The sequence below is a fragment of the Syzygium oleosum genome, unplaced genomic scaffold (genome assembly GCF_021117445.2).
Source record: "Syzygium oleosum isolate NSW1041296 unplaced genomic scaffold, Sole_v2.1 Sole_v2.09, whole genome shotgun sequence".
In the NCBI taxonomy this organism is placed as follows: domain Eukaryota; kingdom Viridiplantae; phylum Streptophyta; class Magnoliopsida; order Myrtales; family Myrtaceae; genus Syzygium; species Syzygium oleosum.
In genome coordinates, this window is record NW_026607493.1 from 8,371,888 (window position 1) to 8,516,066 (window position 144,179).

Consider the following 144,179-nt stretch of genomic DNA (forward strand, 5'->3'; position numbering starts at 1 on the left):
GAATGCAAAGGCCAGTGTATAGGAAACCACATCCCGATTGGGTTGACAATATACCATATCCGAGGGGTTTCAATATGCCAGATTTTGCTGTATTTACAGGAGAAGAAGATCAGTTAACTGTGGAACATGTGGGTTGGTTCTTAGCACAATGTGGAGAAGCTGGAACTAATGAGTATTTAAGGTTAATGTTGTTCCTACTGTCTTTGTCAAAAACAGCGTTTACTTGGAATACGAATTTGCATGCGAATTCTATTCAGACATAGACGGAGATGGAAAGGCAGTTCCATTCTCAATTTTACCGAACAGTACCAAAGATAACGGTAGCCGATTTGGCCAGGATGTATCAATATGGTACCGAAACGGTAGATCAGTTTATTGCACGTTTCAAGAAATCTAGAAACCGATGTTTAACGTCACTTACCGAAAAGGAGTTCACGGATTTGGCTTTTAATGGCTTGAGGTTCAACCTTAAAGAAAGATTTGAAGGACAAGCATTTGACGATCTCTTTCAGTTGCACGCACGGGTTTTCAAGTACGAACACTTGTTGAAGGAGAAAGATAAGAAGCCGAATAAGGACAATCGGCATACAGTGGCATTTGCTGAAAATACCGAACAAGGTGATATAGCCAAAGAGGAGAATGAAATAGCCGTAGCAACTATGGTGCTTGAAAAACCATATGTGTGCCCAGCACTAAAGCCAGCCAGGATGAGAGATGCATCCAAGTTCAAGGCTAAGGAGACAAATAACTACTCCTTCGACATCTACAAGTTGGATGAAATATTTGACCTGTTGTTGAAGGATGGAGTGATCAAGTTATCTGAAGGGCAAATAATTCCGCCAAAGGAGGAAATGATAGATAAGAGGTATTACAAGTGGCATCACTCTACAACTCATGATACGGTGAATTGCATTGTATTTAGGAAGACTATTCAAGAGGCAATTCGCCAAGGCAAAATTAAGTTTGCTGAAGACAAAGGCAAGGCCCTAATGGAAGTAGACACAGACCCTTTCCCAAACATGATTAGTATGGTTAACATACGAGATATGACAGGCGACGATAACAAGCAACTTTGCACTCGTTGTTACCAAGAGCTAATTCATCAGGATCGGGAAATACCCAAGTTCCAATACATGAGAGGAACAAGGGGGAGATATCGATCGGAATCGTTTGTCCGCAGAATAGGTAGACCACAGGTAAAATCTGAGATTGTTACTACCGAAAATTGTATGGTACAAGCTAGAGATTAGGAAGTTCAATCCAGACAAACAGCACATGTTCCCGAAAGAAAAGATGTTAGTCGTAGATATGAGAGGAAGGAATATCACCATGATTCGTCGCAACCAGCTTTCCCACTTCGGGAATCAACCACTCAGGTTCATGAAGAAAAAGAAACATTACCCAAGCCTGCAAAGAAAAAGAATTTATGGCAACGATATAAAGAAGGTGATCCTAAAGTCGGATTGCTTGGAGAACCTAGTGGGAAGTTTGACTATGTGGTCTATTACGGAGATACGGATGACTATACACCTCCGTCATTACCAATTGTGCCGACTAGCTGGGGAGATGAGTTTGATGATCCACCACCATCAAATTCCCAGGAAATCCACAAGCGAGAAACAGTTAAGGTGCCACACAATCCTCCCGAAGGAAAATGGTCAATAGTTAAATCGCCAGGACAAGCGTCTTATAGAACCATCAAGAGGCGATTTCAGCGGATGAAAAGCAGGCAAAGGAATTTCCAAAATAGCCGAGCTAAAAGTACAGCAAAGCAGGATTTACCTTTCACATCTGTCAGTAAGAAAGGTAATTGGGTCTGGAAGAGAAACCCTGATCAAAAAGATCAGATTAAATCAGAGCCAGGGGATTTGGGAAATAGCTCTCGAGTTGAAATGAGATAAGAAGAAGTTTGACAAGCTCCTCAGACAGTTAATTTTGGGCAGTTCACCGTAGCCCTCAATCCAAGACATCAAGGAAAGGTGGGGCAAAAGAACTTGGGTCCTAAATGATCACGAAGAAATGACAGGAGTTACCGAATTGGCTACCCCAAAATGTCAAAGAAATATGATCATACATTACGGATAAACATGATCCATGCTAAACTTCCAGCGGAGTATGGAACTAATTTGGTAGTGGAAGAAGATACCGAACACATTTCGGAAAAGGAGATAGCCATGGCAGAATTCCAGTTTCCCGACAAGGAAGCCATTAAGTTTGATAAGGTACCTTCTGAAAAAACAAAGCATCTAAGATCCTTGGTTATTTCAGGAAAGGTCAATGGTAGGTCTGTCGGTAAAATTTTCGTAGATGCCGGAGCCACTTTGAACCTCGTATCTTACAAGTACTTCAAGAAATTAGGGAAGGACGATGATGACATTATCCCTTCCAATGTTCAGTTGGCTGATTTTCTTGGGGAAGTTACCAAAGTCAAGGGGGCAATAGTGCTGGACTTGATTATAGGGTCCAAGTCGTCCAAAACGACTTTTTTTGTGATAGAGTCTGATGGTTCATATAATCTGCTACTCGAAAGAGATTGGATACACTCTAATCAGTGCGTACCTTCAACTTTGCATCAAGTCTTGGCATTCTGGAATGGCGAGAAAGTGGAATATGTTGAGGCAGATTCGGGATATGCTTCAATCGGGTGGACTGACATTTGCCGAAAGTATCGAGATTGTGCACATGAAGGTTATGCTGTTGAAACACCAGGGACAGATCCACAGTCCCTTGCTTATTGCCGCTTCGGGGATGTGAAAGCTGAATGGATCCCTAAGTCAAGCTTGGCATTGGAAGAATTACATACTCTATATGGAAAGCGAGTCAGTATTGCAAGAAGTTGTGAAAGGTATTTTACATATTTGGCGAAAATGGCGCATCATAAGGTTGAAGCCTCAAATTGTATAGATGAATGGGAAGATCCACTGGTCAAAGAAGACAGGACAATGGAGGCTCAAGATCCATTGTTAGAAGTTGATATAGGGGAGCCTGGTTGTTTCCGCCCGATATATGTGAGTGCTTTTTTACAAGGGGGCATGAGAGAAAAGTTGGTTAATCTAATCAAAGAATATAAGGATTGTTTTGCATGGGACTATAATGAAATGCCTGGTTTGTCAAGAGATATTGTAGAACATCGCCTTCCAATCAAGAAAGGATTTCGTTCGCATAAGCAGCTAGCAAGGAGGTTTGCTCCAGATGTGGTGGATAAAGTCAAGGAGGAAATAGAAAAGCTGCCGCAAGCAAGATTTATTGAAACAACCAGTTATGTAGAGTGGCTTTCAAATATTGTCCCTGTGAAAAAGAAGAATGAGAAGCTCAGAGTTTGTATTGATTTTCGGGATCTGAATAATGCCACTCCAAAGGATGAATACCAAATGCCTATGGCAGATATGTTAGTAGACTCAGCATCGGGAAATGAGATGTTATCCCTGATGGATGGTCATTCGGGTTATAACCAAATATTTATAGCTAAGGAAGATGTCCCGAAGACAGCATTTAGATGTCCTGGTGCAATCGGGACTTTTCAGTGGGTGGTTACGCCTTTTGGATTAAAGAATGCAGGAGCTACGTACCAGCGGGCAATGAATTTGATTTTTCATGATATGATTGGTAAATTCTTAGAAGTTTATATTGATGACGTGGTGGTTAAATCAGCCCAAGAAGATCATCTGGATTATCTCGAGCGAGCGTTTATTAGGACGAGGAAATACAAATTGAAGATGAATCCAGCCAAGTGTGCCTTCGGAATACAAACAGGAAATTTCTTGGGATTTTTGGTCAATTAGAGGGGAATCGAAGTTGACAAGAACAAAACAAAAGCTATCATGGAGCTTTCTCATCCTACGTCAAACAAACAATTGCAGATGGTGATCGGGAAAATAAACTTTCTAAGAAGATTCATTGCCAATTTGTCTGATAAAATGGAGCCGATGACACAGCTTCTGCGTCTTAAAAAGCAAGATGAATTTATATGGGAAGAAAAACAACAGAAGGCGTTTGATTCGATCAAAGCTTATCTAATGAATCCGCCTGTATTAATGCCGCCAAAAGCAGGCAAACCATTGAAATTGTACTTATCAGCTACCGATATAACTATCGGGAGTATGTTGGCTCAAGAAAATGATATTGGGAAAGAACAAGCGGTATATTATTTAAGCAGGGTGTTAACTGATGTTGAAAAAAGATAAACCGCAATTGAAAAATTATGTCTATCTTTATATTTTGCTTATATGAAGTTAAGGCATTATTTGCTGCCAACTACAGTACATGTGATCGGTAAAACTGATATAATAAAATATATGCTATCCCGACCTGTTATAAAAAGGCGTATAGCAAAGTGGGCTTTTATCTTGTCCGAGTTTGATTTGATATATGTGCCGATCAAAGTAGTAAAAGGCCAAGCCATTGTTGATTTTCTTACAGAATATCCATGTTTACAAAAGGAAGAAGGTGAGCAAAGTCTCAGTCAAGTACTACCATGGACTATGTATTTTGATGAATCGCGTGCTAAGAGCATGGCTGGAGCTGGATTGGTAATAATTTCTCCCGATGGGAAACTTACAAGGTGCGTCTATAAGTTAAATTTTGTATGTTCAAATAATCAAGCCGAATATGAAGCATTGATTATCGGACTGGGAATATTGATTGAGTTGAAAGCACAGTTTATCAAAGTATTCGGTGATTCACAATTAGTGGTGAAGCAATTAAGGGGAGAATAACAGTGTTTGAATGAGAATTTGATTGGTTATTACTATCTAGCTAAGAAGCAATTAGAGCAATTCAGGGAGTACGACATAGTCCATGTTAAAAGAGATACAAATTTTGAGGCTAACGAGTTGGCTCAAGTAGCTTCTGGATACCGAATATCAAAAGAGCTAGCTGACATCACAACCACCATAATACTGTCGGTACCTTCTATTGAACAAAGAAAGATACCGATAGCAATTAGCGAGGTAGTCCAAAAAGAGGATTGGAAGCAAAGTATCATCGAGTATTTGAAGAATCCAGATTCAAGAGATCGAAAGCTGAGAAGACAAGCCCAGAAATATGTCGTATTAGGAGAAGAATTATACCGAAAATCCTCAGATGGATTGCTCTTGCGTTGTCTTGATGAAGATAATGCAAAATTAGTTATGGCAGAAACACATGAAGGCGTATGTGGAGCTCATCAAACAGGAATCAAGATGAGATGGCTGTTAAAAAGGTATGGATATTTTTTACCAGCAATGATGCAGGATTGTATTAATTATGCCAAAGCATGTCTTTCATGTCAAAAACATGGACCGTTGCAACATGTACCTGCTATGGAGCTCCATTCTATTATAAAGCCGTGGCAATTTAAAGGATGGGCAATGGATATAATTGGTAAGATCTATCCACCCTCTTCTTATAAGCACAGTTATATTTTGTTAGCCACAGATTATTTTACGAAGTGGGTGGAGGCCATTCCATACAAGAGTATAACACAAAAGACCGTGATCAAATTTATGGAGGAAAATATAATTCATCGAATTGGCTTGCCTGAATCAATTACTGCCGATCAAGGTACAGTGTACACTGGAAGTGAGGTAAAGGAATTTGCACGATCAAGAGGAATCAAAATGATTTATTCCACACCGTACTATCCTTAGGCAAATGGACAAGCTGAGGCTACTAACAAGGTTGTTATTGGTCTTATCAAGAAACATCTAGAAGAAAATCTAAGGGAATGGGATACTTTATTGTCAACAGTATTGTGGGCATACCGAACGTCACGAAGATCAAGTACAGGTATCAGCCCTTATATGCTTACATATAGACAAGAGGCAGTTTTACCAATGAAAATAACAGTGCAATCTTTAAGAGTCCAATTACAGAGTGAAATGTTGCCTGAAGATTATAAAGATTGGATGCATATAAATCTGGATGAACTAGATGAGGTTCGTGCGGCTACTTTGGATCAATTGATTGCACAAAAGAGAAGAGTAGCTAGAGCTTTTAACAAAAGAGTTAAAGTTAAGCAGTTTGTGGTGGGGGATCTAGTATGGAAAGCGATACTGCCTTTTAATCTCCAAAATAGAGAATTCGGTAAATGGTCATCAAATTGGGAAGGACCCTATTTAGTTACCGAAGTGCTGAGTGGGAATGCATACAAGTTGATGGACGTCAATGGAAAAGAACTATCACGTTCTATAAATGGGAAATTCCTAAAGAAATATCATCCATCAATCTAGGAAACATAAGGAGATTTATTCATCCACTAGAAGTCAAAATACATTCTGATCTTGGTTACAAAGATTTGCAGATCCTTAACAAGTTTGAGATTTTGGGCTACAAGATTAGAATGTAAGGCAAGATTTGGGTGAAGTTCAGAAAGTTGTTCTTCAAGATACTTCATGTGACAAGAATGGAAGCGAACAACTTCAAACTTTTCCAAGCTTCTCGAAGCAACTACCTATACCTGTTTGAAGAAACTTCAACCATGGATCTAACTCGAGAGATTTCATCTCTGATCACTGTCTGTTCTACACAACGATGATTCAAAAAGAAAGTAAGGAGTCGACGTGCCATCTCAACGTCATCTTTAGCCTGAGTACAAGACTCCTAGGTTTGAGCATATTCAGCCTTAGAATCTTGCAATCGGGAAAACTCCTTTTCAATATGAAGTTGAAGAGCATCGGCTTCCACAACAACAGGTTCCAAATTTCAAATCTCCCTCACATTATGTTTGAATGCATCAAAGTTATCAGGGAATAAAGAACATAGTCCCAGACCAGATCCAGAAAGGTAGAATCTGCGGACAGAAATACTTTGGATCTAAAGAAGTCTGTCAGGTTAGTAACTTCTACCTTATGATTGTTGTTCAATAATAAAGCATGGTGTCCTTGGGACAGCAGTTCGTGTAGTCGCCTCCATAAGGATCGATCACCTATAGAGAATGAAGCAAGTTGTCATGTTAAAGGGAATGAAGAGTGGTCGTCAAAGGTCAGGTAGAAAGTTTACCTTCATAAGTATTACGACTATTCTATGATCGAGACCAAAGAAGCAGCCGAGATGAAGAACCATGTGAAGACATCATGAGCAGGATTGTGAGTTTGTAGGGAGTCTGTGGCAAGCTTAAACAGTTATAAAGGGAGCAGATCGTGGAGGATGATGTGTCAGAATTTTCTCGGAGAGATGGGATGGAGATGGAATTTGATTCATGCGTGTGGATAAGCAGTTATTAAGTTGGTAACCAATAAGTTCAGAGAGAATGAATGATAGGAAAGGTAAGCATTTGATCTTTCAGTTACGCAAGTTGCAGTGGAACAGTTATCTTTGAGTTGATTCAGATATCCAAAAGAACCAGACAGAGATAAAGAGTGACATTTGGGTAGAACGTTTGAGTTACAGATTGCTAAAATATACAGCGTCAGGAATTTGCTTTATCGAGATATCCTACATTTGAATATACAGCATCGGGAATTTGCTTTATCGGGATATCCTACATTTGAATATACAGCATCGGGAATTTGCTCTGTCGGGATATTTTACAATTAAGCAAATGCAAGGAAGACCAAGAATGGAATCCAACAAATGGTTTCGACATTTTATCTCCAATTAGCCAATAGGGTTTTGGCTTCAGTTACAAAGTCTCTTAATCTAATCTCTAGCCTGTAGTTTTCATCCATAATCTCTGCCCTTTTCTTCTCATGAACCCTAACTAACCCAATAGTATTATCAAACTCTCTCTCCAATTCCCTACATTTCTGCATCTTGCGTCTAAATGTGGGAGAAAAGTTTGAGACTGTGAATTTCTGATCTATAATTTGAGCATCCACCATCCTCAGCTCTGCTTCAAGTTCTGCTTTTCTGGCCTCCAAGCTTTGAAGTTTGCTTGCTTCAACTTTAAAATGATTATAGAAGAGACGAGCATCTTCACGCTTGTAGGCTAACTCATCCTGGATTGCCAGTCCTCGGCTTTCTCCAAAGAGAAGATGGGGGAGATGATCAAGATTGACTCTGATTGTAGTGACAGCATCTACAAAGTCAACAATGAAGAGATCAATCTTGTCTTGAAAAGAATCCGACAAGATAAATGATGGATGGCGAGAGCATATTTCCTGGAAAATATTCCTCGCTTGGCGTTCTTTGTTAGAGTCAATGATCAACTTCCCATAACCAGGCTCTAATAGGTTTAAGAGATGTTCCCATTTAGCTTTAGCCACTTCTCTAGGAACTTCGGCAAGCATTGACAAAGTTGAAGGCCCTGAGGAGTCATCAGTCATTGAAGAGCTGGGATGAGTACCTGCCAATATTCTTTCCAACTCCTCCCGTTCTGCTAAAGAGAAAATTTCTATCTAAGCAGATGGATTGGGCACAGCAGAGGATGTTGAGGGAGGTAAACTAGAGATAATCTGAGAAGTTGGTGGCACTTGCACACTCAAAGGTTCCTGAATCGTCGTTTCTTCAGGCGTTGGAATCTCTTGAGGTGCAGAAGTAGGTATGTCAAAAGCTGCAGCTGTAACATATGTATATCAGATAACTGAATAAAAATTTCGAGTCAAATACAGGGCAATGACATTTACCAGTAAAAGTTAGAGGAAGATTTTCTTCAGGTTCTATGACATTGGTAGAAGTATCCTGCATTGGTATACCTTCTTGGGAATCTAAAATAGGAGGTTGATCTTGAATCAACTCAGCAGTAACTTCTATCAAAGAAGCAGGAATTACTGGTGAAAGATTTGGGGCTGATATGATAAGAGCCTTGCTAGGAGAAGGAACAGGGGAAGCAACACTAGATGGATCAGTCTTGGGAGTATCTGGATTAATCAAAAGATATACAGGTTAGTGCTAATATGCACATTGCTAGTCTCCATAAATAGAGCAAGAGAAGTACCTTTTGGTGGGCGCGGTTTCATCATAGCTCGAAGCGTGAGCTCTGAAGATTGATCAGATGTTGGAGGATTCTCTGGAGATTCTGAGGAACGAATAGTTACTTTTCTAAAGCCGCGTTTTGCTGGTGCTTTCTTTGGGACAATAGAGTCTGAAGTCTTTCTTTTCTTGTTCACTGCGAGAGTATGATGTTAAATGGGAGGCTGAAAATCAAGCAAAACATATATTGAAAATCAGAATCAAATTACCTTCGGAAGGTTCTATTGACTTGGTTGGAGACATATTCACAGCCTCAATTGCTTTTGGTGCTATAGGAGGAACAACATCTCTTATTTTTGAAAGAATCAGGTCCAGAGGATCTGAAAACACAGTCTTTTGATAATCTTTCCACCAAAGGTCAAAATCGGCCGAAGAATAATCAGAGTAGCCAGTGAATTCGATGACACGGGACAATCGGTAGATACTCCGTATCAACGTGGTCAGCTCATTAAAAGGCTGATCATCCTTCAGCTTGCAAGTTAATTTATCAAAAGAAGCAACAGAGAAAGTGTAAAGAGCAGGAACAGGAACTCCTTGAATTAACCCAAGTTGCCTGGCACAGTATTGGGGAGAATAGATTTCAAAGCCAGCAGCAAACCTGCCTTTTGTCGAAAATCTCACAGGGAGATCAACAGAAGTCAAGACAGATTGCCAAAAGTCACTTTTGTTCTTCTGAAAGGCAGGAAGGTAAGATTTGAATTGAGGGGTAAAGAAAGGAGAGAAAGAATGTGGATTCTCCTTAATGGAATAAATTTGAGAAATAAAGTACCGAAAACAAGAGGATGGTGTTTTAGGAACAGAGACCAGTTTCCTGCTCAAAGTTTGGCAGACTAGTTGGTCAGGAATAGAAACCGAGAGAGGCTGGATAACTTGATCCTTGGAAAACCAAGCAGGGAAATAGAAGATTGCCCATGCTTGAAGAAGCCAAAGGGGACCACCAAAAACGCCACTAACTTCATCTGAAGCAGTGGAGGAAGAAGCATGGGCTAAACCCCGATAGAGTAAGGCCAACATTGTCTTGCCTAAAGAAAGCCGGGTCCCTGAAGCTAAAGCAGAAGCAACAGCAACAAAATCGTTCGAGACCCTAACTATAGGGTGGCAGAAAAGGAATTTAAAGAGCCAGTATAAAAGAAAAGCAGTGTGCTCTTCGTCGGTAATTGCATTTTCCTTTTTAAAGTAGTTTTTCATGAATGTCCCGTAGGCTATTTCAGAATCAGATAATTTGTCGAGCGGCGAATGAGAGTCTAGAGACAGGGTAGATGGGTCTGTACCCAAAAGAGAGAGCCCAGTAAGGCAATGTATATCAAGCAAAGTTATCGATATAGGAGAAAAAGGGAAAAAGAAGCAGTTGGTCGAAGATGACCAAAAACAGGACAATGCGCCAATTAGTTCCCGATTCACATGGTAGTCGAAACAACTAAGACGCAAAGCATCGTGGATGGAAAGGGTATTCCAAAGAGAACCCTTAGAAGGAAGAAGACGAAGGTACCATTGATAGAACTCAGAATCAAAATCAGATAAAGCCCTAAGGCGAGAAGGACGAGAATACCACTGGTACGCCAAAATAGATGACTCATGGATGGGAAGTACCTCAATCTGATGACGAGGGAAGCGGTTTGACAGGCATTGTGGAACGAAAAAGTGATTGTGAGCAGCAGGGCCGAGGATATAAGAATCTTCAAAATCATTCTGTACAGAGAACAGATGAGATCCTTCTTTGAAATTATCATAATCCCGGAATAGATAATATCGGTCGAGGGCATCTGATGCAGAAAAGGAGAAAGTTTGGTCCTTGGAAGCTTTGGAAGCCATGGATTTTAGTAGAGTGTCGGAAAAGATTGAAGAGATTCAAAAAGGTGAAGATGAAGAAGAACGAAAAAGGAATAATTTTTATAGAAAGTATTTTGGAGACGAAAGGGTAGGCGCGCGAAGCAAGGTGACGAAGCGACGTCAAGAATAGGTACTATTTCTTTGACATTTAAAAGAATTAAAAGTTCTTTTAATTCTTTTAAAAGGGGGCATTTGTTTACACCAAAATCGGCATGAATGTCAAGTCGGTTTAATGTCAAAATCTGACGGACAATGGAGCTCAGTTGTCTGCCGAAGTACGTTTGGATAAAATTCGGGAATGTAGTAAGCGTGAATGGCACCATGTCCCGAATTCTATGATTGGTGAGAATCGGTAATTTTACCGAAACATGAAAAGTTTACATTTCGGAAAATGTTGAAGCTATCGAAAATCGGCAAGATTACAACCCAGCCAGGTGAATCGTGACAACAGGAAGTTATGAGCAAAAAGCGGAGATAGTGAGCACGAGCAGATCGTAGGAGATTATTTATCCAAATTGAAAGTCATCCCAGCGGTTGAGATCAATTTTGGTGGACAATGAAATTAGAAAATGTGGGTAGATAAGGCAGTTATTGAAAGCGCCAAGATTCAAAGTTCGAAAACAAAGAAGTAACCGACAAGCAGTTACAGGATAAGAGGAGATATAAATACTCAGAAGAAAGAAGAAAAGAAGCATCGACAACAATGCAAAAACACTCAAGCTTATATGCACTTTAGTTTCCTCTGCATTTTTACTTCCTGCGTTTACAGCTTCCTGTAGCTTTAGTTAACCTTCAAGTCCTTTACAACTTTCATAGGAGTATTGTAACATAGTTAGAAACTTTGTTGATCTCAGATCCATTTTCAATCCACTCAATTTCTACCCGCTTCCATATAACCTTGCACTACACTGTTTTTCGCCACGATTTTCCTAGAAATCAAGCCACAGAACGTACTTTAATAAAAATCGAAAATCAAAGTTTCGGTGAAGGATATTCCTCGTTGTAAAGCGAGCGAATAGGTGTATGGAAATATTCGTCATTAAACTGACTAGATTTAGTCAAATCAATATTTAAGAATACGTGAGACTCACGCGGAATTTTACCGGAAAAATGCAAATGTCCAAACAGTTCATGTCTTCAGTCTACCACTTCATTCACAAACAAAATTTTATCCCATTGCCATATTTAGTGATCGTGGATGCTCTATGTCCTACATGGAACTCTCTTGATTGTCTCTATATATCGGGAAAACTACCAAAAAAGTCCTAAACCTATTGTAATTATGCCAATTCAGTCCTAAACTTTTTTTTGCCAATTCAATCCTAAACCTTTTGCAATTGTACCAATTCAGTTCATCCAACTTCTGGTTGGCCAATGCTGACGTGGCAATATTTTAATATATTTTTTATTTTTTTCGAATTTTTATTTTATTTTTTTCCTTTCGCTTTTTTTTTTCTTTTTCCTTCTTTCCCCTGGCCGATCTGGCAAGGGGGAGGCTCGCCGGCCACTGGGGAGGCTCGTCCTTGTCGGCTCTGGCGAGGGCGAGCCTCGCCCAGCTCTGGAGAGGGCTGGCGAGGGCGGAGCTCACCATGGCTGGGCGAGGTCGAGCTTCGCCATGGCTGTGGACAAGGTCGAGCTCACCTAGCCATGGCGAGCCCCACCCTCGCCTTGCCCAGCGACGGTGAGGCTCGCCCTCGCCAGTGCGGCGAGGGCGAGCCTCCCCAGTGGCCGGCGAGACCTCACCGGCCCTAGCCCCTAGCCGGTTCGGCCACCGGACCGGGGGAAGAAGGAAAGGCAAAAAAAAAATAGAGAAAGGAAAAAAATATATAAAAAAAAATTCGACAAGGGCAAGCCTTGTCGTCGCACAACTATGGCGAGGTTGGGCAAGGTCGAGCTCGCCCAGCGGCAGCGAGGCTCGCCTCGCCGTCGCATAGCCATGGCGAGGCTCGAGCTCGCCCAGATCTGGCGAGGTCGAGCTCGCCCAGCCATGGCGAGGTCGAGCTCGCCCAGCCATGGCGAGCTCCGCCCTCGCCGGAGCTAGGCGAGGCTCACCTTCACCAGTCCCTAGTGGTCGGCGAGGTCACCTCGCTGGCGAGCCTCCCCCTAGCCGAACCGGCCAAGGGTAAGAAGGAAAGAAAAAAAAAAGAGAAAGGAAAAAAAATATTAAAATATTGCCACGTCAACCCGCCTACTCTAGCCAGTGTCCACGATAGCGCCGGCCGGCAAAAAGTAGCTGGATGGACTAAATTGGCACAATTGCCAAAGGTTTAGGACTGAATTAGCAAAAAAAAAAAGGTTTAGGACTGAATTGGCACAATTGCAATAGGTTTATGATTTTTTTGGTAATTTTCTCCCATATATCTTTACCATCTATGCATTTCCATTTACTAGTTTGAGATTTTTTATGATAAAAAAAATCAGTTTGTGGTAAATATGACACATGTGTGCCAGTTTTAGAGTTTTTGTAACACAAAAATTAATTTGGGGTAAATATAACATGAGTATACCAATTTGGGATTTTTTTATGGTATTAACCAAAGAATTTTTATTTTTATTTTAGACACCAATGATATAAAAGAATCTTTACAGAGTAAAGTTCTGACGATGTAAATATGCATCTTTTGAGTTTGACAAGTGAATTCATTTCGTGAATAGATGAATATTTGACACAAACGATATATCATAAATGATTTTTTTTTGGCTAGCCAAGTAATGTACAATTTGGTGCCTCGATATTGACACGTTAGACTTTTGGCAATTGCATTGTTTGATGAATGTGAAAGAATATAATGCGACGATTGAGTTCTACTGGGCGCCATTGCTAGTTGAGTCAAACGGCGATGATCCTAAGAACCACTCGATTTATCATCGGATCGTCCGAGTTAAAGCCATCGAAAATCATGCCAAGCATTGGCACGATGCAGATTTCCTCATTTTCAACACCTACCTCTGGTGGAGGCTACCCGAAATGGAACTTCTGTGAGTATATGCTATAAGAAATTATGTTGAACGAGTGTCTCCAAGCATTTATTATGCATATACTCCGGGAGAAAAGTCTCAATTCCCAAAAAGCTGATTATAAATATCATAAGAAAAGCCATCCTTATCATGAAAACTACAGCATATTCATATTTGATTGCTCAACAAGTGTCCTAGAATACTTTTTAACTTAATTTTGTCACAAGAAGAAATTAACTTTTACCTCTTAAATCTTGTGAAAATAATGTATCTTTTCTAATATAATAGGGGTTTTCCCTGTTGCATATTGATCCCTCTAATGTGGACACAAGTGTCTTTTCTAAGTTAAAGGATTGGTAATTTAAAATATCCGTTTCTCCTTCTTGGTCAGTAAATAGCTTATACCTTTTTTTTTTTACCCGAGTTGGTAAACGTATTGTTTCAAATCGTTTTTCCCACTGTAGATTAAATGAAAATGGAAATGTCAAACTTAAAACATAAATTGTATGATTTAATTTAAGAATTTGATTCCTCATTCTATGATTAAATTTGACTTCTTCAATTCACCAAGATACAAGCCAACACATTTAACTTGGAGAGAACTTTTGAACAAGAATGAAGTGGTGGATTTTTTTTCTTCATAAATGTTGACAAACTTGTCCTGATGTTTAGACTAGGGTTTGAGGGGTGGTTATAGGACTTTAGACAACGAATTGGCTATCTCCTATGGGAATAAAGAGAAGATGTGTACTCTTCATAAATTAAGATAGACATCCTTTAAATTTAGGGGATGAAGAGGACACAATCAATTTGTTGAATCTTCAGCAGCTGAGATATGTCCTCATTTTTTTTTTCTTTTCTTCTTCTTTTTCCTATTTCTCTCTGTCTCCTTCTTTTTCTTCTCCCTCCTCCACCCGGACCGCACCGCCGTGACACGCCCCCACCATCATTAACGTCGCTATGCATCATCACATGGCCTTTCTAGTGCCACGCTGCAGCCGCCGCCTTTGTTGGGTTGAGAGAGAGAGAGAGAGAGAGAGAGAGAGAGAGAGAGAGATATGGTGGTTGGTCCTCTTAGTTTTGCAATCGAGCACCTTTGTGGGTACGATGGGCAGTCCTGACAGAGGCCGGTCGTTGTTGGTTTAGGGTTTTTGTTGGTGACTGATTTCCTCAAAATATTGAGGCCATCTTGATAAATTCAAGGTACTCTTGGGTGATGTGGGTGAATCTAGGCCTTCAACTAAATTGTTGATGCGTTGATCAATTCAACACGATTAAATTTAAGACGTGAATTTATTCCCTAAATTCATAGAAACGTAATTTCCCGGACTGAGACTTTTTTAAGTGAAGTATGTAATACAGTAAGAGAGCTGGATGCTTACAAATGAAGCCAAATATCAATTGAAGTTTCTTTAAGAAACGAGGGTAGGTTATGCATAAGAAACATAATAAGGTCAATGCTAACCTCACGTTAAGACTAATGCTTTTCAGATGGAAGTTAATCTTTTCTACTTCGACTTATTTGCCTTTGAATGAAGCCGTTCTTTTAATTATCTCGACCGGGTGGGGATCGTTTGGAAGTCCCAATGCAATGCACAAAGTGGTGAAAATGCCTCTTGCATATGAGATGGCTCTCAATACCTGGTCAGATTGGTTGGAGACGCATGTCAATAGATCAAAGACCCTATTATTCTTCGTTAGCATGTCCCCGTCTCACGAAAAGTAAGTTTTCACCACATTCCTCTCTGTCTAAAGCTAATTGTAGTTACAACTTGTAGAAATGAGTTGTGTGATGCATTTTCCCTGGAAGTAAGGCAATACTTGGCTCATGCATATTCCTTAATTTCTCCACACCTTTCTTGTCTTAAAAGCACATTGTTAGGATCATTTAAGCCTCCATTTCTTTTTTCCAAATGCTCTTCAATCTACTTGCTATTGAATTAACGAAGTCTACGGAGAGGTTCCTAGGTCGATTGACTAACATATTTATGCCATGCATTTGCATATTGTTTCTAGAAGTTTTATAGTTTTCCTTACGTATAAACAATCCAACTATAACGGTTTACAAAACCAAGTATACAAAATCATGCACTAGGCCTTAAATGGTCATTTAAACAAGCCCCACACCTGTGTTTTAAACCGAGTTTCTGAGCAAATAACTTAATTCGAGCCCGTTATTTGGCATGTCAAATTTCACAAGTTCCTTAAATATATGGCATTGCTCTTTCTGATATGGCAGCGCAAGGGACTGGGGTGGGATTCCTGGCGGAAGCTGTTACGGTGAAACCGAACCAATTATGCGAGAAGGGTATTGGGGAACCGGATCAGTTCTTGCGATGATGCGTGTGGTAGAAAGAGTGATCAAGAAACTCGAAACACGAGGTGTCACGATTCACCTCTTCAATATTACGCAGCTCTCAGAGTATCGCAAGGAAGCACAGCCCACCATCCATAGAAAATATTGGCATCCCCTAACTAAAGAGCAGCTTGCAAATCCGATTAGCTATGCGGATTGCTTCCACTGGTGCCTCCCTGGACTACCAGATGTGTGGAACGAACTTCTCTACACTTATATTTTCCATTATTTAGACACCTATGTTTAGATATTGAGTTGGAGGTGCAAAGAGGCAATTGTAAAATACTAGTTGTGCGATTGGGTATACTTTTTTCCTTTTGATCTATATATATAGACACACACATAGTGATAGATCCAGGACAATTCTGTCGGTCCAAAATTGGAGGGAACGAGGAAAACGATGTCAGATTTCAACTCTATTTGTTTCATGAATTATGAATAATTTGAAAAAAAAGATTCCTGAAATTAGTCGTTTATATTGCATGAAATAATTAGTTATTGAAATTTCATTATCAACAATAATTTATATGGATCCACACATAATATTTCTTCATTGAAGAAGTATTTAGTGGGGAAATTGTCCAAAAAGTCATAAACTCATTGTACTGCGGCCAATTCAATCCTAAACTTTTCAATTTGGCTAATTTAGTCCTAAAACATTTGACGATTTGTCAATGTAGTCTTTCTAGCCAATTTTGGCTAGAAATTGCTGACATGGTCACTGACCATCCTACTTGGCATGGCCGACGAAGGATGGTCGACGCTAACGTGGACGATTTTTGCAATGTTTTAAAATTTTCCAACTCTTTTTTATTCTTCTTACTTTTTCTTTTTTTCTTATCTAGCTCTTCTTCTTTTTTCCACTACATACGAACCCTGCCGCCCCTTTCCAGGAGATGAACAACGGAAAAAATATAAAAGGAAAAGGAAAATAAAAAATTATTAAAAAATTCAAAAATTTAAAAAAAAATTCCAAAAATCATGTAGGATAACTGGTGCCACATCAACATTTTTTTGTCAATCTTGACCGAAATGATTATATTAGCAAATCGTCAATATATAACTAAATTGGCCAAATTGAAAAGTTTAGGACTGAATTAATCACCGTATAATAAGTTTAGAGCTTTTTGGACAAATATCCCAGCATTTGGTAATTAGTACCTTGGTTAGAAAAGTAATAAGAACATAAAAGCAAAAGGAGGGTAGACCATGTTGGGAACAGGCTCTTGCTAGTGTAACAAAGTTCGTAGGCTTGAGAGGCAAAAGCGATGTGCATATAGAGGCTCAAGGCACACCAAAAGATATGCTTAGACTAAGGCCTAGTTTGGTTTAGCTTTTCAAAAGGGTTTCCGGCCTCCAAAGCCCCTTAGGAAAATGCTGAGACATATGACCTGATTTTTCAATGGGCTTTCAGCCAAAAGCCAGCATTTGCCAAATGCAGAAACTAATTTTTCTCTTCCCAAACTACCCTCACTAATCTTCCCCTCGTTGTTACTATTCATCTCCTTTGTGCGAGGGCGGCCAGCCAGAGCCGACGAGATTAGATTAGAATAGCGAAGGGCCGGCGAGATCGCCCTACCCCGGCGACGACTACCTGAGGTCGCACGACCACCCAAGCAACGATCGCCTGGGTCACACGACCTCAGGCAAGGGATGCTTGGGTCGCGCCACCCGGCGACGGCTGGCTGGGTCGCGCGACCTCAAGCGGTTGTCATGGCTTGGGTCACGGACCCAAGCCGCGATGTTGCCTTGGTCGCGTGACTCTAGGCGATGGCCACCTGGGTCCGCGACCTCAGGCGACGGTTGTCAGCGCCATATCTAGCTCACCGACGGCCGTAGTCCTTCACCGGAGCCAGCGAAGGGTTTGCTTTTTTTTTTTTTTAATTTCATCCAAAGTCCTTTGTAAAATAAAATTTACCAAACACTACTTGAGCCAAAATAGCTTCACAAAGTGTTTTTTGCCAAACGCAAATTGCATTTCCCCAAAGATTTTAAGTTAAAGGTATTTGCATTCCCTCAAGGCACATTTGCAAAACCGAACCAACCAGGGCATACTTTTTTTTTTCTTACCTTCTGCCAAACCAAGCTTATATGCAACACCACTTGTGCACACCAAACGACGTGGGACTAAACCCCTGCCCAGACACCTTGCTTCTATAAATGATAAACTAGTCACAGACTGAGATTTGTCTGTGAGAATCTCACAGGCTCGAGGAATTCATTGTTCTGCGAGATTGTATTAAGTTTCAAGTAAGTAAAAGTTGCTATTCGATAATAATGGGCACATCATCTGAGTTTATAGTCTAGCAGCTTGTTGAAGTTCACATGTTCTTGATGTGATTAGACCCTCTTTGTACATTATATTGCTTAGCCCGTCGTTTTTCTCTTTCCAAATCGAAAGGATTGGTCGCATAAAATCTCGGTATATATATCGTTCTTCATTGTTCTCATTTGATCACTTGTCTTTTGTTATATGTTCTAATTGGTGTGGAGTGCATTTCTTCACAGATATTTTGGCTGAAATCATTGTATGATGACTTCCATCTGTATCTCGTTTCTTTATAGTCGTTTGAACAACCCTTTTGATTCATGATTACAACAGCTCATCTCATCTAGGGGACGAATCACGCAATATCAAGTTGTGACCAACATCAGAACCCGCAACTTATAGTCATGTTACTGAAGTTCCATTCTACAAGAAAAATATGCTGCGAAATTCAAATCGGCATCAGTATAAATATTACAAACAATATAGAACTGTAAAGAAACGAAATTGTAATAACAAAGTTGGAATCGATACAAATGAATACCGAGGCCTGTATTTGACACAGTTTCCTTAAAACAGATTCGTTCCCTCCAGTACGCGACCGAGGTTTCGTGAACGTCTGTCTCCCAGGATACAACGGTTGACAGCGAAGAAGAGAGCATGGCACTTCCAAGCTTGCGGCGAACTTGAACAAACTCGAAATGAACACTACCGAAAAACAGTGCAAATACAGAGAGAGCGTAAAACCAGAGGAAGAATGATTTCGATAAAAAGGAACAGAGGGGAGAGCAATTCGGGAATAATAACGGCCGATTAAATCTGTCGTTACAAAATCAATACGAATAACGGACGATTAAATCTGCCGTTATAAAATCAATACGAATAACGGACGATTAAATCTGCCGTTATAAAATCAATACGAATAACGGACGATTAAATCTGCCGTTATAAGATCAATACGAATAACGGCCGATTAATTCTACCGTTATAAGATCAATACGTATGGGAATAACGGCTGATTAAATCTGTCGCACGTTATGAAATTCGTAACTGTTTGAGTTGAAAGGAAAAATAAATCAGAAGGCAAAATTGGGCTCGTCGCGAGGCCCACTTTTCGGTCCTGCAATCGTGTACGCGGGATGTGCGCTCGCGCCCAAGTTTCAGCTTGTCGGGCGTCGGATTTGCACCCCCCCTGCGCCTGCGCGCGAGGCAGAGAGTTTGTGCTATGATAGTTACCACTTCAAATAAGTGTAACTGTATATAAAGCACTCCATAGCCTTCTTTCTTTTCCGATGTGGGACTAGTGTTTTTCCACATCCCACTTCCAACTCAAGGGTGTTCTTTGAGCATCAATTTCTCATTCATTCACCCATTAATTTATCCCATATTTCCAACAATCCACCACATGAATGAAAATTGTTTTAGTTTTGACTCTGTGATAGTGTTCAACAATTGAAACCTGCATAGGATAGGTAGGTATTACCCTTTGAACCTTCTCTTGTGAAAGTATATTTACTTTACTAGTTGTCCAGTAAACATGATGTCCTTGAACTGTCCAGCTTTCTTATGTAAATGAACCATACACTTCACACAGGAATCATCTAAATGTTTGTTCAGTTCTCATAGTTATGTTCGTTTTGGCCATGAACATCAACCTGGTTCTGCAAGAGTTTCTAAAGAATTTAGCCCTAATAATTCTCCTTTGAAGCGGCCCCACTTCTCTCTTACATAGGTGATTACTTAATTTTGAGTAATTTGTTTACTCCACTTAAGAATCATTAAAGCAAAAATGCTATCCTTTCCTTTACAATATCACTGTTATTTTATATAGGAATGATTTTAGGGATAACCCCCACAGTGACATCACTAAGTTTATATAATTAGGTTGTCCCTTTGAACCTAGATCATGGGATCTCCAGTCAACTAGGTTGGATTTCCTTTATATCAACTTATTCTTTCATGGGCTTCAGTCCCATTCCTCTTGTCGATTTCTCAACTAACTCTCTGTTTAACCATTTGGTTAGCGGATCCGCAATATTATCCCTTGACTTTACATAGTCAATTGAGATAATTCCTGTTGAGAGTAGTTGTCTAATGGTATTATGTCCACGACGTATGTGTCTAGACTTTCCATTATACATATTACTCTGTGCTCTTCCGATCGCAGATTGACTATCACAATGTATACTTATTGGTGGCACAGGTTTTTGCCATTTTAGAATATCCTCTAAGAAATGGCGTAGCCATTCAGCCTCTTCACCACTTTTATCTAATGCTATAAATTCAGATTCTATTGTGGATCTGGCTATAATAGTTTGTTTACAGAATTTCCAAGATACGGCTGCTCCTGCTAGTGTGAATACATATCCACTAGTAGATTTTGAGTCTTTTATATCAGATATCCAGTTCGCATCACTATATCCTTCCAGAACAGCTGGGTATCTGGTATAATGCAGGCCATAATTCCGAGTATATCGTAAGTACCTGAATACTCTCACTATTGCTTTCCAATGGTCAGCACTCGGATTGCTTGTGTATCTACTTAATTTACCAACCGTATAGGCACCGTCTGGTCTAGTACAACTCATTAAGTACATTAGACTTCCAACAACTCTAGAGTACTCTACTTGAGAAATACCCTCTCCTCTATTCTTGGAAAGATGAAGACTATTGTCTAATGGTGTTCTAGCAATACCAGAATCATTCATGTTGAATTTTTCAAGAATCTTGTCCACATAGTGTGACTGGTTTAAAATAAGACCTTCTGATATTCTTGTGATTTTAATTCCTAAAATCATATCAGTAGGTCCCATATCTTTCATGTCAAATCTTGAATTCAACATATACTTGGTAGATTTGATCATTTTATCATCACTACCAACAATTAATATGTCATCTACGTAAAGACACAAAATGACATAGCCATTTGTTGTCTCTTTAATGTAGACACATTTATCACATTCATTGATCTTAAAACCATTGGTAATCATTGCATTATCAAACTTTTCATGCCACTGCTTTGGTGCTTGTTTTAGGCCATACAATGATTTCACCAATTTACAGACTTTTCTTTCTTGTCTTGGAACTATAAAACCCTTAGGTTGTTCCATGTAGATTTCTTCATCCAAATCACCATTTAGGAAAGCTGTTTTTACATCCATTTGATGTACTTCCAGATTTCGCAATGCTGCAATTGTAATTATCATCCTAATGGAGGTTATTCTCGTCACAAGAGAATAAGTATCAAAGTAATCTAAGCCTTCTCGTTGTTTGTATCCTTTGATCACAAGTCTGGCTTTGTACTTATCAATGGAGCCATCTGTTTTCATTTTCCTTTTAAAAATCCATTTGGACTTTAAAGGCTTACAACCAGGAGGAAGATTCACTAGCTCCCAAGTATGATTCTGCAAAATAGAATCAACTTCACTTTTTATTGCTTCTTTCCAAAGAGGTCCCTCAGAAGAATTTACAGCTTCTGCATAATTTAATGGTTCCTTTTCTAACAGATAAGTTAGAAAATCATTTCCAAAAGATTTTTCCACTCTTGTTCTTTTGCTACGACTCGGTTCTAGTTCATGATCTGAGTCATGAATTTCATGAGCCGAATCGTGACTTTCTTCATTCATAGTTTCATTCTTTCGTTTAGATGAACTTGATCCATCATTGGATTTACAAGGAAATACATTTTCAAAGAATGATGCATTCCTAGATTCCATGATCGTATTCTTGTGTATATCTGAAATTTTAGATTCATGCACAAGAAATCGATACGCATTACTGTTATGTGCATAGCCTATAAAGATACAGTCCACTGTTTTATGACCTATCTTTGTCTTCTTTGGTGTTGGAACCGCCACTTTTGCAAGACACCCCCACACTCGCAAGTGTTTGTAGGATGGTCTCCTACCTTTCCATAACTCATAAGGGGTTTTATCCTCTTTCTTTCGAGGTACCTTATTTAAAAGGTAATTGCTTAACAATATAGCTTCTCCCCACATATTTTGAGGCAAACCTGAATTTAGTAATATCGCGTTCATCATTTCTTTCAATGTTCGATTTTTACGTTCAGCAACACCATTTGATTGAGGAGAGTAAGGCGCAGTTATTTCATGTATAATTCCGTGTTGTGCACAGAATTCACCAATTGGTACTTCATACTCGCCACCTCTATCACTTCTCAATCTTTTAATTTTCTTATTGAGTTGATTTTCAACTTCATTCTTATAGAGAACAAATTTCTCTAAGGCTTCGTCTTTGCTTTTAAGCAAATACACATAGCAGTATTTGGTGTTATCATCGATAAAAGTAATAAAATATTTATTACCACCTCTCGTTTGAATGAATTTCAAATCGTAAACATCACTATGAATTAATTCAAGGGGTTCAGTGTTTCTTTCAATTGTTTGAAATGATGATCTCGTTAATTTTGCCTCAACACAAATTTCACATTTATGTTTTGAATCAATTTGAAATGAAGGTATATGTTCCAAGTTAATTAATCTACGCAATGTATCATAATTAAAGTGTCCTAGTCTACCATGCCATAAAGTGGAAGACTCAAGCAAATAAACGGAAGACTTATTATCTTTATTGATAATTGTCATTACATTGAGCTTAAAAAGTCCATCAGTTACATATCCCTTCCCCACATACATTCCGGATTTAGACAAAATAACTTTATCTGACTCAAACACCATACGAAATCCATGCTTGTTCAGCAGAGACCCAGAAACCAGGTGCTTTCGAATTTCTGGCACATACAGGACATTGTTTAGAGTCAGCTCTTTTCCAGAGGTCATCTTCAGCAACACTTTCCCTTGACCTTCGACAGCAGAAGAGGCAGAGTTTCCCATAAAAACCTTTTCCCCATTAATTGGTTCAAGATTTGTGAATAGGTCCTTGTTAGAGCATATGTGCCTAGTGGCACCAGTGTCAATCCACCATTCTTTTGGATTGGACCCAACTAAGTTTACTTCAGAAACCATTGCAGAAAGGTCTATGTTTGACACGTATTGAGCGATGCCATTCACCATATTTGTCTCATAATTCTTCTTCTTCAGAAGTCTGCATTCCATAGATCTATGCCCCATTTTACCACAATTGAAGCATTTTCCTTGGAACTTGTTCTTGGAAACTCCTCCTTTTGGCCCCAGCTTTGGCTTGGCAATCTTCTTGTTCTTGTGGCCTTGTCTAAGCTCCACAACATTTGCCTTAGCTGTATTAGGATTGAACCCTTTGCGTTCAGATCCTCTATTGTCTTCTTCAATTCGAAGTCTAACAATCAGCTCTTCTAGGTTCATTTCCTTTCGCTTGTGCTTGAGATAGTTTTTGAAATCCTTCCACCCAGGAGGTAGCTTTTCAATAATAGCGGCCACTTGGAAGGTTTCACTCAAGATCATTCCTTCAGCCTGAATTTCATGCAAGATCACTTGAATTTCTTGCACTTGACTGATCACAGTCTTAAAGTCCACCATCTTATAATCAAGGAATCGACCGACAATAAATTTCTTTGCTCCGGCATCCTCTGTTTTATATTTCCGTTCCAAGGCTTCCCATAACTCCTTTGCCGTCTTTTTTGCACAATAGACATTGTACAATGAGTCATGTAAACCATTCATGACATAGTTTCTGCACAGGAAGTCAGAGTGCTTCCAGGTTTCAACAGCGTTGAAGGCTTGCTTATCCGTTTCTCCATCGGATATCTTAAAAGCTTCCTCAGTCAAGAATCTCGCAAGATTCAAAGTTGTTAAATAAAACAACATCTTCTGTTGCCACCTTTTAAAGTTCGATCCGTCGAACTTTTCAGGTTTCTCACCGTGGTGGACAGAAACCGCAGGATGGACAGAGGATGAGCCAGGCAGTTGGACAGCTGAGGCATAGACAGAGTTTTTGGCGATGTTGTCAGCAGCCACATCGACACCATCGTTTCCAGCAGCCACATCCACGACTTCTTTACCCGTAGCCATTTGAATTTCTAATCTTAAAACAGATTCGTTCCCTCTAGTACGCGACCGAGGTTTCGTGAACGTCTGTCTCCCAAGATACAACGGTTGACAGCGAAGAAGAGAGCACGGCACTTCCAAGCTTTCGACGAACTTGAACAAACTCGAAATGAACACTACCGAAAAACAGTGCAAATGCAGAGAGAGCGTAAAACCAGAGGAAGAATGATTTCGATAAAAAGGAACAGAGGGGAGAGCAATTCGGGAATAATAACGGCCGATTAAATCTGTCGTTACAAAATCAATACGAATAACGGATGATTAAATCTGCCGTTATAAAATCAATACGAATAACGGACGATTAAATCTGCCGTTATAAGATCAATACGAATAACGGCCGATTAATTCTGCCGGTATAAGATCAATACGAATAACGAACGATTAATTCTGCCGTTATAAGATCAATACGTATGGGAGTAACGGCTGATTAAATCTGTTGCACGTTATGAAATTCGTAACTGTTTGAGTTGAAAGGAAAAATAAATCAGAAGGCAAAATTGGGCTCGTCGCGAGGCCCACTTTTCGGTCCTGCAATCGTGTACGCGGGATGTGTGGTCGCGCCCAAGTTTCAGCTTGTCGGGCGTCGGATTTGCACCCCCCCTGCGCCTGTGCGCGAGGCAGAGTTTGTGCTATGATAGTTACCACTTCAAATAAGTGTAACTGTATATAAAGCACTCCATAGCCTTCTTTCTTTTCCGATGTGGGACTAGTGTTTTTTCACATCCCACTTCCAACTCAAGGGTGTTCTTTGAGCATCAATTTTTCATTCATTCACTGTCACGCCCCGAGCTCCCGTCGAGCTCGCGACATCCCGCCTCCGGTCGATCAGTTGCGACGTCCCAGGTTGTCGCCGACCTCATCTAAACATCAGAGGTTTAATTGCGCACACGGAATCCATAAAACACCCGAACAAAAATTTAACTGGGGAAACATTGGGAGAATATATACATATTCATTACTCGGTCAAACTTGTACCACCATATTTACAAAATAGAAGCCTTAGTTTACCAGTGCACACATTTGAACCCTTCAAGAGTAAGAACAAAAACCGATGACCTGCCATCCAACCCGTAACAACCTTTAACACCCCTTGCTTGGCGTCCACTCAGAATCTAACTCCACATCATCCCGTCTCCCATTTGAAACTCAGCTGTCTCATACTCTGTATGCACTGGAACTCCAAAACGTACTGGAGGTGGTGGCAGATTATTCACGGCTCAGGTTTGGGTTCTGAAATATTTGGTTGAAAACAACCGTGAGACACTTCTCAGTAAGTACACCCCTAAACCCAACCTAGGCTATCACGTACCTCCGGACAATAACACAAACACACACATTCACGCACATCAAATCATCACAACACAGGTACATCAATTAATATGGTCAGGCTTGATCATGCGCACACCCGCACTCGATCACAATTACATCAGATGCAAACACACGCATGTACAATTCTCATTTTGCACACATTCTTTCCGTTCTCAATTCCTCTTTCCCACATCACTCGCCAGTGACCCGCGTAAACGTACACGCCTCAGGTACACTGCGACCACTCATCACTTCCCACATCACTCGCCAGTGACCCGCGTAAACGTACACGCCTCAGGTACACTGCGATCATTCACCACATTCGGCCCGCGTACCCGTTCACGCCTCAGGCCCCAATCGCGACCTGAGCATCACACGCCCTAGGCCCGATCCCAACTCAGCCCGCGCCAAATGCGACAGGCCTACGTGATTGGAACCCGAGCTTAGGATGCCTCGGTCCAATCCCGGTCTCACCCGAGCTGATCGTGCCTCGGACCGATTCTCATTCTTGCTTTTTCAAGCCTCAGCCTGTGCCAAATGCAACAGACCTACGTGATCGCTGCCCGAGCTTATGATACTCGGCCCGATCCCATTCTCGCACTTACACACCTTCACATAACTTCCACAATCACAAGCCACACCACTTTTCTTTCTTACCCATGCACATGCTCATCAAGCATTTACCACAATCAACTGGCTCATCACACGCGGCCCGTGCACGCATCAATTAACACGTAAAACATGCTCACTCAGCATTCGACATGGCCAATTTCAACAATTAATTCAATCTGGCCCACGCGTGCACATAATCAAGTACATTTCAATCCATCAAACCACGGTTCAATAAACACACAAGGCTGCTCATGGGCCCACAATCACAGCCACGTTCATAGGCATAATTTCGACATTTCCATGCCTATTAAACATCACAATCTAACCATACTACCACACACCAAACCGACACTACCTGGCCTTAAATCGAGCCCTAAGTTTGCCAATTCCATCCCACAACATCTGACACTCTATTCAGTCTCACTCCAGCCTCGAAACATCCTCATTTCATCCTCGAGTTACCTCATATAACACACAAACAAATACTCAATTAAATCAACCCCATCCAGAATAATTCAAACATGCCCAGAGCACGTAAATTGCCAATTTTCTCCGACCAAATGGCGTCGGATTAATTCCGATCCTTCACGGGACTTTCTCGCCATAATTTCTAGGTTCCAAAAATTCAACTTGCGTCCCAATCGGACCATCACAGCTCGGTGAACAGTAATCCACAGCCAGTGAACAGTGATTCTAGGCAAATGAACAGTAATTCGCAGCCCCTAATTTTCTGAATTTCCAATAAATATTACCCGAATTAATTCCTAAGGCCCGCCATAAAATTTCCACTCCCTATCCATGTAATTCCGCACCTAATTTCATACTGATTTTGTCCGGAATTACCCGTCGATACCCAAAGTCCTAAATTAGATTTAGGCGCGACTTACCCGCGTTGGCTAACTCAGCATATCACATGGTCAATTGAACAGTCATTTCAATTGAACCCAAACGTGCACGAATCAAACATATTTACACCAGCCCATTGCACAAATGCACACACAATTCTACCACCACAACTCAATTATAATTAAAACACACGTAAAACACATAAATTTCTATTTTTCTCCCACCAAACGACACCAAATTGATTCCGGTCCTTCATGGAACTTCCTCACCATTAAATACCGGTTCTAAAAATCCAACTTGCGTCCCGAACCGAGCATCACAGCCTCGTGAACAGTAAATCACAGCTCGTGAACAGTGATTCGCAGCATATAAACAGTGATTCACAGTTTCAATTTCACCTCAAATTGTTCTCCAAAAATTCCCAAACTAATCCTCAAGGCCCGCCACACATTCCCAACCTAAAACCCCAACGTTCCTCGCCCAAACAACTCCGATTTCAACCCCAAAAATTCAATTATCCGGCGATACCCAATTTCCTAAATCGGGATTAGAGGACGACTTACCGCGTTCTAGGCTAAAACGGCTAGAACGGAAAGCGGTGGCGCTCTACGGCGAAGGCGAACAACTCACGGTGGTTTCCGGCTTGCACGGCGGCGGTGTGGTCTTGCACGGCCGGAAATGGGTCACGGGGAGAGAGAGAAAGAGAGGGGAAAGAGAGAGACGGTGAGGTTGGAGGGCGGCACGGCGACGGCAAGGTGGCGGTCCGGCGGTGTGGCAAGCGGCGGTGGCGCCGGCGTGAAGAAGAATGGCCAAGGAAATTCACGGGAGAGAGAGGGAGAGCTCACGGCAATTTTGGGGGAGGTGTTTCACGGCAAAGGAATAGAAAATGAGGTGAGAAAGATGGCATTCTTGACCTAAATAGTAAATTTTGACTAAATGCGGAAATGACCAAAATGCCCTTTACCCTTAATAAATCCTAGGGGTATTTTGGTCACTTTCTCCGTTTCTTGTCCAAATCGAATTTTTCCGAAGGAATTGAGCGCACCAAAAATTCACACGTGTCACGTGCAACGTCATCCTAACCTTCCGGCGTGACTTCCTGATTTTCCGGTGTCCAATTTGGGCAAAAATTCCATAATTAAATTCTATTAAACGCAACTCGAGCGTTTCTCGAGCTAACGGGCGGCTTGCTGGGGAAATTCGCAGAATCGACTCATGACTGATACTGAATCGAGTCACGTGCAAGTCCGTTCGGTGCGTGACGACCTCGGTTGTCATTAAAATCGCGAAGATCAATCACTTGATCCGAGGGGTACGATCGGTCGGTATAGTTTCAAAATCATTTGTCAAGTCGTTTCGTGGTCCAACGGAATCACCCGCGATCCACTACTAGGACAGTGGCGAACTGACCCCTAACTATCCTTGGATCGGCCAACAGTGGCTCAAAATATCACTTCCGCGATTTAATGGTCGAAATCCATTCACGATCGAATTTCCTTTAGTCGCGCGAATTTAATTCCCCTATTAGCCTTTCCCTAATGGTTAGCATTCCCAGGAATGATCAGTTCCGGGCGAGAACTGACTACGAGTACATTCATAAAATCCAGTATTTCATAAATCCCAAATGGACTAATTTTTCAGGATGTCACATTCACCCATCAATTTATCCCATATTTTCAACAAAATATACGGGTAAAAGTTCTGATATTTTTCTATACTTTCCATATATAGAGCGAATATATATTCTCAAAAATTTATCACATATTTTTAAAAGGATTCTATATGAATTGGTTAAGCTATCTCATCAGATTTTACACATATTAAATCCTCCAAAGCTCACATGCATTGCTTTGACTTGCCTAAACTTTGTAATATACCACCATCTTGTTATAAATATGGATTCTTCACATGGTGTTTCGAACTCTCGGATCTCTCTTCTCTCTTTTCTTTTTGCTTTACTTTGTTGGGGATGATTTTCCAAAATCATAAATCTATTATACGGCGGCCAAATCAATTCTAAACTTTTTAATTTGGCCAATTTAGTTTTAAACATTTTCACGAATTTCTAATTTAATCATTTCGGCCAATTTTAGCCAAATCATTGACGTGGACACTAGCCGTCATACACGGCACGGCCGACACCAATGTAATCGATTTTTTAAATTTTCTTTTTTTCTTTCCTTTCCTTTTTCTTTTTTCTTTTTTTCTAATTTCTCTACACTGGTTGCCAAAGCCTAAATGACGGATGGGATGCCCTCGCCTATGGCTAGCAACCTCCGCCGGCCATCGCCAAGGCCCTGGCAACCAATGAAGGGAAATAGGAAGAAAAAGGGTAAAAAAGAAAAGAAAAAATTCAGAAATTTAAAAAAATTACAATAAAATACGTCCAAATCAGCGCGGTTTGTGCCATGTAGGACGGCCGATACTAACTAGGCCGCCACGTCAGCAATTTCCAGTCAAAATTGATTAGAAGGGCTACATTAGAAAATTGTCAAAAGTTTTAGGACTACTCTAGTCAAATTGAAAAGTTTAAGACTGAATGGACCACTGGATAATAGGTTTATAACTTTTTGGACCATTTCCCCTACTTTGTTTCATGTGTTGAACTCTTTTTATGGAGCATACTTTTATAAACCTCAAACAATACGAATCTTCTAAAGTTATTAATGGCTATACTTATAGTATAGCCTAAGAAACCATTGTCGTTTACGCCAAAACTTAAACCCACATATTGATTTGTTTTCCTGCGATGGGCGGTAAAAAAGAGATAATTATTATCAACCATATTAACATTGATGATCATAATAGCTCTAAACAACATTTATTTTAAATAAGGAGTTTGTTTAACGAGTAACAATGTACTCTTATTGAGGTAATGAGCATGTAGCATGGGACCTTTTGGGATCTCTAATATTTGGTAGACAAATCTCCACTTATCTTGATAACAGGCAATCATGTATCTTTAACAAACTGGAATTTCACCATAAAAGGTAGAAATTATGAATGAGATATCCAATATTGATTTATTTATACAAGTCCTTCCATCAACCAATATTTCATTTTTACTCGTAGAGGTGGGCTATCATATAATTCTATGTCGGTCATTGAGTTTATATGTGCATCTCTATTCCTCTCAACCATGAAATGAATCAGAAAAAAAAAACTTATAAATAGTCTAATATGCTGTAAAAAATAAAATTTCAACAGAACGGATGATTTCAAAAGGTGCAATCTGAGATATTCTCTTCTATTATTAGAACGATGGATCCCAAGGTATTTAATACTCTTCATAGAATATTCATATGACCCGACATGCCCAGATTTATCTTGTATTGAGGCATAACTGGTTGACCTTCAAGTCAAAAAACTTTACAAATATTGCTTATAAAACCTCTTTCTCAAATCGACAATTAACAAGCCCGGGAGCTTTTCTTGGTGGGTCCAGCTCAACTTTTGTCATCCACAAAGACTCGTATATTGCAAAAAATACAACAACTCGTTCATAAGTAGTATGCCCAATTCATACTTTTTAGTTGGGAGTTACTTTAGGTTATAATCTCCCATAATGATTAGTATCGTTATAATTATCTCTATACAATATAACCTTGGACAGCTTATATGAATATAATATCCAAATATGCATGTAGCAAAGCATTGGCTTTGCAGAGTACATGACTCTTTTCATTTAGAGCAGATAATTTATGGATCCTACTATCTTTGCTCTTTAAAAATTAATAGGTGATTGCATGTGCAAGCCGCTCTAATCCCAATTAATTAAGCTGTTCGTTCGGTGTATCTTCAGGAATTGATACTTTAAAATCCAGCGACCATAGTCATGTAAATATCTTTTAAACAAAAAAAATCAATTTATTTTAAATCAATATAAAATTTTCCCTACCTGCCGTTCACTCAGGTTAGGATTTTCTTCTTGAGGTGACTTCAAGACACCGAATCGAGACGTAGAAGTGCCAACCACTCCAAAACCTAATTCGCATTTTCTTGCTTTGACTGTATTGAAGCTTTGAAAAAGGATCAGAGAAATTGCAACGCAGCTAGCTTTTGGCTCTTTCCTTATTATTCTTTGGGTTGAAATAGCTTTCTGCCCTTTGCTACATACCGCTATTACCCCTCAACTGATCTTCCCGAGCAACTCAAGCCATCGTTGTAACTTTACATGAGGTGGAATTGCCAGAAGATTCAAGAGCATTGCATTGGAATTATTAGTTTATAAGTTCTATTTGAGGCCAAATCATGGGTAGAGCTAATTAAGTGTAAATTTAGGGAAAGAAGACGTGGGATCCGCCCCTTTTATATGTGTGATTAGTTTAGCGTAAGAACACTAGAACGAGTCATGTCGATAATACCACGGGCGAAGAAGATTTGGTAGATGATGTATGCAATAAGCTTTTTGACCTTTCGAGAACCCAGCATTAGTTAAAAAAAACCATAAAGCAACCAATTGAATTGGTTAGATCGGTTAGGTTGGAGAGCCTGGAAAGTGACATTTTCTTGACCATAGTTGGGTATCCAAAGTGGATAAAACCAAGGCCATGATGAAGGACACATAATTTAAGAAAGAAAGAAAGAAAAATGGGTGTTTGGGACAATTGACTCACCGAAGTAGACAACCCTTCCCAATCAATTGCTTTCCTTAAACTACCCAAGAAAGCTGTTTCCACTTCCCCTAATTCAGGAGAAACCAAACGAAACCCGCTCAAAAAGACATCATCTCCACACTCTTGAACAACTTCAATCACAAGCGAACCACTCACATTTAACTCCCACACCAAGCTACCCAAGCATACACACACAAAAAGAAATTTGCTTTGCAATGGCAAACAAAGCCCAAATAGTGGCTGCCTCGTGGGGGGTCAAGACCAGCTTCCACTCCCTGGTGACTCTCCTCGTCGCCGGCGTCGTCTACCTCACCCGCGACGCGGAGCAGCCGCCGCCGCCGGATGAAGATAGAGCGGCCATCCTACGGAGCTCGGCCGAAATGGTTTCGCCGGCGCCAGCACCGTCCACATTGACGTCAGCGCCGGAGCGGGAGTGTGACTTGTTCTCGGGGCGGTGGGTGTTCGACAACGTGTCGTACCCACTCTATAAGGAGAAAGAGTGCAAGTACATGTCGGATCAATTGGCTTGCGAGAAGTTCGACCGGACGGACTTGAGGTATCAGCAATGGAGGTGGCAACCCCACGGATGCGACCCTCCTAGGTATATATATACTTTCATTATTAAGTATTGATCAGGACTCATTCGTTTTGTTTAAAAGAAAACTAAAGAATCCGACTCATTAATCTGAGTGTTTGCTGAGTTCCACATTAGTATACCAGTTTTGTATTCAAATCTCATTATACAGAGTATCACACCCTTCAAAGAACACGAAGATTGACACAGCATGTTGAGTTTTGATGTGCTTATGAAATTGATTAGGGTTTATGAGTTGAGTTTCGTGGCTGTGTGTCTGGTGATAACAAGGGCAGGTTCAATGCCACAGCATTGCTGGAGAGGTTGAGGAACAAGAGGCTCGTGTACGTGGGTGACTCGCTGAATCGAGGCCAGTGGGTGTCCATGGTTTGCCTGGTCGAGTCGGCCATTCCTCCGAACCTCAAATCCATGTCGTTCAAGCACAACTACTCCTTGCTCATCTTCAGGGCCTCTGGAAGTCAAACATCTCTTTCCTGCCAACTCACAACTCTTCCACATGGGAGACAGCACAACAACGTGGGCACGTGAACATTGTTTTTATCGACGACGTTGTCCTTTTCTACGAATTCACGACAGTTTTTTCAACGACTTAGGTGAGGAAAAAAGTTTTCAATGCTTTGGCTATAGTGCAGCAGAAGGAGAAATCTAGATTCTTACACATTCCTTAACATATCTTTGAAAATGGACATGGCATTCATGCAAATCAATCGGTCTACAGGTTCTGGATATAGTAAAAACCCATTCTTAATCAAAAACCAGTTTAACGCAGTAAACTAGAACAATAAATTTTAATTTTGCCGTTGTCCTCAATTGAACTCTCCCCTAAAAAATCATAAATAATGGGATCGGACGAGTTGTTGGATCGAATAATGTAAGAAACCATGCGTCCAGTGACAAATTCAAATTAAGTATGAATCGATGCAATATGATATGATAAAGTTTTATCATGCGCTAAAATCATATCTTTTATGTGTAGTTCGAGCGGCCATTTGAGAAATTGATATCAACATGATGTTTTCGTTGTAATCCAAGTTTTATCTCTAAGCAATTTCAAATGATTTAAATGTCAATATCTTTTAGTCTCAAAATTTGAGATGTCTAGCTACTGTCGGGATCGAGTTTGGGAGTTTAATGGTTATCAACAAAATTAGGAATACAATGCGACTATTGAGTACTATTGGGCACCATTGCTAGTGGAATCCAACTCCGATGACCCCGTCAACCACCGGGTGCCCGATCGGATCGTCCGGGTTCAAGCCATCGAGAAGCATGCAAGGCATTGGTCCGACGCGGACATTCTCATTTTCGATTCGTATCTTTGGTGGAGGAGAGCCCAAATGAAAGTTTTGTAAGTACTCTTTCTTCATCTATAAATGTAAATTATGTCCAAATCTTTTTAAAATAAAGAGGAGTTAAGTAACTTCTAATTAGACCTCAATTTCGCGTGGCTAGGTGGGGCTCGTTCGGAAGTCCGGATGGAATTTAGTAAATTTACAAAGACGTGATGATGCCACGTGCCTATGAGATGGCTCTTTAAACATGGTCGGATTGGTTGGAAGTGCATGTGAATAGATCCAAGACCCAAGTCTTCTTTGTTAGCATGTCTCCAACTCACGAAAGGTATGAGCTTTTTCATAGCATCGATGCAACTCTTTTGGTTGGAAGATTCGTTTACAAAGTAATAAAGCAAGGCAACGTTCTTTTCTGTGTCGTAGAGCCGAGGAATGGGATGGGAACGAAGGCCAAAACTGCTACGCGGAAACCGAACCGATCACCAAAGAAGAATACTGGGGAAGTGGGTCGGACCAGGCAATGATGCGGGTCGTCGAGTCCGTGGTCGATCGGTTGAAGGCGAGAGGTCTCGGGGTTCAGATCCTGAACATCACTCAGCTCTCGGAGTACCGGAAGGAAGCACACCCATCCATACATATAGGCGACAATGGGAACCCTTAACCAAAGAGCAAGAGGCAAAGCCGATAAGCTATGCGGATTGCTTCCATTGGTGCTTGCCCGGAGTGCCAGATGTGTGGAACGAGCTTCTCTACGCCCACATTTTCCAGAATCGGACACAAAGATTAGAGGGTAGAGTCGAAGGATTGTGACTCAGATAGCTTCTTACTTACTTTGACTTTTTCATTACAACTTGAGGTTTGGCCACAATTAACTGAAGTTCGGATGTATTTACCTCCCCACCACACCACAAGCAAAAAATAGTCTTGAAAGAAGAAAGAATGTACAAAGGGTGCCTGGATTGCTTTCTCTTTTTCCTTTTTTTCCACCATTTTTTTCTTATTCTATGTGCAGTAATGTGATGCGGATTTTTGAGTTGAATAACCCTCATACACTAGTCAAATCAACATCTGGCAATGATAACAAACAACGGGGATTATAAATCTGGTAAAGGTTCACTTTCCAGTTTGGCAACCGCACGCTCTATCGTGTAAATAAAAAAAAATGAACTAAAAATATGATTAAAAAAAGAAGTACTCGTTTCAAGTAAATATAAACAATAAGATTTCGATACTTCTTGTGGAGTGATAAGCGAACATAAATAATACATCGCACTACTCTTGTGACCTTCAACCACAAAACTGCTCCTTGAGTAATCTCTTTTTAGTTTCATTCCAAATATCTCAACGTAGCTATAGTATATTCACAAAGATGTAGATACTTTCCTCGATCCAACATCTAGTTATCTAAAATTATCAATGATATGACCGTAATGATTATAATGACAGTGCGAGGTTAGTATTTTCTTCATGAAGGAGCTCCATGGCTGAAGAGACTTTTTTCGAGGCAAAGTAGTTGGTGTGTTCTACATTTTCACGATCATCACAAGTGCAAGAATCAGGAACTTCAAATGACACCATTGGAGAGCTTGAGCTTGACAAGTCCGAGTGAACATTCTGCAGCATCATTTGTAAATACACGTGTAATCGCACTTGTTCATCATGAAGAAACCAAAGTTCTAACAACACGAGCATAAAAAGAAAAGAAAGTTAACGGGTGACACTTGAGTGTTGTGATTGTGACGACGTTCAGAAGACCTACTTTTCTGGAAATGGTTCCATCCTCTTCAACGTGCCAACCCGCTTCTCCACAAAGAGCCTTCAGCAAGTCATTGGAATCAGCATGTTTAGGCAGTTTATAATTTCCATGAGTTCGAAGGCCTGCAAATATCTGTCTGGCCACGGCTCGTCGCTTGCATTCCCTTCTTTTGTTATTTTGGCGTTCAATCTCCGAAGGGAATCGATATCGTGTGACAAGCCTTCCATCTTTCCCAGCTTTGTGGACTATCCAAGGGCCTGTAGTCGTCTTGATGCACCCTCTTAATTTACTTTTCTTTTGCTCGGCCATGGTAATTTGCCCTTATATTGAACTGCCTTCATACAAGAAGCTGGTCTATTTATAGAGGTGGAAGCAGTAGCCAAAAAAGTAAGGAATATGTACAACAGTCTTCAATGCTTTTTCCCTGATCCGACAATGATTTTCAGCAAATTATGTGTGAGCACAACTTGTCCTATAGCATGGTTTCAAGCTAAAAAGAATTCCAGGATATTGACCAACTTTTTTTCTGAAGAGGTTTAAATAAGAAAGAAAAAAGATTTTATGTCACGCCCCCCACCTTACGAGCGCGCGATCACCCCTCGATGGTCGATCATTGAACGCGACGTCCCAAGACGCGTCGCCGACCCAAACGAACTACGCAAGCGGAAGCGAAATAAAACAACCCGGACAATAAAATATGACGAAGGGATAGCACAAAACAATAATTCCAAATACACAACATCAAAACGGAATAGTGGTTTGGATATCCTACTTCACTGTACAAAAGAGGGGCACACAAAAATATGGGGCAACTTGACCCGTCCTCCACTCCCGAGATACCCTGCTGGCGTCTCCAATCAATAACTGTCGCAGATCTGAAAATGGTTATATAATAACCGTGAGAACGAGTCTCAATAAGCAACCCCCTATACCCCACATAGGCCAATGTGTACCCAGACAAGTCGTACATGCAATCTACCCCATAACATATAAAATAAAATCGCATCCTTATACTTACCTCACCATCGAACCCATGCTAACACTGCACGTTAATCATAACATGGTAATGCAGTAATAGTAACTAAATAGCACATCGCAATTGCTCAAACGCCAACCACACTTGCACGCAATTCATCTTACTAATTCGACCACACATTCAACCAGCCAATTCAATCACACGCTCAACCAGCCAATTCAATCACACTCAACCAGCCAATTCAGTCACACTCAACCAGACATTTCAATCACACTCAATTCGCATGCGTGGCAGAACATCTTTCTCACGACCCGCGCCACCGCGCCTCGTGTCCATTCTCACGCCCGCGCCACCTGCGCCTCGGCCCACTTGGCACACCGGCCATTCATGCTTTCACACGGACCGCCGTCAACACGTCCCAAGTTCGTAGCCCTCCGATCAATCCGGGCTCAATTTCCAATGACCGACGTAAATACCTCCCGGTCCAACACACCTCTAACGGGCCACCGTCAACACGTCTCAAGCCCGCATCCATTTGGCACACCGGCCATTCATGCCTTCACACGGACCGCCGTCAACACGTCCCAAGTCCGTAGCCCTCCGATCAATCCGGGGTTGTAATCGACAGGCATGCACACGCTATTCAATTCAATCAATTTCACAACAATTGCATTAAACCATCCATATTCACAACTCAATCCAATTCACAATTCGCCACGTCAATCCACAAACTCAACGTTCAAGTCGGCCACGTACGATCACCCAAATCATGCATATTATTTTATCCAATCCAATTAGCACAATTATATCATAATATAATTAAATTAAATCACGCTCTAACCGTTCTAAACTTGAGACAAGTCATAAAATACCCAAAGTACTAAATAGGGTTTAGAAATTCACTTACTTCAATATGCCCCGGGAAAAACCCACACGGGCTCAAAACAGGTGGATGAACAGTAAACGGGCGGATGAACAGTACGCCGGATGAACAGTAACGGCCGGATGAACAGTGACGGCCGGAGCTCGGCCACGGCCCGGGGCAGTCCGGCCACGGCCTGGGCACGCTCGGGCTGGCTGGGCAGCGGCTAGGCGAGCTCGACCACAGCTCGGGACGCTCGGGCGACGACGACAACGACGGCGGTTGGACTGGTCCCGGCGAGCACAGCTGCTGCAAGTGGCTAGGCAAGGTCGCCGGGAGCCGGGTGGTGGCGGACGGAGCAGCGGCGGCGATCGGAACGGCGGCACGCAGCGGCTGGCCGAGGCGACGCCGGGGAGAGCCCAAAACAGGGGAGGCGTCGGGGAGGATGAAAAACGGGGAAGGGGAGGTGGTGGCGGCCGGGGAAAAGCGCAGGTCGGCGGAGGTGGCCGAGGGGAGAGACCGGGTGGCGGAGGCGAGCGGCAATGCGGCCGAACGGCGGCGGCGAAGCCGGGGGCCGAACAGGGGGAAGGCGCGGGGAAAGAGAAACAGGGGGAGAGGAAGTCGCGCGGCGGCCGGAGCGGCGGCACGGCGGCGTCACGGGCGGCCGGGCGACGGAGGACAAGCCGCGGACAGGCCCAGGCAACGCCGAGCAGCAGCGGCCGCCAGCGGCAAGCTGCTGCTCGCGCGCAGCGCGGACAGGGCCGACGACAGGAGGACAGGGCCGACGAGCGGCGGTCGCAGGCGACAAGCGGCGGCACAGCTCGGTCGGGGCGACGGCGGCGACGGCGACGACGGCGACGGGGCTGGAGGCGAGCTCGGTCGGCGTCAGCTGGTGCGAGCAGAAGCAGAAACGATCGAGCAGCGAAGAAGGAGGAAGAAGAAGAAGAAAGAAGGAAGAAGAAGAGAAAGAAGGAGAGAGAGAGGGGGGCAGAAGGGACGCGCGGGCAGGGGGAGGTGACGGGCGCAGAGGAGAGAGAGAGAGAGAGAGAGAGAGAGAGAGAGGGAGGGGCCAAAAGTCAAACGCATCATCGCGATCCAACGACCCACGATTCAAACCCACAAACGATCCAACGGTCCAAAATTAATCCTAAAATATAATAAGGGACAAAGGCCAAATTAATTAAATCACACTACCCCGAGGGAGGTCTACTAGTCCAAATTCGCACCCGGTCAAAAATTCACTTTTCACATATCCCGGGTAATATCGAGGCTGGCCACAATAATATCGACACCGTTCAATTAAATTCGTCCCGAAACTTCAAGAAATTCAACACCAAAGTTTGGGCTCTAAATAACGGCCAAATTAAATCGAGTGCGATTCTAGCGAAATCTCAATTTTAAAATAATAACCGAGAGTGATCAGTTCCCGAGCGAGATTTTACTATAAGCACACTGACGAATTACACGTTTTATAAATCCCAAAAATGGGCCGAAATTCGGAATGTCACATTTTATACCACGGTTAGGATTGTTTGTTTCACAGGCTACTTTCAGTCGATTGATCCCAAATTAAAGATGAATCAAAATGGGCAAAATTGCTCTCTTGACCATCGGTGTTGCGGCAGCTCAGGTGTGTCTCGCTGTGATAATGGGTCATAGTCCGTGCAGGTTTTGGTTTGAGGACCACGAGATTCCGACCAGGCAAAGCAGACGGGAAAAAATGATTGTCATTGTCCTCCAAGGAAGGCACACACTGAGACTCCAATACCATCTGTACATGTGTCAGAATAAGTATGGAACCGAGTGTAAATAGGAGCTGTTTTTGGATTAAAAGCATGGAATCACTCCAGAAGTGTGACCCTCCTGGGGACCATGCCTGTTTAGTGAAATCAAAGACATGGATAGGCTTGCATGTAATGTCATCTGAAATTTTGGTATTATGGACCATGCTTGAAATTATGGAGATCATCCCGCAAACAGAAGATTTCATTCAAAGTAAGACCATCTCTTCTTTAATCAGACCAAGGTTATCAATTTGCTACGGTAGGGAAACAAAGATAGAGTAAGGGGACGGCTTAGGACTTGGCACTTTATGCCTTTTTTTGTGTTTGGATCAGTGACAGTTGATCCAGATGTGCAGGGCTGGTCTTCATGGCAAATTCTTGCCTAGACTCGTGTCCATAATGACCGTTAATCGTGTAAGCCCTTGTGATTGCTTTGGGCCATGCAAGACTCACTCATTCTTCATCCACTTTACGTACTTAGACGAACTTGACTTCCCATTCTCAATCTGTAAAATATACGTTGCAAAATGCAACTTGAAGGTTAGTTATCATCAATACATTGTACAAGATGTTCCAGATTGTTATAAATCCCTCTTCATGACTACATTTTCCATGGTAAGTTTTTCTTTTTAGCCCTACCACCCTCGCCCTCATAAATGCAGTGACTTCCCTCTCAGTTAAACCAGCATCTTGCAGAGCTTTCTCAATAGATTTCCCCATGTCAGATTGCCTAGTCAACTGAGACAGACATACCGTGAATAATTATTGCTAGTATGTAATTGATCAGCAAGAATCTGAGACCTACTTCCAATTTCGATCGATAAGCAGCGAAAGAATTCAACTGTTCAGGACTCATCTCGGCCATTAGAACTTCAGGTTCAGCAGACATCTCAAGTAACTTTGATATTTTCGCTCCCTCCTCACTATCGCTGTCATTAGAAAGATGAAAGTCTTTGGTACTCCATTGAAATTCGGAAACGGCACCATCAATGACCAAGGAACGCCTGCAGCCAGATGAGCCAATGAGATCAAAGACAATTCCAGAACTACAATTAAGAATTTGATGCAGCGTTTTCTCCTTAGAGCTCTACTATTCTCGAATGTCAGGACCATTATTCATATGACCATCAAAACATTCGTAATGCATCTTTTGAAGTTATTGGAAAATATTCACATGCTATTTCAAGGATAACGGCAATGCCTAACAATCCTGTAAAACTGCAAAATTACCAAAGTCGTTTTCCCCTGCATAACTATTTGACAATCTTTACAATCTTATTACATTGTATCCGTTATTTGGATGGACATCTTCGCTGAAACTCAGGCTGTGGATCTCTTTCTTCCGAAAAATCTTTCTTCTGCAATTCAGCAAAGTATTCAGAGAGAAGACTTAGTAGGAGGAGATCACTAACACATTGCTCCATTCAGAATGATCTCTATTTCCCATCTGAGCAAGAGGAGTATATCATAACTTCAGAATTAAACGCATGGTTTGTATGAGGATGCAACATGCATTGTTCTAGAAGAATTTCAACACGGGTAATGTCCATATTAGCATTGATAGTTGAATTTTTCTGGTACTGTAGGGCCCACCTCTGATTATACAGCCGCCTGATTTTCATCTCCATCCTCTCTGATCTGACAATGGAATCTCCACTACTTAACCTAAAATAAATTCGACCAAAAAAAAAACCTAAAATAAATAACTCCCATCAAATAAAGCAGAGTTTCCTCTACACCTGACTTGTGAAAAATGAAGATACAATGAAAATTGGATTACCTCTCCCTGTAGAGAATAGGGTATATTCGAGTAACTCCAACTAAAGTCATAGGGATTGGACCTCCGTTACTCTTGATACATCTGAATGCCAATGGAGCTCCAGCACCCTTGCCTACAAAATGATGGTTTCAGGGCTATACTATGTGTAAGATACCGTCAGAAAGTTGGTAAAGCCCATAATGCTTACAAAATCCCAGGCGATCAGCCCAATGAGCTCTATAAGTTCCATTTGCATGTAATAATAAAGTAGCCATTCTTGTTTCCTGAAAATAAAGCTAGAATGAGGAACTTCTTTATTTGGCCCAGAGGATTGGTATGGAAAAAAAGCTGACATCTCATGGTATAAGTACAATGTGTGATGGAAACTTTCTGTTTTTTGGTCGGATGTGACGGAAAATGTTGAAAGCAGGACATATAAGTTAAAGAGAGGAACCTCAAGCGGTGAAACAGGTGCAGCCCAGCCGCATAATCTTGCTCCCCAGATCTTCAGAGGACCATTTTAAACCATGATCAACATGCAATTGATAATTTCTCACGAATAAAAATTAAAAAACCAAACTTGAGCTTGTGATGCATTACTTGAATTTTTTGGCCAATGTACATTTTCTTTTCCATAAGATGCTTTGACAGTAAATCATCCAAAAGCGCATCTACAGAGTACCTGCAGAACAACTTTAGTTTTCAACTGTCCAGAAAAAGGACCATATGGTCAAGTCAACACATCTCTTACCAGCCATCAGTTAGCTCCAATCGCATGGCATTGTTGTTCAGTGTACCATTTTATGGTGTGGTTGAGCTTGGAGTCTTAAGGTTGTCATCGACGTGGATAGCTGAAACACACAGCACAAGCATTGCGGCGGGGGAGGCATCTCCTTCAAGAATTCTCTTAATTGCAGAACGGTGGCCATGATTGATTTCCGTTTCATATCTAGATAAATTTCGCATTATGATTTTAAGCCTGCCTCTATCAGCCATGAAAGAACATAGAGATCGATATAATAGATACCTATACTTCAGTTCCTCTAGCACATTTGTGGTGGTAAGAAACTTTCCAGTTGTAGCTGGGTAATGTCTCTCATAAGAGGCAAGCTTCCAAATAATCCACCTATAGTGATTTGTGACCCATCTGGACAATGTGAAAAGAACTGAGCGGATTGTTTGAGAAAGCGAATGATCCAAAAGATACAAAATCCGAGGATAAAGAATTAGTAAGCATGAAATGAAGCTCATAAGCATCTCTGAGAGCCTCATAAGCATCTCTGCTCCGGGTTTTCTTCATCCCAGCAGTGAAATGAAGCTTTGATCCTTCAGCTGATATCGCCGTCACCTTCACCCATATCATGACCTTTGTTTTCATCCCTTCTATTTCTGCTAGTTTCCCTTTCTCAAGATATCCAGTAACTGTGGTGAAAAAGCGTAAAACCGAAGAGTCCTTGTAGCCCACTTCGCAGATTGAGGGTATGAAGACAGTGAGCTTTCCTGTCTCTTCATTGAACTCATAGTTTGTTGCGTCACAAGGAAAGATCCCAACAGGCAGGCCATATTCCTTTAGGAGTTCTGGAAGTGGTGTTTGCATCTTCCCTGCAGAAAAAGGGCATCAATGGTAAGTCAATTATTTGCTATTAAGGACAATGTCCACAACATTACAACGGCTGAAACCTCCCACTCATGTTGCTGATCAGCTATGTAATTCAAGACAATTATAGAAGAATGGAAGAAAGACAAAGGAAATGCTTAAAACAACTCCAGTGGTAGTAATTGTTTCTCAAAAACCAGGAACTGCCCATACTAATGATGCTCAATGGAATTATGATAATCGTCATCTCAACTGTGTCATGCACCCAGATCATACCAAGAAGTTCCATGCAATTTACCTAACCACACCGACAAGCACCAGGATGTATTTAGCCTAGCATAGTTGATGAAAACTTCATGCATTAAAGAATGCCCACGGTTCTGAGAAGCCACAAGTTTATGTCTCATAGCTACATCTTTCACAGAAAAACAGGAACAAGTTCTACTGACATCCACAATCCTTGATTTCTCTATATAAATTCTAGCTAAGGAACAGAGAACACTAAGTGAACCATAAGTTTTTCTTTTGACCAAGGTAGACTATAACAGCACATTTTCGATTTAAAAATCTGGGCAAGTTATAGCACCAACTTGACAACCAAATGATAAGTTGCAGAGTAATTTAAAACTCTTGCATCCATCCTCTAGAGATTACTACTGTACATGCTAGATGGAAATTCCAAAGATACAAGAAAACTTAAGCCATAGGGATAGCAGAAAGCAAATAGTGAACAACCAAAGCACGCGACAAATAAGTTGCAGATCGCAGTTTAAGCAAACCTTTGATTTTGTTAACCAACCATTTTGCTCCTCCTTCAATGCTGCTGGACAATGACTATCAGTGAATATATAGTTATGTCAGTATACCAGAAACATTATTTAATAAAAGAAGCCAAAGGGTAAAGTATAAATAGAGTCCATGACATGCCTCATTTGTACATTTGAAATGATGATTTATTAGAAGAGAAAAGGTGTCCTTAATAGATGTTCCTTGAGAAGGAAGTTGCAAGGGATCCATTTAGCCATTGAGTAGGTTTCAAATTAATATACAATTAAACCTTGAGATTTGTAGATCAAGTCTTCTGGTGATGTAATATTGAACTAAATCTCAACTTCTAAGAAAGTTTACCTTGAAAAAGAGGAAAATCTAAAGCCATTGTAGATCTAGTGCATCGTACTATTGAGCTGGCCCGGAAATACCAGAAATATAAGCCACATAATTCAATTTTTTTCATGCTAATCAAAAGCCATGTCCTTAATATCCTTCAAAGGATTTGGATACCTTGAATTTGGCAAATATAGTTTCAAACGCCAGACTATGAAACTACAGTGTGTAATCAAATCAAGCTGCAGGTAAAACCAAGTCATCATAATAATCCGAAGCTATTAGCCTTGCACATTGCGAAGAGAATTCAACATTCAGAATGATCAATCAACATCTACCCCTTTGACAACATACCCATCTGTATATAATATGCGCACCAGAAAAATATTGAAAAGCGCCACCGCATCTGATAGTAGAAAAAGAATTTGCCAGTACGATAGGAAGGGACTGCTTGGATATGACACACAGATTAATCAACATAATAGCACTCTTATGGTTCTCACATCTGGTCTTGCTTTAGATAAATGACAGCTGTTTTTCCAGTTTCCATATCACAACCAAAAGTGATCAACGGACTCTATATCCTAACCGACCTTGATGGAGACGGCACGCCGAAATTCGCTAATATCAAGAGGACACATCACATATAAAAGTTATGTATTATATGATCACAACTTTCCCCTTATTGGCACACTCGCACTTATGGAATGACGACCACACCTCAACAGGTTTTGAGATGACGCCAGCGCAGCTAAAAACAACGCAATGCATTCAAACAACTATGGTTTTTACATATATCGAGATCAAAATTGTCGCTTCGACCATCATAAAAGAGAAAGAAAAAGCCTAACCCAGCGCACTAATCACCCTGAACATGGAATGTGATATCGCCCGTCGTCTTGGAATTTAATGGACAATACCAATTCACAGGTTAAACAAGAACAACGCCATCCAATCACCAATACTAGATTGACAGAAATAAAGTGGGAAAAGAAAACCCAATTCTCGAAAATGCAGAAACATGACTGACCACCCTCTTCTAAGCATCGTTTCTCCCAATCCACACCAAATTGTCATCGCAGCTGCATCTCAAACGTTACGACCACCCAATTCAAAACCCACATCGCATCCCTCCGCGCGATCAATTCAAGAACCCATCTCCCAGCATCGCATCGACGGTCGACCCATGACCGAACCAACCCAAATCTCGCCGCAAAAGGTAAAATTTAACACGAAATCGACCCAACGAGTAAGGGTATTTTGGTAAGTCAACCAAAAAAAGTGACTGTCTTAACCAAATTGGGGATAGAAATAGTGTTGTCTGACAACAATTATGAAAAATTCATTTTTCTAGTACTCTCGTGATAGTTAACAAATTTGAGTAGAGTCCTTTTTTGTTATAATTACACTGGTTATTTTAGCCATTGGATGAGTCCTAAAAATAATGTTTTCCTCCGTCCCTAGTTCTAAAATATTTTCCACAACCATGCCTTTAAATGGTCAAGTACAAAAATGACATCAACTACTTTTACTTTCACATGAGCTTATTTGTCAACGGTGTTTATAATTTGTAAGCCACCAATTAGAAGTGCTTGGTAAAAATAAATATAACCTTCTTTTTCAAAGTGAGCCTCAACTTTAGTTTGATTTAATATTAAGGACCATTAAAAAAAAACCTTTTGAGGCGAATTGGGCACGTTTAAACACGTTTTTATTTCTATGTTTTTCTGTTATTTTGTTTACCGGAACAAAAAAAGAATAGAAATCCATTTGTATATGTCATTTAATTTTTATATTCCCCAATATAGAAAAGTGGTCAGGCAATAGATTTGGAGCAAAAATAAAAAGTAAAAAGAATCTACTTCTTTGTTTTTTAGAACAATTTCTGAAACAATGTCATTTTCTTTGTTTTCTTTTCTTTTTTCCTTCCTTCTTTTTCCTTCTCTAGCTAGTCGCCTAGCCTCGACAATGGCCAGCGAGGCTAGGAGGAAGAATAAGGAAGGAAAAATAGAAAAGAAAAATAAAAAACTTAAAAAAATTAGAAAAATCTCATAAAATTATTAAAATAACAAAAAAAATTCACGTCACAAAATTTTTTTAGGATCGCACCAAACATTTTTCTGTTCTTTTTTTATTATGAGAATAGAAATTTTATGCAGTTACCAAACGTGTTTTTCTGCTAAGAAACTCATCCAAAAAATAGAAATTAAAAAATATATATTTTTGAAAAGTTGTCCCGGGAACAGAAATATTATCATTCGCACCCTTAAACTACATTAGTTCAGTTGGTTTAGCGGTTTGAATCATTTTTTTTTCTTTTCGCTCAATTCTACGCATATTTGGGGCTCCCAATGTTGTACACAACCCATTTGCACAATACAAATATGACACAAGATACGAATTACAGAAAGAAAATCCGAATATGACACGACAAGGCATGCTAACTTTATATGCTGACACGAATTGACACATACATTTTCATTGTAATTAAGCTATCTGTCATATAGAATCAATTAGATCAGCACGAATTGATACGAATTACAAATACGATTTAGAAGTGCTCGCAATTTGTATTAGTGCTTGAGTGTAAAACCTAGCTCAGAAAAGGTGCACATAATGATAATCCTTTCCTCTTTTATATGGATGAAGTTCATAATGGTAAAGATCTAGAAAATATAATAGGGTGTCAGGGGACGGTTCGGCTCAAAGAAGTAGCGGTCTCTTGTTTTCATATTTTTATGGAAAAGAATCTCCTTCTCCCATTATATAAGAAGCGATAACCAAAGCTTTCCTTGCACGAGTAATACAATCAATCCACAGCTTTCCTTTTCAATCTTCCAAGCAGATAACATAAAATGCGCCATGAGAGAATCAAATCAGATGGCACAAGAGAATCAAATCGAATGGCACACATAGCCCGGACAGTGACCATATGGTGGGGACTCAGGAGCATCTTCTCTTCCCTGGTGGTTCTGCTCGTCGGCACCATCATCTTCGCTGCGGTATACCCCACGCGCAACGACGAGAAGCTGCCATTGATCTTGACGGGGAGAGATAGAGAGTCGCTCTTCTCGAACCCGGCCGGCATGGCACCGTCGTCCGTGACGCTGTGCGACGTGTTCTCGGGAAGGTGGGTCTTCGACAACGCGTCGCGCCCCCTGTACAAGGAGGGAGAGTGCAAGTACATGTTGAGCCAACTGGCTTGCGGACAATTCGGGCGGAAGGACTTGAAGTACCAGCAATGGAGGTGGCAACCCCATGGTTGTGACCTCCCTAGGTATTTTCCCCAGCTAATACAATGCACACACATCTATGTCTCTCCACGATCTCTCTTTCTCCATTGCAAGCGCTGGAGCATGTTTGCGCCCGTGAGAGCGTTCTTGTGCTGCGTCGAGGGCGAAGAGTTGACCGGTCGGACATCGAATGACTGACTTTAGATGCAGCGCCTTCTAGTAAAGCTTTGTTTTTAGCGTGCGTCCGGCTGCCGCAGTACGTAACCACGTTCTGGCCTTGTTACTTTCTAGATTGTGTGTTTTCCTGTAGGCCACCTATTTGTTACTAATGAATCAGGGTCGATCAGAATACACGACCCATGTCTACCAGTTTTCCTTCCGCTCGCGACTAGAATCGTTAGTTGAAGCATTTGAGCCTACATTTCAATGCATTGCGTTCTTCACTAGAGGAGATCTTGGTTAGGGTTTTTGACAGGTGTGGATGGTGACATTGCCGTAGGTTCAATGCTACGGCGCTGCTAGAGAGGCTGAGGAACAGGAGATTGATGTTCGTGGGGGACTCTCTCAACAGAAGTCAATGGGTTTCTCTCCTTTGCATGGTGCAGTCGTCGATCCCTAAGAAGCGAAGATCCGTCGAGAACAGTGGCCCTTTGATCGTCTTCAATGCCCATGTGAGTCTCTTCTGAGTTCTCTGTCTTCAATTTCTCCCCGTCCCCCCTCCCTAAAGAGCAAGTTACTCACGTTTCCTTATTATACAAAACTTCGGTCATCCCGATACATGTGAAATAGCTCTCATTGGGTACGTTTAACGAAGACGCATCTACCACGTTGTTTCAAACGAAAGTTATAAGCTTCTTGTTCTTCTCTTAATTGAAGCGCGACTTCAGCACACTACACGAAAAGTGCCTATTCTAGGAAGATTAGAAAAAGATGACCGTTACACTTTTGGTCAATGAATTGGCAGCAATTTCCTGATTTTTTTATTCATAGTCTTGGGGATTCGGTACTTATACTTTCCACAAAATGCGGTGTCAAACCACATTTTTAGATATATTGAACATGGATTTTAGGAAGGGAGAATATTTTAGATATACTTTGATATTCTACCTAATCGAGTTTGTGATCATTTCTTTCTAAAGATATACATTTGAAGCAAATTTTTGCTTGTGGTGACTGGTCGAGTTGTGGCGACATTATTGCATACAAAATACCTAAAGTTTTATCATTTAGTTTGCGAAAAATAGAGCAAGGTCTAGGATAAGAAAGTAATATGAGACAATGAGCTCCACCATCGCAAAGGAGAGCTGCTTACTTGATACCAAGTTATTTGAACATCAAATTTCGGGTATTAAGCCATGTTTTCAATTGATATTCTAACAGAAGAAGTCATCAATACCAAAATGGGTCTTGTTAATAAATATTTTTTGGACACTTAAATAAGGACTCTAAAAAAGTAGGAATATTCTTCGATGCACATCAAACACTTTCTAATTGTGCAGTCAAATCCTTTTTTTTTGGCATGTTACTACAAAACACAATTTCAAAACCTAACTAGTACCCTTTATCAAGTGTATCTATGTCATTTATTGATCAAATCAAACCATATAGGTATCAAAGGTAAAGATGGTAAATATGAGCCTGTGAAATGGTGAAGTTGGCCAACTGGGTTATCTTTTTGGGTGCATTGAAGTGATTTTTTGCGCTTGACTTTTGGATGACATTGATTAGGATTATAATGCGACAATTGAATTCTATTGGGCACCATTGCTGGTGGAATCCAACTGTGACGATCCGGTGAACCATCCGATAGACGATCGTATTGTTCGAGTTCGGGACATTGGAAAGCATGCAAGGTATTGGTCCGACGTGGACATCCTAGTCTTCGATTCCTATCTTTGGTGGAGGCAAGGACCCAAGATCAAAGTTTCGTAAGTATATACATGTTGAGCATACCCAGTATAGTAAGTTTTTCTCAATATCTGCATTTCCTGCACCTTGGAAGATCTAAAGTTTGCAATTTGACCTCCAAGTTTCTAGTCGCTACTTTATGGAGGGAGAGAGAGAGAATCAACTCTTTAGCTCGTTCTCTATCTTCGCTTACTCGTTAAAATGGGTAATGATACCATAGGGTACTAAACTTTTGCTCAACATTTAATTGCGCCATTAATTCCTAAAGTTAGCTTAACAAAGGCCTTAGATTAAGCAGAATGCCAATTCCGTGGTGATTATGTAGAAAGAACTAATGATATATAGGGGCGACTTAGTTTCTAATTGCAACACAGAGAGCCAAAATGAAAAATTGAAGGGCAGGTTAACAACACAATGTGCAAGTCAGACGATGCCCTTCATTTTTTTTTTTTAGTGGAAACACCACATTCGGCCAATCTTAAAGCTTCGTCGTCGATGTCATTTGACGTTTAATAAAAGTCCAAGACTATTGATGTAATTATCCTCTTGTTAAATTCATATGTTTGTTGTTGCAATGCTCTTAAGCACAAGAGACTTGATACTTTAGTGTGTCGTCTTGTGCGCTGTAACTCCGGAAGATCATCAATGTATACATATTATATGCGGTAAAATTTGAGAAATATCATCCCATATTTTTTTTTGGATTATCTATTAACATCATTTTTTCCTTGAATGTTGGCAACCAGATGGGGATCAGCTGCAAGTCCTGACAGAAAATATGAGATGGTGAAAATGACTCGAGCATACAAGATCGCTTTAAACACTTGGTCAGATTGGATCGAAGTTCATAGAAACAGATCGAAGACCCAGGTGTTTTTCATGGGCTTGTCTCCAACTCATGAAAGGTAGACTTAACTCATAGAAACTCAAAATACGTCGATATTAACTTGAAAATCTAGGTTTACTGAAGTGCTGATAATCACGCCAAAAGAAACATACTACAGTTCTCTCGTGTTGAATTATTCGTGTGATACCAATTACTTAACTCGGTCATAGTAACCACACTTGTTGCCCGAATTCTATGATTTTCATTTAGCAGGGTTCAAAGGTTATCTTCCGAACTTACCAGCTCATTATTCTTCATCTTTTTGCCGCAGGGCCGAGGATTGGGGTGGGATCGCAGGTCACAACTGCTACGAAGAAACAGAACCGATCACCAAAGAAGGGTATAGGGGAAGCGGGTCAGATCGCAGGATGATGCAGATGCTCCAGAAGGCCATCGACAAGCTCCGGAAAAGAGACCTCAATGTTCACGTGCTCAACATCACGCAGCTCTCGGAGTATCGCAAGGACGCGCACTCGTCCATCCACAAAAAGCAATCCAGAAACCTCACTAGTTATCAAATTGCAAACCCCTTCACCTACGCAGATTGCTTCCATTGGTGCCTTCCCGGACTGCCGGATGTGTGGAACGAGCTCTTGTATGCCTACATTTTACATAATTAGACTCCTAAACATAGAAAATAGATAAATTATCTAACAGATCATGAAACTATAGTGAATATGCTCCCAATTGACGTTACTCGATGCAGTTGGTTGGCTCCAGTAGGCTGTATCCATGCTATTCTATCCTCGTCACACATTATATATCAAGCAATGTTGTTTCAAATCAGAAGATTAATTCGCTTACATGTCAAGTCCTAAATGAATGAATCAATGGGGTTTGCGTTCACGCAAATTAGTTTCTCAATGTTGTTAACCCGGTAAGAGGGGCTAAAACTTGCAGCTTGGCAGTCATTTTTATCTCCTTTGTCGCCTAAATGCAGGCGCCCTAACCCGCTCGTGGACATCCGATTGACAAGGTCATTCAGAAGAAGAGGTTATGCCTATATCTAAACCTATCTTTCAACTTTACCTCATTTATTAATTAGTAACGACATAGTTCACATTATACATCAATCAAGGACGAGTTCACGGTCCAGTCAACAAAAAATTCTGGAAAATCTTCGATTGTTGGTAAATTTATGAAAATGCTGGGAAATTTCTAATGAAAAAAAAGGCGTTTGTGCTGGGGATATGTTTTATCCTATCCCGTGTTGGGTGGTCAGATAGGATAAGGTCGGATATGCGGATATACCGATAAAAATCCGGGGAGGGTAGGATAGACCGGATAGGATTTCTAATGCCTATTTTTCCGAAACTCTACGCTCCACTCACCGTCATCTTCATCCCCACACCTTGTGCGCTTTCACCAAAAATTTCTCGGTTTTTTCTTCACGACTCCTCCGAACCCGTGAATAGCAAAAAAAAAATTATCCTATCGACTTTAAAGTAGTCCACAAACTGGATAGGATATGAAGAAAGATTTCTTATCCTATCCTATCCATCTATCCGTTTAGAAATCGACGACCAAACGCGCCTAAGGCGACGAAATTTTGCCACGGGCTTACGTTACGCAAAGACGACAAATTGTCGAGTTTGTCACGTTAGGATCGACCAAAGGCCACAAATTCAGAGCTTCAGAGTTTCTTTGTTGCCTTAGTTCATACTATAAGACGACAAATTCAGAGTTCCGTTGCCTTAAGTTAGACTTAAGCGACAAAATTTGTTCTTTGTTGTTATTGATATAATCAAAGTTGGGACAATTTTGAACCTACGAATTTTCATCACCTTATGTGAAACCTAAAGTGACAAAAATCATGATTTTATCACCTTCGATCAGACTAAAGCGGCAAACGGTGCATTTGGAACTGTTTTGGACGTTGACAAGTTATTATTTTTCTATCATCATCCGACGATGGTACTCTATTCTCTCTTTGATCAAACGGATTAGATTGAAGGGGATTGGTCCCATTATTAATATTAGACAACGCAGAATTTTCCCGTTTAAATTAATTAATGTTGATTTTTCATGACCTTCTCATTCAAGGCCAGATAATGTTGGTCAGATTTGGTGTAACTTAGGTCCAGCACTGACCCGGGGCATTGTCATTTTTCATGGTCAAGAGGCAGGGATTGGGGCGTTCAATCTTCGGATTGGAGACTATGGCCAAAGCAATATCTTAGATTTGAGACCTGTTACATCTTAGATTTCAGATTCCGACCCTTCCATATCGCAAGAAGTTCGAGGTTCAAATCGGTTCGAAGATCTGATCGATTAATAAATGATTGACAATACATTGTGTAAGTACATATAAGTATACCTATATATTAGATGGACTCGTGAAATGACTTTTCTACTTTTTACATAATAGAATCAATCATGGAGAAAAATAATTGCTCCAGACAAGATAGTAGACAAGGGCATGAGGTGTGGGTCACCTGACCAACCCAAGAGGTCCCCCCTCGGTACATATAAGTGCAAAAAAAGATGCAGAAGATGTATGGATAGATCGCAGAAGCGTGAAATATGACGAACAAAGCGGAAATAACTTCAGCCACATGGGGTGTCAGGAGCAGTTTCCACTCCCTGGTCGCCTCTGCCATTGTTGCCGTCCTCTCCGTCGCGCGTGACGGCTCTCGATTACGGCTGCCATCGAACGAGGGTGCCTCGCTTCAAAGCGCGACGACGTTGTGCAATTTGTTCTCGGGGAGGTGGGTGTACGACAACGCGTCTTATCCGTTGTATGAGGAGAAGCAATGCGCGTTCACGTCAGACCAGGTGGCTTGCGAGAAGTTCGGACGGAAGGACTCAGAGTATCGCCATTGGAGGTGGCAACCCCATGGCTGTGACATTCCCAGGTAGATGCATCTCTCGCTGTTCTAATGCATAACAGTAATGAAAGGAATCGCTATTAGATGGTGTCACTCCTGACTCACCCCAGCAAGAATCCAGCGAGTGTGCCAAACTCGACCTTGACTATTTCGTCTGATAAGTCGCATCGAACGTAAATCCCACCAGATCTAACGATTTAAATGCAGTATAATGTATGTCATCCTATAATTTCTCTACAGGTTCAATGCGACGTGGTTGCTGGAGAGATTGAGGAACAAGAGGCTGGTGTACGTCGGGGACTCTCTGAACAGAGGACAATGGGTGTCGATGATTTGCCTCGTGGAGTCCTCCATCCCTCCCAACCTCAAATGGATATCTTACCGCCACAATCACTCGTTAATCGCCTTCAATGCCATGGTAAGTTCTCTCCTTCCTTTGTTTTTCTCTTCGAGATTATGTTGATTGTTGGTAACGCGAAAATATTCCCTCGGATATTATTGTTCCCCTTTTTGGTTGCGTTGGTTACTTTGTAACCTCTCGTAATTTTGATGATTGGGACCTTCGTCACCGAAAATTATCACATGCTTCTGGTTGTGAAATTAATGCGGAAGCTAACAGATCTCGCAATTCAATACCAAATATAGGAGAACGAAATTACCAGAGAAATCAATAATGAACGATAAATATGTCAAATATTTACGTGGTTTGACCTGAGTGTTATGAAAATGCGTGTGTGAGTTGTGTTAAAAAAAGAGTCACATTAGAGAATTGGTGTGGTGTAAAGTAGTTAATATATCTTAACTGATGATAACTCCATACTTTAAACTTTAAGTGAATGTGGGTCCAATAAGATATGTTGATAGACTCGGACTTTTGCTCCCTCTTGCTGATCTCTTAAGTGAAGGTTGAATTTTTACTGCACGTTCCCAACAAATAGTATCAAAACCAATAGTTGATTGGTAGCTCACACCCAATGTGTATCAGTATATGATGAATATCTTAAGAAAAGGATCTCGTGACCAAATGCGATTTCAAGGCAGTCATGATGGTAGTTGACAGCCTAAATAGTTTGGTCTGGCAAAAGAGGCTTCAGGTGAAGGTGGGTGTTGTGAAGCAGCTATGCGGTCTCGATGGCAACTTTCATGGCTCAGTCTGGGAAAAGAGAGGTTCAATCTAGTAAAAGAGACTAGAGATGTAGATGAGCGTTGGAGATTCAAGTTGAGACATGTTGATACAAAAAGATATCTAAATTGAAGGGAAAGAAACCTAACACTGAGCTCACACTTAAAGGGGAGAAGTGTGAATTGTGTTCGAAGAGTACCACGTTGAAGAATTAGTGTAACATGTAGTGGTTAATAAATTCAAGTTGATTTATAATTTATTGGTTTAAGTTTTTTAGTTAAGGTGAGTCCAACTAAATATATTGACGGGCCCATACTTGAGATCCTCTTGGCGATATCCCAAGCAAAAGTATTAGGCTCCTACTGCGTGCTCCCAGCAAGTGTTTGTACTTACTCTATGAGGAGGGATAGCCATAATGAAATCCATTATGAATCTAGAGAATTGCAAAGTTTCAATCGCTCAAGTGTTTCCTACCCAAAACAAACTCATAAAGTTTTCACAATTTCACATAGAAAACTTGCCTAGAAAACTCACAGAGAGAAAAACTCTTAACACTTTTCTTGTTTAATCTTAAATATAATCCGCCAAAAGTACCGCGACTAATATGATTTCATGCAAAGCATTATTTCTTCAATCTGTTATGTGGTCTCACCATGTTCTCGGCTTCAGTCATCGACAAAACTACCATGTCTCTCAGTGACCTTCCAAACTTAGTCGTTGCCACGTTACCTGACCTACATCCTCTGAATATACCCCAACGACTATCATCCCCAACAAAACTAGGAGGTTCCACTTCATGGCATCATTATGTACACTTGGATTAACTGTATAGATTCTCTCGATGGCACATGAAAGATTGCGCTGGTATTATCCTCGGCATAACTCAAACAATCAACTGTACTAGCATGTGAAGCATGTAACAAGTAACTGACCACAAAAAAAAGCATGCAACAAGTACTCCATCCCCATCCAAGAACACCATGACAGTTTAGATAATTTTTAATATGCAGCAAGTGGGGTACTTGTAGGATTTTTTTCAACTACATGTCGAAGTATCTCGACGCGTTCTTGACGTAACTCCTCCAAATCATTTGCAACATCCCAATGGCCTTCACTCTTTGTATCTCCGTACCGAAGTTGTCTCTGATGCAATTAAATCATCTATCTCAATATTTGCATACAACTATCGCTCTATCTTATCTACCTTCATAGGCTACCTCGAAGCTTCATAACTGTCACTTAGAGGAACTATCAGCTGCTAAGAATTTGGTGACTCTGCAAACACTATCACATCTACTGCACTCTAAACATCTCTAAACTCTCCACCTGTTTTTTAACACCGTCTAGATTTTCTATCAATCAATTTGTAACTCTTCTTTTGAAACGGAGTACACTCGGCAAAAGTTAAATATTTGTTGAACATGGAAACCCAGACGAATCCTTCTTAGAGCATCACATGTTGTATTACTTCACCCCCACGTGTATGTCATATGAATATGTACCTTCTTATACTCAACTCTAGCGCCACGTCACACACACAAGCATAAGCAAGGCAACCGAACAATTGCAGTTCAGTGCAATAGCAGGCTTACTTGACCACATTTCCTCTGGAGTTTTTCACTTAATTGCTCGTAGTGGTGTTTTGTTCACTAACCAACATACAATAATCACTACTTTAGCCCACTTATCTTCATCAAGTCAAACATTTGAGAGTAAAGAGTGAGCTCTCCCCCAGTGAAATACCACTCATGAGTTCTGCAACTCCATTCAGCTGTGGTGAGTTGATATCGGTACGGTATTTCACTATGTCTTTAATTGTGTAAAATTTGAGAATTTCAACCCTTTCTCAGTTCACAAGCACACGAAATTTCTTCCAATGTGCTCTTCAATCATTGCCTTGCCCGACGCGAACCGACCAACTACCTCACTCATGTACTTAAGAAGACAAACCCAATCTTTCATCAACCAAGGACAATGCATACTCACCACCACCCTTAGACAGGACATGAGAGGATTCCCATAAGTCCCAAGATGAACCTCGGTGATGCAAATGCATCTCTGGCAAGGTGGTGCCTTATGCTTTTGCAGGGACTCTCTCAAACTTTACATATCGCAACTTGATTTTTCATATAATCAATCAAATGAGATTAGAGCCTCCACAAACCTATTATAAATCGTCTAGTAGCCGGATAAGATGGAGGAGCGCGCCTTGCTTACACCAATCGGATATTTCAAATTCATTTTGCGCGGCCCGACTAAGCCTACCCGTAATCTTTTGTTAGGTGCATTAATTGGATTGGGAGCTTCGGACAAATCTTTCTGGGCCAGAAGTCAAGCTCGGCGCCCCCATCGATAACGTTTTTTATGTTTTTCGCCAACATCAATGCTAGGAGATGATCCTAGGAACTAGTACTTGTCCCTTTCAAATTGATTGCAGCCGTCGATCCATCTATTTAGGCTTTGTTTGGGAGATGCTAGGGGTAGACAATTACTAGAGAAAGTGCCACAAATTTAGAATTGGTAACAAATTGGGCACGAGCGTGTTCTGAGGGGGATGAGAAAGAAGTTGGCGGCGAGCCAATGCATGCGAACGAGTAACAATCTCTATTCTCACATTAATCAATCCCAGTGCTTTAATTTGGACCTTTGGTGATGATGTTGGGGCTAATGAATGAACTTAGGAATACAACGCGACGATTGAGTTCTACTGGGCACCGATGCTAGTGGAATCCAATAGCGACCATCCATATAATCATCGTTTACCCGAGCGAATTGTTCGAGTTCAAGCCATTGAAAAGCATGCAAGGGTTTGGTCGGATGCGGACATTCTCGTATTCAATTCCTACCTCTGGTGGTTGAGACCGGAGATGAAAGTTCTGTAAGTCCCTTGTGCTCTGTGACATCTCTAAAGGGTAAGTAAGTTCCAAACTTTTCATAACTTGTCTTTCTATTTGGAGTGAAACTTACTTTTAATTTTTTCTTCTTCAAATTTTTACTTTTGTGTAAAGCAGACACCTTAAAACTTTCAAAACAATATATGAATATTGACATGTAGATAAAAATATAGTTTTAGACCGCAGGTAGAAATAATAAAGAGAACGGGGCTGGCATTCAAACTCTCTCTTTTTCTCAATTTCCAATTTTTTATACTTTCTAGTCTCAGATTTGCTTTTCCCTAAATTTTAGGTTCTGCAATTTTATATTTTAGTTTTTCCTAACGTGCTTGTAACGGTTCGTCTCACAACCCGCGATCGAATTTTTTTCTTTTCGAAAGTGGAAGTCTAAACTTTTCTTTTTTTGGAAAATTCGTTGAAAGTCTATGACCTAGAGTCTTGCTTTCCTAGTTCGAGGTGAACTACAATTGATCAAACCCTTAAATCGTTCTAAGAGTTGTCACCAATCATTCAAGGTCGATTGAGACCCTAAATTAATAGGTGTTAGGGGGAGGAATCATCTAGAAGTTGATTTGGTCTAAACAAATCCGAAACTTCAGGTCCGGAAGTTCGGTTACACGTGCGGAGTGAGTTAACGACCCCATGTTGCCCTGTACCACATCACTTGGCTAAGTTCTTTCATGCAATATCATAGGATTTCCTATTTTGATATACATATAATTTTTTCTCAGGTTTTTGGAAGATTGAGAACTTTGTTGCCGCCCTCAGGTGAAATCGCGGCATCACAGGGCGGACAATGACTCGACTCCATCGTGTTGTGTGTGTCCCCAGTGAAGGGATGTATCGAGAACCGAAACAGAACGATCACGCAGAAATCAGAGAAAATAGATGATGCACGAATTTACCCAGGTTCACTCTCGAATAAGGCTACGTCCTGTAAAGAGATTTCACTACATTTTCAGTTTACAGCCACTCAACTCGTTACAATGATCAGAAAAACGAGCAAAATATAGATGTGCCCCAAACGGGCCCAAAACCTAAACCCATATGAAATCTCTTAATATCGCACCATACGGGCCAGCTTAAATAAAAGCCCAAACCCGTTGAGGTTTCGGGGGGGCGCCTCTCGCCCGGGAGGGATCGGAATCCCGCTCGGTGACCGGCAGGGCACCGTGTCGGGCGCCTGCCCGACCCCCGCATTCTCGCACGCAGGGATCACATGTCGTCGGATAACACTTCAGTTTCCTTAAGCTCACGTGAGCATATCCAGTGTGAGAAACAAGGGTCCCCGAAGTATTCACCAACTCCAACACCCAGTCTCTTAGAACTTGCGATTCATGAACGTGAAGCAATCAGTGAGCTGCATTCAAATGTTGAATAAAAGAACTAGGACAAATCCAATCCTATCAAAACAGTGTTCATGTATTCAAGGTGAGAAAATATTCAGTGGTTACCAAACACCACGTCATCGTCCTACGTGGCGTGCGTGTTCCACCCAAAAGACGACATGTGTCGCGTGACGTGGCAATGGAAGGAAGTCCTTTTGTCTCTCTCCTCTGGCTGGTTGGTGGGGAAAGTACTGACCACAGTAAATATTTATTACCTCTGCGCTCTCGCTCTCTCTCCTCTCTCCTTTCTGTAACGTGAAGGAAGTCTTTTGCCTTCTCTCTCTTCTGCAACCCATTCTCTCTTCCTCTCCCGAGCTCACCCGAAGCTCTCCCCTCCTTCTTCTTCTTCGCCTCCGGCCTCGCCTTTCCGACTTCGGCTTCAGAAACCGTCTGGAGAAACCGCCTGCCTCGGGTTCCGATTTCGGGCTCGGACGATTTTGATGGGGAAGTGATTTCCTTTTGGCGCCTAAAAATTGAATCTTGACTTTCCAAACAGACTGAAATTCCAATGCAAACGCTCATCTCATCGGCTTTCGTAGCTTCATCTGCTAAACCCATCTTCTCTCTCGCTCGCTTGCTCGCACTTTCTGAGTTGGGCATGGCTGACCCGATCTCGAGTCAGCTGGAAATTATAGGCAAACTCAAGTGTTCTATATGCTGAATTTGCCATACCCAGAAGAAAAAGAAGAGAACTTCTCTCCATTTTTCTCAATAGCGCTTCAGCTTCTGATAGTTCTTTCTGCTTTCTGCCAGATGTTCTGTTCGTTTGATTTGAAATTCATAGGATTAATCAACTCGAGACGGATTGATTTCTTTATTTTTTTGGGATTCGTTCATATTTGGTTAGCGAGGTTGTCGCATTTGAGTTTGAAACGATGCTGGATAAACTCGTTGACATATTTTAAAAAAATTGGAGTGTGAACCCTTTACTTATTGCTGTTCGGTTATTGGATTTGTCTATTAGAGAATTGATTGCAGTGTTGTTGATCTTTTGCAGCTTGCTTGAGATGTTATTTTATTGAAGTAGTTCGAATTAGTTGATTTAGAAAAGGAGATGCTCTGCTATGAAGTCCTCTTTTTCGTGTGGTGTATATCCTCGCCCTCACGGATCTAATGTTCTACGCTGGTGTGTTGGGATTGGTCTTTCTTTTTACGTTATTTCGCGCTTATTGGTTGGAGACGTGCTACATTATGCCTTGATTCCACCTCTAGAAAAACATGAGAAACATTTGAGAGAGAGGGGAGAGGGGTTGCCAATGGCACCTCAAACTAGCATACGAAACGATCCATTTTTATTTTTTTTTGTATCTAGATCTCGCTTTGAAAACTCATCTGTCGCAAGTCACAACTATGAGGGGACTCTAGCTACACTATCAACAACAATCCTAAGCTATGCTATTGAACAACTATGAGGGGACTCGATTTTCTATTGAAGCTCCCTTCATGATGGGTGCTTACAGAAACTCCAAGACAAGAAGGGAAGCCATTGCATTAGGACATAAATCATGTATGTTAAACGACTTTCACAGCTGCGACAACGGAAAAGAATATTTTTTCAAGTGAAATTAATGGATAGACCCACTCCGTATACATAGAAATAAAACATAATATACATGATACAATAGCTTGATCATTAATCTTAGCTTTCATGAAAATGAATAGAAATCTCACAAGCTTCTACACAAGCAGAGTTTGGTAACTCAGGTGATTTCAGAATGTAAGTGGCTAAGGTAAAAGAACTTAATTGCGCAGTATCTTTTTACAAGTAAAGAATGAATAGAATGTTGTGAGAGCCTTCATCCGTTCCTTTCCATCTTCCCTGCAAAGCCTATGATCAGATGTACGAGCCTCTTCAGTGCCGGCTCAACAAAGAACAGCTTGATAATCTCTAGCCTTAAACACGAAGTGGTTGCCCCTTCTAATCAACGCAGTTACACAGCATGAGCTGCCTCGTGATTCCTCATTCAAAAAATCCAAATCGGTCTTCAGGTAACCGTCTCTGTTTCATCCTGGTCTCTTCTCACCACTTCATCTATGATATACTTACTCAAGTCGGCAAACCCAGTAGCGATTACACCTCTATGCCCAGCAAATATACCAAACAACGCCTGCATATTGAAAGTAGCAGAATCAGGTTAGCGTCCTTGCACGTTGAAGATGGCTATAATGAACTGAACTGACTATAATTCCTTTCAGAACAAAACTTGAACAAGTTCATTACCGTTTCTTCGATTCTAGCTTTGACGACTTAAGTCAGTATCCTAAGCTTCCAACCAAATTCTTTCTGGTGATCACAAATACAAATGACATCTCATCTGAATCGTTCTAGAACAGTCGCATAAATTGTTAAGCTATTCACAAACCATCCCGTCATCATGATTAAGAAGAAGCTCTGCCTGAAAACAGAAAAATTTACCTGCGTGCCATTCCATGGATACCCATGGAAGCAGAATACCGATCCTCCATAGCCGCGGTCGCCGGAATCCCAAAGCTACGAGCGTGAGAGAAAATGGGTTTAAACAGAGCACCCATACTCCTCTCTCTCTCCTCCATTACAACATCCCCACGGCCGTCGACGGCATCGCCGGAATCCCAAAGCTACAAGCGAGAGAGAAGATGGGTTTAGCAGATGAAGCTACGAAAGCCGATGAGATGAGCGTTTGCACTGGAATTTCAGTGTGTTTGGAAAGTCCAGATTCAATTTTTAGGCGCCAAAAGGAAATCACTTCCCCATCAAAATCGTCCGAGCCCGAAATCGGAACCCAAGGCAGGCGGTTTCTCCAGACTGTTTCGGGAGCCGGAGTCGGAAAGGCGAGGCCGGAGGCGAAGAAGAAGGAGGGGAGGGCTTCGGGTGAGCTCGGGAGAGGAAGAGAGAATGGGTTGCAGAAGAGAGAGAAGGCAAAAGACCTCCTTCACGTTACAGAAAGGAGAGAGGAGAGAGGAGAGAGAGCGAGAGCGCAGAGGTAATAAATATTTACTGTGGTCAGTACTTTCCCCACCAACCAGCCAGAGGAGAGAGACAAAAGGACTTCCTTCCATTGCCACGTCACGCGACACATGTCGTCTTTTGGGTGGAACACGCACGCCACGTAGGACGATGACGTGGTGTTTGGTAACCACTGAATATTTTCTCATTCAAGGTAGTCAATCAACTGACACACATCCCACAGGTTCAGACAGTACTTTCATCCATCATTAATGACTTAATTAGCACGTAAATTCAAGACAATGTGCATTTCTTACTTTAATGTGAAGTTCAAATCAAGGAATGAAATTAATCATGCGAGTCGAGCAGCTTACGGATGCAACATTATCCGAATTCAACCAATTATTCAATGCAAATTAGCGTGTAAATCACACAATGTTCTTAATCAATCAACGTGGTGACACTCAATTAAAGTGCCAATTCAAATTAAAGTCAAGTTTCATAGCAACGTGCTTATTCATGACAACATACGATACAATTTTGGCATATGATTCAACATCATTACTCAATTTCAATTGGCATGCTTTTGATGCACAATATGCCAAATTTTTATTAAAGACTGAGTTAGTTTTATCAATTCAAATTTCAATATTAGTAAAAACATGTAACGAAAATATCCACATGCACAGGCTTTGATTCAGCAACTGACGGCGCCCGATGTCTCCACGTCTCTAGTCCATTCAGATCGATATCCTCAGTATTGGACAAGGGATCGGCTTCATCAGATAGGGTGTTTAAATAAAAATGCATATAATACTCCGCAGAATGTCAATCTATATGTTTATCAATAAGTATGAACTTATTTCGGTAACATAGCGACGTTACTTCTATACCGAGGATTCATTCTAAAAGCATTTTGCCTCCAACATGCAATTTTGCTAGTTTGAAGAGAGAGCGAAAGGACATGTCCCTTGTTCGAGAGATGCTTTTAACACCTGCAAAGCAAGCACCAAGACAAGAGAGAGTCCAAATGAGAGAGAGAGAGAGAGATTTTCCATATCAAGAGAGTTAAATTCAAAGTCTGGGAGCTTAGATAGAATTTACCAGGACTAGAATGAGTGAGAATGAGCCCTATTTCTTATGTGATTTTGAAAGCAGAAGGGCATGCTTCTCAAGGCCACTAAAATGCAGGAAAAAGCTAATAAAATGCTTTAAAAAAAAATTTCTTGGGATTAGTGAAAAGTAGGACTGGGCCAATCCACGTTGTGTTGTCGTTGCCTGGCGGCTTATCACAGGGCATTGATATATACCACATGACGTCCACACGATTTTTTCAAGACTTTGATCAATCTTAAACCGTCCATCTGTATTATCCAACGTCCAATCAAGCTCACGACTCGAACTTTCCAATAATACAATTTGATTTTTGAGAAGATGTCAGGATCGTGGATTTCCTCGAATTGGACGAAACCGTGCTGAGGTAGAAAATAACAATATCTTTCTCAAATAAACTTTGATCGAGGTGATTCTTAAAGTATTGGAAAAGGTAATCAGATCTTCGTGATCTCGTCACTTGATTTGTGACGGTTGCAATTTTCTCAACCTAATCGAGATCGGACAGCTATGACTAAAAATCGGGTATTCATTGATCAAAGATTCTGATTTGAGTAAAGTGGGTGTCGTTGGAAAACTCTTGCAGAGTAAGAGCCAATGGTACTAGGATCATAATTTTAGCAAAAGTTGAAGTTCGATCCAGATTTTGTCAACCTCAGTAAAAGATAAGAGTCTACAATGGCAATGGTGAAAGAACATCATTTTGTACTAGGTAAGCTCCGCCACATGGGATTAAAAAATTATAACGGGTGCCACTTGGGATTTTCCATCCACTAAAAATACATGGACTCTAGGGAAGTCGTGAAATGCATAAAGCTTAAAAATTTTAGAACTTAAATACACGAAAAAAAAATTTATACTTCAGTCCGAACCGACACTAGTTTTAGCACCTGTGGTGTCATTAACCTAACAAATACATTTCTTAATTGAGTTATTATGCCATCGATCACCGATGGAATCTTTGAATTCCACTATAGGGGCATTACAAATGGAAACTTCGGTATAGTTACAAATAAATTAAGACAAAATATCTATTAGCCGTATATAGAAATAATAAATTGACTCATAAAGCATGCTTAAGGAACGACTAGAATTACCGATATGAATAGACGACATGGAGACAAAAAACAAAATCATAGGAGTAAATAGATTCACAAAGCAATGATCTTTTTGTGCTATGATCGATCTTTATTCATCGATACTATCAATTTGATCAAATGGTAAGAAATCTATTTTTTCCTCATAGAGGCATATTGTCTTAATCCACATTTGATAAAACAAATCTTTTCTAATGGCATATTGGCATTGTGGAGAAAAAGATGAACAGCATATACATTTAGGCAAGTCTATAAATTTTTTTAAGTACTTCTTGAAATAAGATAGGAAGTAGTTATATCTCATCATATGTTAATTTATAGTTCATTAGTAGAAATCGAGACACTTGGCGAAGCTTCTCTTATTTTCAGTGAATTAATAATGTGATTTTTAATTCTATTGTCTTCAAACGAGATTTTTTTGGTCGAACGAGATAAAATTAAACTAAAAAGCACCAACTAAAAATATCCCAATAATGATTTTTGGCATTTTTATTTTCGGTCAAAAACAAGAAATTGTTTTTTGTTATTATTTTTTGTATTGATTTAGTATGCGGCGTTTTCTTTCATATAATAATAACAAATATAAAGTCCAATATTTATGCCGAGTATGTCCGGAAATTTCGCTCCCCTGATGGATTTCTGGGTCCGTCGTCTCCCATCTAAATCTATTTAATTTCTTGGAGATGACAAAACTGGATAAGTCCTCATACTGCATGAGTTGCTTTGGTCGCATGATCGGCGACAAGAGTTTATTAGATCTCTTCGAATTTCGATAGCTTCATCGTAACTAGGAGAATTTGTCTAATCAATCCCAAATCTAATATATGAATGCTAATTTAATCATAAATTTTTACGTGAAACTCTAATATAGCCATTCAATGTAATTTTCGTCGGAAATTACTGACAGCTGGCAATGACTAGACCGCCATGTCAGTGATTTCCAATGAAAATTGATCGGAAGGGTTACATTGGAATTTCGTATAAAGTTATAAGACTAAATTGACAAAACTTAAAAATTTTGTGATTGAATTGATATTTAGGACCGATTGGTGATTTTTAGGGGCGATCGGTTCCCAATCCGGTCCTGATCGAGCAGGACCGATTGGTTCTAGGACCGGGCGACGTTCCGGTCCAGTCCAATGAAACCAGTCACTTAGGGTTTAGTTCACATTTTACTAATTTTTTTCAAAGAATTTTTGTCAATGAAGTTCATTTAGGGTTTAGTTTACATTTTACTAATTTTTTTGAAGAAATAAAAAAATAAAAATATATATATGTAGTCGGTCCAGTCCGGTTAGTCTGGGTTCCACTTTTAGGAACCGGGAATCGGATCGACATTCTCAGGAACCAAACCCAACCGGCTTGTTCGGTCTGATTCAGGCGATTTCCGATTTGGGCGGTCTGTTTTGCATTGTAATTTTCCTTACACACTACATTTCTCTTCCTTTAACGCTACTTAGGACAAACTGGAGATCATCACGGGCGGGCACTGCCTATATATAGGCAGTGCCCGTGATGATCTAGAGAATGACATTTTTTTTTGTCAATAGAATTAATTATTTTGCCTACCGAAAACTTAAAAAAATTAATCTTCTGAGGAGACCAACAAAGGGTGTTTGGGACGATAAATTATCAGGTGACCTCGTTAGTCCAACTTTAATATATACTTTTGAGTCTTCAAATTGAATATTTAGATGCATGCAACTAAGTAGCCCGAGATGCAGTCCATTATATTATTCTTGCCATAATACCAAGGTTAGAATCTTTTTTTCTCCCCTTTGAAGTTTGAAGTACCGAGGCATCAGAATCCAATCTCAGTCAATATTGCTTCCCCCCAGTTAACTACCGCAGAAGAAAGTAGGAGAAGGCTGAAGAAGAGAGAGCATCAACAAGATGGCAAACAAATCCCAGGTGGTTGTGCTCGCACCACCCACATGGGCATCTTCGGTCACCGGCAGCTTCCACTCCTTGGTGGCTCTGCTCGTTGCCGCCCTCGTTGTTTCCGCTGTCTACCTCTCGAGCGACTGGCCACGTCTCCGGAGCCTGATGCCCACGGAACGCTCCCATCGGTGCGACCTGTTCTCCGGGAGGTGGGTGTACGACAACGTGTCATACCCGCTGTACAAGGAGAAGGGATGCGTGTACGCGCCGGAGGACCTTGCGTGCGAGGCGTATGGGAGGAAGGACTTCAAGTACCAGCAATGGAGGTGGCAACCCCATGACTGTGACCTTCCCAGGTATAATGACGGATGTGCACTCCACTCTACACTTCTCTTCATCTTCTATTAATCTACAGAATGCATTAGCATCATAGTGACTTCATTCCTGTTTTCTGCTTCCTGCACTGAAAATGGGATTAGGTTCAATGCCACGGCGTTGCTGGAGAAGTTGAGAAACAAGAGGTTTGTGTATGTGGGTGACTCTTTGAATAGGGGCCAATGGCATTCCATGGTTTGCATGGTCGAGTCCGAAATCCCTCCCGCCCTCAAATCCATGTCGTATCACCACAACGACTCCTTAATCGTCTTCAGGGCTCATGTAAGATCTCCTCTCGCACTGTCATTAAATAATTCTTTTCTTCTCCTAGATCTCTCCTACTGCCATTTGTGCGTTCAGTAGTCACGGTTATTTATTTATATTTATATATTATATTACCCATCTTGCACATTTGCCAAGATGTCCTTCAAGGGAAATTGGTTTTAGAATACAATTGGGGTGCTCAACGGGAAAAAAAACGAAACATCTTAGTGTTTATGAACACTGCCGCTATAAATTATTTTGATTAAGCGCTTGTAGAAAAAAAAGCTCCGTTCATATCAAGACATGAGTCCATTGCTAGGCCAAATATTACAAAAGCCAAACTGGCTAGACCTAATCAAATCACATTTTAAGAATATACGAGACTCACACAGGGTGTCGCTCAAATGCACGAGTTTTCATACGGTTCGTGCACTAGTTCATTCCACCACTTGGATATGGATCTTCTATGTCCTGCATGGTGTTCTCATGATGTCTCCATGTATCTTAAATATTGATGCATACCTCATTCACGTACAATATAGTAGATCAATAGTTGAGAATTGGTTGAAACACCAGTGAAAGCATCGGGTGACATGGAGAATTAAGATCCATATTAAGTAAATACCTAGGAATACGATGTCATGTGGTCTCTAGGGTTTGTTAACACCAAAAATTGCCCAAGTCCCTAACCATCGACTCGGACTAGAAGAGGTCGAGCACAAGACTTTGCAGAAGTAAAATTGACCTAGCGTGAAGAGCTTTTAGTCAACAAATATAGACAGTCGACAAAAAGATTATATAGTTGCCGATAGTAAAAGCTAAAGGAAATTAGTAAGTCCTAAGGTATGGGTGTCCGTGAATGAAGTTCAATTAAGTCGACAAGAAAGTCACGACCGAAGCGATTTGCAATAGATTATAAATAAATCAGTTATTTAAGTCGTGGGGCCAACAACCTTCCAAGCACTCGTGAATATCAACACAATCAATACAATTGTAAGACCAACGCAATCATCAGATCATGGAGCCGCTAGTTTCGGAAGCCACTAGCTGTAGTGGCCGGAAATTTGAGTCGTCGTGACCGTCATGAAGTGAAAGCGCAGGAGTACTTGTCAGTGTTGGACACAAGGTTGGAGTAGTGTGGGTTTATTTAGTAATTGCTTGTAAATACATCTAGCATGTGTTTGCTTTCTTTTGTGAACGTTATTAACCGTTGGTAGTAGTGATAAGTATTAGAATCGCAATTCAAGAAACAAACCATCAATTAATTAACGAACACTAGCTATTCACTTTTATCTTCCAGTTTATCTTTATATTTCTAGTATCTTTACATAACTGGCCGCGACTACCTCAAAAGTTAATACCTTTAGTTTTCTCTTCAAAGTACTTTCATGTCCAAAAGTCATTAAAGGACCCCTCATTTCCTTCGTTAATAGGTTTATTGACCCTTTTTTGTCGACATTTATCGACAAAATATAGTGTTTGTGCCAACAATTTTCTCAATGTACGATTGAAAGCTCTTTACTCTTTCTTTATTTACTCATAATTAGATAGATAACATTGTGTAGCTCCTGGTATTCCTTTTCCATAAGTCGCACGGATCTCGAGCCGAAGAATATCAGTGTCAACAAATGAAAAGATAACGGTACCAATAATTAAATAATGGATACTTCTTCAAGTTAGCAGAAGCAGACGGAGCCTATTTTATTTTATTTTATTTTTATTTCAAAGGCCCGTTAGAAAAAACAATTTATAATTTTGTTTTTGGACACCGGCAGTGTAAAAAAATCATTAGGCAAGGAAAGTTCTGACGCTGATACATATACAGTTGATACTTTTGGCAAATGAATTCGTTTTATAATAAGTAGATGAGGGCTTTCATTTCAAGACTGCTTGCATAAAAAATACAATGCATTGCCGATGTACCTTGTATAGATCATTTTTCTTGCTAGCCAAATAATGTATAATCTGGTGCCTGAACTTTGATGCGTTCAGTTTTTGACAATTACCGTGTTTCATGAATGTGAAGGAATATAATGCGACGATTGAGTACTACTGGGCGCCATTGCTTGTGGAGTCCAACTGCGATAATGCGGAGAACCACCCGGCTGATCATCGCATTGCACGAGTTCATGCCATTGAAAAACATGCCAAGCGTTGGAATGATGCTGATTTCCTCGTCTTCAACTCCTATCTCTGGTGGAGGTTACCCAAGATGGAACTCCTGTGAGTATATATTATAAGAAATTATGTTTTATGAGTAGCTCAAGAGTATTTATTAAGCATGTATTTAATGAGAAAAGTTTCAACTCCGAAAATATTAAATGCACGCATTATAAAAAAAAGGTCATCACTATCTTGAAAACTGAAGCATTACTTTTGTTTAATTACTTAACAAGTGATTTAGAATATTTGATAACTAAATTGGGTTATAAGAAAGAAATAAACTTTTACTGCATAAATTTTGGGTAAAAATTTATGCATCTTTTCTAATATTCCAGAGGTTTTTCCTGTTGCACATTGATCCCTCCAATGTTGAGACGAGTTTCTTTTCTAAGTTAAGGGCATTGGAAATTTGAAATATCCGTTTCTACTTCTTGGTTGACTATTTTCCTCTACTTTCTTTGCCCGAGGTCCGAAATGCGGCGTTTCAAATCCTATTCTCACTCTAAATAAAAATTAAAATGAAGACATAGAGATGCTCATGGAAATGTTATACTTAAAAATATAAATTGAATTATTTGATTAAAGGATTCGGATCCCTCAATCTATGCACTTCTACTCATGGAAAGGTTAAACTTAAAAATATAGATTGAATGATTTGAATTAAAGGATCCCTCTATCCATGAGTAAAATGACTTCTTCAATTCATCAAGATACAAGCCAACACATTAACATGGAGAGAGCCATATACTTCGATAAAAAGCCAAATATCAATTGAAATTTCTTTAAGACACAAGGGTTGGAAATGCACAAGATATTCTTAAGGTCGGTGCTCAACTCACCTTAAATACTTTTCAAATGGAAGCTGATCTTTGTACTTCCATTTGTTGTTCTTTCAATAAGGTTGTGCTTTTTAACATCTCAACCAGGTGGGGATCGTTCCAAAGTCCGAATGCAATACACAAAGTGCTGAAAATGCCTCGTGCATATGAGATGGCTCTCAATACCTGGTCTGACTGGTTGGAGATGCATGTCAATAGATCAAAGACCCGATTATTCTTCGTTAGCATGTCTCCGACTCACGAGGAGTAAGTTTTCACCACATGCCTCTTTTTTTCTGAATCTATTGGCAATTGCAACTTGTATCAATGAGTTTGTGGTGCATTCTCCCCGAGAGTAGGACAACATTAGGCTCATGCATTTTACTGAACTTCTCGATGCCTCAGTTGTCTTAAAGCAAATTGTTAGGATCATTGAAGCCTACACTTCTTTTTTCCAAGAGCTCTTCGATCTACTTAATAATGAATCAACAAAGTCTAAGGTCGAAAACAACAGAAAAGGTTCGTAGGTTAATTGACAAAAACATATTTATGCAATGCATTTTGTTTCTTGAAATTTTACAATTTCCTATTACATGTAATCGATCCAACTAAAAAGGTTTACAAAACTCGATGTATCAAATCATGCACTAGGCCTTTATTGGTCATTTAAACAAGTCCAACACCTCGTGTTTTAAGCCAACTTCTACAAATTTCTTTTGCTCTTTTTCTACATGGCAGAGCAAAGGAATGGGGCGGGGTCCCTGGCAGAAGCTGTTTAGGCGAAACCGAACCAGTTACCCGGGAAGGAACTGGGGAACCGGATCAGTTCTCGCGATGATGCGTGTGGTAGAGAGAGTGATCGAGAAACTCAAAACAAGAGGCATCACGATCCATGTCCTCAATATCACACAGCCCTCGGAGTATCGCAAGGAAGCACACCCCACCATCTATAGAAAACAATGGCATCCCCTCACTAAAGAACAGCTTGGGAATCCGGTTAGCTATGCAGATTGCTTCCACTGGTGCCTTCCTGGAGTACCAGACGTGTGGAACGAACTTCTCTACACTTACATTTTCCGTTATATACACACCTAGGTTCTAAATATTGAGTTGGAGGTTCAAATAAGCAATTCCGAATATTAGTTGTGCAATTGCTTATACTTTTACCTTTTTGTTTATATATATATATATATATATATATATATATATATATATATGCATAGTGATATATTGAGGACAAATCAATCTATAAATAGTTATCAGGGCCTATGTAAGCGCGCTCCTCTTACACTGTCATTCGATAATTCTCTTTTTTTTTTATAGGCTCTTAAGGAAAAGCTACTCATAAAATTACTGCCCTACTGTGATTTATGCATTTACTAATCACAGTTATTATTTTATATTTAGATATATAAACCCCTCCTGCACATTGTCCACTATTACCTTCATTCGAAATTGATTTGAAATTGAAATAGGTTGCTTAATGGGCATGTTGACACCAAAAATAATCACGGTCATCGATAAGCACATGCCTAGCGTGTGAGTGAGAACAAACACGTGCATGGCACACGAGTGTCATTGCACATATGCCAGCTTATCGACAAACATAGAAATTGACGTGTTGCTCTTGATACCAATTTTCAAAATATGATGACGGATGGTCGGTAGCTGCTTATGTGAGCACTGGCGATGAATAATTTAAACTTAAAATCGGCAAGACAGTTGAGGTCAAAGGCACACATTTTTGGAGGAAATAGTTATCGCTTGAAAGCAAGACCGTGGGACAACCATCTGTTGGGATAAATGTGTTTGTAGGAAATGGAATCGGAATGTAGTCAAACTTTGAGGCGTGTAATTACTCTCTTTTAGGATCAATTTGCCCCACGAAGCTGCAATAGGTTACTAGCAAATTCCCTTTAGGATACAACAAAGTCACGATGAGAATACTGAATAGCAATTCCAGTAAATCTCCTAAAACTCTTTGCGAAACAATTGAGAAAATGGTTGTCTCGTTTTTCTCTTAAGGAAAACGAAAATGAAGGGAGTTCTGAATTTATGTCAATTGAACAGAATTGTCCAATATATATAAGCAAAATAAAACACACCTCTTGGTGTCTAACTGCCAATACAGACACACTCATTCATGTTCGAAAAATTATAATTCGAACATAATCTTTCGTGTTTGAAAATCGCCATTCGAACACAACCGTTCATGCCCAAAAAGTTGCAATTCGGACACAACCCTTCGAGCATGAAAACAGTCAATTTTGGACATACATTTTCGTGTCCTAAAAGGGACAGTTTAGTGCGCGATTTTAACGCGCACCCGCACGCGGGTATTATAGGGGTCTAGCACAGTCACCCATTTTCTCCATTTACAATAAAGGATAATACATTAATTTATAAATGGACCAAAACTTTCCTTTTTTTTCCTATGTGGGACAAGGAAAAACCTTATTTGTTTGTTTTACAAACAAACATCAACACCATCATTACAAGAAAAGAAGATCCCGGAGTAGTTCATATACAGCAAAAGCAACCATTTGAGAACGTGGGTGCGAGACTTGTGGAGATATAGAAACATGGAGTTGATCGACGAAAGTTACTCAAGGGAATGCAACCGCTTGAAAATGTCAAAAGGCAATTACTTCAAGACCATTATAAATACCACCAACAGTCCATCAGAAGGCCTCTCCCCAGCATACATCGAACCAATTTATTTTTATCTTTACCTTCCTGTAATGCAATTTACTTTTCTTAGTAGTAGCTTTCAAATTCACATGGTCGATTAGATTTCGGCGTGTGTCTCCATCCAAGAAGTTGCGTTGTCGATTAAATTCCGACATAGTATCATCGTGTTGTCAAGCTTTGCCATCAATTAAATTCTAGCAAGTTCGTCATAGTTTGGTTCGTTTGCATCGATTGTACTTTCTAAGTCTTGACGTCGATTGAATTCGGGCATGATTTGTGTTTGTAAAATTCCGTTGGGAGTACAGTGTTCAATTTTTGTGTTTATCTAGATATTTCTTATTTGGGATTTCCACAAAACCTAGTCTCTTTTCATTAAAAGCCGAAGAACTACTTTCGGTGAAAGATATTTTGTTACGGAAGTAATTCCGACGAAATAGGGCAAAAAGTGAAATTTCTTAGTGTTTATGGACAATACCACCATCAATTATTTTGATTAGGGTGCATGAGAAAAAGCAACGTCCATGATAAAAAGCACAGTTAAATTCTAACATATCCTGTTAGATTTTTCACTCAAGTGCTAAATAAGTCATTTAAGTTATAAGCCAACCAGACATATCAACTACTTCACATTTCACCACTTACCTGACGTGCCCACAACCAACCATAAACTCCATCCTGAATATAGAGAAGCATCTCCACTCTGTCAGTCTCTCGGTTCAAGAGTCTCCAGCGTATCTCAACTCGCATTGATCTCCACCTTGGCCATAACTAGGCACAAACTCCCTCCGATGAATTTACCCAATTAGTCCTAAAATTATTATACAAAAAATTTTGCATGAAATTTTCGCCGGAATCGCTGACGTGGCGGTCCAATCATCGCTAGCCGTTCTACGTGGCACGTTGTTGTATCAACGATTTCGGCAAAAATTAGCCATAAAGATTACATTGAAATTTTGCGGCAAAGGTTCAGTACTAAATTGGCAAAATTAAAAATTTTGTGACTGAATTGATATATGTACAATAGGTTTAGAACTAATTGGAGAATTTCCCTAACTCCCTCCTATGAACATATAGGAGCATCATCTACTCCATTTGTGAATTGATAGTGTGGATAGGATATTTTGTTATCCTATTCAATGTTTGGCAACATCTTTTGGATCGGATAAACCTGGATAAAATGCCAAATAATAAATCCGGGTTAGGGGGTGGGATAGACCCGGATTGGATAAAAAAGTAAAAAAAAAAAATTCCTTCCAACGATGGCCGGCCACCATGCAAGGACCGTCGCTACAGCAGCCTATAACTCTCGACCACCATGCAATCCTCATCGTCTCTGACCAACGTCAATCGTTATCGCCGTCTAGCCAATTGTCCTCCAACGACTGTCAAACCGAATCGGCTGTCACTGATGAATGACCCGAAATCGATGGATCAACCCGAAAAGTCATCTTTCAAAAAGAAAAAGAAGAAAAAAATACCAAAATGCACAAAGTTTTGGACGTTCGTATGTCGATCCTGAATGATGGTCACCTAATTTTGTTGTGATGCTTTGACTTCCGATCCCATCCTCTGCTCAGATCTGAGACTCTATACTGACAAATGAAAGATTTCAAAAGAGGAGGAGGAGGAGATCCGGCGAAAACGGTGATCGCTCAAAATCTTGGCCATTCAAGATTACGTCAAGAGGATGCTTCCCTAGATTTGGAAAGTATCACCTATGTGAGCAAATGAGTTTTTCAAATATTTTGAATCCTATTATGGATTGCACAACACACGGGAAAGGATTTTTTACAATCCGAAGGATATTTGAAGGATTTCTAATCCTACTTTATCATATCCTATCCCAATCCAAATCCGGGTGAACAAAAGCAGGCTAACCATCAAACAAATCTAAGATTTCTTTTTGAGATTCTCTTGGACTAAATCTCATTAGGCACCACCACGCAGTCATCATCTCGATACTAAGATTGAACACGTTGCAGAAGTTTAATACCTCATCTTAGCTAGAAATATCACCAAGAGTGAGTTGAAATTTGAATCTATTAACATATCCAATTAAACCAACGTTTACAATTTAAATAATTAAGTAATGAGCTAATTGAATATTAATTTCTACTTTCGATCAATATCACTTAGTTTATACGGATCCCTAGTGATTATTTGCATGCTCACACATGTGCACCCTGACAAAATCATCTAAAACTTAAATGATAGTCAAGTACAATATAGTAAATGATATAGGGAATCTACGTTGCATATTCAACGATTAATCAAAAGATTTACATTCAAATTCAATGTCTAATGTATAGGGTTCGAAAGGAAAAACAAGTGCGTAAAAAGGTTGCACCCAGAGAATGATACGATGAACCTAGAAAGAAAAAGAAAAACGAGAAATATGCACGTTGAATTGAATTAACATCATTAACAAGATACGCCAAGTGATTTACTGTATTTGCAGAGGTGAAGGTTGGGTTGGTGATGATGGGCAAAGCTGTTACATGAAAACATAGCCAATCACCTTTAAAGAGTAGGGTTAATAGCACGAAAAACCCCAAACTGATACACCTGTGACAATTTTAACCCAAATTAATTTTTTAATCACAAAAAACCCCAAACTGATACGTCCGTGACAAATTTATCCTCAGTTTATTTCCGTTAAAATTTACTGTCAAATTGCTTTATTAAATGACACGTGGCAATTGTCTAATGTGCCAATTTTATGTTTTACCCTCTATTTGTCGCAAGTATATCAATTTGTGATTTTTTATGGTATAAATCCAATTTAACGGAAACTAACGGAGGGTAAATTTGTCGCAAATGTACTAGTTTGGAGTTTTTAGTAGTCAAAATATTAGTTTTGGACAAATTTGTCACAAGCGTATCAGTTTGAAGATTTTTGTTGTCAAAAAATTAGTTTGGGGTAAAATTATCATAAATGTATCAGTTTAGGGTTTTTCGTCGTATTAATCCAAAATGATGCTTGTGATCGAGAATAGTATTGACAGGCTCAAAATAAGAGGCCTCCCTGTTCGCGTCCTCAACATTACACTACACTGCTCTCCGAGTACCACAGAGAAGCACACCGAGCCATTTATAGAAGACAATGGCATGGCCCAACCGAAGACCAGATAGCTAATCCTAAGAACAATGCAGATTGCATTCACTGGTGCCTCCCCGGAGTACACGGACGTAATCCAGCACAGCCGGCCGAGCTAGGCCACTCTTGCCCAAGCGCTGGACTAGGCCCGCTCGTTCAGTAGGCTAAGCCGCCATCGTGGGCCTGGCAATGGTTGGACAGTCTGGATGACATGTGGTACCACGCCACCGGCTACTGGCGAACACCACTGCAACGCTACCACAACATTCGGATACGTGCCACGTTGCGCCGAATATTCTAATGAAGATTGATAGTACACAACAAGTCAAAAGCTTATAAATTTATAAATCGGACAATAATTGTGCCAGCATGGTTTTCTTAAATAAGGAAATCTCTATTTTGCAAATTTCAATGTCCTAAGCAATCTGTGTCTAGCATTAACTTTTAAAGAACTATAGCAACTCAAATCGAAGTTAGATATTGCCTCATCGATGGAAATCATATTTCACGTCTTGTGAACGGTATAACAACTCTGATCAATTTATCAAACGCAAAAGATTACATGTTCTCGGTACATGTATAGCCTTTTCTCCTCTTGCCACCACCACATGAGAGAAGCGAATCTATACTTTTCAAATATCTAATGTCCCCCTGCAAAATGTATAAACAAATTCCCATGCTTAGTGGGGGTGCTTTGCACGTGATCATTAAATTATGTTCTTTTGTTTACTATAAACATGAAAAAAAACTAATCATCTGGGGAGACTAACTGAATTATTTTACTTTTGAGCCTTCGAATTGAATAATTAGATGCATACGCGCGGCACGTGAAATAACTCCTTATTTCCGGGGCTGTTCAGTAGTCCATCTTTTTAAATATTTCTTCATAGCAGCAGTGTAGACTCTTTTTCCTCTCCTCCTTGAAGTTTGAGGAACCGATGCATCGGAATCCAATCTCGGTCAACATTGCCTCCCGCAGTTAACCTACCACAGAAGAAAGTAGGAGCCTCCTCAGCAACAAGCCAAGAAGAAGGCTATAGAAGGAAGAGAGAGAGAGGAGGAGAGCGTCAATAACATGGCAAACAGATCCCAGGTGGTTGCAATCGCACCACCCACTTGGGCGTCTTCAGTGACCGGCAGCTTCCACTCCCTGGTGGCTCTGCTCGTCGCCGTCCTTGTCATCTCCACCGTATGCCTCTCGCGCGACCGGCCTGGACTCGGGAGCCCGACACCGACGGTACCGACCCGTCAATGCGACTTGTTCTCCGGGCGGTGGGTGTACGACGACGTGTCGTACCCACTGTACAAGGAGAAGCAATGCTCGTACATGTCGGAGGAGATCGCATGCGAGGCTCACGGGAGGAAGGACCTGAAGTACCAGAAATGGAGGTGGCAACCCCATGGCTGTGACCTTCCCAGGTATAAGCACTTGTGCGCACTCCATTCCTCACTTCTCTTGGTCTTCTATTGATCTAAAGAATGCATTAGCATCATAGTGTGCTCGTTGCTATTTTTTCTGCTTCCGTCACTGAAAATGGGGTTAGATTCGATGCGACAGCATTGTTGGAGAAGCTGAGGAACAAGAGGTTGGTGTATGTGGGTGACTCTTTGAATCGTGGCCAATGGCACTCCTTGGTTTGTATGGTCGAGCCCGCGATCCCTCCCAGCCTCAAGTCCATGTCGGACCACAACGCCTCATTACGCATCTTCAGGGCTCATGTAAGTGCTCTCTTTTAAACTGTCACTAAATAATTCCTTTTCTTTTTCTAGGCTCTTAAGGAAAAGTTACTCATTCAATTACTGGCCTACTGTGATTTTTATGCATTTATTAGCCACAGTTACTTATTTATACTTATAAGTATCGACCCCTCTTGAATATTTATCGAAATGACCTTCGATCGAAATATATTTCAAAATAGAATGGGGTGCTCGATGGGCAAAAAGTGAAATATATTAGTGTTTGATACCACTATCAATTATTTTGATTAAAGGTGTATGGAAATATTCGTCATTAAACTGACTAGATTTAGTCAAATCAATATTTAAGAATACGTTAGACTCACGCGGAATTTTACCAGAAAAATGCAAATGTCCAAACAGTTCATGTCTTCAGTCTACCACTTCACTCACAAACAAAATTTTATCCCGTTGCCATGTTTAGTGACCGTGGATGCTCTATGTCCTACATGGCACTCTCTTGATTGTCTCCATATATCGGGAAAATTACCAAAAAAGTCTGAAACCTATTGTAATTATGTCAATTCAGTTATAAACTTTTTTTTTGTCAATTCAATCCTAAACCTTTTGCAATTATGCCAATTCAATCCATCCAGCCATTTGTGGTCGGCCGACGCTGACGTGGAAATATTTTAATATATATATATTATTTTTTTCGAATTTTTATTTTATTTTTTTCCTTTCGCTTTTTTTTTTTCTTTTTCCTTCTTTCCCCTGGCCGATCTGGCCAGGGGGGAGGCTCGCCGGCCACTGGGGAGGCTCGTCCTCGCTGGCACTAGCGAGGGCGAGTCTCGCACAGCTCTGGCGAGGGCCGACGAGGGCGGAGCTCACCATGGCTAGGCGAGGTCGAACTTCGCCATGGCTATGGGCAAGGTCGAGCTCGCCCAGCCATGGCAAGCCCCGCCCTCGCCAGTGCGGCGAGGGCGAGCCTCCCTAGTGGCCAGCGAGACCTCACCGGCCCTAGCCCCTGGCCAGTCCGGCCACCGGACCAGGGAAAGAAGGAAAGGCCAAAAAAAAATAGAGAAAGGAAAAAAATATATAAGAAAATTCAGCGAGGGCAAGCCTTGCCGTCGCACAACCATGGTGAGGCTGGGCGAGGTCGAGCTCGCCCAGCGGTGGCGAGGGCAGAGCTCGCCCAGCGGTGGCGAGGGCAGAGCTTGCCATGGCTGGGCGAGGCTCGCCTCGCCGGCACTCGCCGTCGCATAGCCATGGCAAGGCTCAAGCTCGCCCAAATCTGGCGAGGTCGAGCTCGCCCAACCATGGTGAGCTCCGCCCTCGCCGGAGCTGGGCAAGGCTCACCCTTGCCAGTCCCCAGTGGTCGGCGAGGTCACCTCGCTAGCGAGCCTCCCCCTAGCCGGACCGGCCAAGGGTAAGAAGGGAAGAAAAAAAAAAGAGAAAGGAAAAAAAATTCGAAAAAAATTATTAAAATATTGCCACATCAGCCCGCCGGCTTCGGCCGGTGTCCACGTTAGCGCCGGCTGGCCAAAAGTAGCTGGATGGACTGAATTGGCACAATTGCAAAAGGTTTAGGACTGAATTAGAAAAAAAAAAAGTTTAGGACTGAATTGGCACAATTGCAATAGGTTTATGACTTTTTTGGTAATTTTTCCCCATATATCTTTACCATCTATGCATTTTCATTTACTAGTTTGAGATTTTTTATGATAAAAAAAATCAGTTTGTGGTAAATATGACATAGGTGTGCCAGTTTTAGAGTTTTTGTAACACAAAAATTAATTTGGGGTAAATATAACATGAGTGTACTAATTTGAGATTTTTTATGGTATTAACCAAAGAATTTATATTTTATATTTTAGACACCAATGATATAAAAGAATCTTTACAGAGTAAAGTTCTGATGGTGTAAATATGCATCTTTTGAGTTTGACAAGTGAATTCATTTCGTGAATAGATGAATATTTGACACAAACGATATATCATAAATGAATTTTTTTTGGCTAACCAAGTAATGTACAATTTGGTGCCTCGATATTGACACGTTAGACTTTTGGCAATCGCATTGTTTGATGAATGTGAAGGAATATAATGCGACGATTGAGTTCTACTGGGCGCCATTGCTAGTTGAGTCAAACGGCGATGATCCTAAGAACCACTCGATTTATCATCGGATCGTCCGAGTTCAAGCCATCGAAAATCATGCCAAGCATTGGCACGATGCAGATTTCCTCATTTTCAACACCTACCTCTGGTGGAGGCTACCCGAAATGGAACTTCTGTGAGTATATGCTATAAGAAATTATGTTGAACGAGTGTCTCCAAGCATTTATTATGCATATGCTCCGTGAGAAAAGTCTCAATTCCAAAAAAAGTTTATTATAAATATCATAAGAAAAGCCATCCTTATCATGAAAACTACAGCATATTCATATTTGATTGGTCAACAAGTGTCCTAGAATACTTGTTAACTTAATTTTGTCACAAGAAGAAATTAACTTTTACCTCTTAAATCTTGTGAAAATAATGTATCTTTTCTAATATAATAGAGGTTTTCCCTGTTGCATATTGATCCCTCCAATGTGGACACAAGTGTCTTTTCTAAGTTAAAGGATTGGTAATTTAAAATATCCGTTTCTCCTTCTTGGTCAGCTAATAACCTATACCTTCGTTTTTACCCGAGTTGGTAAACGTGTTGTTTCAAATCGTTTTTCCCACTGTAGATTAAATGAAAATGAAAATGTCAAACTTTAAACATAAATTGTATGATTTAATTTAAGAATTTGATTCCTCATTCTATGATTAAATTTGACTTCTTCAATTCACCAAGATACAAGCCAACACATTTAACTTGGAGAGAACTTTTGAACAAGAATGAAGTGGTGGATTTGTTTTCTTCATAAATGTTGACAAACTTGTCCTGATGTTTAGACTAGGGTTTGAGGGGTGGTTATAGGACTTTAGACAACGAATTGGCTATCTCCTATGGGAATAAAGAGAAGATGTGTACTCTTCATAAATTAAGGTAGACATCCTTTAAATTTAGGGGTTGAAGAGGACACAACCAATTTGTTGAATCTTCAGCAGCTGAGATATGTCCTCATTTTTTTTTTCTTTTCTTCTTCTTTTTCCTATTTCTCGCTGTCTCCTTCTTTTTCTTCTCCCTCCTCCACCCGGACCGCACCGCCGTGACACGCCCCCACCATCATTAACGTCGCTATGCATCATCACATGGCCTTTCTAGTGCCACGCTGCAGCCGCCGCCTTTGTTGGGTTGGCAGAGAGAGAGAGAGAGAGAGAGAGAGAGAGAGAGAGAGAGATGGTGGTTGGTCCTCTTAGTTTTGCAATCGAGCACCTTAGTGGGTACGATGGGCAGTCCTGACGGAGGCCGGTCGTTGTTGGTTTAGGGTTTTTGTTGATGTGACTGATTTCCTCAAAATATTGAGGCGATCGTGATAAATTCAAGGTACTCCTGGGTGATGTGGGTGAATCTAGGCCTTCAACTAAATTGCTGATGCGTTGATCAATTCAACACGATTAAATTTAAGACGTGAATTTATTCCCTAAATTCATAGAAACGTAATTTCCCGGACTGAGACTTTTTTAAGTAAAGTATGTAATACAGTAAGAGAGCTAGATGCTTACAAATGAAGCCAAATATCAATTGAAGTTTCTTTAAGACACGAGGGTAGGTTATGCATAAGAAACATAATAAGGTCAATGCTAACCTCACGTTAAGACTAATACTTTTCAGATGGAAGTTAATCTTTTCTACTTCGACTTATTTGCCTTTGAATGAAGCCGTTCTTTTAATTATCTCGACCAGGTGGGGATCGTTTGGAAGTCCCAATGCAATGCACAAAGTGGTGAAAATGCCTCTTGCATATGAGATGGCTCTCAATACCTGGTCAGATTGGTTGGAGACGCATGTCAATAGATCAAAGACCCTATTATTCTTCGTTAGCATGTCCCCGTCTCACGAAAAGTAAGTTTTCACCACATTCCTCTCTGTCTAAAGCTAATTGTAGTTACAACTTGTAGAAATGAGTTGTGTGATGCATTTTCCCTGGAAGTAAGGCAATACTTGGCTCATGCATATTCCTTAATTTCTCCACACCTTTCTTGTCTTAAAAGCACATTGTTAGGATCATTTAAGTCTCCATTTCTTTTTTCCAAATGCTCTTCAATCTACTTGCTATTGAATTAACGAAGTCTACGGAGAGGTTCCTAGGTCGATTGACTAACATATTTATGCCATGCATTTGCATATTGTTTCTAGAAGTTTTATAGTTTTCCTTACGTATAAACAATCCAACGATAACGATTTACAAAGCCAAGTATACAAAATCATGCACTAGGCCTTAATTGGTCATTTAAACAAGCCCCACACCTGTGTTTTAAACCGAGTTTCTGAACAAACAACTAATTTCGAGCCCGTTATTTGGCATGTCAAATTTCACAAGTTCCTTAAATATATGGCATTGCTCTTTCTGATATGGCAGCGCAAGGGACTGGGGTGGGATTCCTGGCGGAAGCTGTTACAGTGAAACCGAACCAATTATGCGAAAAGGATATTGGGGAACCGGATCAGTTCTTGCGATGATGCGTGTGGTAGAAAGAGTGATCAAGAAACTCGAAACACGAGGCGTCACAATTCACCTCCTCAATATTACGCAGCTCTCAGAGTATCGCAAGGAAGCACACCCCACCATCCATAGAAAATATTGGCATCCCCTAACTAAAGAGCAGCTTGCAAATCCGATTAGCTATGCGGATTGCTTCCACTGGTGCCTCCCTGGACTACCAGATGTGTGGAACGAACTTCTCTACACTTATATTTTCCATTATTTAGACACCTATGTTTAGATATTGAGTTGGAAGTGCAAAGAGGCAATTGCAAAATACTAGTTGTGCGATTGGGTATACTTTTTTCCTTTTGATCTATATATATAGACACACCCATAGTGATAGATCCAGGACAATTCTGTCGGTCCAAAATTGGAGGGAACGGGGAAAACGAGGTTAGATTTCAATTCCGTTTGTTTCGTGAACAATGAATGATTTTAAAAAAAGATTCCTGAAATTAATCGCTTGTATTGCTTGAAATAATTAGTTATTGAAATTCCATTATCGACAATAATTTATATGGATCCACACATAATATTTCTTCATTGAAGAAGTATTTAGTGGGGAAATTGTCCAAAAAGTCCTAGACTTATTGTACTGCGATCAATTCAATCTTAAACTTTTCAATTTTGTTAATTTAGTCCTAAAACATTTGACAATTTGCCAATATAGTCCTTCTGGCCAATTTTGACTAGAAATCACTGACATAGTCGCTGATCATCCTACTTGGCATGAAGGATGGCCGGCGCTAATGTGGACGATTTTTGCAATGTTTTAAAATTTTCTAAATCTTTTTTATTTCTTTTTTCTTTTTCTTATCTAGCTCTTCTTCTATTTTCCACTACCTACGACCCCTGCGGCCCCTTTCCAGGAGATGAACAACGGAAAAAAGATAAAAGGAAAAGGAAAATGAAAAATTATAAAAAAATTTAGAAATTTTAAAAAAAATTCCAAAAATCATGTAGGATAGCTGGTGACCACATCAATAATTTTTTGTCAATATTGACCGAAATGATTATATTATTAAATCGTCAATTTAGAACTAAATTGGTCAAATTGAAAATGTTAGGATTGAATTAACCACCGTATAATAAGTTTAGAGCTTTTTGGACAAATATCCCAGCATTTGGTAATTAATACCTTGGTTAGAAAAGTAATAAGAACATAAAATCTGGGTAGACCATGTTGGGAAGAGGCTCTTGTTAGCGTGACAAAGTTCGCAGGCTTGAGAGGCAAAATTTGGGTTGTGCCACCTCGGCGACGGCCGCCTGGGTCGCGCGACCTCAAGTGGTCGTCGTGGCTTAGGTCGCTCGACCCAAGCCGCGATGTCGCCTTGGTCGCACGACTCCAAGCGATGGCCACTTGGGTCCGCGACCTCAGGCGACGGTTGTTGGCACCAGATTTAGCTCACCGGCGGCCGTAGCCCTTCGCCGGAGCCAGCGAAGGGTTTGCTTTTTTAAAATAAAAAAAAATTCCAGCCAAAGTCCTTTGCAAAATAAAATTTACCAAACACTACTTGAGCCAAAACAGCTTCACAAAGTATTTTTTACCAAACGCAAATTGCATTTCCTCAAAGATTTTTAAATTTTAGGTATTTACTTTCCCCAAGGCACATTTGCAAAATCGAATCAAACGGGGCCTACATTTTTTCTTCTTACCTTCTGCCAAACCAAGCTTATATGCAACGCCACTTGTGCACACCAAACGACGTGGGACTAAACCCCTGCCCAGACACCTTGCTTCTATAAATGATAAACTAGTCACAGACTGAGATTTGTCTGTGAGAATCTCACAGGCTCGAGGAATTCATTGTTCTGCGAGATTGTATTAAGTTTCAAGTAAGTAATAGTTGCTATTCGATAATAATGGGCACATCATCTGAGTTTATAGTCTAGCAGCTTGTTGAAGTTCACATGTTCTTGATGTGATTAGACCCTCTTTGTACATTTAATTATATTGCTTAGCCCGTCGTTTTATGACCCGACATGCCCAGATTTATCTTGTATTGAGGCATAACTGGTTGACCTTCAAGTCAAAAAACTTCACAAATATTGCTTATAAAACCTCTTTCTCAAATCGACAATTAACAAGCCCAGGAGCTTTTCTTGGTGGGTCCAGCTCAACTTTTGTCATCCACAAAGACTCGTATATTGCAAAAAATACAACAACTCGTTCATAAGTAGTATGCCCAATTCATACTTTTTAGTTGGGAGTTACTTTAGGTTATAATCTCCCATAATGATTGGTATCGTTATAATTATCTCTATACAATATAACCTTGGACAGCTTATATGAATATAATATCCAAATATGCACGTACCAAAGCATCGGCTTTGTAGAGTACGTGACTCTTTCCATTTAGAGCAGATAATTTATGGATCCTGCTATCTTTACTCTTTAAAAATTAATAGGTGATTGCATGTGCAAGCCGCTCTAATCCCAATTAATGAAGCTGTTCGTTCGGTGTGTCCTCAGGAATTGATACTTTAAAATCCAGCGCCCATAGTCATGTAAATATTTTTTAAACAAAAAAAATCAATTTATTTTAAATCAATACAAAATTTTCCCTACCTGCCGTTCACTCAGGTTAGGATTTTCTTCTTGAGGTGACTTCAAGACACCGAATCGAGACGTAGAAGTGCCAACCACTCCAAAACCTAATTCGCATTTTCTTGCTTTGACTGTATTGAAGCTTTGAAAAAGGATCAGAGAAATTGCAACGCAGCTAGATTTTGGCTCTTTCCTTATTATTCTTTGGGTTGAAATAGCTTTCAGCCCTTTGCTACATACCGCTATTACCCCTCAACTGATCTTCCCGAGCAACTCAAGCCATCGTTGTAACTTTACATGAGGTGAAATTGCCAGAAGATTCAAGAGCATTGCATTGGAATTATTAGTTTATAAGTTCTATTTGAGGCCAAATGATGGGTAGAGCTAATTACGTGTAAATTTAGGGAAAGAAGACGTGGGATCCGCCCCTTTTATATGTGTGATTAGTTTAGCGTAAGAACACTAGAACGAGTCATGTCGATAATACCACGGGCGAAGAAGATTTGGTAGATGATGTATGCAATAAGCTTTTTGACCTTTCGAGAACCCAGCATTAGTTAAAAAAAAAACCATAAAGCAACCAATTGAATTGGTTAGATTGGTTAGGTTGGAGAGCCTGGAAAGTGACATTTTCTTGACGACCATGGTTGGGTATCCAAAGTGGATAAAACCAAGGACATTATGAAGGACGCATAATTTAAGAAAGAAAGAAAAATGGGTGTTTGGGACAATTGACTCACCGAAGTAGACAACCCTTCCCAATCAATTGCTTTCCTTAAACTACCCAAGAAAGCTGTTTCCACTTCCCCTAATTCAGGAGAAACCAAACGAAACCCGCTCAAAAAGACATCATCTCCACACTCTTGAACAACTTCAATCACAAGCGAACCACTCACGTTTAACTCCCACACCAAGCTACCCAAGCATACACACACAAAAAGAAATTTGCTTTGCAATGGCAAACAAAGCCCAAATAGCGGCTGCCTCGTGGGGGGTCAAGACCAGCTTCCACTCCCTGGTGGCTCTCCTCATCGCCGGCGTCGTCATCGTCGTCGTCTACCTCACCCGCGACGCGGAGCAGCCGCCGCCGCTGGATGAAGATAGAGCGGCCATCCTACAGAGCTCGGCCGAAATGGCTTCGCCGGCGCCAGCACCGTCCACATCGATGTCAGTGCCGGAGTGGGAGTGTGACTTGTTCTCGGGGCGGTGGGTGTTTGACAACATGTCGTACCCACTCTATAAGGAGCAAGAGTGCAAGTACATGTCGGATCAATTGGCTTGCGAGAAGTTCGGCCGGACGGACTTGAGGTTTCAGCAATGGAGGTGGCAACCCCACGGATGCGACCTTCCTAGGTATATATATACTTTCATTAAGTATTGATCATGACTCATTCGTTTTGTTTAAAAGAAAACTAAAGAATCCGACTCATTAATCTGAGTGTTTGCTGAGTACCACATTAGTATACCAGTTTTTTATTCAAATCTCATTATACAGAGTATCACACGCTTCAAAGAATACGAAGATTGACACAGCATGTTGAGTTTTGATGTGCTTATGAAATTGATTAGGGTTTATGAGTTGAGTTTCGTGGCTGTGTGTCTGGTGATAACAAGGGTAGGTTCAATGCCACAGCATTGCTGGAGAGGTTGAGGAACAAGAGGCTCGTGTACGTGGGTGACTCGCTGAATCGAGGCCAGTGGGTGTCCATGGTTTGCCTGGTCGAGTCGGCCATTCCTCCGAACCTCAAATCCATGTCGTTCAAGCACAACAACTCCTTGATCATCTTCAAGGCCTCTGTAAGTCAAACATCTCTTTCCTGCCAACTCAGAACTCTTTCACATGGGAGACAGCACAATAACGTAGGCACGTGAACATTGTTTTTATCGACGTTGTCCTTTTCAACGAATTCACGACAGTTTTTTCAACGATTTAGGTGAGGAAAAAAGTTTTCAATGCTTTGGCTATAGTGCAGCAGAAGGAGAAATCTAGATTCTTACACATTCCTTAACATATCTTTGAAAATGGACATGGCATTCATGCAAATCAATCGGTCTACAGGTTCTGTATATGGTAAAAACCCATTCTTAATCAAAAACCAGTTTGACGCAGTAAACTAGAACAATAAATTTTAATTTTGGCATTGTCCTCAATTGAACTCTCCCCTAAAAAATCATAAATAATCGGATCGGACGAGTTGTCAGATCGAATAATGTAAGAAACCATGCGTCCAGTGGCAAATTCAAATTAAGTTTGAATCGATGCAATATGAGATGATAAAGTTTTATCACGAGTTAAAATCATATCTTTTATGTGTAGTTCGAGCAGCCATTTGAGAAATTGATATCAACATGATGTTTTCGTTGTAATCCAAGTTTTATCTCTAAGCAATTTCAAATGATTTAAATGTCAATATCTTTTAGTCTCAAAATTTGAGATGTCTAGCTACTTTCGGGATCGAGTTTGGGAGTTTAATGGTTATCAACAAAATTAGGAATACAATGCGACTATTGAGTACTATTGGGCACCATTGCTAGTGGAATCCAACTCCGATGACCCCGTCAATCACCGGGTGCCCGATCGGATCGTCCGGGTTCAAGCCATCGAGAAGCATGCGAGGCATTGGTCCGACGCGGACATTCTCATTTTCGATTCGTATCTTTGGTGGAGGAGACCCCAAATGAAAGTTTTGTAAGTACTCTTTCTTCATCTATAAATGTAAATTATGTCCAAATCTTTTTAAAATAAAGAGGAGTTAAGTAACTTCTAATTAGACCTCAATTTCGAGTGGCAATTATTCTTAATTTAGGTGGGGCTCGTTCGGAAGTCCGGATGGAATTTACAAAGACGTGATGATGCCACGTGCCTATGAGATGGCTCTCAGCACATGGTCGGATTGGTTGGAAGTACATGTGAATAGATCCAAGACCCAAGTCTTCTTTGTTAGCATGTCTCCAACTCACGAAAGGTATGAACTTTTTCATAGCATCGATGCACCCCTTTTGGTTGGAAGATTCGTTTACAAAGTAATAAAGCAAGGCAACGTTCTTTTCTGTGTCGTAGAGCCGAGGAATGGGATGGGAACGAAGGCCAAAACTGCTACAAGGAAACCGAACCGATCACCAAAGAAGAATACTGGGGAAGTGGGTCGGACCGGGCAATGATGCGGGTCGTCGAGTCTGTGGTCGACCGGTTGAAGGCGAGAGGTCTCGGGGTTCAGATCCTGAACATCACTCAGCTCTCGGAGTACCGGAAGGAAGCACACCCATCCATACATAGGCGACAATGGGAACCCTTAACCAAAGAGCAAGAGGCAAAGCCGATAAGCTATGCGGATTGCTTCCATTGGTGCTTGCCCGGAGTGCCAGATGTGTGGAACGAGCTTCTCTACGCCCACATTTTCCAGAATCGGACGCAAAGATTAGAGGGTAGAGTCGAAGGATTGTGACTCAGATAGCTTCTTACTTACTTTGACTTTTTCTTTACAACTTGAGGTTTGGCCACAATTAAAGTGAAGTTGGGATGGATTTACCTCCCCACCACACCACAAGCAAAAAATAGTCTTGAAAGAAGAAAGAATGTACAAAGGGTGCCTGGATTTCTTTCTCTTTTTCCTTTTTTTCCACCATTTTTTTCTTATTCTATGTGCAGTAATGTGATGCGCATTTTTGAGTTGAATAACCCTCATACACTAGTCAAATCAACATCTGGCAATGATAACAAACAATGGAAATTATAAATCTGGTAAAGGTTCACTTTCCAGTTTGGCAACCGCACGCTCTATCGTGTAAATAAAAAAAATGAACTAAAAATATGATTAAAAAAAGAAGTACTCGTTTCAAGTAAATATAAACAATAAGATTTCGATACTTCTTGTGGAGTGATAAGCGAACATAAATAATACATCGCACTACTCTTGTGACCTTCAACCACAAACCTGCTCCTTGAGTAATCTCTTTTTAGTTTCATTCCAAATATCTCCACGTAGCTATAGTATATTCACAAAGATGTAGATACTTTCCTCGATCCAACATCTAGTTATCTAAAATTATCAATGATATGACCGTAATGATTATAATGACAGTGCGAGGTTAGTATTTTCTTCATGAAGGAGCTCCATGGCTGAAGAGACTTTTTTCAAGGCAAAGTAGTTGGTGTGTGCTACATTTTCACGATCATCACAAGTGCAAGAATCAGGAACTTCAAATGACACCATTGGAGAGCTTGAGCTTGACAAGTCCGAGTGAACATTCTGCAGCATCATTTGTAAATACACGTGTAATCGCACTTGTTCATCATGAAGAAACCAAAGTTCTAACAACACGAGCATAAAAAGAAAAGAAAGTTAACGGGTGACACTTGAGTGTTGTGATTGTGACGACGTTCAGAAGACTTACTTTTCTGGAAATGGTTCCATCCTCTTCAACGTGCCAACCCGCTTCTTCACAAAGAGCTTTCAGCAAGTCGTTGGAATCAGCATGTTTAGGCAGTTTATAATTTCCATGAGCTCGAAGGCCTGCAAATATCTGTCTGGCCACGGCTCGTCGCTTGCATTCCCTTCTTTTGTTATTTTGGCGTTCAATCTCTGAAGGGAATCGATATCGTGTGACAAGCCTTCCATCTTTCCCGGCTTTGTGGACTATCCAAGGGCCTGTAGTCGTCTTGATGCACCCTCTTAATTTACTTTTCTTTTGCTCGGCCATGGTAATTTGCCCTTATATTGAACTGCCTTCATGCAAGAAGCTGGTCTATTTATAGAGGTGGAAGCAGTAGCCAAAAAGTAAGGAATATGTACAACAGTCTTCAATGCTTTTTCCCTGATCCGACAATGATTTTCAGCAAATTATGTGTGAGCACAACTTGTCCTGTAGCATGGTTTCAAGCTAAAAAGAATTCCAGGATATGACCAACTTTTTTTCTGGAGAGGTTTCAATAAGAAAGAAAAAAGATTTTATACCACGGTTAGGATTGTTTGTTTCACAGGCTACTTTCAGTCGATTGATCCCAAATTAAAGATAAATCAAAATGGGCAAAATTGCTCTCTTGGTCATCGGTGTTGGGGCAGCTCAGGTGTGTCGCGCTGTGATAATGGGTCATAGTCCGTGCAGGTTTTGGTTTGAGGACCACGAGATTCCGACCAGGCAAAGCAGACGGGAAAAAATGATTGTCATTGTCCTCCAAGGAAGGCACACACTGAGACTCCAATACCATCTGTACATGTGTCAGAATAAGTATGTAACCGAGTGTAAATAGGAGCTGTTTTTGGATTAAAAGCATGGAATCACTCCAGAAGTGTGACCCTCCTGGGGACCATGCCTGTTTAGTGAAATCAGAGACATGGATAGGCTTGCATGTAATGTCATCTGAAATTTTGGTATTATGGACCATGCTTGAAATTATGGAGATCATCCCGCAAACAGAAGATTTCATTCAAAGTAAGACCATCTCTTCTTTAATCAGACCAAGGTTATCAATTTGCTACGGTAGGGAAACAAAGATAGAGTAAGGGGAAGGCTTAGGACTTGGCACTTTATGCCTTTTTTTGTGTTTGGATCAGTGACAGTTGATCCAGATGTGCAGGGCTGGTCTTCATGGCAAATTCTTGCCTAGACTCGTGTCCATAATGACCGTTAATCATGTAAGCCCTTGTGATTGCTTTGGGCCATGCAAGACTCACTCATTCTTCATCCACTTTACGTACTAAGACGAACTTGACTTCCCATTCTCAATCTGTAAAATATACGTTGCAAAATGCAACTTGAAGGTTAGTTATCATCAATACATTGTACAAGATGTGCATAGTCCAGCACTTCTTCAAGCAAATCCAACACCCAATATACACGGGCACTAAAGAAGACAACTTATGCTTTTGTCATAATGTACTCTTCATGTAACCAAAAACCGTATGACACCAGACTGGCCGGGGGCTTTTTACATTTTCTCAGCTAGAGGGCTAACTAGGAACTCGAGATTTGACCACAAACATGTCTATACAAATGAGCTTTACTTAACAAGAAGAAATGGAAGATTGTGTCATGGTTGGATCCTTTCTTCAGGAAGATGTGAGCAATATACAGCATACCATCTGCAAAATGGCAGCAAACTCCGAGAATAGCACCAACTTTGGGCCAATGAAACCAAATATTTAAGAACGTTAGTCGCATTGAAGGCTTATCAACCGACCAACAAAATTGATGCTGCTCCTTCAAGCACTGTGCATCCTGAACTAGCACCATGCATCAACTTGAATTGCACATTCTTTCTGCAAGTGAATCAATGCAGTACATATCCAAGGATTAGCCAACTACTAATGAAATGTGGACAAAGCTCCTACTGACTTCAGCTATGTAAGTGATCCATAACGATCATTAATATAACTAGGGCTAACAATGCTGGACAGGCCCGTTTGCATGACACGAACATGAGATGAGGTAAAACATATATTACAGAGAGAAAACCCAAATGTTGACACGAGACGACACGCTAACTGTATCTATAGACACATTGATACGAATTAACACGATCTTCATCAAAATCAAATTTTTTGGCATAATTAAAACGAATTACAAACACGATTATGACATGCTAACCCAAATTGCCAGTGCTAGTAAAACGGTATAGAATCTTAATGATTTTAAGCACATTGAAACTGCCACCTATTACATGAGATTACAGTATGAACCCAATGTCATCATAAGTTCTCACCAAAATGACAATCAAGAATGCAGCAGCAAAGTGTTAAACTAGAGTTGCTATTTCTGTGTCTCAAGCATTTGGTACCATTGCCAATGCATGGGTTCCACTACAACCAAAAGGTGAGAGTAAGAGAGGCTATACAATAAGTAAACTTACAATCAAGGTTGCATCGTCATCTTTACCATCTAGCTTTTGCAATCACCAATAATAAATAACACCCTCTCCTTTAGCTCATCAATTACCTGTTTCGGGGTAAATGCAAAGATTATTTAATAGAAATCATCATCACCAATGCCAAATTGTTGCCATGAAATTTTTGAACTCCATACCAACTCAGAGACTTTTGCCCATCCGTGAGTAGACAGAGCAGCTTCTTTAAGGTGACAATAACAGGGAGGGTCAAAGCTAAGAAAGTAGTTGGAATTTTCTGTTGCTTCTGCTACCCAGAGATGATTCATTTGGTCTTTTGCTCTTTTAATAAGATTACAGAACCCAACCTGCAAGACAATGCAAAGTGGACCAATAAGAACTTTAATCAGGAAGTAGAACTGTGGGAACAGATTTGCTGACATGGGACCTGTCATATCAACAAGAACATTGTAAGATATACAGATACAGGATGAAAACCCTTAATTCAAGATAGACAGCCAAAGTGGACAGGAAATTCTCTGGACAACTAAAGTTTCTCACATTGAAAACAAAAAACACCTGAAATAGAGTAACTACATCTAGGTTATGCCAAAATGCTTTCCAGTGTCCTGTAGAGCCTTAATTTTACATTGGCGTGATTACCTTGTGTCAGCCATCTCTAATACTTGATGAAACTCTCATTCATGGATATCTTGTCCAGAGTAATGATGACGTATTCTTTAGAAAAAATTTGGACCATGTCAACTGCAGTTAAGTACATTCTTTACTCTCTTGTTCTCACCTCAGCACTATCAAAAACAGCATGTTATAAATCCAAAGTTTCATCTTCATCTGGAGTTGATTGCGTTAGACTTAATTGCATGATGCTTACCGTCGATCCTGCAAGGTTGTAATTGATTGGAACAAACGAATCATCATCAATCGGAGGGAAGGAGAAGCTGATGGCAAGTAAAGAAGTGTCATATTTGCCAGCCTGCATCTCAACTTTAGAACCATCTGTCACAAAGATCCACTGCCTTTTTTGGTGGGCCGTTGTGTAAACCTCTCCCACGTATAGAACAAAAGCAGCAATATCGAATTCACTGAAGCATCCAAATACCAACCTTGTTGGTCTGCATGATCTGGAAAATTAAGCTTGTATAATTTTAACCTTGATAAGATATACGTACCTGGAAAGAGGAATTTCACCCAGATTCGATAGAGAAATGGCTTTGCGGGGACTGAAGAATGGCCTGCAGTGAATAGCTATGAGGTTGCAATTCTAAACTGTCGTAAGAAGGAACAGAACAATCCAAAAGGGTCTCACTTGAAATTTTCAACTTCTCGAGAAGATAGACGCCGCCATTTTGTGGCGGGTCCTCTTGCCTGTAGGTAAATGGTATCTGAATTGGACTTTGCTGGAACAAGCTCAGTGATAGCATATGCCTGCCCCTCAATCAAATCGTGTTGCTGTGGCAACAACCAAACATTCACTTGCAATGAAAATCAAAATGCAAAGCACAGATCTTGCCAGCATGCCTAAAGCAGCATAATATATACCTAAATTTACCTGCTTCTCAGTTGGGTTCCAGATTGTTATAAATCCCTCTTCATGACTACATTTTCCATGGTAAGTGTTTCTTTTTAGCCCTACCACCCTCGCCCTCATAAATGCAGTGACTTCCCTCTCAGTTAAACCAGCATCTTGCAGAGCTTTCTCAATAGATTTCTCCATGTCAGATTGCCTAGTCAACTGAGACAGACATACCGTGAATAATTATTGCTAGTATGTAATTGATCAAGCAAGAATCTGAGACCTACTTCCAATTTCGATCGATAAGCAGCGAAAGAATTCAACTGTTCAGGACTCATCTCGGCCATTAGAACTTCAGGTTCAGCAGACATCTCAAGTAACTTTGATATTTTCGCTCCCTCCTCACTATCGCTGTCATTAGAAAGATGAAAGTCTTTGGTACTCCGTTGAAATTCGGAAACGGCACCATCAATGACCAAGGAACGCCTGCAGCCAGATGAGCCAATGAGATCAAAGACAATTCCAGAACTACAATTAAGAATTTGATGCAGCGTTTTCTCCTTAGAGCTCTACTATTCTCGAATGTCAGGACCATTATTCATATGACCATCAAAACATTCGTAATGCATCTTTTGAATTTATTGGAAAATATTCACATGCTATTTCAAGGATAACGGCAATGCCTAACAATCCTGTAAAACTGCAAAATTACCAAAGTCGTTTTCCCCTGCATAACTATTTGACAATCGTTTACAATCTTATTATATTGTATCCGTTATTAGGATGGACATCTTCGCTGAAACTCAGGTTGTGGACCTCTTTCTTCCGAAAAATCTTTCTTCTGCAATTCAGCAAAGCATTCAGAGAGAAGACTTAGTAGGAGGAGATCACTAACACATTGCTCCATTCAGAATGATCTCTATTTCCCATCTGAGCAAGAGGAGTATATCATAACTTCAGAATGAAACGCATAGTTTGTATGAGGATGCAACAAGCATTGTTCTAGAAGAATTTCAGAAGATGTGCCATCAACTAATACAATGGGTAATGTCCATATTAGCATTGATAGTTGAATTTTTCTGGTACTGTAGGGCCCACCTCTGATTATACAGCTGCCTGATTTTCATCTCCATCCTCTCTGATCTGACAATGGAATCTCCACTACTTAACCTAAAATAAATTCGACCAAAAAAAAACCTAAAATAATTAACTCCCATCAAATAAAGCAGAATTTCCTCTACACCTGACTTGTGAAGAATGAAGATACAATGAAAATTGGATTACCTCTCCCTGTAGAGAATAGGGTATATTCGTGTAACTCCAACTAAAGTCATAGGGATTGGACCTCCGTTACTCTTGATACATCTGAATGCCAATGGAGCTCCAGCACCCTTGCCTACAAAATGATGATTTCAGGGCTATACTATGTGTAAGATATCGTCAGAAAGTTGGTAAAGCCCATAATGCTTACAAAATCCCAGGCGATCAGCCCAATGAGCTCTATAAGTTCCATTTGCATGTAATAATAAAGTAGCCATTCTTGTTTCCTGAAAATAAAGCTAGAATGAGGAACTTCTTTATTTGGCCCGGAGGATTGGTATGGAAAAAAAGCTGACATCTCATGGTATAAGTACAATGTGTGATGGAAACTTTCTTTTTTTTGGTCGGATGTGATGGAAAATGTTGAAAGCAGGATATATAAGTTAAAGAGAGGAACCTCAAGCGGTGAAACAGGTGCAGCCCAGCCGCATAATCTTGCTCCCCAGATCTTCAGAGGACCATTTTAAACCATGATCAACATGCAATTGAAAATTTCTCACGAATAAAAATTAAAAAACCAAACTTGAGCTTGTGATGCATTACTCGAATTTTTTGGCCAATGTACATTTTCTTTTCCATAAGATGCTTTGACAGCAAACCATCCAAAAGCGCATCTACAGAGTACCTGCAGAACAACTTTAGTTTTCAACTGTCCAGAAAAAAGGACCATATGGTCAAGTCAACACATCTCTTACCAGCCATCAGTTAGCTCCAATCGCATGGCATTGTTGTTCAGTGTCCCATTTAATGGTGTGGTTGAGCTTGGAGTCTTAAGGTTGTCATCGACGTGGATAGCTGAAACACACAGCACAAGCATTGCGGCGGGGGAGGCATCTCCTTCAAGAATTCTCTTAATTGCAGAACGGTGGCCATGATTGATTTCCCTTTCATATCTAGATAAATTTCGCATTATGATTTTAAGCCTGCCTCTATCAGCCATGAAAGAACATAGAGATCGATATAATAGATACCTATACTTCAGTTCCTCTAGCACATTTGTGGTGGTAAGAAACTTTCCGGTTGTAGCTGGGTAATGTCTCTCATAAGAGGCAAGCTTCCAAATAATCCACCTATAGTGATTTGTGACCCATCTGGACAATGTGAAAAGAACTGAGCGGATTGTTTGAGAAAGCAAATGATGCAAAACATACAAAATCCAAGGATAAAGAATTAGTGAGCATGATCAGAATATCTGGGGAACCCCTTGACCATGATTGGAACAAGCATATTTCGGATGTTTAAAGCAAATATGCCACAAAGCCGAACAAAATATGATAGTCCCAGGCCCCAAAAGACCACATACATAATGCATCTAGTGACATACTTCTTACAACTCAGATAGCACCATCAGATACCAGCACAAACAATGTATCATTCATTCCTCAAATTCTCTGAAATTTTTCTTTGAGAATAGAACAGCAAATCACAAGATATTGTTAAAGAAAGTACCCTCTAGAAATATGTTGTGTAGACGCTCCAGACTGGACCAGCATGTGAAGGAAGGCTTCTGCCCCAATGCAGTTCAAGCCAGATTCATTAGTAAACACAAATTTGTGGGCATTATCCGGTTTGATCCTTCTCAACTGGTCTGGAATAAGCTGCACCTAAGTACAATCAGGTATAAGACGAAACCCACTAGTTAAACTGAAAACAGATACAGAATTGATTTACCATGTTATGCTCTTGTGGAGGCCCTGCAAAGTATTCACTCACATATACTCTTGGAATCTGAGATGGGTATCGAGATGACACCTTTCCTTTATGGAGGGATTGCTCAGCCAATGAAGTGGATAAGCCTATTAATACAAAAATTTTTCATATCAGATTCGCCATACTATATTTGGCAAAACAAGTTGGTTGGCTTAGGAAGTTACCGCTGGAAGAAAATAAGCGATCACTTTTCAAGGGGGACGAGAATTCAGAACTTCGGGGCCTCTTGAAAGGGGAAACAAAACTTGCTTTTTTGAGTCTCTTCATTTCAACTTTTCCAGCGCCTGAACAATTGATGTCAATTCTGTTTGAAATGTCCATCAGTGACCCACCTGACAATCTTACATGTGGATTCATCCTTGGCCCTATTCCATTTGCCAAGGACTTGCCGATAACAGGGCTAGAGGAATGCGACCTACTAGTTAAGGACTTCTGCAGACAAGCCACATCAAAATTGGACCTATCTGTACTGTCACAGGCAGCTGCATCAAACTTGTTGATCAAATTATCCCCAAAAGATAGTTTTTCCAACACTTTTGGGGAATGCGCTTTATTAGAGGATGAACGCAAAGGAGTAATGAAACCATTGGACATATGGTTCCTCTTTGGTGTTCCTTGACAGAGAGAGAACAACGAAGAATCATTTTCTTTGTTTGATGAATTATCGCCAGTCTCTCTCTCATTCAAGAAAGAAAATGGTCTGCTGTCAAAGTTTCCCTCATTCAAGAAGTCTCCCAGTTCTGGATCACCAAGAAGACTCCTGGCCCGTTTAAGGGCATCACCAGAAATTGATATAGATCTCCCACCAGCTGTTTGGAACTTGATTGGAGCTGGTTTAGTAGGTATATCACACATCTTTGGTTGCATATCACTACAATTTCCAGAGTCCTTCAATTTAGTTTCAACTAAACTAGTTCCACGAGTAAATGAGATGCTTGGAGCAGATATAGAGTTCAGGGCATCAGCACGAGCTGAACCTTCTTTTCTGTCCAAATGTGATGCAAGTTGACACCTACTAGTGGTATTGACAGTGGGTGGCCTTGTTGTGGGTCGTAAGCCTGTGAAATCGCGTTGATCAGTACCTTCTTCCAGCCCCAGCAACGTCTTGGCTCTTTCCATACCTGTAGGAGATACACTAACCACTTTCCCAGACCCAGTCTGGAAAAGCAATTTAGATCTATTGGGCCTAAAATCTCGAACATGCGCTTGTCCTGCACAAGAAGTTCATGTCAATATCAGGGCTTCATTTATTAGAACGCTGAAGTGTTTGAGGCGTAAGTGCAAAGAAAGGATTCCATGGACTAAAACTACATGCAAGCATTTTGAAGTTGTACATACTTTTCACCATTCTCAACAAAAATATAACGTACATGTGGAGCAAATTTAGCCAACAACATAGGAAAACTTTGGAGAGAAGTATAAACTTTATCAGAACCTCATTTGGTCAGATCTGTTCTTCCGACTTTCCTCAGAAAAATTGTTGAGGAAAAAGAAATATTTAGCTACAAACCAGGCAGCAGCCATGTTAGAAGTTTCTTCGTCACAAAGAAATTATAATCTCCCCAAAGGTGTCCATTTGCACAACAAATGAAAAGACTCTCTCTGAGACATGTAGAATGAGAATATTCCCACTTTCAATCAAGGACCACGAGAATTGCGGAGTCTTTTGGAGTCCAATCATAATGACCACTGTGATTGTATCAAGAAAAGAAGCAATGAACTAAACCACAATCTAAGCCTGGATTCATCACAAAACAAGCTGTCTTCTTTTCTCTACATGTATTCCTTTCTCCATATTCCAATAAATGCATTCACCAGAAACCAGTTCTATCCCACACAGACACACCGACATAGAGTCCCCATCATATGCATTCTGACTGGCTTTCTGTAGAGTATCTGCACGATGAAGCCACAGCGACATTGGCAGTGCAGTACTAGTGAACAGGCTGCTGATTGACTGCAATGAACTGGGAGGCACGTAGTTCGCTGCTGCCAAGGATGCAGCAAAAATGTTTCTCCGACAAATTTATAGCGGAGACTGAGGCTATGCAAGGTTAAGAACAGATCAGTCCTTGTTCTTCAAGTACAGACTGTGCTGTCACTCAAGAGTAATATTTGGAACAGAGGGAGAATCCAAGGGATCACCTCAAAACTCGACAACTTTACAAAAACGCACCATTTCGCATAATTACTAGCTTCTAGCGACCAAGCTAAAATTGAGAAATTAGTGCGAGAATTAGGGAATAGAGACCGCTCACCAGGATCAGGGAAATCATCACCATCTTCATCGCCCAGAACAGACAAAGCTTTGGCTATAGAAGACTGCTTCAGAGCCACTGATTTGCCCGACCCAGTCCGGAACATCGGCAAGCCCTGCGAAGCAGCATCGCCGTTCTCTAGAAGCTTCGAACATCCTACGCAACCGAAAAAGTCACCCAAAAAATTAGGAGTTCACTCTCTCGCTTACTGGTCGATTGTTTTCGAGGTTGACGAAGCGGATTTAAGATGCAAACGCTACAAATTGACAAGCCCAAAACCCCATCGGAAATGGAGACAGCAAATCTCGCAACCTTGGAGCAAAAGATCGGACATTGAAGGGAGGGGAGAATCGGGTAGACGCTGCTCAGCCAGAGCTCCGTTCGGTTCGTTCTCGAGCGCAGTCCCCGGACGGCCGCCGAACGGCTCCCACCGGTAATCGCCGCCGCCGCCGTCGGAGAGTATCTGCCACGCGGACATTTCGCCGACGGAGGTCGATTTCGCAGGCAAAGTCGCGTTGAGGGGTTTCGCCGGAGGAGGGGAAAACGGGGGTTTCGTTGCGGGGAGCTCGCTCCTTTTTGTGCGTCTTTTTGAGTGGCGGGAACAGAAAAGGAGCGGAGGGACTTTGCGATGCACATCATAAAAAGGCTTATTATGTATAATTTCAAAATGGGAAAATGACACAAACGGTCCCTGAACTTTGACCCAATGTGTAATTTGATCTCTGAACTTTTAATTTATTCAATGTAGTCCCTGAACTTTAGCCTGATATTCAATTTGGTCCCTGAACTTTTAATTTGTTCAATGTGGTCCCTGAACTTTTAGTATGTGTTCAATTTAGTCCCTGAACTATTTGAAAATGTTCAATGTAGTCCTTCTATTAATTCAAGTGCAAGGACTACATTGAACATTTTCATATAGTTCAGGGACTAAATTGAACATGTGCTAAAAGTTCAGGGACGACATTGAACAGATTAAAAGTTCAAGGACCAAATTGAACATTAGGCTAAAGTTCAGGGACTACATTGAACAAATTAAAAGTTCATGAATCAAATTGCACATTGGGTCAAAGTTCAGGGACTGTTTGTGTCATTATCCCTTTGAAAATTTTCTCTCTTTATTGGGAAATTCGAAAAAGATGCATCATGCAATAAATTATCTTTGAAATAAATTCCTAACTGTATTAATTTGATATAATTCATGGTAGTGAGATTTGATAAGGCTGGGGTGAATTGGTCGCTGTAATAATACTGAAACTTTTTCGTGAAAGACCTGCAAAAAAAATATTATAGAATGAAAACCAATTGTGCAAATACAGATATTTTTGTCTCGCACATAATAACAGAATTGAAAACATAGAAGGAATTCCAGATAGATGTATAGAGGTTCGACCTTCCACTTGGCCTAAATCCAGTCTCTCGGACTAACAGTCACAAAAGGCTGGAATCTACTAGTAATATCAAGAGACAACAGTCTATAAATGGTGCTGCTCTACTCAAAACGGTAGATAACTCTACGATGACAAGCACCTCTAGGGAAAAGTGTTGAAAAAATCCTAAACCTTTTGCATTTGTGCCAATTTAACCATAAACCCTTTTTTTGGTACCAATTTAGTCCTAAACCTTTTGTTTTTATGCCAATTCAGTCCTTCCAGCTAATTTTGGCAGGATTTTGGTGATGGGACGCTGGCCGGCCTACGTGACGCCGCCGCCGTTAACGTGGACAATTTTTAATAAAATTTTAATATTTTTTCGATTGCTTAATTATTTTTCTGATTTTTTTTCTTTTTTCCTTCTTTTCTTTTTCTTTGTTCTTTCTTCAACCTTTTTTTCGGTGACCGGCCACCCCGGCCATGGCGGGGTTGACTAGCCTCGCCCGCCACAGGCCGACCCTCGCCTGGGCGAGGGCATCCCGCCCTGCCATGGCCGGTCACCGGCCATGGGAGGAAGAAAGCCAAAAAAGAAAAGGAAAAAAAAAGGAAAAATAATCAGAAAAATAAAAAAATCGATAAAATATTAAAATATTTTTAAAAATTGTTCATGTCATCACCGGCGGGCCTTCGTGGCACTGCCGGCGTCCACGTCAATAAAATCTAGCCAAAATTAGCCGAAAGGATTGAATTGGCACTATATTAAAAGGTTTAGGACTAAATAGGCACAAAAAAAAAGTTTAGAACTAAATTGGCACCAATACAATAGGTTTAGAACTTTTTTGACACTTATAGAGAATAATACATGAACCACCACCCTTATGGAGAATACCAATCGGAAAAATTTTTCAGAAGTGTAAGCGTGAGAGTATTCAAAGCCAGAGGGAATAGAAGTTCTAAATTTTGCCTTAGTCATGAGCAATCCATGATCCCCTTAAATAGCCTTCTGATCTTCAAACTAACCATTGGATGCAATTTCTAGATTAGAGGATCCATTGAACACACTCCCCTGCTCAGCAGACCTATAAATTACACATCCAGTCCGCTATTCCTGAGCAAAGTAGAAAATTTCCAGATAGTAGGGCTTCTTTGACTCTCTGAATGCTTCCACAAAAGAGGAAGAATTGTTCAGATTTTTATCCAAGTTGATTTCTACGGATCCAGACCTTGAAACAGGTTGCTAGCAATATGAATTCAAATCAACTAGGAAGAAGATCTTGGTCTTTTTATCTAGGAATGTAGAAGCATGGGCCGTGTATTCTACTTCGTCGCGATCCTTTTAGTCTTTTCTTGCTTCACGCTGAACTGATTACTCACCTTCTTCACAATGATTTTCTCAAGCTTCGTTGATGTCTTCTGGGTCTACACAGCTGCACCTTCCACAGGTCCGTCCAAGCTTCAACTATATCATGTTCTATAGCCGGTTCACCGTCTACACAGATCCAGTTTATTTTAAACACACTTTTACTTCCAGTATCTTGTTCACCATTTGTAGAGATAGAGCACAACCAACCTTTAGATGTTCCTGTCAAGACTCTATCTGCATATTAGTCGTGCATTATAAAGGGAAAATTATCAATCTTAGTCTTATACATATTGTACGGATGCTAATTTGGTAACTCGTCAATTTTGTCAATGTAGTCATAAACTTTTAAGCAAAATTCCATTTTAATCCTTCTGGTCATTTACTGCGGAAAACCGCCAATGCAGCTATCTATAAGTTGTCCATGTAGGCACACCATCTAAGACGGCTGGCAATAACTAAACACTAGTTAGCAACTTCCCTCGACAATTAGCCGGAAGGACTATATTGAAATTTCGGGCAAAAGGTTAGGATTACATTAGCAAAATTGAAAAAATTATGACTGAATTAACATCCATGCAATAAGCTTAGAATCAATTTGGTAATTATTTTGCACTATAAGCTACTTCCACACAACCAATGCACGTATTAATAACCTTCAATTATTTTGTGATATTCAAAACAATATATGGGATTGTTCCACTAAGATCATCCATTTAATGTAAAGATAAAGTAAAGGAGAAATATATCTAACTACATAAAAAATTATTAAAAATGTAGGTTATTTTGAATATAACTAATGATGGCAAACTATATAATTACCTACATAGTATTTGTAAGACTATCCATTTAATGTAAAGATAAAGTAAAGGAGAATGTATCTAGCTACATAAAAACATATTGATAATGTAGGTTATTCTGAATATAACTGGTGATGGCAAACTAAGTAATTACCTAAATAGTATGTGTAAGACTATCCATTTAATGTAAAGATAAAGTAAAGGAAAAATATATCTAACTACATAAAAAATATCGATAATACAGGTTATTCTGAATATAACCAATGATGAAAAATTATATAATTGCCTAAATATCATGGGTCGTGCTTTTTTCGCTCTTCGTTTGGCTCACGCACTCCCCTTTACAATGTTATGATCATTTTATCCCTTGCTTTTTCCACCTTTCGCGTGCCTGTACCACACTGACTCGAATCTGGGACCCATTTGTTATCCCTCTTTTTTTATTTGTTTATTCTTTTTTCTTCCTCTGTTCCATCCCGATACTCTGTTTCTGTGGTTCTCATCTCCTCTTCTTCGTTCCTTACAAAATCCGAAACTTTCGTCACGAACTCTGGTCCTCGATCCTGTTTTCATGCTTATCGACGAGACACCACAGTTCTTGATGCACCGAAACTCATGACGTCTCCGGTGCTCAATGAGATCCTCATCTTGGGTTTTGTGATCAACTCCACCTTCCGCCGCAGGACCCACCTTGTTCAACCCTTCTCCATCGTCTTCCTCAACTAGTTCTACGGTTTCTTTCTTCTAACCCGGTCCTATGCCAATTAAGTGTTTAATAGAATTCCCCTTAAAGTCTTTCCTACGTGATTTTTACTAGTTTCTAGTCTGTAGTTTTTTCTTTTCTTTTTTGGTTGCTAGTATTGTGCTATTTGTGTTGGAGTCGTTCTTCTAGTACGGGAGCATCTTCAGGGTTGTCCTTCTTCGCGCTCCGAGGAGTGTCTGCGTGAGCGGGACCATATCATGGACCAATAGAAGCAGAAGCATATGATCTTGAACCGGGAGTCAGCCCACCGCTCACTGATGCGGAAGTAGAAACACATGGACGACCTGATAGCCATCCTCTTCACCTTCCGGCCATTTGTTTGCGTTGCCGAGTGAGCTCTAACACCATGGCTATCCGGTACTCCAGAATTGATGCCAGGTAAACGACCGCCGCCGGCCATACACGACTGTTAGTGGAGATCCTATCCAAACAAGAGTTGTGACATCCTCAATCCGACCCGTCTAAAATGCGGGAAATGGTCTAAAGTATCGAAACACTGATAACAAGAATAGATCATCAGTCGAACAAGCTTATCCGTGGGTCGATTTCGGATCAACCACGAGTCGCCCTTAATCCCTAAAAGTCTCCTATTTTGTACGAGTAACGTCAAAGGCTCTTCCAAGTGAATTTGACTAGAGAACTCGGTCAAGTTACGAGTATCGGTTTATGGATAATTAAGAGACAACCTTTTTGGACAACGCATAATTAAGCATCATTGGACCGTTAATCTTTACACAAGTGGACACAAGCTAAGCATTGGAAACCCAACGAAGGCCCGCGCCCAAGACAAGCCCAATGGACCTGTTCGGCCTTGTTAGACGCCCACCAAGAGAGTAAAGCCCATTTTGCCCACATTTGACACTTTGGTGGTTGTTAGAAGATTGCACATTAATGTGCCATATGCATGAATAGTGTTCTATAAATAGTAACCTATAGTTTAGCATTTAATATACCTTCTAAAAGCTTTGTTTGGGAAGAGACCAAAATTGATCTTGTTTTGAGGAGGCTGGGCGCCACCTTAGAAGAGGAGGGGAGGAGATCAACTTAGTTAGCTTTTTATTTGGTTTCCTTGGTTAGTTCTCTTCTAATGCATGTGCCTATTTTAGTAGCTATGCAAGTCTAGTGTGAGACTTGTCGAAAAAGATTTCAAGTTGGCCTCTTGGTCATGAATTTGCTTGGAAGAGAGAAAATTAAGGAAGACCTAGGCTAGGGTAGGTAGTAGAGTTCTTTAATGTAATTGTATTATTGGCCTTCTTGTAACAATACTTATGAAGAGAACCCTTCTCATTTTCTCTCATTTCTCTCATTCTCTCCATCCCCCCCTCTCTCTCTCTCACGCCCTCTCTTTTCTCGCCGTCCACCTCCGCACCGCCGTCCACTCGCAGCCGTGCCATCCTCGTCGTCGCCACCGTCGCCGCCACCGTGCCGCCTCACCATCGCCTCACCACCGACCGCACCTCTTCGCCGTCGCCGTTCGTTCGTTGTCATTCTTAGTTCGACCGGTTTAGTACGTAGTTCTTCTAATCCTTGGATAGGATGTTATTCTATGCGTTTCAGACATAGGTTGAGTTTTGTTTGAGCTTGTTCTACCATGATATTGCTTGTGTCGCAGGTAGATTATCTATAACTTAGATAGGACTTGATTCTACGTAATTGGATTATGTTCTAATTTAGTTTTTGTAATTGTTAAGGTTGATTATTGCTTCTTCTAGGAAGAAGAAGCCCGTATAGCAATTTTGTATGGTTTGTTCATGAAATATTTCCGCTATTCTTATTCTCGTTATTAATTACCGTGTGAATTTATATGTTTCCTTGATGCACGTATATATTATGGGGATCAAATAGAAGTGTATGTGCTCATGTGATTGTTTAGTGCAATTGAAGTCTCATGTTGTCATAATTATGGGTTTAGGATAAACCGACGTTTGAAGTCATTTTACGAGTATCTTTACAAGGAAGGTTTGTAAGTGAAGTATGTGCAATTTCACATGTCGAAGGATTGCGATTATTCACATGTGATTATTTTCGTGCATTTTTTTTATGTGTGCGGGATTTTAGATGTTCTAATCGTGTGAGCACTAAACACTCTTGCATTGGCTTAAGTGAAAGACAATAATTGGCTTGAGTGCTTGATATGCTTGTGTGATCACATAAATGGTTTCGTACCCATATGATTGCGGGGGACGATACCCGATTGATTTCGGATGCCGTTCGCGGATAAATTTCGGAACGATGCTCTTAAATGAATACCGTCTTTGAGTGAGATCGAGATATTGCTATGTTTGATGGGGCGGGACGATGCCCGGTTACGCCGGAAGACCACCGATGCGAGTGTCGGTTGTGGCCGTGAGTAATCGTAATAATCGGAATACGTGTTGATGTATTGTGCATGAATATGTGATATGAAGTGTTTTTTATTACTATGTGTATTTGCTGCATGCCAATTAGAAGCGAGACTTCATGTGTGATTATTCATGTGAATTTTACATGCCGACGGGAGGTAAGAATTCACTTGTAATTATTTGATGGTGTTTTTGGCATGCCGAGAGGATGAGGTGACCTTTCGTGTATATAGATAAGGCAAAGTAAAGGCTTTGCTATTGATCTACCATTGACTTGTTAAGTCATATGTTTGGCATGCTTCCGAGGCTAGATATCCTCCTATACGAGGCTTAGAGGTCTTATTTACTGAGTTTACTCATGTGTTATTATTTACCCCTTTTCAGGCGATTAGAAATGGATACTCGGACTGTCCGTTTTGGTGTCCCCATGGACCAAGATGTGGAGGTTATCGAGTTCGTTGCATCGGGGACCGACACCATGTACAAGGAGTACACGAAGATCGTTTGGGTCGATGAGCGACTAAGCAACTTGGTTCCTCACCGCTTCAAGGCATGGCACGTATGGTTTAGAGGGGACTTATTTGGACCTCTCTGGGGCTTTGACGGACCACCGGGTGCGCCGGGCGCGATCCCTTGGGACCCTATGGTGACGAACATCCCCGACAGTGCCGTCAGTGACCCGGAGCGTGACGCCCAAGAACGTCACGCGCAACACGTGTCTTTTAATATTATTAATAATTTGGCTAACGGAAGTCAAAGTCTGAATAAGTTTTAAACATGAATATCACACAAGTTTAGTCAAAATACTTTTGCTTCTCATTAACAACACTTGTCAGATTTACAAACCCAGACAAAACATCATATAAGTACAAAAAACAAAAGTCTAGGTAAGTTGAGGTTACCTATCTCCATACTAGATTTTTACTCCAAAAGTCTTTCTAATCAAAAGTCTAATGACGTCATGGATCGATGGCTTCACCTTCCGTTGCGGAACCACCATCATCTAAGTCGAAGCCCCCTTAATAGGCCAACTAACTCGCCATCAAGGTTAAAGTACCATGCAACAAAAATATAAGGAACCCATTCTGCCGAACCCATGTCAACCTAGACACTAGAGCTACATTTAGTATATACTGCTTTAGACTCAAGCACAAACACATTTTTATAGACAGCTTCATGATATTCGGGAACTCCAAAACGCTGAGGCTGTGGAACGTCCATCCTATATGTCTGAAAAAATAAAGGAATGAGCCGAGGCCCAACAAATGAAATCTCTAGTTTTAAGTTAGGAAAATCAGCTTACCACTTCACCTGGTACAAATAACATACATGCATAACAAACAGTATGCATAAAACTTGAATAAATGTTATACCTTTTTCCATCTGGATATGTCACAAAATCTGAGCAATTCAACTTTTTCACAATACTTTACTCAGATGCAAGCATATGATGTAAAACATTCATGCTCATGCGTTGGGTTCATTTCTTCTTCCTCCCGAACACTTCCAAGGCATCTCGACCAACGGGACATCCCAACTCTCGAGGCATCCCAAACACTCTCAGGGCATCCCAACACATGGAACATCGTCACCATTGAACTTTGTGGGTGACAGAATTTATATTATTCGCATGTAAGCCATGACAATTAAATATTTGCATGCATATACTCACCTTCTTTACATCACATGTTCCTTTAAAGAAATGAAATACATCATTCAAGCAAATAAGTATGAAGCAATACGAGTTCAAAATCAAAAGACTAAAGTCTACTCAAGTTCAGAAAGTACACATATCCAGATTTTGAGATAAAATTTCATCGGTTTAGAAAATACTTTTATTTAGACTTTGAAAGTAAAGTATACTCGAGTTCAAAATACATATGTCCAAACTTTGAAAATAAAGTCTACTCGGGTTCAAAATACATATATCCAGACTTTGGAAATAAAGCCTGCTCGGGTTTAAAATACATATGTCCAGACTTTGAAAATAAAGTCTACTCGAATTCAAAATACATATGTCTAGACTTTGGAAATAAAGTATGCTCGAGTGCAAAATACATATGTCCAGACTTTGGAAATAAGGTCTACTCGGGTTCAAAATACATATGTCCAGACTTTGGAAATAAAGTCTACTCGGGTGCAAAATACATATGTCCAGACTTTGGAAATAAGTTCTGGATAGTTTTAAAAATAGGCTTGTCCAAATTCTGACAGTAAAGTCTGTTCAGTTTCAAAAGTAAACATAATCATAATTTGAAGTTAAAATTTGCTCAGTTAAGAAGTAAATAGAATCACCATTTACACTCACCTAATATACTCCACTCTACTTTGAGTAAAACGATTTTCTACCCTTTTAAACATACATAAAACCAGCAAGACAATTTCTACAATCACTTCAAAAATGACATTTACACGTTCAGATTTAACCATTATACTTGCCGATTTTCACCACACTTTAAGGAAACAAATCACATCCATTTGAACATGTACATAACCAGCAAAGCAGATCCAACCATCGCCATATCTTCACTATTATCATACATCAGAATAGCATTTCTCAAGCAACCAAGTTAAAAAGTGTCCAGCAAATTTTATTAGCTTAAATGTAGAGTCTTCACTTACCTCGCCTAAAATCTGAACGCCTAAAACCAGCTTGTAGATTTTGGATTGGGTGTTGATGAAGTAAATTCTCTTTGAAGATTGAGGTGAAGAAGAGAGTTACGGTTTGGGGTAAAAATTTCTTTCGGTGTTGCCCAGATGAAAATAAAACAGAGGAGTTGATTGTGAGATGGATAAGTGCATGCACTCATAGGTGGCACTTCCTCTTTCCATCCACGGCCAGGTGTAAGAAATCAAAGCTGATTATGGAAGAGTAATGGCCAAGAAAAATGATTACCTATGGCTAGGTGTCCAGCTAATATAAGAAACTTATTTTAAGAGGGCATGTGACCATGGTTAAATCCTTCATAGGCCATGTAAGAGTAAGGTGTCTGAGGGAATTTTGTGAGAAAAACAGAATATCTTTCCCCCTTAATGGCAATTAGAAAATAATGGTTATCAATAATTAACTAAGGTTTAATCTAATAATATTACCCATTAATTACTGAGACGACGGTAATTTAATTAATACCGCACTACTATTAACGTACACAACAACGTTTAAAAATTCTAAACATGTCAAGCTCAGAACGATTACGTTCTCGAATCCGCACCTCACAATTTACGGTTCAACAACGATTTCTACCCGTCCGCACAAATACTAAGCTAAATAATACTTAGCTTATAATCCAAATATCATTATCGAACATAAAAAATTTTCAACGTCACATACTTATTACTACGAAATTTTTGGATGTCACACAGAGTCGGATCCAGACTACGACCCCAAACCCGAGCCATGGCATACCCAAGCGTGGAGGAGGCCATGTTTTTTTTTTTTAGATAGCCCTCGTAGGTAGATGAGCTAAATTAACCCCGACCCCCCTCTCTTTTTTTATGTAATCGGAAAGGGCCCGAGTAGCAGGCGTGTAATTATTCTAAATTCCGATGTGGGTCGATAATGCATATATAGATGAAGTGTTCTTTTGTGTATGTGTTTTCCATGCTATCCCATTTGTATTGTTAGTTGGGAGATATAGGATTCACTTTCGCATGTGTTGATCAAAGGATAAAAAAGAATGGGTCGGTGACGGCGACACCTCATGAGGCGTCGCAATTCAATGACCGATGAAGGGAGTCGCGTGCCCGAGGTTCGGGGAGATAGGGTACGGGGCGTGATAAGGGTCATCTCAAACAGACTGAGATTGAGATTGAGCCTCGGCAATTGAGCGTCGATAATCTGCCCCTTTACTCTTCGGCACCGAAACATCATAAACTTGAATTCCACTATTCTCTTTGAGGCCCGAACCGATTTCTTCTTCCTCGTAACGGTCCCAATTTGAACGCAGCTTCGATTTCGGCAGTAACTGAGCTTCCTTAGGAACTTGCTTTCCGGACGCCATGTTGGCACTCGCTGAGTTGCTCGAAGTTATCGACGGAGCTTAGTTTATGGGATAACTCTTCTTACTGTGGTGTAAAGAATAAAAAAGCGGGAGGTGCAGACCAAGACCACCCAGTTGGTGGTGTGCATGGAGGTCTCGAAGGAGGGAGATGAGGGAGCACTGGCGAAACTGTTCCAACACACAAGTAGAGCAAGAGGGAAAGTGAAAGAACGAGAAGAAACAAATATAAAAAAAGGGAAAGCAAATGAGCCCCACATTTGAGTCAACGCGGTACAAGCATGAGAAGGGTAGAAAAAGCAAGGGAGTGCATGAAAGGGAGTGCATGAGCCAAATGAAGAGTAGAAAAAGCGCGGCCCAATAAAATGTGTAAAAGATAGATATGTTATTCATAATTTGGGTATAAATTATTTCATTTTGCTATCGATAAATATAGCTTTTCATTAAGTTGAAAAACCAAAAAAACATAACACTATTCATTAAAGTAAATTTTTACACCATGAGAACATATGTCTTTTCAATATGCGATTTCAATTGTACTTAACAAATAAACTCACTTCATTTAAAGATAATAGGAACATAAAAAAAATAAAAGCTACATCTTCAAAAGCAAATAGAAAAATATAATATATCTTACTAATAAAAGATATGGATAACATAAAGTAGAGTCTTCTACATTAAGTGATAAATTAAATTTGATGAAGAAATTTACTTTATTTAAATGATGCAATATGATTGATTATACAAACATTAACGGGATTTATCACTTTATTTAAGTAATATAATGTAATTAATTATGAAATAATTAATCACTTGATTTATTTAAAATCTAAGTGAAGATATCATTAAATTAACAATTAATGAGAGAGAAGTTCTTAACTCTTATCTGACGCGTGTAACCAATCTAATTATGTCAATAGAGAAAATTCATCAGATGAAGAAAGTCACTTAATATGAAAAAAAAAAGTAAATGGGACAAAATGAATATATATGTTATATAATAAAGTATTCAATAATTAATTTAAAACAATGTAGGAAGTTTTTCCTAACAAGATTTACCTAGAATGAAGACATCTATGCCGATATGAAATTTCTTGGAAGCAGTGCGACATCACTAATCTAATAGGTCATTTAATAGAACCGTAACGTAGACTTGGTTTAACAATTTATCAAAAGATAATTCACTTAATGGCTTTGAAAGAAATATTATTCATTCATCATCTCCGTCAGAGTTACAAATCAATAACCTTGCAAATAAGGTAGTAACACTGTTGTTTGTAGTTCTTCGGGCAAAGCTTTTAAGCATTTGAATCTCCTATGTTAATTTAAGTGTCATAATCTGAATATGAAGAGGTTTTATAAAAGATATAAGGTAGGCTCAGTTTAGGAGTTGAGAAATGAAAGGATTCGATAGGCATAAAAAATTTTCATTGAAGGGATTTTGAAGTTGGTGATCATCTTAGCATCACTACCTATTTCTCCTTTGCTGGGGATTATCGCGTAAATGCTTCACCGACCACGAGAGCCAAACACTTATCTTTCTGAAATTTGCGAAATCATCTATTTACTGGGGATGACTTTGCGACATTGAACACAAGCAGTCTTTCATTCCCATCAACAACTGGGCTTTGCATCAATATCTTTTTCACTCTCTTTCTTCTCTCTTTTTTCATTCTTCTTTCTCATTTTTGTCTTTCTTCCTTTTTTTTCTTTTTTTTTCAATTTTTTCGACTTTCTTACCTCCTTTTTTTTCTTTTTTTTCAACACATTTCTTGTAGTACACTCATGGATCAGTCGGACTTTGACTTTTACGGTGCCATCAGTTCTAGAACAATTAGCATTTTTAAACTCTCGGGATCTACATCTTCAATCGACACTCCGGACCACGTTGTCTTAATGCAGTAACTCATCTACCTGACCTAGTGTGAGGGATGATACGCTGTCTCATTCCAATAGCTCATCTATCTTGCCCTAGTGTGAGGATGATCACCAAGTAGGTTTGAGAAATAAATTTGCAGGCTCAACTGAGCTATGCAAGGGATAAACATGTGTATGATAGAGAAATAAATGATTTTCATCACTTTAAGGCACTTATATTTTCGTTTGAGTTCATTTGCAACAAAGACAATCAAAAATTGATTGTTCATCAAACATCAAAATTACAAACTTGAAACTGTCGATTTAAAGTGTTTTTTTTTAAATTGCACGGCAATTGACTCACTTGTCATGGACTAACGCAAAATTAAAAAATTATGACAAAGTAAGTAAACTACATAGTAAAGAGTGTAAAAAACTTACTTGACCAACCAAGGGTAACAAAACATAGAGACATGCACATGTACTTGTGAGGTTTGACACATAAAGGTGGGATATACTAAAAGGCTTAACAATTGGGGTCAAGAGGGTAAAGTGACTAGTCCGCAGTCTCGCAGCTAAGGTCGGGTCCTCTTAACTCTGGCTCAATCAAAGGGTCATCCTATAGTCTCACAGCTTTGTGGACAAAGACGAACACTTTCAACACTAAGAAAAAATTTTGGGTTTGAAAAGGTTGGTCCTTAGTCTCGCGAACAAGATCGTATCCTCCCAACACCATCCTAGTTGTTTTCCTAGTATACAATCCAAGTCCAATGGGGGACGTGTGTGCAAGAGTGTAATGATAAAGTATTAAAAGCATACATATCAATTTATAATACAAACACCACTTCGATATCAAATTAAAACCTTCATTCTAATACGTCTCTGCAAAACGAAGGGTAATCAAACATTCCACCCATTATAACTTCTATCTACAAAAATTTCACACCTAAGTTGGGGTGCTTTGGGTAATTGCAAAGGATAGGAATTTTTCCCAACCCATTTTTAGATGGGTTTACCGTGTCTCCATGTTGAGTAAACAAAAACATTTTTTAAAAGGGAGAGTCAAGACCCAAGTCCACTATGACTTTTAACTCAAATCCCCAGTAGAGTCGCGAAGCTATTGTGACCTCCAACAGTTGAAAAAAGAAAAGCTACCAAGTGAAAGCTAATAGATTACTAAGCAAAACTTTTCACAAGCTCCCAAATCCATACCAATCGCTACTTTGGGATTTTGATTTAATTATATAAACATGTATATTTAATTCGTTTTGGAGTCGCAAATAATACTATTATTAGATCTTACCCAAACAAAAATAATCTATTATTAGTTGATTAAAAACCCAAGTAAAATGCGCAAGAACATTTTACTTCTATGAACCAAAGATTTCATGGATAATAAGGCTTGATTACACTAAATAAATCTAACACTTTTTTGGCACATTTTCTCTTTATTTAAAAATATTTCGCAAGCAGTTTTGGGTAATTTTATTCATAAACCACGAATATGCAATGGGTGATCATGCAGGTGCACTGACAAGAATTTAACACTCAATAATCAAAACAATAAATAAATTGCTTAGAGAGACAAAAAAACCGTTGATGCACTAGAAAAATTAAAAGCTCGGGTGCGTAGGCAAGAATTTAACACTCAATAATCAAAACAATAAATAAATTGCCTAGAGAGACAAAAATAATATATATGAATTACCTAAATTTACATGATGACTTTTACCAATTGGGAAATAATATATATTAAATCCTAAACATGCACCAGATAAAGTTAATGGTTTCCGAAATTACTACATGATTCTTAATGCACCTAAGATATGAATTTCTAGTTAGGAAACATGCATGAATGCAATATAAACTAAATGGAATGCAATTTTTATATGATGCATGTTCATAATCTAATGAATTATAACATCTAAACCCTACATCATTAAATACATTAAATATCTCCACACCCAAATTAAGAAATAATTTAATTGAAGATCCAATGTTTAGTCTTAAAGATCAAATCCCCAATTATTGGACGCACGCATATATATAACAATTTAAAACGATGAAACTGCCTATTCGGGAATCGCCTAAAAACTTCACATCAAACCAAAGTTAGAATCAAATAATAAAAATTAAAAAATCAAATATTCAAATTGGGTTTAGTTTAGGAAGATACCTAAATTAGTTTATCGACTCAAACCATGCCCAGCAACAAGAGGAACTTAAAGCGACCAGCAAAGGAGTAGCGAAGGCCAAGGAAAGCCAAGACGTTGTGTTTGACGACGACAAAAGGGCCAGTGGCAGTGAAAGTTCACCAGAAATCGGCAAAAAGTGAACAAAACAACTGGACGGCAACTGGGTTAGACTGCCACGACAAGGGAGCGAGCAAGTAACAGCATTGGTGATCAGAACATCGACAATAGGCAAAACAAGCAACAATGATGTCGGGATTAGGTGGCGAACGATGGCGTTGAGACCGGAAAAAAAGAGCAGCAAGAGGAACAGCAACTGCAAACTTTACAGGTGAGCCAACAATGATGGTGGAGGTGCTTAGGGGTAAGCGATTCATGTTCTTTACAAGTTTTACATGGAACCTGGAACTTACCCTCTGATACAAGTTCCCCATTTTTTGGAACCTAAAACCTAACCTAACTTGGAATAAGTTCCAGGGTAGGTTCCAGATTAGGTTCCAGGGTCTAGCAGGTTCTTTTTTTTTTCATTGCATTTTTAGTTAAACAAAATAAAAATGAACGTAACAATACTGAACAAACTTGTCATTCATCAAAGAGAATACAAAATGATAGTTTTCCTGACATTACGGTTCAAATAAATATAACTAAAATGAGAAGTCATTGTGTGAATCGATACTAGAGGTGAGCAGTTCCATGTTCCATATAGGTTCCACTCATGATAATTGTCACGCCCCGAACCCTACGGACACGCAACATCCCGCTATGGTCATTATGATGCGACGTCCAGGACTCGTCGCCGACCCTTCATTTTATCTTTTAATTACGCATGCGGAAACGAACACAACAATCCCGGACAACAACAAATAGGGATAGTCGGAAAACAAATCACAACAGCCAAACAACACTATTTTAATTTCCACTTGATTAACCCCGGGAATATTCTTACAAGCCCATTTCGGGGCTGCCACAAAAAGCCAGCAAAAAGATATCAGTGTGGGTCGGTCTACTCCACCAACAGGTCGAACTCCAAAAACCAGCTTTCAAACGACCTGAACCACACTGGGTGCGTCGACATGCTAAGGGCCTGAAAAAGGGGTTAACAACAACAAATGAGATAAAATCTCAATAAGTTAACGGCCTAAGCCCCGCTTAGGAGGCCAACTCGCACGGGGGTCCCTAAACGGGCGAAACGGCGACAACAACATCATTAACAACCACGGGCATCCTCACCTCGCCTTGGTACACACGTTGATGAAATGCATATGTCACATACTCGAAGCATTTAACGAGATTTTCCATGCATTAATGCAACACGGTCGCGCGTGTCTCGATTATAAGGCAAAACCCGCTTGGGCACGTCCCATACCATGCCTAGCGGTTTCTACCCCATAATCAAGCACTATGCATCACACGTATTCCAATTACGCCCCTCGGGGCCACCACACATCAAGCGATACGCAGCAAGATGGCGGTCTACCGGTAAAAACCGGGCTCCGTCCCGCCCGTCGAGGCACGGCTACGTCAAACGATACACGGGATGACGGCATTCCAATACGGCAACATCAAACGATACACGGTAAGATGGTATCCGTAAGGAGCATCGAGTCCGGCCTCGGGCGCGACAAGGCATCCGGGGTATCGGCACTCAGATTATCCCCAGGCATCCAGATAAATCGGGCAGCGTCAAGCGATACACGGCAAGAAGCGGCTTTAACGTGTGACCACACGAGCACACAAGCATACCGGCCAATTATTATCTTTTCAATTAGCCCATGCGTCCATGAATAGTGCTCCCACAATGCCGCATAACAAACCAAGTGGTCACACATGCAAGCGATCAATCAATTCTTGCACTCTTCGATATCAAACACGAATATCAATCACAAAGTATCACTAACATTACTTGGCATAACAGAATAAAATAATTTAATTCCAAAAGTCTCATAAATTTTCGCTGAAAACTTCCATTCTAAACAATTAGTCATCTAATCAATTTAATACAACAATTCACGCCATAATCATCACCATACAAGCTGGAAATCATAATTTGAGATTAAAGATTTTCCGAAATAATAATAAATAAATTCGGAATTTAATCATTTAATAATATCCAAGAATAATTTAATTTTCCAAAATTCAAAATACTTTCTCGAATCAAAATCATTCAAACCAATTTCCAAATACGCCAACTTATACGGCGAAATCCAACATTGGCATCACAATTTGACGTTAGAAATTTTCCGAAAATAATAATATTTAATTTTCGGAAATTAATTATTTAATAATAAAATATTAATATTTAATCCGAAAATAATAAAATAATATTTAATTCCGAAAATATTACTATCTAATAAAATAATCAACAATCATAATATAATTGATAACCTATCACCACATTCGCGATAACTTATCGCAATCCAACAATAGCCTATTGAACTATTACCGATAACCTATCGCCTAATTCTAATTAACTAAACATAATCTTAATTAAACTTAATCTAAACTACCTAAGCAAGTTTAACACCTAAACACGGGATTAGGGGTTAACTTACTCGGCTAATGCCGCGGCAGCGACGCGAGGACGACGGCGGCGACGAGGCGGTCCCGCGGTGTCCTCGGGTTGCTCCGGCTCGGGCTCGCGGCCGCGGACGGGCGACGAACGAACGCGGCGAAGGAGTGGGCCGGCTGCCGTGGTGGTGGTCGGGGCTATTCCGCGTGAACAGCGGTTGGTGGCTGTGGTTTGGGGTGCCGGGACAGCGGCGGCAAGCGGCGGAGACGAACGATGGCCGAATCGGCGAAAGGCGGCTTCTCGCACGCGGCTTGGCGAACCGGTGACAAGAGGTTCGGCGGCCAGGGCGGTGCCCGCACGGCGGAGAAGAAGCGGGCGGGGTGGTTCACGGTGGGGAGGAGCGGCGCTCGGCGGTGACGGGCGGTGGTTGGGCCGGCGGAGCGCGGCTCGCGCCCTTTGGGCTGGAACAGGCGGCGACGAGGCGACTACGGGGCGTGGCGTGGTGCGGCTCGGCCAGGAGGAGCTAGGGTGGCGGTGGCTCGCGGGGAAGGCGACGCGCGAGCGGCTGGTTCCGGCAAGGGAGGCGGTCTGGTCGGTGAGCAGCACGAAGGAGCAGAAGCACGAACCAGAAGTGGAACCAGCGAAGAAGAAGAAGAAGAGAAGAAAGAAAAGAAGAAAAAGAAAAAGAAGGAGAGGAGAGAGAGAGAGTTGGTGGGGGCTGGTGGGTGTCAGACGCAAGGGGGGACCGGCGTGGAAAAGGGAAGGGGAGAGAGAGAGGGAAAGTCAACATCGCACTCGAAGTGCGATCCAGACGATCCTGATCAAATTCAAAATGATCCAACGGTCCACGAAAATTCCTATTAATAATATAGGAAAAGGACCAAAAGATATTAATAAAAATATACTACTGAGGGAAGTCTACTAGTCAAATCAGACCCTGGTCAAAATTTCACTTTTCGCATATCGGGTAATATCGAAAGTGGCCACAATAATATCGACACGTCCAATTAAATTCGTCCAGTAACTCCAGAAATTCAACACCAAAGTTTGGGCTCTAAATAACGGCCAAATTCGATCAAGTGCGATTCTAGCAGAAATCTCAATTTTAAAATCAATAACCTAGGAGTGATCGGTTCGAAGCGAGATTTTACTATAAAGACACCGACGAATTACACGTTTTATAAATCCCAAAATGGCCCGAAATTGAATGTCACAACTCTTCCCCCTTACGTAAATTTCGTCCCGAAATTTGCAATCCATCCCAATTACTCAAACAAATGGGGGTATTGGTGTCGCATCAACTCTTCACTTTCCATGTGGCTCCCTCGTTCCCATGATGTTGCCACTACAATTTTGACAGAGGAATCATCTTGTTTCTTAATACCTGCTCCTTAGATCCTCAATTCTCATTGGCTTTTCCACATTACGATACCCTATCGTTCACGATGATCTCTTCGTAGTTCAAAGCGTGGGTTGAATCCGGTTCATACTTCCTTAGCATAAACACGTGGAATACATTATGTACTTAAGCCAACCTTGGCGGCAATGCTAGACGATACGCCAACGATCCAATATGCTCCAAGATTTCGAGCGGTCCTACATATCTTGGGCTCGGCTTGCCTTTCTTGCCAAAGCGGGACGTTCCTCGCATTGGTGATACCTTGAGGAACACATGATTTCCAACCTAAAACTCCATTGGTCTATGTCGCCTATCTGCATAATTTTTTTTTTTTTTCCGGCGGCTTTGGGCGATCCTTAGCTTATCGCGTATCACCCTTATTGAATCGGTTATAAGCTGGCATCAACTCCGATCTTGTCAACTTCCATTCTCCTACCTCGTCCCAATAGACAAATGTTCCAGAAGCCCTTCCATATAAGGCCTCAAATGGGGTCATGTTAATACTTTTATGAAAACAGTTGTTGTAAACAAATTCCATTAGATGTAACTTCTCATTCCAATCACCCTTGAAATCAATCATATATGCCCGCAACCCGTCCTCTAACACTTGAATCACACATTACACTTGTCCATCCGTTTGTGGGTGGAGTGCGTCTTATCTTGAAGTTTCGTTCCTAAAGCCACTTGGAGACTCTTCCAAAATTTAAGGTGAAACTTGGGTCTCGATCCGATGTAATGGTCACGAGGCACTCCGTGCGTCGCACATTTATTTAACATATAAGTCTTTATACTTTTCAAATGTATGGTCCACTGCACAGCCGGAAAATGTGCGATTTAGGCAATCGATCCACTATTACCCAAATAGAATCGTGATTACTTGACGTTCTTGACAATCCTTGCACAAAATCCATAATAACAAGCTCCCATCTCCATTTGGGAATTTCTAAAGGTTTTATCATATCTGCAGACTTATGGCGTTCGATTTTCACTTGCTGACACGCCAGGCACTTCGAGACATGCTTAGCAATATCAACCTTCATTCTACTCCATCAATAATGTTGTCGAAGGTTACGATACACTTTGTACTCTCGAGGTGGATACTATATCTTCTCTTATGCGTTTCGACAAAATCTCATTCCTAAGTCCTTTCTCTTTGGGCGGCGGAGACGTCCATGAAGCCTTACCATTTCATCATCCGGTACTTGAAAATTCCAATCTTTCTACCTTACGCTACTTCTTTGCAACCGTTTGTAATCCCAAAATTTGATTGCTACATTTTTCTAATCCTTTACATAATCTCCGGTTCAATCCTAAGTGAAGCCATCACACTCGTCGCTCATTCATATCTAGCTTAGACTACGAATTTCAATTTTCTCAAGTAAATTCCATTCCTTATTGATCAAATTCACCACCGTCATTGAAGATTTCCGACTAAGAACGTCCGCCAGTATATTCGCTTGCGCTCCAACCAACAATCTACCTTACCTCCAATGTATTGCATCTTTCATATCCAGCATGATCTGAACTTTGAGAACCCATTAATGAATCTATCAAGATCTCTATCATCTTAATTATGACATAACCTAAGAATACCTCTCCCTCCAATTGGAGATTCACGAAATCAGAATATTAAATCAATGACTAAAATACTTCCAATCATAATACTTAGAAAAGATCAACTTCTTGAGTTTCGAACTCATTATCTCCCAAGTAATTGACTGTATTTGTCTCCATGGAGTTTGATACCACACGAGTAAGAACTTGTCTTTGATCACTATTTGAAAGATCGACTCTTAGACATGAGTAACTATCATCTTCCAAATCATCAAAATAAGAGGTTGTCCTCAATTCCACATAACTTAACGTGAATATTATTACTTAAATGATCATTACCTAATTGAATAACTTCAACTCCTCAAATCTCCCAAAGGTAAAAACTTACCTATATTCTATTCAATGTTCCTCAAGTTCTAAATCTCAAGAATCATCATTCAACTTATCACTTCTAATATCACAACTTAAGCATCCATCCATTTTCCTTTAAAGAGGGTACAATCCTTATCCTTTAATTCCACAAAACTGGTTAAAATCAAGTTGGATCCCACAATCATGAGGAACATAACTATCACTTCAATCTATAAATCACAAGTGAATTTACATCACATGTAACAACTCAAGCTTATAACTTCCAAGGTCATTACTTATCATACTAAGTATCTTCATCAAGACTTTGGATATAGATTCTCTTTTCCAACAGGAGATCGCAGCCTAACTCAATCAATCATGACTTAATTTTCAAAATCATAACTTGCTTTCTATAAATCATATCTTCGCCAATTCATCTAGTTCCACCGATAATCAAAACTCCTCCATCTCATTCGAAGACCTTCTTTGCGGATAACATCCAAACATCAAAAGGTCAGTACTTACCATCGAGCTTAAAATTTAAACTTAATACCTCTAAAATATATCATTGTCTTGATGCACAATAACCAATACTAGCATTCTTGGTTCTCTGTCAAAGTATCAACTACGGTTGCCAAATAGCCTTGGCAACCCTCATCCAACATCCGAGTAACCTTAGGTGGCGAAATCAAAGGGATCGATAGTCCTCCTCGATTCCCGACAAACTCGAATCCAATGCTCCATATAGCCTCAAACTAAATCATCTTACGATAACAATTTACCGTGGCTCATTGCTTGGTGAGCCAATCCATCCCAATAATCACACCGAGGTCAAATATCGCCTAAACAATTAAATCTATGCTGTCTTTACGACCACCAATAGATAACTTACAACTAGCATAACCAACTACGAGACACTACACTATCCTTTAAAAGGGATAGAAATACTATAGACCACTCTCGGTAATTTCGGATTTAACCCCACTAAGTCCACAAATTGCTTAGCCACAACAAAGGCATAGATCCAGGATCAAACAAAGCATAAGCAAGCATGGTTGTGTAACGAGATTATACCTATAATTATGGCGGGCGAGTCTTTCGCCTCTTCCTCGTGAATGACATAGAACCTTCCTTGTATTTGGGGTCGGTTCAACTGGGTTTGGTGGGACGTTCCTTGCGGAGTTGTCCTACCTGCGACCTGGCTGTCCATGTTCTCTTGCGGCTTGTTGTGGATGATCCTCTTACATGGTGGCCGTCTTGGCTACATCTCAGGCGAGCTCCCGTCTTCACTAAGCACGGGCTAATCCGTGGTGTCTTCCACCGGGATCGACAGGGCCATTATTGTTGTACACCGGTTTCCTCACGCCACCTTTCTTATTAGGAGGGACATGGAACTTACTTTGTCATTGGTCTCTTCCCATACGGTGATTATCCTTGTTTGGCACAAACCATGATCTAGGAGGTGCCTCTCACCCAGGTGTTCCTCTCAATTAAGCGTGCCATCTCATACAACTCATCATAATCCTTCGATTCACGGGGCACCGGTGGGTCTTAATATCGAGTTTTAACCCATCCCTAAACCTCATTGCTTTCCAATTCCAAAAAGGAATTAGAAATCATAAACAATCCGTTGAAAAACGAGAATTTCGATAACCAAGCACGGACACATAGTGTTTTCCTAACTTACTATCCCATAACCCATCGCACCTTATCACTCCAGGTCTCGACCAAATTTGGATCGATGCACCTTGCTCGATACCATTCGGACGGGGATGTCACGCCCGAACCCTACGGACACGCAACATCCCGCTATGGTCATTATGATGCGACGTCCCGGGACTCGTCGCCGACCCTTCATTTTATCTTTTAATTACGCATGCGGAAACGAAACACAACAATCCCGGACAACAACAAATAGGGATAGTCGGAAAACAAATCACAATGACCAAACAACACTATTTTAATTTCCACTTGATTAACCCCTGGGAATATTCTTACAAGCCCATTTCGGTTTGCCACAAAAGCCAGCAAAAAGATATCAGTGGGTCGGTCCTACTCCACCACAGTCGAACTCCAAAACCAGCTTTCAAACGACTGAACCACACTGGGTGCGATCGACATGCTAAGGGCCGAAAAAGGGGTTAACAACAACAAATGAGATAAAATCTCGATAAGTTAACGGCCTAAGCCCCGCTTAGGAGGCCAACTCGCACGGGGTCCCTAAACAAGCGAAGCGGCGACAACAACATCATTAACAACCACAGGCATCCTCACCTCGCCTTGGTACACACGTTGATGAAATGCATATGTCACTCAGCATTTACGAGATCTTCGATATCAATCGCCTGGTTTCTACATAATCGATCCGTATTCATATCACGATCACGGGATGGCGGCTTCCACAAAGTATCACTAACATTACTTGGCATAACAGAATAAAATAATTTAATTCCAAAAGTCTCATAAATTTTTTGAAAACTTCCATTCTAAACAATTAGTCATCTAATCAATTTAATACAACAATTCACGCCATAATCATCACCATACAAGCTGGAAATCATAATTTGAGATTAAAGATTTTCCGAAATAATAATAAATAAATTCGGAATTTAATCATTTAATAATATCCAAGAATAATTTAATTTTCCAAAATTCAAAATACTTTCTCGAATCAAAATCATTCAAACCAATTTCCAAATACGCCAACTTATACGGCGAAATCCAACATTGGCATCACAATTTGGCGTTAGAAATTTTCCGAAAATAATAATATTTAATTTTCGGAAATTAATTATTTAATAATAAAATATTAATATTTAATCCGAAAATAATAAAATAATATTTAATTCCGAAAATATTACTATCTAATAAAATAATCAACAATCATAATATAATTGATAACCTATCACCACATTCGCGATAACTTATCGCAATCCAACAATAGCCTATTGAACTATTACCGATAACCTATCGCCTAATTCTAATTAACTAAACATAATCTTAATTAAACTTAATCTAAACTACCCTAAGCAAGTTTAACACCCTAAACACGGGATTAGGGGTTAACTTACTCGGCTAATGCCGGCAGCGGCAGGGCAGGCGGCGGCGAGAGCGGTCGCGGTGTCCTCGGGTTGCTCCGGCTCGGGCTCGGCGGCCGGCGGACGGGCGACGAGCGAGCGCGACGAAGGGAGTGGGCTCTTTGTGGTGGCGGTCGGGGGCTATTCCGGCGTGAACAGCGGTTGGTGGCTGTGGTTTGGGGTGCCGGACAGCGCGGCAAGCGGCGGAGGCGAACGATGGCCGAATCGAGCGGCAGCTTCGCCACGCGGCAAGCGAACCAGTGACAAGAGAGGTTCCGGCGGCCAGGGGCGGTGCTTGCACGGCCGAGGTGAGGCTCCCAGGGCAGGGGTGGTTCACGGTGGGGAGGAGGCGGCGCTCGGCGGTGACGGGCGGTGGTTGGGCGGACGGGAGGCGCGGCTCGCGCTGCAGGCTGGAGCACAGCCGAGCGACAGGCGACTACGGGCGTGGCCGGTGGTGCGGCTCGGCCAGAGGAGCTAGGGTGGCGGTGGCTCGCGCGGCGGGAAGGCGACGCGGCGAGCGGCTGGTTCCCGGCAAGGGAGGGCGTCTGGTCGGTGAGCAGCACGAAAGGAGCAGAAGCACGAACCAGAAGTGGAACCAGCGAAGAAGAAGAAGAAGAGAAGAAAAGAAAAGAAGAAAAAGAAAAAGAAGGAGAGAGGAGAGAGAGAGAGTTGGTGGGGGCTGGTGGGTGTCAGACGCAAAGGGGGGGACCGGCGTGGAAAAGGGAAGGGAGAGAGAGAGGAAAAAGTCAACATCGCACTTGCCAAGTGCGATCCGATGCCCCGATCAAATTCAAAATGATCCAACTGGCCCATCGAAAATTCCTATTAATAATATAGGAAAAGGACCAAAAGATATTAATAAAAATATACTACTTAAATTTACTACTAAATGTCAAATCCGCACGGTATAAAATTTCACTTTTCGCGTATATCCCGGTAATATCAAGTGGCTTACAACAATAATATCGACACCGTCAATTAAATTCGCCCCAGTAACTCGGAAATTCAACACCAAAGTTTGGGCCTAAATAGCACTTCGATCGAGTGCGATTCTAAGCGAAATCTCAATTTTAAAATCAATAACCAGGGAGTGATCGGGCCCCGAGCGAGATTTTACTATAAGCACACCGACGAATTACACGTTTTATAAATCCCAAAACTACCGAAATTGAATGTCACAATAATAATTTTCTCATTTTTTGGAACTTGAAACCTACCCTATCACAGGCTCGAGGGTCGATTCCAAAGTCTACTCAGGTTCTACTTGTATTATTAATTGAACAATTGCAGTAAATCATCATCTTTAATAACTACCACTTACTGCTATAATTCACTAATCACAACTTATATTTAGACACACGAAGACTATGAAACATTAACAAGTTATAAAATGAAAACTCATACTAGTGGTTCTAGATCATACACTCGTCATCTAATGCCATAAAACACCGCAGGATCACGAGAAAATAGGTTTTTATTCCAGGTTCCACCTACGTAGAACCTGAAATCTACCTGTCGAAACAGGTTACCCAATTTTTGGAACCTGGAACCTACCCTGCATACCTTGAAACTTGAAATCTATGGGTTCCCATTGGTCTGGTTCTCAAGTTTCAGGGTAGAACCTGAAACCATGTTCACCCCTAGAGGTGATGAGTTCGCTGTGGAGGTTATCGGAAAAATTGCAGGAATCTGCCGGAGTAGCTGGCACGGCGAGGGTTGGTCTGGCGTGGCAGCAGTGTTGTAGGCACAGTGAGGAGAGACTTAGATCCCTTGACTCCAACGTTCTCATGTGAATGTGCTTTTTCTTTTCTCTATCGACCAACCTCCTTTATTCTCAAGAGTAAAATGGTTTTTATAGGCAAGGGATTAGGGTTATTCTTTCAAGAACAAACAATATCCTTGTTTCCTAGTTTAGATTATGTGATTTATTCTAAATTAGAAATTAGGGTATATCTCTCTCTTATTTGCCTATGATCAAAATTACTAAAGTAATGACCTTGTTGCGTCAAAATATAATCAAGGAATGCAATCTTTCGCAATTACCCCTCACATGTGCCAAGCACTTGCAATTTTCGGCTATATAGATCTTCAATGGGCTTGGTCCAAATTGTGTCCCTACAAGCTTAGTCTGGATAATTAAATTAAGCTTAGAGCTTCCATGCTTGAGTTTGTCCATTTGTAATTTATGTGGGCCTAATGCTATTAAATAAAAATGCTCATAATATGCAAATTAATAATATTTTTGTTTTATGGATCGATGTTGATCTCTAATTTCTTTGCAATGAATGCCTAAATGGGTCACCAAAAATTAGGTGTCAAGAGATACCATAAAAATGAAGAAAGTAAACCCATAATTAAGGGGAACCCTGTCATGACCCGAATCTTTTTATCTTTCTTTAATAGTATGCGGAAGCGTACATTCGATTAATACCCCAATAACAACAATGAGTAGCCAGGAAGAACAATCAATTCACAAATGCACTGCTATTTTCATAGGTTACTACTTCGTATTTTACATGCCCTTTTTCTATGGGCTGCTTTTTCATACATCAAAAGTTGGGGTAACCTTAGCTCCTCGAGCGAGCTATACTATAAAAAACGGTTCCCCTATTGGTCAAGCTAGTACTCTAAGGATTCGCCACGGTCCCATCGGACGAGAATTTCGGCGGTCCGTTGAACCCTCGGAGAGGACCCGCCAAGTCCCTATCGAACCATATAAACCAGGCTTCATAACCTTGGGGAACCATGTTCTCAGCATCCTCTTGCACCCAAACGGTAGTGGTAAATTTACGGTAGGTGGTATACTCTTCTACATCTACTATATCTATGATAGACACATGCATTTCTACGGGAAGTCCATGTCAAACCGGAGGCAGCGTCGCCATACCTACAAGTTTGTAAAAATTAAGGAGTGAGTCAACACTCAGTAAGTAAAACTCACTAAACTCTGGATAGGAGGATGCCTCGCCGTCGAACAAAGCACATGCACATGGCCACACCAATTGATGGCAAATCAATAACAAAAATGTTTCTAACACACTTGTTCTTGTGCATAAAACGATCTCAATTTGCGTTTTGATTCAAGCAATAACACTTCAACCAAGAGCATGCACACGAGAGATTCATCATCTCAACCGTTGATACGGTTCTTCTGAAAATTCTCTACGCAACGTCCCCTAATCTAAGGACGACGGCTATTCATCCGAACTTAATAGGGCAACGTCTCCTAATCAAGGGCGACGGCTATTCATCTCAACTTAATTGGGCAACGTCCCCAATCAAAGGCGACAGCTATATTTTTCCCTCGTACGATCATGCCAACAAGCATCATACCAACTTGAATACTTCACGCGAAGTGCGTATCATGCCATGTTGTCTCTAAAGTCTTAAGTCATGCCGGGCACGAAACCAAGTTTGGGACCCGAACCGACCAGTCATGGCGCTGACCTATACCAAGCAAGGCTTGGATCGGTACGCCTCAATACCGACCCACCAAGCAAGGCTCGTTCCGACACGCGTCGAGTCCGATCCAAACCAAGTGAGACTTATTCATGGCCCGGGTGTGCTCTCAAACATGATGCCAAACACATGAGCAAACCTTACAATCATAAATGCAAGCACGGCAAGCTATATCAAGTGCTCACAAACCACGAGATTCATTCAAGCACAAAAAGAACATTACTCGCCCAACAATGTAACACATCACCCTAGCCAAGGTTTAATAAGTCTACTTACTACCTTCCAAGATTGTGGTTAATGGTGGCTTAGTAGCAAACCGAGTAATACGGCACGGCACGTGCACGGCCGCGAGCAAGGGCGCGGCCAAGAGGAGAGAGGGCAGCCTAGAGAGTGAATGGCATGAGGGAGAGAGAGGAAGAGGGAAATGAGTGGTGAAAGTTAGAAATGAAGGGTTGGTGACTCTATTTATAGGCAAATCTTTTATCATTACCCTTTTCATTTGGACAAATAGAAATCCTTGAAATGGAAAGCCTATCTTGGTGAGTTTGCTAGCCTAACAAGAAGAGGTGGCAAGCCTAAATAGTGGTGTGGCAAGCCTAAATATTAGATGCACACTTGCCTTCTTCACATTGGGCCACTTTGGGTGTGAATCATCCTAGTATTAATGAAGTGTAATGATGTATAAGACACCTAAGCTAGATGACTTACCATCTTTCATTAAATGTTTAGATTTGGTGTAATAATTAACTTTGGATTTGATCATATCCAATACTTGCTCACCAAAACAAGCTTTCTTCTTCTAAAGTATTCTATTTTGTCTTTTTCCAAGAATTAAAGCAAACATGAGAATTATGCCAAAGGAAGTGCTAACTTTATCGGGAATGAGTTCCTCATGTCCACTCCCGATCGACTCTGCCTACTAAACCGAGGTTCGTAGCCGAGTCACCATCGAAAGTGGCGAGTCGTAGCCAAAGTTGTTTTGAATGACTAGGTCAGTGGCCCATGGCGTGGGTAGAATGGCCGGCACTGACCGGGCGCGTGGCCTGGTAGACTAAATATAGGACCCGTGCATGGCCTGGCATAGGGCATGTCCGCCTGGTTCTTGGCCTGGACGGGCGTAGGGCCAGGCTGCTGGGTATGTAGACCGGGCGCATAGCCCATGCGAACTGGCGCGTGGCCCGTGCGTGACCTGGTGCGCGGCCCATCCACAGCGTCCACAGGCCGGACGGGCACATAGCTGGCACTTGGGCTGGCCTTTGGCCTTTCGGGAGGGTCCAAGTTAGGCACACGGCCGGCTTGTGGCCCGACACACGGCTTAGGCACATAACCCATTCGGCAAAGTTGTCGAACCAATGTGCAACCGATCCACAATCGGTCCGTGACCCGTCCAAGTGTCCCATGGTCAGTCCATGGCCAAGCATACTTGGTCCATGGACGACCCTCGGTTATCATGTAGTTATGTAGGACCGATCGTTCTATGACCAACACATGGTCACACGGATCGATCCATGGTTGTCCGCAGTTGGTATGTGATCATGCGGAATCACCCACGATTGGAATAAGACCGCGCGGAATCAATCCATGATCGTCCATCGATTCGTGGTGGTACAAGACCGTCCCATGACCAACCTCTATTGTCGATAAGCCGACCATGGCCGAATAGCTCGGGTCACTTGTATGGTCATTTGATTGACTCACTGCCGATCTCTTGATCATTCTAGGGCCGATCTTTCGATCAGACCATGGCTAATCCCTTGGTTACCCTTCCGATCGGGTTGATCGATCCATGACCTATCCTTGGATTGGTCCATGGCCGATTTCTCCCACGATCAGCACGCCAGTTCCATAGCCATTCCGTATAGCCAAAATCATAGATGTCACAAACCCTTTGAAAGGCGATTCGAGCCTTGCAAAGGGCCAAAATGGCTTTTTGAAATGCTAAAATGACCCTGTTTAGGTCCGGCCCGACTCAGACCATGCCACACGGCCTAGCAACCCCTGTGACATGTGGCAATTGCGGCTTGGCTAGACTTGACCGCCGCAAATCCCTTTCTTTTATTATTCAAAAATGCATTTTCTTTCAATTTTGAGCTAACTTTCACCACCCGTTTTTCTCTCATTCGGTGTCGGCTTGACCCAAATCTTGCGCCCATGAAAAGCTCGTGACCCGTATTTTTCAATTATGTGACTCAATCTTCGGGAAAGTTTTAGGATCATGGATTTTCAAGAATTAGGCCAAAGAGACAATTTTTGTAAAAAATTATGATGTAGTCTTCATTAAACATCTAATCGTTGCGATTCTTGCACGGTCGGAAAGCTTATGACCTGTCTTTGTGGAGGGCTTAGACGATCTGATCAAATCATGAAACTCCTGACACTTCACGATCGGATGTTCGAGTTAAACATTGCGATATTTTGAGATCGGGCTCCAATGTGGACAAATTGGGTGTAGTTGGAAAGCTTTCGATGAGCACAATCCAATTGTACCATTCAATGGAATTTTTAGAGGAGCAACACTCCCAGTTGACTATGGCAAAACCTTAGGTCAAAAATTTAGATTCCAACAATTACGTCTCCGAAAAATCAAAATTGCATTATAATTTTAGGAAATCATCTCAAGAATTACGTCTAATTACTTAATTGAAAAATTTTGTGCAAAAAGAGCATTGTGGACGTTAACCCCTCTCCACGTGTAACTGAATCCCAAGTCTACAGTTTCTTTGTTATTAGCCTAGTTTCTTTTCTGAAAAAAGAAGGTTAACACCACGAAAAACTTTAAATTGATACATTTGTGATAAATTTACCCTAAACTAATTTTTTGACTCAAGATAAATCTACCCTAAACTAATTTTTTTATCACAAAAAACCTCAAATTAGTACACCTGTGACAAATTTACCTTTCATTAATTTCCGTTAAATTGGATTAATACCATGAAAAACCCCAAACTAGTACACCGTGACAAACGGATGGTAAAACTCCAAACTGTTCCATGTATCATACAACTCAGCAATTTGACAGTAAAATTTATTCGAAACTAACGAAGGGTAAATTTATTACAGGTAAATCAGTTTGGAATTTTTTTGTTAAAAAATTAATTTTGAAATAAATTTATCACAGGTATAGTAATATGAGGTTTTTCGTGGTATTAATCCGAAAAAAATTTATTGATGGCAAATCTGTCTTTTGATTTATTTTGAAACCCTAATTAGACTTGACATGAACATGCTTAATTACGTACCGTTGGCGCGAAAAATTCGTCGGCCTCACGATTCAATTTGAACGGATTAACTGGAGGAAGGGAAAAGGGAAGCGTGGAGATAGAATTATCGGGGGGATTTGGGCAAACAAAATATCAAGAAAAGCAACCGTACGGTCGTGGTGAGGCGACAGAGTTGCGCAGCATGTTGCATGAATTTAGGGGGATGGACCACCTTCGAAACACATGAATCATGATCGAAGGACCCAGAACGTGACCTGCACGTAGTTGTCACGCACTCACGTGCAAAAGCCGGTCAACAACATGCCCTGCTCCCCCCTCCCCGGTCCCCATCATTCACTGGATGGGGATAAACCTGATATCGATCGATAAAATATTGCATGCTGGTACTTCTTCTTCTCCCTTCCGTCCTTCCCCATCTATATCTATCTTCGTGTCATTTTTGTTCATCGTTGTCTTCCCCATCGCTAGCATCAATGGTAGAGGCTCGTCTGGATTCAGATCGAGAAGATGGGCTCGAAATAGTGGTCACGGATTGGTCTGACTCTGCCGTCCCTCTGAAGGAGGATTGTGTGGTTGGGATGTTCTTTCGAAGTCAGATGTCAGTAGTGCGCAGAATCTTTTGCCCACTGCGCTTTTTACACTGCTGCTGCAGAAAGCCCTGGTAAAGAACCGTGAGATGGTTTGATGGACACACAAAAATTGGATTAGATGTAAACCCGCTCCAACTAGACTTCGGTAGGTTACTTCCAGCACCAACGCTTATTTTGAGTTAAGTCATATGCAGGTGATATTGACATTTGCAATTCATTAATTTAAAGTTTAACCGAAAGAATTCCTCGAATCATAAACGGAGGAAAATACAGCTCCAGTGAATTCTGTACAGCACGACACTATACCATGCAACTTCTGTTTTATGCAATTTTGCATTGGACTTGGATTAGTAAACCAAATGAAAAATTTACTACAACGTTTTTGTATTTAATTACGACGAAATATAATATACAAATTGGCCATTGTCCAGTTGTCCTAAAGCCGGCATAGGATCTCAATAGGCAGTTGGATTTAGGAGGGCTGCTTGACATCAGAGGAATGCTAAGTGCTTACGGATGTCAAATGTCAAACCTTACTTTTAGGAACTAAAGTGGGAAGATGGACAAATTTCGACAGAGCAATGCTAAAAGAATTTGGAGCATCTCCGAAACGAAAATCAAATTGAAAAGAATGGCTCGCGCTATTTCTATCTTTTAAATTACTATAACACTTTCTAACTTATTGAGTTGTCGAAATTAATCTCAAGAGAACCGATTAATCGAAATTACAAATGGAAAGAATGAGAGTACCTATCTATTGAAAATGCAAAAGCCACACATCGTCCTGATAATATGAGTGTCTGTATTAACCAAAACAATGATACCTTTTATGTTACTTTTCTGTTTGTTTTTATACAAACTTCATTTCCAATCTTCTACTTATTAATATGTTTAGACTAATCTATATATAGGTTTTTTTTGCGATTAGTATGAACCTTGTTGACCTTCTTTGTTAACACAAATTATAATCATAAAGAGTTAGCAATTTTAACCAAAGAATTCTCCTTTAAAAACTTGAACTAAAGAATGGAATATTGCCATAAATTGTTAGAGATTGAACTTTAGAAAGACGTAAATAAATGCACTTTATAATTATTCTTTTAAATTGGAATCTAATCATTTATATTTATTAAAACACTCTAATCTTAGATGATTCTCGGAAAAAAGTAACAAACATCTAGACTTCTCCGATTTGAATACCCATTAACATCTTAGAAGATTTCACAAAACCTTTTATCACTTGGTTTTCGACTTTCGGAAATATATTAGCCAACGAATTAGGAAAATCGTCGCATCTTCCTACAATTTTGTATGAAAGTATGAAAGATATTCGGTCCATCCAAATAGAAGTTAAAGAGGGTATTTATGCTCATCGTGTCCTTTCTATGGAAATCGAAGGATAAGAGCTATAGTCTTGACGCGAACTTTCTATGGAAATCGAAGGATAGGAGCTATAGTCTTGATGCGAACTGATGAGAATTTGACTCCGCGTGAAATTGAGCAAAAAGGCCGCCAAATTGGCCTATTTTTTGCACTACCGATTGAAAGAAAAAGAAAAAACATTATAGGCTAGATTGATTGATCTACATTATAGGTATATTTTTCCATTTCATCAATCTTATTATTAATGAACTCTAAGCAAGGGCTATTTCGAACTATTTAAATTTAAGGTGTGTTTAAAGCTATTTGTGGAGCCGAAAGAAATTCGCAATTTGCCAAAGGGCCTTGCTAATTCCACTCATTTTTTCCTTCAAGCTTAAGAAAACCATTAAGTTACTCAAGTTACCCTCCAAACCCTAGGTTTTTTCATCTATGCATTGACATTTGATGACATCTTTTTTTAAGGAAAACTCATGGTTTATGAGTTGTCACTTTTTTTTTATCTCATATACTTAAAGATTTTTCCCTTTGTATCCTTTCTTGCATCTAGCACAAAGAAACATTGAGTTTATGTTTAGCTAGCAACTCAGTTCAGGATTTAAGTTGTTTGACTCTTCCATTCTTAGAATATAAACACTAAGAGAAGATAAAAAGAAAAATAAAAAGAAACGGGAGAGATCAAAACTGAACTTTTTATTGTTCTATCAAACAAAATGATCATCAATATTGTTGGAATCCGTTATCTTATAGTGATTGCTTACATAGAGAGCATTTGAGCTATATTCTCAGGAATTTTCCTTATGAAGAATTATGAATTTCATTTTGAAGATTCGGATAGCGATTGGACTTCCATAAAAATCATGCAAAGCTTAGACAAAAGCATAAAGCAGCGATTTTCTAACAACTAAAACCAACAAAATTACATTGATAACAAGCATAGTTTTGCAACGTTGAAACGCGATTATGCTCAACAACATAACTTCCACGAAAAGTGATTCATGACTCGAGTCCATGAACGTAAACTACTAACCTTTTAGCGATACCATTGTGATTCAAAAGGACACTTTAGAGTTCGAAGGAGAGAGATGTTGAATTTTGAAGAGAGAGAGATCTTGTACCAAAATTTATGTTTTAATTCACTTAAAGTGGTGTTTTAAATAAAAAAATTTGTGGAAATATAGTCACATCCATTTCAAATCACCCATTACACATTTTATAAAAAAGAAAAAAGAAAAAATCTAGTGCAAAGAATATTGTAATATTTTCTTAATTGTAGCATAATTCGTTCCAATAACTGGGAGGAAGCTTCTAAGAACCTTAAACTAAGCATTAAGTGGCTCATATCAATCATTGAATCGATCTTATGATATCTCATATCTCCATTACATGTTTGATCTACCGGTATGGATGGTCACTCAATGATACCCTGCAAAAGATCTTGGAAATTCCTTACCCTGCAGAAGATCTTAAAAATTCCTTGACAGTGAATTCCACTTTATAAAAATAAGATAATATGCACGACCCAGAAGTTTTTTATCACATAGAAGTCAAAGTAAAGATGAAAGAGTACCCTAATGACACAGTTCATAACATCTTTAGTCCATCCAAGAAGAAAGGGATTGCACCCACCACAATAAACAATAACATCTTGTTAAATGAAAATTTTTCTCGTTTAGTTAATTATCCAGTGTATATGGAAGAGCAGATGCTTGTAAAATCCAAATCTTTGCTGAACCAACCAATTAATTTCTGCTTGTATTAGCACTTGACCAAGAAGTCTGAAACATGGTATGTTTTCTATGGTGCTGGTGGAACTACTCATTTAAATAAGAAAGAGGAACCGGAACTTTGTCCTTGGAAGTAGAAGCCAAAGGTCCTCAACTCTCGCTCCATCAGATTCTGATGATCATACAAGCTCATGAAATTCCGCTTGACCTTTCGTGACAAATATAGGAACAGATAACCGATCACTCATCTTTCCGGTAAAAAAAAAGTTGACTGATTAAGTTCCTTTTTTGATCTACCACTTACACAAGCCACTATACTAAAACAGGTCCTCTGCGAGCGTTCAACCCAGATTTATGTAGATACTGGAAGATGAAGGTGGAAAAAAATGAAGAAAAATGCCAAGAAAGACCAAAACAAACGACTAAGATCCGTGCGGGGAGCGTCGCTCGATGTTTTGTGAGTGATCTAAACAAAAAATTAACCAAACTTTACTAGCCAACAACGACTGAAAACAAAAATTTGAAGCATACATCAATTCATAGTTTATGAAACCCTATAAACCGATCTTGTATCCCGAAAACAGAAATGAGATCCCTTATCCTTACCACACTGACTGTCGGGGTCGATGTCCTCCCGTCAAAAGCCAGGCGAGAAAGCAAGAAGAAGCCATGAAACTCAGGATGGATAGCGCCGGAAAGCTCCAGACCGACGGCGGTCGAATCTATCGGCGCTATCCCTCCTGAGCTTGACAGATTCTTCTGTGCTGAGCTGAGTAGCCGGAAGAAAAAAGAGCTGAAAGAAGCATTTGAGAAAGTGATAAAGAATGGGTTAGGGGGTTTTCCCTTGAACCGCTTCGTGAAGTGAAATGTATTTATAGACGCAGCGAGAGAGCGAGACAGAGGGAGAGAGAGAGAGAAGAACGTGGGAAATTGCAGAAGGCCTGAGGGATTCAGGAGTACTTAATTGCTGGGAGGAAGAGGAGGATTTGACCAGGAGGGGTTAGATATTTGACCACGACAGAGTGGCTCAAGTCCTTTTCACTCGCACTCCAACCCCAAAAGCCAACAAAGTCATTATCTCCGCACTGGTCTTTTATCGTGCTCTTGCCGACTACGACGTAGATTTCCCAGCTACCGCTCCTCTTGACGTTCTTGTACAATACGAGGATTCTCCTACCTCCACCCATTAATGAACTTTGTTAGCATAACAATCTTTAAATTATCAAAGAATAATAATATATTATGAGCCATAATTTCTCGAAAAAGTGAACCTCAAAATAATTTATAATTATTTGGTAATTATTTTCTTGAGGTACAAAACAGGCTGTTATTATCACAAAAGATTAAAAACCGTCATTCAATCATTTATTCCCGTTAACCCTCTTCTAACTCAATTAGTGCTTCAACGTGGGTTCCTTCCTTGAACCGTTGCTCTGATTAGTGCGTTACGAATTTTAACGTCACCAGCTTTTAATTTAGGTTTGTAAGACGAACGTTTAAATATTTAAATGATCTACAACGAATTAAAAACGAGTGGTGTTTATAGTTTGTAACGCATTTATTAGTGGGATGGATCTTCTCCAAGTAGAGGTGTAGCCATTTAGCTCATGGCTGTACTTTTTTTTGCATCTCCAATAGGAGGAATACAGATTATGGACATCATCCATTAGGAAACTTCACAAAATGTAAATGTCACTAATGTTTATATTTAGGGTTAAACTCACAAAAAAACCCTAAAATGGTATACTTGTGACAAATTTATCTTAGACTAAATTTTTTACCACAAAAAATTTTAAATTGGTACACATGTGATAAATTTACCCCATACTAATTTTTTACCACCAAAGGCCCCGAACTAGTATATTTCTGACAGATTTATCCTTTATTAGTTTTTGTTAATTTAATTCACAAATCGGTACACCTGTGACAAACGAACAACTGCCAAGTATCATCCAGCTCATGGCTGTACTTTTTTTTGCATCTCCAATAGGAGGAATACAGATTATGGACATAATCCATTAGGAAACTTCACAAAATGTAAATGTCACTAATGTTTATATTTAGGGTTAAACTCACAAAAAACCCTAAAATGGTATACTTGTGACAAATTTATCTCAGACTAAATTTTTTACCACAAAAAATTTTAAATTAGTACACATGTGATAAATTTACCCCATACTAATTTTTTACCACCAAAGGCCCCGAACTAGTATATTTCTGACAGATTTATCATCTATTAGTTTTTGTTAATTTAATTCACAAATCGGTACACCTGTGACAAACGAACAACTGCCAAGTATCATCCAACTTAATAATTTGACGGTAAAATTTTACGAAAACTAAAGGAAGATAAATTTGTCACAGATATATTAGTTTAAGATTTTTTATGGTCAAAAAATTAGTTTAGGATAAATTTATCACAAGCGTACCAATTTGAGATTTTTCGTGGTATTAACCTTTATATTTATAACTACTAATTAAATACTAGATGGGGAAACTTTCCTCCCACTAGAGCTAGAGGAAAAAGTGACCCTATACACATTATGGTCACTTTTTTACCTAGAATTTTTATTAGTAAAAATTTCCTCCATCTAATCTTTCGATTTCGATTGGTGAGTTATAAATATAAACACCACTTACATTGTATGTATAAAAGTGAGCGGGGGTTGAATAAGGAAATGATGATGTGGCCTCTTGAGAAATGATTTAGTACTCTTTCTTTATTAATTACATAGTTCGAACCTTTGGGAAAACTTTTGAAATATACATTAAATAAGTGCATTAAAATAGTGAAGCGCTGATATGGCATGTGGAAGATTTTTTAAATTTTTGTTTTTTCTAATTTTACACTTTACTTATTACATTCGTAATTACATATGTACTATTAAATATTTTGGGAAAAATTACTAAATTAATTTTAAACTTATTGTGTTGATGTCAATTCAGTCCTAAATTTTTTAATTTTGCTAATGTAGTCCTAAACTTCTTCGTAAATCTTAATTTAGTCATTTAGTTCAATTTTGTCTCAAATGCTAAAATGGTGGTCTAGCTATCACTGGCCATGAAACATGGCACGGACAGCATCCGGCATAGACAATTTTAATTAAAGGGTTGATACCACGAAAAACCCCAAATCGGTTCACTTGTGACAAATTTACCCCGAATTAATTTTTTTATCACCAAAAACTCCAAACCGGTATACCTGTGACAAATTTACTCAAAACTAATTTTTTTATTGCAAAAAAACCCCAAACCGATACACTTGTGACAAATTTACATTCCGTTAAATTGGATTATTACCACGAAAAATCACAAATTGGTAAACCTGTGACAAACAAAAGATTAAAACCCCAAATTGATATACTTATCAACTGTCACGTATCATCAAACTCTGCAATTTGACAGTAAAATTTAACGGAAACTAACGAAATGTAAATTTGTCACAGGTATACCAGTTTGGAGTTTTTAGTGGTCAAAAAATTAGTTTGGGATAAAATTATCACAGGTGTACCAATTTGAGGTTTTTCATGGTATTAACCCTTAATTAAATAACATGGTTTTGTTTAATTGTTTAAATTTCTAGATATTTTCTTTTTGTCTTGTGTTTTGTTTTTTTTTCTTTATAATTGTTGCTCTTTATTCTTCTTCATGGTGATTTGCTCACCCGCAGTGCCGACCTGCGCCCTCCGTCCACACTACCACTAGCCTCACCATGCAATTGACATTGTAGGCGAAGCCCCCCCGCCACCACTTACCCTGCGATATCTCTTTGTTGACTTACTCGAAATATTGTCTGCTTTGACACATCCTATATCGAGTCTCATAATTTTATCCTTTGACGTTTAGGTAAGCACTTTCCTCGGAGGTCAATATCTTGGTAGTGCTCTTACGTAAGCACGCTTAAAATTGGAGTTTAATGCTAAATATTGCCATTACATCAAAACACGTCTCTTGTGAGTTAATTCAAGGTTCACATATATATTCCATAAACGCTCTCCCCCTATTCGGTGCTCCTTGTCCAAGCCCTCTCACCCTGCCGAATACTCCATGCCCTTGTCGGACTGGGTTGTTATAAGTCCACTAACTTTCACGCGGTTCGTTCTCGAGCCACACACCTGCTGGAGGGGCTCTTACTCTGATACCATATTGTGACATCCATGAATTAACTTGCTTGAGGTATTATGCACTTTGGTCCATCTCATATTGAGACTCAAGATTTTGTCCTTTGAGGCATAAGTAGGCACTTTCCTAGGAGATCACCCATTTTGCTAATGCTCTTACCTGAGCACGCTTACTGTTATGTCAAAAGGTGCATATTGCGAGTTAATTCCAATTTCGCATATATCCCATGAAAGCTCTTTCCCTATTTGGTGCATAATTCAATTCATCTACGCCCCTTTACCATCCTAGAAGTCTGCAGAGATCCGCTGCTTATTCAGGCGCTCTGGTCTCCATGAATACTCCCGCCCTCGTCGGATCGAGTCATTACATACCCACCCCGCATCTCCCTCCCTCTCTATCATGTGTTGTAGCTCGCCTTTAATCTCTCTCTCTTTGTCTGGAGTCCGTATGTGACCTCCAATCAAGGTGATTCGAGACCGCCGGGGTCGGTGGCCAAAGGTCCATGAGCAGCGGGGGAGGGGCAGGGCAAGAAGAGGAAGAGAGAGAAGAAGAAGAGGAGAAAAATGGAAGCTCCGAGCACTCAGAGCTCGAGGACAGGGACAGTGATCCTCTCTACGAAGCCATGGTTATGAGGTTAATGTGCTAATCTGGAAGATTTTTCTAGGATTTTGTTGCTTGTGATTGGATTTGGAATTTCTCATTGATTCAAGGATATAACCTAATTTTTTTCGCACAACACCAGAAGCAGAATCTGGTAATCTTTTACAATCTTCATACATTACTTCCAATTTTAGCCACTGTTCTAGTTTTTTGGTTCACAGAAAGCTGACGAATTTGATTCGACACCCTATTGGCGTTGTATCCACATGATGCGTGTGAACTGTGAGATCCACAATTCTCCATATGTTATATATACAACCATGAGACTAACCGGCCTCTATTGAAAAACGAGAAAGTGTTAACATCACTTTATTCATGGCGAAATTTGAATAGTATATTCTTTGTTTATGGTGAATTTTTAGCCAATTAATTTAGCTTGATCAACTAAAGGGTAACAGATTATTGATGTACCGGAAAGTCTGCCACATAAGAACTAAAGATAATTTTCCTTGCCGTCGTGGATTATTTAGAAGCGTATCCCACCATCAACAGCAACTCCTTCAAGCTTGCAAGCGACAAGCTTAACTTGCTTTACTTTTGTCATGTCCACCATCTCGAAGAGATTTTCCACTTCGCAAGTCGAGTTCAAGAAGCTTCGACGTTTAGGTTGCCATAAAAGTTCGAAAGATCCACTTTCATGCGGTAATCTTCTCCTAAGTCATTTCTTCTTGCGTGATAGCCTCTAATCCTACCCTCTTCATCTCCCAAGCCTTCTTGGTAGACTTGCCTTTATCGTTGGCGCGTTGGATCACTTCGATTATACACCTTCACCTCGGAACTGATTGCCTCCATGATTATTCGAAAACTCTTTAAGTTCATGTTCATGCTCATTGTTGTTTTCGTAGTCACGTTGTCTTCGTTGATTTGTAGGATCACGCCGATCAAACAGAATGGCCATGAGCATAACCTCTAGCTCGGTTAGTCCTACCTTCTTCAAAAACCTTGTTGGCACTCTAAGCCAAGATTGTGAGCATGTCACAAGTGGCTCAGAGTTCAAGGGTCACACTCTCCTCTCGTTTTACAATGCTGCCGAAAGGGCCTGCACCCCGTAATCAACATCGTTAGGATGGTTGTCATCGCCATTCCGCCACCAGTACCACTACCACCGTTGCTGTCTATCGTCAAACTGCTGGCAAGGCTCTGACGTAACTTAACGAGGAACAAAAGCAAAACAAAAGCGAGACGGACTAGAATTAATTTAAAGGGTCTTGAATTCTCAAGAAAAAAAAATTCGGCGCATTAGAGAAATATGAACTAATTGAATGATTCTGAAGTTACATACCACTTAAGAGAATGCACATGCACAGGGAACCTAAAGTCGGTGACCAAGTAAAAAATTTAAAAGGAACCAATAAGAAATTGGCTTAGATGGTAAGTGAGTTTGCTTATCTCCTTGGGATCTTGGGTTCAACAACTCTAAGATCAAAATTTTGAGGGCACTAGGTCGATGTGGGAAAGTGTGCCTTTAAGATCGCCCGAGGAGGCGAACTAGACGAGGTGCGTGAAAGTTGGCATGGACACCACCTAACCTCTAAACCAAAACATGTAAAAAAAACAAAATCAAATTATATCTCTCTCCAAAAATATTTTATTCATAAGTGCAAATAACAATCCTAGTCAATCTTTACATATGATAGAATTAAAATAACAATCGATTTTTCTTCGGTTTGGTAAAATCAATCTTCTTCACGAGGTCAATGTTATATCACACCCATTTTTTTGGCTAATTAAATAGGGTTATTACCACGAAAAACCCTAAACTGGTACACCTGCGACAAATTTATCCTAAATTAATTTTTTGACCACCAAAAACCCCAAATTAGTACACCTGTGACAAATTTACCCTCTGTTAGGTTTCGTTAAATTTTACTGTCAAATTGCTAAGTTAAATGGCACATGACAGTTGATGAATGTACTGAATTGTGGTTTTACCCTCCGTTTTTCGCGGATGTATTACTTTCGGATTTTTTTTGTATTAATTCAATTTAATGGAGGGTAAATTTGTCACAAATGTACCGGTTTGAGATTTTTGGTGATAAAAAATTAGTTTGGGGTAAATTTATCACAGGTGTACCAATTTGGGTAAATTTGTCGTAGGTATACCAGTTTGGAATTTTTCGTGGTATTAACCCAGTTAAATATGACACACCCCGAATGCTTTCGAGTTCCCTCGTGTTTCGTCTGTGTACAAGTCTAGCTTCAATGGTGATCGTAAGAGCTATGGTGTTTGATATTTGTTGAAGGGCTCGCTCTCACAGGCGTCAGATTTGTGCTCATTCAACCTATTTTCTTGAAATAGTGATGATGTTAGAGACACTAAACCTAGGTGTGCACCACTAACTAGCAAAGCCATAACTACAGAGAGAGAGATCCTGGCATGTGCTCGTCGCTAACGTCTCTTGCGATTTTACTCAATTGTGTAGGAACCAATTAGAGCTGAAAAATGGTGAGAGTTCAACTAATATTTAAACATTATATAGACAGATGTCTTCATGATACATAATCTCCAAGTATCTTTTAAAGTGGATTCCATAATTAGCATCACCTGTAGCTGCTGTTATTTATGGCGACATAAGCTAAGTTAGATAATAAAACAAAAGTTACTACTTAACTAATATCAAACATTAATTTATCCACTAATCATATCTCTCTATCAAATATTTGTATTTAATCCGCATTAACTTCTCTCTTTACTATGTCTGTTTGTCAATTATTTGTACCTTTATAGTGAAAGGTTAATTAACCTTTTCCTTGCTTTTTCATTACTTCGCTTTTTCCATCAATCTCCAACACTAATTATTAGTGTTGTACACAAAATATTGGTAACATGTGAAGGCTAAAAAGTGGGTTTAGAGGGGCCAGTCTTTTATTTATTTATTGTATTTTCGTTACATAGACGTTGGATCTAATAAAAATTTGTAAATTACATATCAATCGAGCAAAAGTCTGATCAAAGAATTTTTCTCTGATAAAAAGAGATTGAGCCAAAAAAATATCTTAATTAAGTTATGTAATTGTCGGGAGAAAACTCTTGTTTTTAACTTTGTTATTGCAAAAAAATTAGGATCTTTCTATTATTTCTAGGTGCTTTTCTTCTATCATTTTGCTAGGTGCTTGAGGAAAAATTATTAAGTTGTTAAAGGTATTTCTGGATAATCATTGTTAACATAGCTTGTCGAGATGTGACAAATCTAACATATATATTTCGGTGAAAGCTTTGTCGTCTTCTACTGATTGTTAAACCTATTTTGTGGATAATGATAATCACTGTTAACATGGCTTGTCGAGATGTGACAAATCTAACCTATACATTTCGGTGAAAGTTTTATTGTCTACTATTGATTGTTATAACTATTTGTGGATAATCATTGTTAACATAGCATGTCGAAACGTGACAAATTTAACTTATACATTTCAGTGAAAGCATTGTCTTCTTCTATTGATTGTTATGGCTATTTGTGGATAATCACTGTTAACATGGCTTGTCGAGCCGTGACTAATCTAATCTATACATTTCGGTGAAAGCTTTATCATCTTCTATTGTCTCGTTCTTTTCAAAACATGGCGTTCACAACAATGTTTGGTATCTGTCCTAGAATATGTTTGGTGCGAAGCTTCTTCGTCCCTTCATGATAACATCGACCCGAAAATTTTCCTCTATTCCCGTAATGGGGTCTCATGCATTGCTAGCAAAAGGTCAACAAATTAATTTTGTAATATATTGGACCTAGAATGAAGAAGGAGGAGGAAGAGAATTGAGAACCGGAAACCCAAATGTCCGTACCTAACGCTCCCATCCACTAATGATTGTGCTTAGGTAACGTGGATTTGAAGTCAATCTTCTGGCCAATATGGGCCTTTTTACAATCGATGTGCTTAATTACCCGTAGATAATTCACCGGAAACGTGTATTGCAACTATTGAAAAAAAAGTATAAAAATTTGACCAAAAATCTGCTACGAGCCAACGGGGTTGAGGCCCTGGTGGAATGGAGATAGATGAATATAAAAAGCAGTGGCACGAATCATCACGAGGACTTTTCGGAGGCTTTACTAATTTTACACTAAGGAGACTTTTGGGGTTTAACGGCAGAAATCGAAGAATACCTCACGCTTAATTTCTCCACCGCGAACAATGTGTCCAGGGAAGCATCATTATGGTGTGCCACTGAAATTAACTTTTAAATGAATGAATTAACAGAAAGAAATGCTGCTGAACTTCAGTAGATGATATCGAATATAGTACAGCAACCAAAGGATGCTACTGTATACACGGCGGGCTGGCAGCAGTCCACAAAACACGCCCCTTGAAACGAATATCGGCTACGTTCGAAGTGAAAGTGATTGCAATCGTCCAGCTTTCGAGGTTCGGCCGCTAAAATTTAGTGAGATCCATACGTATGTTCATAATGAACAACAAGAAATGTTCAATGTACATGTACCTACCCAAAAAGGGTCTTGATCTTGAACTTCTTCGGTTTTTCAAAATACAAGATATGCAGAAATATCAAGCTAACAAGCGCGTTGAAAATCATGTGAAGAATTTCTGATGCGATTATTCAATGAATGCTTGTTATTATCCAGAGTACTTTGACGCAGGAAAGGAGGGAGTGGGGGAAGGACGTCTTGGAAATTGGGGTATGACGCGACTTTCGATCAGAAAGCCAACCTGCAAAAGTGTATGTTGCCATTTCCCGGTAAGAAAAAGGACCCTGAAACCCTGAGCCCCCCTCCTCTGGCTTTTCGGGTTTGGCAAAGTTGTTTTAGATTAATACGGAAAAGAAGGAAGTCCTTGTCATGTTCGAGGCCCCCGCCTCTCCCTTCTTCCCTGTCCCGAAGGAGCCTTTTTTAAGCTTTCAGTTTTAATAGGTCCTCCTCCTCTGACCATTGGACCCCGGATCACTCCGTACGATGCTTGCGTTTATCTTCGCACGTGAATCCCCCATCTCCTTGTTCCCTCCCCCCACTCTTCTTTTCTCCCCAACTTTTGTTGACAGAAAAGGTTTTTTTTTTTTTTTTTTTGTCGAAACGACAGGAAAGGTTGAACTGCTGTAGAAATATATATACATGATCCAAGCATATGTTTGCATCGGAGAAAATATCGATTGCTCTTTGATTTCGTCAGTCAGGCGAGCGATTCTTGCATCCTTAGCAGTTGCAGCGAGAGATATTCCAAAGATGACAAACTTATTTCGTCTTTCTGTTTATACGGTATTCTATCTTTCCCCGTGTAATGATCGTAACTCAGAAAAGTTGTTTTTATTACTTTTGTACTCTAGTTAACGTCTTTCCAAAAATCATTAGCTTTCTTGTGCTATAATTACATGTAAGAAATAATATTAAAGATCATCTTGTCCAATTTGTTCATAGTATGGGAGCCCACTGCTCAGAAGCATGTCATTCAATTTTTTCTTCAATGGTAGAAAAATCCTCACAACCCGGCTCTTGAGTAAGCCCTTAAACTTAAACTGCTTCATGTTAAGTCTCATTCGGATCGTCATCATTGGCATGTTGTCAAAACGGGTCTTACAGTGCTTCATGAAGCCTCTCTTCCATTCTCTTTTTGGTCCTATGCTTTTGGAGCTATTGCGTATTTAATAAATCATGTTCCTACGTCAATCTTAGGACTCAAATCTCCTTTTGAGCCTCTTTGCGACTCTTGTCCAAATTACTTGACACTTCAAGTCTTTCGTTGCTTGTGTTATCCTTATATAGCTTAAACCATATGGCAAGCACAACTTGAATATAGACCAAAACCTTGTATTTTTCTTGGGTACTCTCTCGATCAAATTACATACAAGTGTTATGACCCTTAACAATCTAAGTCTTCGCCTCCCGTCTTGTCGTGCTTGATAAGTCCATCTTTTCCTACTCTAAACATGTTAAACCACTCGATCGTACCACTTCTCAATCCATGCCTGTACCACCTCAAAGTACCTGTGCACCCTCTCATTTCTTAAAAAAGAATTTAGCCTCCCCTTCCAACACTAGATAACTAAGACATTCCATGCGCAGGCAAATGAGTCTTCCAAATTCAATGATTGGAGAAGTTCTAGATCAACACTTGAATGGGCTTGCAACTTTGGTTGAGAACACCAACCTTGATGCAAGTCTATCATCAGCCACACAAGCTCCATCTACGCCTCCCACGGACTCAAACACTTCATCCGGCCCCTCCACCACAATTCCATCAATACCCAGTTGTTCCTATCCGATGATCAATTGCTCTCAAAATAACATTTACCAACCCAAACAGATATGCTCGAACATCGGACATACTTTACCTCCCTCACAACCAACGTGTGTTTTCCAAGCTTTAAAAGACCCAAAGTGGTGCGTTGCTATGTCGGAGGAATTATCCAAAATGGCACATGATAGCTTGTACCACCTGAGCTCAGCATAATAACCTTGGCTGTAAATGGATAATTCAAGTCAAGCGGACCTCAAATGGTAGCATAGCTTGGTACGAGGCACGGCTTGTTGCTAAGAGATTCCACCAAAGGCCCGAACTTGACTATGGTCATACTTTTAGTCCAGTCATTACCATTGCCACAATAAGAGTTGTCCTTTGTTTGGTGGTATCAACTAGCTGCCTTCTTCTACAATTGGACATCAACAATGCCTTTTTATGTACGGAGGAATTCTATATGCATAAATCACCAAAGGCCTAAACTTGACTATATCATACCTTTAATTCAATTGTTACACTTGCCACAATACATACTGTCCTTTGTTTGACCCTATCAACTGCTTGGCCTCTTCTACAATTGGATTCTTACGTGGCACTGTAGAGGAAGTATATATGCATAAATCATCGGATTTTGTCGATCAGTCACATCCTAATCGCATATATTGGTAGAAAAAGGCTATTTATGGTCTTAAGCAAGGCCCCCACATGAAATATCAAGCACTTAATTCCTTTGTCATTTCATTTGGTTTTAATCCAATCCAAAGCAAATCTCTACTCTTTCGCTATAGACATGATGGAATCATTATTTATTTCTTGGTTTATGTAGATGATTTGACCCTAATAGAAAGTTATATAAAATTTTTGCAAAAGTTTTTGGGAGCTCGTGCAGGTAAATTTTCACTAAAGGATGTAGGGGATCTACATTACTTCTTGGAGATTTGGGTGATAGTCACAAAGTGTGGTCTCTTTCTCAAACAACACAACTATATAAGGGATATTCTTACTCGAGCAACCATGCTTGGAGCCAAGGAGATTGCCACCCTAATGGCTATTGGTAGCTCTCTCACTCTCGTGTCATTATAGGAAGATAGTTGATGCTCTTCAATATCTTGCATTCACAAATCTTGATATTGCCTTTGTGGTCAACAAACTTTCTCAGTTTATGCATCAACCAACCGAGTTACATTGGAGTGCTACTAAAAGCGTTTTACGTTATCTTAGGGCCTATTAATCTTGGCCTATACTTACAAAGTGGTCCCCCTCCATAGCTTCATGCATTCTCTTATGCTAATTGGGTAGGCAATGGATGACCGTAAGTCTACAACTGTCTTCAGTTTTTATATTAACCAAAATCCTAAATCGTTGTTCTCTAGAAAGCAATGATCCGTTGCTCATTCATCCACGGAAGCTGAGTATCGCTCTGTTGCCACAAAAGCTTTTGAATCCACATGGAATTGGATCTCTCTTGCATGAACTTGGTGTATCTTCTTCAACCACACCTAGCATTTATGTGATAACATTGGTGCTATTTATGTATGTGCTAATTGTGTTTTTCAATGCAAGATGAAGCACATTTCTATTGATTACCACTCTACTTGCGTCATGGCTAACCAAGATTTATTGCGAGTGTGCTACATGTCCACTCATGATCAACTCGTAGATGCACTAATAAAGCCTCTTGCACAGCAACTATCGATTGGTTTACGTTCCAAGATCTGGAATGTCTCTCTTGCGGGGGGGTATTGGACAAAATATCTCTTGACAATCACGCAATTCTAGAAAATGCTTTCAATCAAATCAAGATCAGTGAAACAATTCTTGTATTCTTGGCAGCTGCATTAAGAGATTCCAAAGATGACAAACTTATTTCATCTTTTTGTGTAGAGAGGATCTCTTTCCTTGTATAGATGGCGTAGCTTAGGAAAGTTATTTTATTACTTTATTCTAGAATAGTCTTTCTATGAATCATTAGTTATCTTGTACTATAAGTACATGCAAGAACGGTAAAGATCATATTGTCCAATTATTTAGTTTGATTTGTTTACGGATGTGAATTTAGATTGTTGTGAAATTGGATTAATTAACGAGAGACATGTGTAGCATTTCGAATTTTATGAATTAGTGATTTAAAATGATAGGAAAATGACGTGAAATGACAATAATCATATGTAACATGACATGGCAAATTCGGATGCATACATGACAAGAAAATGACATGACAGGATATAATAATCACATGTAAATTGACTTGACATAGTCGGAATTTAGATGGCGAGAAAATGACATAGCATAACAATAATTGCATGTAGCATTGCATTACAAAATTGAAATCAAAATATGGCGAGGAAACGAAATGACAATAATCACATACAACATGACATGGCAATTTCAGAATTTAGACAACCAGAAAAAAGACATGATATGAAAGTAATCGCATGCAACATGATATGGCAAGTTCAGATGATATCCCGATAACATGACATGGCAAGTTTGAGAAGATGTTACACCAACATGAATGACGTGTCAATGGCATGGGCAATCGAAATTACACTACGTATGGAGACATTTCATTTATTTTTCGGCTTTACTAGGATATGGTAATGTTTATGTGAAGTACACCCTTTTCTTTTAGGCAATGTTGACAACGGAATCA

The 144,179-nt window shown here is 40.2% G+C and overlaps 10 protein-coding genes, 1 long non-coding RNA gene and 2 pseudogenes across 13 annotated transcripts in view; 7 read left to right on the forward strand and 6 right to left on the reverse strand.

Annotated features, from left to right (window-relative positions):
* LOC115662437 (protein trichome birefringence-like 34) overlaps positions 1–16,428 on the forward strand; it is a 19,031-nt gene extending 2,603 nt beyond the window's left edge. The window contains exons 3-5 of the mRNA XM_030584585.2: positions 13,503–13,698; positions 15,241–15,399; positions 15,917–16,428. Coding sequence (XP_030440445.1) covers positions 13,503–13,698; positions 15,241–15,399; positions 15,917–16,280 — 719 coding nt within the window. The 3' untranslated portion in view covers positions 16,281–16,428. The remainder of the gene's footprint in view (positions 1–13,502; positions 13,699–15,240; positions 15,400–15,916) is intronic.
* A 15,222-nt stretch (positions 16,429–31,650) lies between these two features.
* On the forward strand, positions 31,651–34,570 carry LOC130138995 (protein trichome birefringence-like 34; annotated as a pseudogene).
* A 337-nt stretch (positions 34,571–34,907) lies between these two features.
* Positions 34,908–35,641, reverse strand: LOC130138996 (BES1/BZR1 homolog protein 3-like). The gene is made up of 2 exons (XM_056314878.1): positions 35,330–35,641; positions 34,908–35,184 (listed from the first exon to the last, which is right to left on the reverse strand). The coding sequence occupies exons 1-2, from the start codon at positions 35,633–35,635 to the stop codon at positions 35,005–35,007; spliced, it is 486 nt and encodes a 161-aa protein (XP_056170853.1). The 5' UTR covers positions 35,636–35,641; the 3' UTR covers positions 34,908–35,004.
* A 3,756-nt stretch (positions 35,642–39,397) lies between these two features.
* On the reverse strand, positions 39,398–41,855 carry LOC130138957 (protein BREAST CANCER SUSCEPTIBILITY 2 homolog B-like). The gene is made up of 8 exons (XM_056314736.1): positions 41,735–41,855; positions 41,162–41,656; positions 40,916–40,991; positions 40,729–40,840; positions 40,542–40,613; positions 39,754–39,952; positions 39,507–39,686; positions 39,398–39,454 (listed from the first exon to the last, which is right to left on the reverse strand). The coding sequence occupies exons 3-8, from the start codon at positions 40,980–40,982 to the stop codon at positions 39,398–39,400; spliced, it is 687 nt and encodes a 228-aa protein (XP_056170711.1). The 5' UTR covers positions 40,983–40,991; positions 41,162–41,656; positions 41,735–41,855.
* LOC130138958 (uncharacterized protein At5g01610-like) lies at positions 41,834–44,628 on the reverse strand. Its single transcript, XM_056314737.1, has 2 exons — positions 42,603–44,628; positions 41,834–42,309 (listed from the first exon to the last, which is right to left on the reverse strand). Exons 1-2 carry the CDS (start codon positions 42,709–42,711, stop codon positions 41,834–41,836), a joined length of 585 nt encoding a protein of 194 aa, XP_056170712.1. The 5' UTR covers positions 42,712–44,628.
* A 1,593-nt stretch (positions 44,629–46,221) lies between these two features.
* Positions 46,222–50,218, forward strand: LOC130139006 (protein trichome birefringence-like 34). Of its 2 annotated transcripts, none has more exons than XM_056314898.1 (5): positions 46,222–46,685; positions 47,141–47,312; positions 48,370–48,569; positions 49,296–49,454; positions 49,707–50,218. In XM_056314898.1, the coding sequence occupies exons 1-5, from the start codon at positions 46,264–46,266 to the stop codon at positions 50,053–50,055; spliced, it is 1,302 nt and encodes a 433-aa protein (XP_056170873.1). In that variant the 5' UTR covers positions 46,222–46,263; the 3' UTR covers positions 50,056–50,218. The 2 variants fall into 2 exon arrangements, with proteins under 2 accessions (XP_056170873.1, XP_056170874.1); XM_056314899.1 differs by having other exon boundaries at positions 46,222–46,655.
* A 1,711-nt stretch (positions 50,219–51,929) lies between these two features.
* Positions 51,930–56,429, forward strand: LOC115662980 (protein trichome birefringence-like 34). The gene is made up of 3 exons (XM_030585056.2): positions 51,930–52,290; positions 52,504–52,681; positions 56,068–56,429. Exons 1-3 carry the CDS (start codon positions 51,959–51,961, stop codon positions 56,266–56,268), a joined length of 711 nt encoding a protein of 236 aa, XP_030440916.2. The 5' UTR covers positions 51,930–51,958; the 3' UTR covers positions 56,269–56,429.
* An 8,259-nt stretch (positions 56,430–64,688) lies between these two features.
* Positions 64,689–69,400, forward strand: LOC115662981 (protein trichome birefringence-like 34; annotated as a pseudogene).
* Positions 69,401–74,772: 5,372 nt separating this feature from the next.
* LOC115662868 (protein trichome birefringence-like 34) lies at positions 74,773–80,724 on the forward strand. Its single transcript, XM_030584952.2, has 5 exons — positions 74,773–75,512; positions 75,638–75,812; positions 77,870–78,066; positions 79,612–79,770; positions 80,288–80,724. The coding sequence occupies exons 1-5, from the start codon at positions 75,169–75,171 to the stop codon at positions 80,649–80,651; spliced, it is 1,239 nt and encodes a 412-aa protein (XP_030440812.2). The 5' UTR covers positions 74,773–75,168; the 3' UTR covers positions 80,652–80,724.
* Positions 80,725–83,687: 2,963 nt separating this feature from the next.
* LOC115662869 (protein trichome birefringence-like 34) lies at positions 83,688–86,598 on the forward strand. Its single transcript, XM_056314292.1, has 5 exons — positions 83,688–84,314; positions 84,581–84,758; positions 85,454–85,650; positions 85,769–85,927; positions 86,023–86,598. The coding sequence occupies exons 1-5, from the start codon at positions 83,917–83,919 to the stop codon at positions 86,405–86,407; spliced, it is 1,317 nt and encodes a 438-aa protein (XP_056170267.1). The 5' UTR covers positions 83,688–83,916; the 3' UTR covers positions 86,408–86,598.
* Positions 86,599–86,795: 197 nt separating this feature from the next.
* On the reverse strand, positions 86,796–87,724 carry LOC130139009 (BES1/BZR1 homolog protein 3-like). The gene is made up of 2 exons (XM_056314912.1): positions 87,357–87,724; positions 86,796–87,211 (listed from the first exon to the last, which is right to left on the reverse strand). Exons 1-2 carry the CDS (start codon positions 87,660–87,662, stop codon positions 87,032–87,034), a joined length of 486 nt encoding a protein of 161 aa, XP_056170887.1. The 5' UTR covers positions 87,663–87,724; the 3' UTR covers positions 86,796–87,031.
* A 933-nt stretch (positions 87,725–88,657) lies between these two features.
* Positions 88,658–97,209, reverse strand: LOC115662867 (protein BREAST CANCER SUSCEPTIBILITY 2 homolog B-like). 2 transcript variants are annotated; one of them, XM_056314280.1, is made up of 20 exons: positions 96,919–97,209; positions 96,607–96,762; positions 94,513–95,559; positions 94,310–94,434; positions 94,088–94,236; positions 93,610–93,729; positions 93,334–93,531; positions 93,182–93,263; positions 93,036–93,086; positions 92,790–92,865; positions 92,603–92,714; positions 92,417–92,488; positions 91,606–91,804; positions 91,355–91,537; positions 91,112–91,254; positions 90,975–91,037; positions 90,677–90,887; positions 89,985–90,152; positions 89,812–89,897; positions 88,658–89,221 (listed from the first exon to the last, which is right to left on the reverse strand). In XM_056314280.1, the coding sequence occupies exons 1-19, from the start codon at positions 97,082–97,084 to the stop codon at positions 89,841–89,843; spliced, it is 3,378 nt and encodes a 1,125-aa protein (XP_056170255.1). In that variant the 5' UTR covers positions 97,085–97,209; the 3' UTR covers positions 88,658–89,221; positions 89,812–89,840. The 2 variants fall into 2 exon arrangements, with proteins under 2 accessions (XP_056170255.1, XP_056170254.1); XM_056314279.1 differs by having other exon boundaries at positions 94,088–94,242.
* Positions 97,210–126,941: 29,732 nt separating this feature from the next.
* LOC130138881 (uncharacterized) lies at positions 126,942–131,466 on the reverse strand. Its single transcript, XR_008817157.1, has 2 exons — positions 131,162–131,466; positions 126,942–127,516 (listed from the first exon to the last, which is right to left on the reverse strand). It is a non-coding gene; the product is annotated as an uncharacterized LOC130138881 (long non-coding RNA).
* Positions 131,467–144,179: the final 12,713 nt, after the last annotated feature.

Bases quoted from the DNA above. Each gene is read 5' to 3' on its own strand.
- LOC130138996 (XM_056314878.1), bottom strand. From the start codon at position 35,635: ATGGCCGAGCAAAAGAAAAGTAAATTAAGAGGGTGCATCAAGACGACT. The intron at 35,185-35,329 runs GTAGGTCTTCTG...ATGATGCTGCAG, and splicing joins ATGGAACCATTTCCAGAAAA to AATGTTCACTCGGACTTGTC.
- LOC130138957 (XM_056314736.1), bottom strand. From the start codon at position 40,982: ATGGCTACTTTATTATTACATGCAAATGGAACTTATAGAGCTCATTGG. The intron at 39,687-39,753 runs GTAGGTCTCAGA...TGTCTGTCTCAG, and splicing joins CTTATCGATCGAAATTGGAA to TTGACTAGGCAATCTGACAT. The intron at 39,455-39,506 runs GTATTGATGATA...TATATTTTACAG, and splicing joins TCTGGAACATCTTGTACAAT to ATTGAGAATGGGAAGTCAAG.
- LOC130138958 (XM_056314737.1), bottom strand. From the start codon at position 42,711: ATGAGACATAAACTTGTGGCTTCTCAGAACCGTGGGCATTCTTTAATG. The intron at 42,310-42,602 runs GTAAATTGCATG...CTTTTTCTGCAG, and splicing joins GTGCTTGTCGGTGTGGTTAG to GGAAGATGCAAACACCACTT.
- LOC130139006 (XM_056314898.1), top strand. From the start codon at position 46,264: ATGCGCCATGAGAGAATCAAATCAGATGGCACAAGAGAATCAAATCGA. The intron at 46,686-47,140 runs GTATTTTCCCCA...ACATTGCCGTAG, and splicing joins CATGGTTGTGACCTCCCTAG to GTTCAATGCTACGGCGCTGC. The intron at 49,455-49,706 runs GTAGACTTAACT...TTTTTGCCGCAG, and splicing joins TTGTCTCCAACTCATGAAAG to GGCCGAGGATTGGGGTGGGA.
- LOC115662980 (XM_030585056.2), top strand. From the start codon at position 51,959: ATGACGAACAAAGCGGAAATAACTTCAGCCACATGGGGTGTCAGGAGC. The intron at 52,291-52,503 runs GTAGATGCATCT...ATTTCTCTACAG, and splicing joins CATGGCTGTGACATTCCCAG to GTTCAATGCGACGTGGTTGC. The intron at 52,682-56,067 runs GTAAGTTCTCTC...GAATGAACTTAG, and splicing joins TAATCGCCTTCAATGCCATG to GAATACAACGCGACGATTGA.
- LOC115662868 (XM_030584952.2), top strand. From the start codon at position 75,169: ATGGCAAACAGATCCCAGGTGGTTGCAATCGCACCACCCACTTGGGCG. The intron at 75,813-77,869 runs GTAAGTGCTCTC...ATGAATGTGAAG, and splicing joins TACGCATCTTCAGGGCTCAT to GAATATAATGCGACGATTGA. The intron at 79,771-80,287 runs GTAAGTTTTCAC...CTGATATGGCAG, and splicing joins ATGTCCCCGTCTCACGAAAA to CGCAAGGGACTGGGGTGGGA.
- LOC115662869 (XM_056314292.1), top strand. From the start codon at position 83,917: ATGGCAAACAAAGCCCAAATAGCGGCTGCCTCGTGGGGGGTCAAGACC. The intron at 84,315-84,580 runs GTATATATATAC...TAACAAGGGTAG, and splicing joins CACGGATGCGACCTTCCTAG to GTTCAATGCCACAGCATTGC. The intron at 85,651-85,768 runs GTAAGTACTCTT...TTCTTAATTTAG, and splicing joins AGACCCCAAATGAAAGTTTT to GTGGGGCTCGTTCGGAAGTC.
- LOC130139009 (XM_056314912.1), bottom strand. From the start codon at position 87,662: ATGGCCGAGCAAAAGAAAAGTAAATTAAGAGGGTGCATCAAGACGACT. The intron at 87,212-87,356 runs GTAAGTCTTCTG...ATGATGCTGCAG, and splicing joins ATGGAACCATTTCCAGAAAA to AATGTTCACTCGGACTTGTC.
- LOC115662867 (XM_056314279.1), bottom strand. From the start codon at position 97,084: ATGTCCGCGTGGCAGATACTCTCCGACGGCGGCGGCGGCGATTACCGG. The intron at 91,538-91,605 runs GTAGGTCTCAGA...TGTCTGTCTCAG, and splicing joins CTTATCGATCGAAATTGGAA to TTGACTAGGCAATCTGACAT. The intron at 91,038-91,111 runs GTGAGACCCTTT...TATTCACTGCAG, and splicing joins CGAGAAGTTGAAAATTTCAA to GCCATTCTTCAGTCCCCGCA.